This window comes from Drosophila persimilis, unplaced genomic scaffold (genome assembly GCF_003286085.1).
Source record: "Drosophila persimilis strain 14011-0111.01,24,50 unplaced genomic scaffold, DperRS2 tig00000622-arrow-arrow-pilon, whole genome shotgun sequence".
In the NCBI taxonomy this organism is placed as follows: Eukaryota; Metazoa; Arthropoda; class Insecta; order Diptera; family Drosophilidae; genus Drosophila; species Drosophila persimilis.
In genome coordinates this window covers 494,237-636,751 of record NW_020825326.1, presented here as the reverse complement: position 1 = coordinate 636,751, position 142,515 = coordinate 494,237, and the positions used below count along the sequence as shown (strand labels likewise).

Sequence of the window (142,515 nt, the reverse complement as noted above, 5' to 3'; positions counted from 1 at the left end):
TACCCAAATGGCTCAGATGACTGGGACATTGATGATGCCTTCTTCCCCCTTCCCCCTTGCTCCACCGCGTTCTCCCTCCTTCTCCGTCTCCATCTCTGTGTGATCTCCTTTGTGATTCTTTTGGGTAGCATAGCTCTTCTCTGTTCTGTTTTCTGTGTTCTATGTTCATTGCTCGTTGTCCGCCACAAGCATGTCCGTATCGCTGTTTTGGCTTGTTCTAATTGTTGTTGCCCCGTGTTGTATCTCGTTCGTTTGGTGTTTGTGGTTTGCGTGTGTGAAGTCATGGTATGGTATGGTATGGCATGGTATAGTATGGTATGGTATGGTATGGGATAGGATGTGATCAGATGTGCTGCGATGCGAGCTGGCTCCGGTTTTGGGTGTTTAACTGCGATTTGAGTCACGTTTCATTACTCGTGATGCGAGACAGTAATCACTTGATTTCCAAGCTGCTTTCTGGTTGTTCTTGGTGTTGGCTGCTGCTACTTCTGCTCTTACTCCTGCTGCTGATGCTTTCACAGACCTGATCAGACACGAAGCAAACGAACCAAAGCAAGCTGGCCAGAATCGAGATTCTCCAGAGGTGCTAGCAAAAGCGGCGGCAGCAACAGTAAAATAGAACACAAATCTTGTTAGGCAAGTACGATACCCGTACTCGAACAACGTCAGCATCAGCAGCCTCTCGACCGCAAGGAGAGGCCTGGAGTTGGTTGGAGAAGGCCCGGGCAAGGGTCATAAATGGACCCAGAGCTAGCTCTGAGGCCTCCGGCTCGCCTCCGCTCACGAGCGGATGAGGCCAGAGAAGATCCTCAGAAGAAAAGGTTCGGAGTAAAGGGCAGTTGAGTACGGCCTGCCCATGGCCAGCTTCTAATTTGGTTTTTATGCTTTGATCTCGTGACGCTTGTCATTGCGGTTACCAACAACGGACTCGGACACGCAGCTCGTCAAGCGATGGGGACCAGGCAGGATGGGGCATGGTGGGGCCAGGAGGCAAATTGCCAGCAACGCCAGGCGATAATCAATTAACGCAATGAGCAGTCGATGGAGCCGAGCTGTAGCTGTAGCGGCTAACCATCCAAATGGATGCTGATGGAGTTCTTCGCTGACTTTGATTGCGGCTTCCATTTCCATTTTTCTTTTGCGATTAACCGAAGATTAACCGGTGGAAAATTCAAACCACACTTCTTATGGCTTTTCAACTAAATTTTCTTAGTTCTGCTATTCGATTTTCAATTCAATTTTTAGAGAACTGCACTTCGATCAAGCGGTTAAATTAATTTAGGCCTAGGAGGCACTTATTTTGGTGCATTTGCGTGTGACATTTAACGGGAGGACCGCCTCCGGATCTTTCTCCCTCTGCAGCTAGCTCCTATCCCTAGCCCCATCTCCATTCCCATTTGCCTGCTGCCAGTCTTCATCTGATTTTACATGTCACGTACACAAGATTTGATTTAATTCTTTTTCAGTTTGCATTTTCCTTGTTTCTGAATCTTTGTTTGTGTTTGTTTTTGTAGGTGGGGGGCGACTAAAGGAAAGGCAGCGGGTCCCAAAGACGGCAGCTGGTTGCCTCAGAGCCACTTGGTCTCCACTCTTAAGTAGGTTAATTTTTACCGGTTTGTCTTGCCACAAAAGGAGAGTAGGGGCTTGGGGTAGAGGCAGTGGCAGTGGCAGTGGCAATGCCACTGGCAATGCCACTGGCACTGGCACAGGCATGCAGAGAGACAACGGGATTTGGCTATCTTCTCTTGCTGCCGCTGTAACTGATGTTCCTGATTGACTGGCTCTGGCGAAGAGGGGACTGGTTCCTGATTAACCAAAAGGCAAAAGTTTCATTTCGTTTAATGAGGCAGCCACATGTCGCCAGCTTTACCTCTCTCTATTTCTTCTGTATTCTCCCCAGCAATGTTTTCTATACATGTTTTTACTCTACCTCGTATTTAGCGAGATATCACTTGAAACGAGCGGGAGCGTTGTGAGTCGCAGCTACATAGAGCCGCGACGCTACATTTTTACCCGATACTCAGTCAGTACGGCTCCCCCTCGCCAGAGGGCGCACACTGCAAGAGGAAGAGCATGTGAGAGATAGAGAGAGAGAGCATGAGTAAGCGCGTCTGCAAATTAATTTGTTTGGCTGGCTATAAGAATCAGATCCGATGATTCTGCGTTTGTAGTTTTTCCGTATCTTTACGTGCAAAAATTTGTGAAGAATTTGATCAAGAATATATATAGTTTATGAGGAAACGCTTTCGTCTGGGTCTTACACACATCCAAGTCCGCCGAAGATCTAATATAACCCTATACTCTATACCCCTCTATACCCCTCTGTATCCATATACCCTATACAACTATCGGGTATAATTAAGTACTTTTAACTGAAATACTTAAATATATGTACTCAGAATAGGACCGGATAGCCAGATATTCTGCTGAAACTGGAATAGTTCCCGAATGAATGGGGGAATGAATGGGTTCCCACAATGATCCATCTACAGAATATGAATGACAGAAAGCGAGATAAGGTCTCTGTCAATAAAGCTGGGTTCGACTTCAACCAAATTCTTCTATGTTGACTTATGATCCATCACCAGAAAAAATCGAAGAAATGCCAAATATTGTAAAAAAGGTTGAGAGAGATGGCGAGAGAGTCAGTTCGAGTATGCGAGAACTACACTCTTAGGGTTTCTTCTTCAATAAAATTGCATGAAATATGATTGGGAATGTATTCCCCTGGGTTCCAGAATTGCGAGAAGGAGAAAGAGAAAGACTGACAGGGTCTCGTCTCCCACAATACCACAAGAAAAATACCACTGTGGCAATAGAACAGATCGTTTTCTTCTTCTGTTTCCTCTTAATCGCTTTGCCTTATTCGAAATCTGCAGAGATTTCTTCTTTCTATTTCTGTCTCTGCGGTTTCCTTGATGACTCTAATTATGATGTTCAACATAATGAGGAATGGAGCTAATGATGATGGTCAACACAGCGTGGAAATGGAACAGTTTGGAATGGCAGAGCAACAAGTGGTTCTCATTGTTGTAGTCGCTGGATTTGTCGCCATGAACTCATTTCAGAAATTTGTTACAAATTTCTTTGTGGCTTTGAAATTGCTGTTGGCCTTTTTGTCGATGCGACTAACGGAATACCAGACTAACGGAATGCCAGAATGAAACGAAAAGGAATGTGACGTGGTAATGAATGGAATAGAAGGGGATTTCGAATGGATTGACGGAAAATCGAAAAACTACCAATGGATGGAATATATGTATGTATATTTATAGATTCATAATATAGAATGGAGGCATCAGGCATCCAGCATTCAGGATATTTACATAGCCATCAGCCCAGTTAGCACATGGCTTAACCCCCAGATGGAGCGGTGAGAGCAAGTCATGCAAGCAGTTTCCATTCGACTTGGTTGCGGCCGGCAAAACGGGTCAAATGCAGCTCAGCATCTGCCAAAGGGCTGCAAAGAAGCTGAATAGCTTGCAACTTGCCAACGATGCTCAAGAATTGAGTAGGTGTGCAGGCAGGATGGGGGTGGGGGTATGGACATGGGTAGGGGTAGATGTTGACTTGACTTGACTTTGGCTTGGCTTTGACTTTGGACAACATCAGAGTCACAGGCAGAGTCGTTTTTGCCTCGTTGCCTTAACCGGTGGAGAACGAGATGGAACTCGCACTGGCGGTGGCCTCTGACTGTGGACGTGGACTCTAAGTTCAGCTTGAACCCCAGCTCCAATCCAAACGAACTGCAACTTCACCGCTGGTTATCTCACGGCTGGCTCGTCGTCTGCACCTTTAGCATAAAACATAAATAGCAACTGCATTCAAATGAGTCTGACAAACAAACTGAACGAACCCACAAGGGGAGCTGCGAGTGGATGAAAAATGCAAATGTTTAAACCGTCTTGGATTCTTTTCGGTTCGGTATCGGGCCCTGTTCGAGTGCGCGTGGGCAGCTCCATAGATGGAGTGTCGTCGCTTGCTCAAAAGATGATGATGTCCTTTAGCCACATTTGGGGATTTGTTCGCAAAAGGAAAACCAAAGTGAACGTGAGGAGTCAAGCAGATATTCAATAATTGCAATTATTTCTCATATTTAATGAAGATTTGCACCGCCGTCATTTGGACTGATGTCCTCTTTAATGAGATTCCAAAACCATCGACAGACGGCAATTTGGTCGATCGGTAATGGTAATAAAGATCAATAAATTGCTAAATTTGGCTCAATGCCAATGCTGCAGAATACTATTATCTTCTTGTCGAACCTCATTTTTACCTCCATATGAGTTCTGTACATTGACCAGACAGTCGATATTTTGGCATAGATTTGAAAATTAAGTTAGAGACTTTAAAGTGGGTACAGTTGATTGTAATGAAATACATGACTATACATGCAGATATAAGCAATGAGATGAATTTCAGACCGATCCGACCAGAAAGTGGATGTTGTTGGATCACACACATCCCCGAAGGAAGCATTTTCAACCCAATAAAGTAAATATATTCTTGATCAACATCAATAGCTTAGTCGATATGGCCATGTCTGTCTGTCCGTCCGGTTGGCTGTCTCCCCGTCTTGTTTGACGCCTATTTCTTAAAAACTATAAGAGCTAGAGCAACCAAATTTTGTATAGATACTCCTGTAGAGGTTAGGTAGAGGCGGCTGCCAGGCTCGCTTGGAGCCCGTCGCACTTAGGCCGGTTTCGGCCCGTTGTGATGATAGCTGCCTTTAATAACGGCCCTGTAATAACTGTTTGTTTCAACTTCTGCTACGCCCCCCTAAAGAGTTTGTAAGTAGATCAATGAGGGAATTCTCGATACATATAGGATAGAACAAATAGACTGAACTCCGTTGATAAGAGAGTGTTCAGGCGAATACATATGTATAGTAGATCTGCATATGTATGTGTAGATAAGCATTTCTGATAAATGTGATTAGAAAATTTTAAACTTTTCTACAAGAGATGTGAATGCTTGATGAACGCTTTAGTATTATCTGAAATATGCCTTAGACCAGGATACGGAAAGGTAAGGGATCCCTGGTAATCGCTGGACCAACATATAACCTCAAAGTGGGTCACTGACTAACAGAATGTTAGACACATATAGATATAGATATATATTTATATTTACATGTGTTTGGAAAGAGAGAAAGAAAAAACTAAATGCTTTTTAGGGCAATCAATAAATGAAAAAAACGACTATCACCACATTGGACAATAGACGGGAGGGAGAAAAATTTTCGGGATCTGTTAACAGAAAGAAAGGAGAGGCCTGAGTAGTGGAAGAGTGATGACAAACATTCAAGCTGATTGACTTATGGGCCCTAAGTAACTTAAATTGCATAACATTTGCCTCTGTCTCGGCGCTAACCATGCCTATATACATTCCTTAAATCCCAGTTCTATTCTTATTCTTAGTGCCATTGCCATTCCACAGTCCACTGAGGATCCTTTCCTCTACTCAAGGTGCGCACCAGGCGGTTCTTCTTTATTTTTCTTTCTTGCGCTTAATGCTAATCGAATGTCTCCCTGTCGGTCCATCTCTTTCAGTCTCGCTGCCTGTCTGTCAGTCAATGAAGTAGACAGCAGCAGCCGTAGCCACAGCCCAAGCTTCCACGGGAGTAAACGTTCATTTTGTGGCAACGAAGATGGAGTTGGCATTCGAAGATGGAGCACTGAAGTGCTGAATAACAGGCGCTGGCAGCAGGAAGGAGAATACCGAAAACTCTGTCGAGTCCCGTTGCATAAACTGAGTTAACAAATGAAAGCTGCCAGCCACTGTCGCTTCTGTTCCATCTGTCTCTCCTTCACCATTTCTCCAGGGCAGCTCCCAACTCTCAGCTGAATTCCATCTGTATTTTCGATAGAGAGTGGCTGCCTTTAAAGTTTGATTAATATTTGACAATGAAATTTGGAGGAGTTCCTATTCAAAACTCGATTACGATACTCGATTAGGCGTACAAGCAAGAAATCAGCCGTATTTGAAATGCATTCTGTAACCCTATTCTTTAAAATTCTTGCGCTTCACTCAAGTTTATTTATACCTGATACTCAACTAGTTGGGGTATATTAGATTTTCCCCACATATCTAATATAGCCTTATACTCATTTTGAGTATCGGGTATAAAAACGCAGAATCATAGAATCTGCCATATCAGGCAGATTGCCGAATCTGGATCAGATCGGATTATTATAGCCGGAAGGAACAAATTAATTTGCAGTGGCTACGCAACGCCTTCTACGCGCATATTCATTCTCTCTCTTTTTCTCTCTCTTCCGCCCTCTGGCGGAGGGGTGCCGTACTGACTGAGTATCGGGTATAACTTTCCCAAAGCTTGGTCGATATTTATCGATCTATACGAGCGTACTAGAATATAAGAAGTACCAATGAAGTTGTGATCGATATGGTGTTACCTTTTTATTGATTCGAATATCAATGTTTATTCTAATGACGATTATCACAAATAACTGAGTATTATGAACAAATTTGATTTTTATACCAGATTCTCAAAGAGTAGTCAACTTTAATCATATCTGATAGATATGATCATATCTACAATAGCACAAAATATTTATGAACATACATATTTATGTAACCATATTATTATTTATTCTAGCGACTAATATTTCGACTGTTTTTATTACATCCTGTTTACCAAGCAAAACCTTGTTGCGTTTCATATCCCAGGAAACGTAATCTTAACCTTATTCAGGGGCTGGACTTTCTATCACGACTTCTAGCATTCCTTTTTTTCATTCATCGCATTCTTTTTCCACATTTCACTATACTTCTAGTTATATTTACTTCCTCTTCTTCTACTGATTATCTCTGGCTTGCTCCGTCTCCAGGCCATAGCATTGCTCTGGGTGGGTGGTGTGGTAGACAAGTGGAAACATTGTGTGACAATTTTTAGCGCACAATGGTCTGAATTTGTCCCGCTCTCACCCGCTTCCCCGTCTCACCTTTGCCATAGCTTGTTGACTCCGTTACTTTGGTTTCTTGTGGCTGCTTTATAGACCCGTAGGCCCGAACTGGGGATGGGAGCAATCGTATATGTACTCTTCGTGCGTGCCGATGTCCAGTAATTATGCCACAAAATGATGCGACGAAACTGTACCAAATGCAAAGAGCAGTTCATAGTACATAGTACTAAGAGGACTGATATTATTAATGATATTTTTATTAATACATATTACATATGTCGTATTGAATAAAATAATATCACCAGTCGATGAATAATGTTAAACCCCGAAAGGCTGGAATATCATCCTGTTTGAGATGTAAAAGTAGACGATAAAATGGAAATGTCTTCCATTTGAATACTCAACCGATACGTTGAACAAATAGTCATTAAACAATATAAATTTGATTTGCTTGAAAGTCTCCCGTTTCGTGCCCTGAAGACCCAATTCCATCTCTATGCTCAAAACTTCACCTCTCCACTTCTGTTGCTTCTCTTGTTTTGGTTGGTTCTGGTGTATTTTGCTCGCTGGGCTCGCTGAAAATTGCCCATAAAGTACAAAAATATATGTGAATGGGATCTGGCAGCAGCAACAAGAGCAGAAAGCTCATGAAGAACACCAAAGTTCGGAATTTATTTACACAATAATTGGCAAGCCGAATCAAAAAAAAAAGAGGGGGAACGTTGTGAGTTGCTGCGGACACCGCAACTCTACAGTTATACCCGATACTAAGTCAGTATGGCTCTCCTCCGGCAGACGCCGCTAATATTAAACGACACGACAAAGAATGCGTGCGAGAGAGACAGAAAATCAGTCTGAGCGTGACGTCGGGCGCTGCGTAGCCAGTGCAAATTGATTTGTTCCTTTTGGCTATACAAATTATCCGATCTGATCCAGATTCCGCAACCGGATATATATATTTATTCTCTATGATTCTGCGTTTATAGTTTTCTCGTATCCTCAATATTGTGGATGCAACAGATTTTCGTCCTTTGTGTGGGCGGAAGGGGGTGGGGCGAAATTCTGAGATATACGTTTTATAGTGAGATCTAACAGGAGTGCGAATACCAAATTTGGTTACTCTAGCCTTAATAGTCTCTGAGATTTGTGGATGCCCCAGATTTTCGTCCTTTGCGGGGCGGAACGGGGTGTGGCGAAATTTTGACACAAAATGGTCAAGGTCCGATATCACAGGAGTGTGGATACCAAATTTGGTTGCTCTGTCTCTGAGATCCTTGAACTCATATTTTGCAATTGGCAAAACCGACCATGAAACCTGTGTGTTAGAGAGAGACAGAGCGAGAAAGAACGAAATTGTTTTCTTGATTCTGGATATAATAATTATACGATCTTGTTCAGATTTTACACTCTACAACATATAGTCATCCTCTACGATTCTGCGTTTTTGTTTTTCTCGTATCTTTAAAATTGTGGATGCCACCGATTTTCGTCCTTTGTGGGGGCGGAAGTGGGCGGCGCGAAGTTTTGAAATATTTTTGTAGCAGTGACATATCACAGAAGTCTGGATCCAGAACATCGTTGCTCTAGCTCTTATAGACGGACAGACGGACAGACAGACATGGCTCAATCGACTCGGCTATTGATGCTGATCAAGAATATATATACTTTATGGGGTCGGAAACGATTCCTTCTGGACGTTACACACATCCACTTTTACCACAAATCTAATATACCCCAATATTAATTTTGAGTATCGGGTATAAAAACGCTCACGGCTGCCCACAAACAATAAATTGACAATTGCCACTTGAGCGGCGACAAAGACGATGATTGCCTTTGGGGAAAGGTTCGTGGTGCATGGGAGTATTACCGGGAGGGCAGGTAACCGATTAGTGTAATTTAAAACTGGCGAACTGTGGTGTGCGATGTGGAAGATGTGGAAGTGCTCGGGGGAAGGGTGTTCGCGGAAAGCAGCAGTCCAGGTGGACCAGACTTCGGATTTTGATCTGCTTTCGATCCATTGTACGCCCCGGCAGAAGAAGAATAGCAGCAGTCACATCCTCATAGCATCCCCATTGCATAACCTAATTATAGCAAGGACAACAAGCCACGAAAAGTGACAGATACTGAAACTTGCCATCGATAACTATCGTTTACTGCACAAGCACACAGACCATATCAAACCTTTGCAACATTTGGAAGGCTGATCTTCGAATAAAAAATGTTGTTCATGGATTTTCATTCCAGGCAGATAGATAGTACAAATGTCAGTCAGACAGTAAGACTTAAATGTTGATAAGTAATAAACACATTTCAAAATGTACATACATATGTATCTATCTACTTAATTGGAGTAATATCTGCTCGAAATCAAAGCACCCTTAAGCAAGGTTATAAAAAAGCGTCATGGGCAAAACGAAAAGGGAAAATTCATTACAATGACAGTGCCGTTGCCTGTGCTTTTAGAGAGGTGCGGCCGCAGCTGGATCGCATTGGAGAATCCAATGTGGAGAGTCCATAGTCAGAACCACAGCCAGCTCCAGATCCACATCAGCATCAGATAATAAATTAGAAGTTGGACCAGAGAAGCCGCCTTTTGTGCCCCTTCCGTTCTTCCGACTTACCGCTTTGCTTCTAGCCTGAAAGCAGCAATTCATTTTCGTTTTGTCAGCAACAAGCACAGCAGAACGCACGGCAATAAGCCACTGGCGAACTTAATTGCCGAAGAGTCGTCAAAGCACAAACAAATCAAAGCCGCCTAGGCCCCCAATGGGCCAAAAGAGTCTATAGTCCGCCCAAGGACCTCCCCACCCCATCCGTTGACATTACTCAATGTCACCAAGTGAGTGGAGGGAGGGCCCCAGAAGCCGCCAAAGCGTTTTGCGTTGTTCGTCAATTAGTCACACTAAGCCGCAACTGAAAAATGTATGGCGACTAGAGATGGGACGAGAGATCGCATGCAGTCCATCTCAATTAGAGATGGGAGCGAGCAGATATAGGATGTCGGAAGAGATTCCAGTTGCGGAGTAAAATCAGAAAATAACTTTGTTGGATAGTACAGCAGGTCTGCATAGAATCCATCTGAATTAGAGATGGCAAGACCTGACGATATCCATACAAAACTTTTTTAAAGAAGGGATAGGAGGATGGAGAGGCAGAGAGAGAGAGCGAGAGAGTGGCCGTGTCACGCGCTCATCGCCTCAGACTCAGACATACAGTAAATAATTGTACAGTATGAGACAGGAGGCTAACGAGTCGAGTGTACGAGATGGATAGACGGATGGAAGTGGATGGGATGGACAGATGGATGGATGCAGCGATGGAAAAAGTCAAGCCATGGTTTGCCAGATTGAGCTTCGTTGGAGTGACTAATTGCCAGGCGATTGCATGCACTTCGCCTATAAATAGACATAGACGGACATACAGCCGTAAACAGTTGAGGCAGTCAGACCTATGCCACAATGTTCATTAGACTTAGATTAATTTTGGTGAGAAGCCATTCTCCCTCAGCTCCACCTTTGACTACTCGTTCAATGCAAGAACCCAACAGCCCATTCAACACCTGCCTTGATTTATGATCGCAATTCAGCGGAAGATATAAAATACGCAAGTCGTAGTCTTGACTCAACTGAGCTTGAGCTATCCGACACGAACAGAACAGAACCAAGCTGATTGGAGTGGAGTTCACGTCAGTTAGTCGCCGGACTCCCACCCAAACGAGAGCTTCCCTCTGGTACTGGCATAGAATGGGGAAATGACAGAGAGGCAGAGGCAGGCTCGAGGTTAGGTTATAAAGGCTTACCTTCTTCTGCGGGTTCTTCCTCGTCTTCTTCTGCGATTGTTCAGTGGTTCAACTGCAAACAGAAAAAGGAAAAAAAAATATACTTATTTTTCCTTTGCTTGATGAGGGTTGATCAACATTTATTATATAAATTGGTGTGTTTTTCTCATGGTGATATGCGAAATTAAAGCATACCTTTCTTAGCGAGGGAGCCGATCATTTCCGATAATTTTAAGGACTTTTTTAGCTATCACTGTCGCGAAAACTATTCCCATGACTTCTAAAAGCAGCAGTAGCAAGCAGAAGATTGTTTAAATCATTTTCCTCCACATCTGCTAGAATTTCTCTGGCAAGCTCTTCCAAGGAATTACTTCAACGCCAACAAATCGCTTCTTTGAAACTTCATCAAGAAGCTTTTCTGATGAGATATCTTTATATTGATGAGATAGCTAGATAAAAAAACCCTCTAATAATCAACAATTCCGCAAAAAAATATATATGCAAAATTTTGGTGGTAATCATATCAAGCGCAGAATATATATTTTGCTTTCCAAAATACTTTTTCATACACTTCAAACGCATTCAAAATTTCTGAATATTCCAATTCAAGATTATTCCAATTTCAGCTCTGTTTGTCGGGGAGATCCTCTTCAGGTCTTCTATGTTCTCTATCTCTCCTCTCTCTTGTGGATATTTTCGGTGTAACTGTATCTATAGCTGTATCTGCAGCTGTATCTGTAGCTGTATCTGCAGCTGTATCTGTGTCGATGCTGCGTAAAGTGTTTTCTACAATGGATCGCAGTCCATCTGAAGCCTAAGCTGACGGCGAGGCTGGTGCTGATGTTGAATTTGTGGCCGATGCTGAAAACAATGCCACCTAATTATAAGATATCTACGACTCTCCATCTTCTGGCCATCTATTTCTTATATTAATAACAGAAAATGCACTTTCCAGTCAAATGAACCTGAAAACGAGTTTCCAATCGATTTATGCGGCTGCTGATGCTGTTGCTGCTGCTATTATATTGCTTCTTTCATCTTTCATCAGCTTGGACTGCCTCATCTTTTTTTTTCCTAGCTTTCTTTCTCGCTATTGTATTTTTCCCCGCGTCTCGTTTCGTTTAACCTAGGCCTTTGCGGTATAGAGACTGTCGGGGGGTGTGGATTCGGAGGAGGGAATGCCTGGCATGGGCCTAAGGCCGTTGGCAAAAGCTAAAAAATTAAAATTCCATTTGATGAGTAGTTGCTGGCTCATTGCCAGTTTCCGCTTTTAGTTGGATTTTCAGTCCAGCCCTCATTCAGATTCAGATTCAAATTCAAATTCAGACTCAGACTCCGACTCTGATTCTGGTTCTGTGCCGCCCCAAGCATGTTTTGTCCGCGTCCCGTGCTGGTATAGTAGCTGCGTAACGGTAACTACTAGTAGGTAGATTCATACATAGATGCAGCGTCCGTTGGGGAAGTTACAGCTGCCGCTGCTTCTTCTGGCCAGTTAATGGGATATTGATATACAGGTATGACTTCCCCACAACGTGCCACTGCCACTGCCGCACTGGGACTCCCATCCGTCAGCGGGGAGCTTGGAAAGTGCAAGAAGAAAAAATCGTTCATTGTTCAGTTGCTGCTGCCGCTGTGGTCAAGTCAAGAGTTTTCCAGATTTGCATGCAACATGCTGAGTAATTAAAACAACAGCAGAAACATCAGCAGGGTAGCGGGCAAGAGGGGCGTTGTATGCAACATGGCAGCAATTAAAGTAGAGTGGCAGAGTGAATGAATAAATGATTGCTTGACCGAATTGCGAACGGGTCCCAGCCATAAAGAAAAAAGGCTCAAGACACAAGCGCGGTCATAAAAATAATGCCAGGTTGCATTATGTTGGTGGTGGGATCTGGAGGTGCTTTGCAAAGAAAATAAATATTCATTCCCATTCTCCAAAAAAGTTTCCATGCAAATGCAAATGAATAAATGAACGAATGCAACGCCTCGGTGGAGCGCTGCTCTGATTACAAGGGAAAATTCTACAATGACAGAGAAAGAACATTCGCACACTCCCGAAACACACTTTTCACCTTCTCATTCTTTGCTTTCCCATTCTTCGGTGCGCTCTCTCTAGTCTTCTGTCCTGCCATTTGCATACGCATGACGTTCGTAATTAGCCTTTCTGTCTCATTTAAAAAAACCTTCTTAAAGAAGCGTACTCCAGCTCCAGCCCCAGCTCTATAGCCTCTGAAATGAACTCCACTCAACTCACGGTGACTGGAGCCCACTGAAGTACGGTTTGTATACATGTGAATAGAAGCGAATAGAAGTGAATTGAGGTGTATGAAGCTAATGGGCGGCACGCACGCACCAAATGAAAACTCTTGGCCAACTAGTTTTGGCCTTCCCAACCACGTCAAGTGCAATTGGGAGTGGACTGCCCCGGAGAGAAGGAATCATCATCATTATCATCATCATCATCATCATCATCATCATCATCATCATCATCATCATCATCAGCATCATCATCACCATCATCATCATAATGAGAAACATCGCCGGTCAAGTCATGTACAAATTGGGAATGTGTCGAAACGAGAATTTTAAATTGACAATGGCTTTGGGCTTGGGAATCTCAAAGAAGAAGATGAAATGGGAACACTTTCACACACTGGCTCAAAGAAGAACGAACTGTTATTTTTATACCCGATACTCAAAATGAGTATTGGGGTATATTAGATTTGTGGTAAAAGTGGATGTGTGTAACGTCCAGAAGGAATCGTTTCCGACCCCATAAAGTATATATATTCTTGATCAGCATCAATAGCCGAGTCGATTGAGCCATGTCTGTCTGTCCGTCTGTCCGTCCGTCCGTCTGTCCGTCTGTCCGTCTGTCCGTCCCCTTCAGCGCCTAATGCTCAAAGACTATAAGAGCTAGAGCAACGATGTTTTGGATCCAGACTTCTGTGATATGTCACTGCTACAAAAATATTTCAAAACTTTGCCCCGCCCACTTCCGCCCCCACAAAGGCCGAAAATCTGTGGCATCCACAATTTTAAAGATACGAGAAAACAAAAAATGCAGAATCGTAGAGAATGACCATATCTTTTAGACTGCAGAATCTGAATTGGATCGTATTACTATTATAGCCAGCATCAAGAAAACAATTTCATTTTTTCTCGCCCTGTCTCTCTCTAACACACAGGTAGCATAGGCGGCTTTGCTTAGAGTAAAACATTAGCGCCTAGATCTCAGAGACTATAAAAGCTAGAGCAACCAAATTTGGTATCCACACTCCTAATATATCAGACCGAGACGAGTTTGTTTCAAAATTTCGCCACACCCCCTTCCGCCCCCGCAAAGGATGCAAATCTGGGGATATTCACAAATCTCAAAGACTATTAACGCTAGAGTAACCAAATTTGGAATCCGCACTTCTCTTAGATCTCACTATAAAACGTGTATCTCAAAATTTCGCCCCACCCCCTTCCGCCCACACAAAGGACGAAAATCTGTTGCATCCACAATATTGCAGATTCGAGAAAACTAAAAACGGAGAATCATAGATAACGACCATATCTATCAGATTGCTGAATCTGGATCAGATCAGATAATTTTTGTAGCCAAAAGGAACAAATCAATTTGCAGTGGCTACGCAGCGCGTGACATCACGCTCAGACTGATTTTCTGTCTCTCTCGCACGCACTCTTTGTCGTGTCGTTTAATATTAGCGGCGTCTGCCGGAGGAAAGCCATACTGACTTAGTATCGGGTATAACTGTAGAGTTGCGGTGTCCGCAGCAACTCACAACGTTCCCCCTCGTTTTTTTTGGTAACAACCAATCAAAGCTAGAATTTGAATCTTTAACCGATACCACATGAAATAAATAAGTGAGTGGAAGGAAGTGTAACATAGAGGAGTGCAGAAGACATTACATTCGAAAGCGAAGGGAAGAAATTAATGGTTTCTGGAATAAAATTATGTAATGTAGATTCTATGGAAGACATTTAAAACATTTAGGATAAGCTTAATCAGAATAATAAGATCTTGCTGTGCTCCTGTACCTCTGTTCCACTGTAAAAGAACCTTAATACACATTCGTGGAACCTTGATTAGCTGTGCAAATTTTCCATTAGAGAACGGATACATTTGATGCGAATGACACGAACAGGGTATTCCCACGAACGATTGCAGATTCGAATGAAACAGCAACAGACCAGTGGATCGTCCTAGCAAATTCCGATTGTACTCGACTTGGCGACTAACGTAAAGCCAGATATGGTCGAGAGTAGGAGTATATTGCTCTAAAACATATCTCTATAACTACTTAAATTAGTTGGCACTCTTTGGCCCCCTTCTTCCGCTCCAATTCTCCATGTGCCTGGAGGCCGTTTCAATTTGCATTTGTTTGGCCGCATTCAGACTCACATTGGGGCGAAACTGGGGCATGCTTGGCATTCATTCATTCATGCATACATTCCTTTACTGTTTAAGTGTATTAATGTTGGCATTTTACTGCTATTTCTAGTGCACAAACGAATCGAATTTGATCGAATAGCGTAATTTATACTAAAAGTTACCGTCGGGTTCGGATACTGGATCTACGGACCTCTCCGGCTTTACGCTACGTCATTTTGGTTTGGCAAAATACTCCTAGCCAAAATACCGAAAGCAAAGCCAAAGCCCAATACAGAAGTAATTTGGCCCACATTTCCAGTTCTCTCTTTTCCCAAAAAGAGAACAAAAAGAAATCATAATTAAGAAGCGTTTCTTTTTAATATAATACCAAATACGGTAGAAGAGAGAACAGAGCGGCGGAGAGAGGTCGTCTGTAAGCAAAACAACCGTTCGAGTAGCACAGATTCCTCAAGCGAGGGCTCACCAAACGAAAAGAAAACGAAAAGATTTCAGCTGGAACGACGACCGAAGTGCCAGCTCATCGTTATTACGGTCCCGTCCCCAACAAAATATCACCGGAGAAGATTCACCCTATCACAATGACGATGACGACGACGACGACGACAATGACGGTGACGGTGACGACCACGATGACGATGATCTAGCTTATTTTGGTACATATAATTACCATGGGCAAAAGACGAACCACATTCTATGTGGAACAGTTTACGTTCTATTGCTAAAAAAACAAAAGCAAAAAAAGACGAATCAGACAACACAGCACAAACTTTCCTTCCCAACACCCGCTTTGCCGCGGGGCCAGTCTTTTAGCATGTCTGAGTATCCATGAGCCCCACTCCACATACACCTCCAATCCACTCATCACTCCACACATCACTCGTCATTCGGTCTTGCGCCGAGTACGAGTACGGCTTAAATATTCAACAGGCCCTCAAAGCGTTCGAGTGGGAGTGATACAGGTGGCAGGGGAAGCTATTTACAATTACTTCATGAATCTTTACTTGTGTTTCTGTGCTATCATGCGTTTTCTCCCAACAGGTGAACCCGCATTGACCCACATAGCCAGCCCCAAAGAGAAGAGAGAACGTTGGAGAGGATAATCTACGCCAAGCGAAACGGCATAAGCCAAAATATGGTACCAGAAGGGTGTGAGGAGGGGAGGGTGTGCGGTGCCGAAATAGCTAATCAAATCTGAGATGGTAACGGGGGGAGGCTGCGGAAGAAGTTGAACTAAAAGCTCGACTCGACGGAGCAGCCAGTAGGGTCCATTAGGTAAGCAAGAGCTCACTCCACTAAGCATCAATGTCAGAGCGAAATGGTACGAGTGTTTCATTCTGGATAGTTTTCTGTAGGATGGAGCTACAACTAAAACAGAATTAATGATCTAATGAACTCTTTTCATTCTGCATACATATGTACGTATATGTCTCAATAAACACTGACTTTTACAGACTTTTGTGACAGAGTTCTCCAGAATTCTCCAGCTCCATTCCTGTATAAGGATCTGGAAGTGAGCTGCTCATCTTCTAAAAAGCAGGGCGTACAGGAAATGGGTTCTACTGGAGGGCATGCCGCTTTATGATCTTCAACAAATCTTCGATACCAAAAAAAAGCAGTTCCAGAGGGAAAGAATCGCCAGAGGGCGATTGAGCCTCCAAAAACCAAATTCATTCGTTTTATTTGGAATTTGAAATTGGTCTGGTTCTCTCTCTCCTCTTCTCTCTACCCTCTTCTCTTCTCTAATCAATTTCCGCTTTTGGCCAGCACACAATCTAAACTGGGCCAAAATGTACTGATTTCTTGGATGGTTAAGCGTTTAGCATTAAATCTTTTTTTTTCCTTTCGTTTACATGGCTTTTGCTCTTTTTGGGTCAAATTTGAACACGCATTGAAAAGAGAAATGTGCAACGGAGGGAGCATTGCCTGGGGGAGAGAGTAAGTTGAGAGTTTAAAGTGGAAATCCGTCTTTAATGAGGAGAAAATGTTTTGTGGTGTTTTTTTTTGTTACTTTTTCTGCCTTGATTGATGGATTGCGGGGCCTCGGCTTGTTTAATGATTGCTAAAGTCGTTTTTGAAGTCGATGTGGATGTTGATTTGCATCAAGGTTAGACTGACGGCGACCATAACATTAATTTATGTTGGCTGTTACTGCCTGCCCCAATGCCGATCCCAAATTGATTCTTTGTCTGCCGCTTTACCTCAATCTCTTTCTTGCCAATGTACAGGTATTTTGCGGCCTTCCGCCTTCTGCCTTCTGGCTGCTGCCTGCAGGTTGCCTCAGTGACTGTTCCAGGTTCCATTTTCTACAGCATTTCCACCAAATCATTTTAATGGGCCATGGCTTTGGCGCGGGGCTCCCGCTTTATTATCCCACTGTTTTTCCTTAATATTTTTTTCGTAATTTTTTTACGATTCGATTAAAAAAAAATAGCAAGTAGAAGCAGCCCAGCACCAGCAGCTGAGGTCGTTTTATTCAAGATTATTACATTATTTCCTGGACGCTGAAAAACAATAAAGTTCTCATTCGAAGCGTTTCCGCCTGTGCTTCTCGGAACACATTAAAGCAGACGCCGGCTACAATTGCTGTTGGTTGGATTGGAATGAAGTGCAGAGTAGAGTGGCGTGGCATGTGGCTCCGGATGGGCTGTACTGGTTTGTTTCGGTTGTATACGGAGGAGACAGGTTGCCCCCAGTTTCTGTTTCTCCACATTTTTAGTTAACTTTTTTTCTAACTTTTTCTTTTAATGCGTTTCTCATGCTCTTGGACCGTTTCTTTTGCTGTCCGTCCCCGTCCCTGTCTTTGTATCTGCCTCTTTGTTCGGCTCACTCCTCCACTAAATGCCTTCTTAATGAATTGGGTGACCATACCCGACCAACGGTGGGTAATAACGGTTAATTGTGTTAATGACTTTAACAGAAAATACCAAGAGAGCAGAAACAACAGCAAAAGATCGGAAGGGGGACCACCATAGTTCTTGACTCTGTGTCAGGCTTCCTTGCCTTTTCCAATGAAATGGAAAATGTTGCAAGTTCTGCCAGCACTTCGGCAACGCATCTCTCCACCATCCTTCGACATGCGCATGCATAATGCGCACGGATTTTCATGGAATTTACAGCTCAAGTTCGTTGCCTAAGTCTTTTCTTTTCAGGTGCCGCAAAGGAAAGAGGAAAAGAGGTGACAATTGTCCACGCAAACAGACCAGGCCCAAACAGGGAGACAGACCTTCTGGTGACAGGCACCTTCGAATTTGAAGGTGTTCAATTTGACGGGGAAATAGACTGGGGCGGGTGTCTGGTGACGCCTTTTTCAATGTGATTTTCCTTCAAATCAATTATTGCTTTATATATACGTATTTATCTACATACATGTATATAGTATTTCCTAACAGGATCATTATAATTCACTATTATCATGCCTATTTCTTTAAACACAAAATGCAAAAATTTTGTGAAGAAATTTTCACTCTATAACTCTACAATTGGGTGGCATGGTTCACTTAAAAAAACTATTTAAATTCCCAGAAAAAGTAAAAAGTGTCCAATCGCACTTTTACTTTTGGGGTTATTCCGCGTCTTACCTTAGCGAGAGTCTTTTCCCGAGAATATTTCACAATTTTCCAAACTTTTGCTTTAATCCTTTTGCAAGTGTTTTTTCTTTAGCGTTCTAGTTTCTGTACAGTTGAGGTGTGTGTGTGTGCATGTGTGTGTGTGCGTGTTCAAGGGACACTTTCACAGTTTGGGCTAAGTTTATTAGGGGTTTTTCACAATGGTGGTTTTTTGTCACTGAGTCGATCCGCGCTCGGTCCGCATCCGCATCAGCAAGGAGTGGATTTTTGTTGTTACACACACACTGTCAGTTCATAGAGACACACACTTGGAGAGAGGGAGAGTGAGCGGGCGGATGAACCAAAAAAAAAAGAAGAAATATTTGTTCACGGTGCTGGTGCTTCCGTTGCTGCTGAATCTGCTTCTACTGATACTGCTACTGCTACTGCACTTCTGATGATATTGCTGGTGATGGCTGACTCGACGACGATATGTTAGCACTTCAATTGCATCACGCGCAATGGCTGATGTCCCTGGTCGTGCGCCACTTTTATGCCTTTCTTAGAGGTCTCCACAAAGCGGCGGTAGAAGCGAAAGAAGAAGAATCCAGAGAGCGAGAAAGAACAGCAGCAGCAGAACCAGAGAAAGCGACCATGGTCGTGCCCGAAGCCTGCTGCAGAGAGCAGGCAGCGCCGCCAGCAGAGGCAAATTGAAGCAAAGAAAAGCGCGAGGCTCATTTCTACTACTACTACACACACACATGCATAAATATGTTTATTTATATGAACAAACGAACGAACGCACGCTCTAGCGATCGTGCACGACCAACGATAGCGAACGACAGTCAGAGAGAGTCCCACAGACAGAGAGAGCATGCTCTCCAAAAGTAAAGCGCTCTCTTCCTCTTAGTACGTAGAGTTTATGTGTGGGAAGGAGGGATGGGGCCAGTGCCCGACCTCAAGCCTAACAGCAGAACCAGCGGCAGCCAGCCACATTCACCGCAGTCGTAGCATTGAACTTGAACAACAGCAGAGCAGGAGAGCAAAGCGACCTTCTTCTTCAACGACACCTGTTCCGAGAGATAGAGACAGCCCGATTTGGGTATGTTACCTTTATGGCGAGGGTTCGCTGTGTAAAGAGCATGGGAGTGTGTCTAGATCCCAGGATAACAAATAAGAACATAACTGTTCCTCCCCCTATAAAGCAAGTTGTTCCAACCGCCCATATAAAGTGTGTCTGGAACTCACTCAAGTAACGTTAGTCCTATTAAAGTCAGTCCAAAATTGTATCACCCCCAAAAGACCGGAACGGAACCAAGCGTCTTTTACGGATATAAAATAAATCGAAAAAAAAGAATAAGGGACAGAAGAAACGACCCCGAAAAAGCTAAGGAAGAGGTGGAAGAAGCGGAGGCTAGAGAACTGACGTTGTGAAATACATACATATGCAGTCGTTAATGCTTAATGTTTCCAGGCTGATGTGGTGGCAAGAAATAAAGAAAACTAAGCATTAAACTAAATCTTTCTTTGAGAGGCACAGTGGGCGAAACGGCCAATCTCATGGCATTAAATTAATAGCAAGCGTAATTTAAGAGATATCTTAATTAAATTTGTAGTTTAGCATGATTGTTAATAGCCGAATGACTGCTCCAAATTTCAGTAGAATCGGTCAACTATATCAAATAGATACGATATATTTTCAAAATTCAAAATATTTCAAGATTTTAAAATACCATTCCATAGATAGTTTACCAGTGTAACTTATCTAATTTTAAATGTAGTCAAATGCAAATATCTGAACTACCGGAACATAAAATGTCTTTTTCAAAGTTGACATCCAACAGCAAATCTTTAACTTCTTTATCCAACTCTATATTTTCTTTGGAAAGCCTCGATGACAGTTTTGATAACTTTGAAATTAAAGGATCAGATGTAAATAGAAGAGCATGCAGATCGAAACCAGATCGCACCCATCTCACAAGATGCACTCCACCAAACAATGCAATATGTTTTTTAAGCAAAACTTTTCCAAAGGTTCACTTCCACAGCTATTTTAAACTAGTACATGTTATTAAACTCATACACACCTCTGACCAAATAGCTACAAGTCTAAAAACTGATAGTTCAGAATAAATTTTAACTACGCTTTGATTTTTTACTTTTTTCACAAATTTTTGCCAGCTTAAAAAAAAAGGCGCCAAAAGATGTTCATAACAGCTCTTGCAACATATGTTCGGTTTGACGCTTCACAGCTTCACGAAATATGAGAGAAAAACAAATTGGCAATTAGTTCATCGAGGTATTGAGAATCGATACCACACAAAAGTTTAAACAGACTGTGACATGAAGTTTTGAATTTAATGGAGCTGATTGGACATTTCGCCCACTGTGCGAGGGTCGGATCGGGAAGCGGTATTAGTGAGAGCGTACCTCAAGAGAGTAGTTAGATTTCTTAGTCGGGGTAAACTCTACGCACTCTCTCAGGTCATTGCCATGCTGTTGCCTAACATTCGGTTAAGACTAATAGCTACCATGAGAAGTTGCTCTTCTCTGCTGCTTCGGAGTGCAAGAAATTGTAGAGTTCTCAGAGAAAGAGAGAGAGCTTTGGTGCGGTGCTCTGCAGCTGTAATCATAATTCATTAGAGCAGCGTCAATCGGAGTCGGGATCGGGTCTGTGCGAAGCTTAGCATAATAACAAAAAGAATTGCTTGAGCCAAGGTGTGGAGTGGGGCGAGGATAGAGATGTTACAGTAGAAGTAACAGTTGCGAGCGACAATAATTAAGATTGGGACGTATTGCACAGCGGACCAGAGCAGAAGAACACCTAGCTGTGCCAGCGACAGCAGTCGTCGCGAATGCGTAAAGAAATCACTTTAAGCGAGACAAGAAATTCCAAGCCTAGACACAGGTCGTCGCGACTTGTGCATACTCTTCAATTGAAGAGTTCTGCTTTTATTATCTAATAATAAACATAATTTACATTTGATTTATTTAAACTAAGGTATATTAAATATATTTTTGATATTAAGTGTCCCATTTATTAAAACACTTTTTTTTTAATTTTCTGTCATCAATTTTAATTTGCTTCAATCTCGTTTTCCCGTGCCTAAAATACGCAGGCTTATCTATTTTCAAAGATTATTTTATTTGCGTGTTCTTTACAATGTTTAGTATGTTTGTGTTTCAGCTGTTGGACTTCAGCATTCTCTTCTCTCTTTTCAGCGTTGTGCCATCAGCTCATTTCAACAGAGAGTAAAAGAGAGATAGATAGAGGGAAAGAGACCCACACATGGATAACATTTCACCGTGGATAAAAAATCTTTTGTTAATTTTAGTACGTTGCTTGATTTTACTTCCTTTCTTGCTAATTACCTTTTATCATTTGCTCAGTTAATGTATCAGTCCGGCCAGCCGTCCATCCGTCCGTCCAAGCTACTCACGGATACCTTGAAAGAGACACCGATATGGCCATTTACCGTTAGCTTTTTTCCAATGGAAAATTGTTTGTCCCAATCTGATTTTTGCTCCGACTTTGCCCCACCATCAGAACAAGCAAAATTCGTCAATGAATCTATTCTCAGGATCATTATAACCCGAAGCATCTGATCGGTAGAGATGGAGTTGGGAGAGACGAGAACTTGTTACGATTGATTTTCTAGAAAAGCATTGGGCACGTCCTTTCTCCCAACTTGTAAAAATAATACACATATGTAGGTACATATGATCGATTCGGCATAAGATAAAATAATATTGGGTTTTCTGTATTTGAAGATACACTTGATTTTTATTTCACCATATAAAAAATTTGATTTGTTGCCTCATTTTCATAGTCAGCTGATAGATTTTTTTCTGATAGATTTGGGGCTTTAAAATTTGTATATGAGTTTGGTAAGGTTTTTTTCAATGACAAGGTTTTGTAAAATCTGGTATTGCTTTAATGTTTTCATTTTTCAAATAACTTAAGTATTTTACATATTTTTTTAATTAACAAGCTAATAAATACCGTTTTTATCCTCCCAATTGTTATTTTACCGTTTGATAGCGGTACAAATATAGAATATTGGTAGTTTTGGTAAAAAAAATATTTCTATTTCGAGGAAAGTAAACACGACACTGTGGCACCGAGCGGTACAAAACGGTAAAACGTGATTTTAGCAAGTTTGGTTAGATAGTGGATCTCCATAACCGGTTATTTATAGATTTTTAAAAACAATATCTTAAATGACGCTTAATCAATGTAGTACCTATAAAAATACAATTTAAATACTATATATTATATATATATATATACTAATAAACGCAGAAAAAAGATCGCAATTTGTAATTGCTAATAGAGGCGGCCACTTAATTGATATTGTTTTAAGCTATTCGATGTTACCATACCGTACTAAAAGATGGCGCACCCTGTATATATAGTATTGACTATTGGAGCTGATCAAGAATATATGTATGTATATATATGTGCTTTATGGGACAACGGAAACGTTCTCTTTTGGGTCTTACACACATCTTCACAAAACTTAAATACCTATTCGAGTACTGGATATACAAATTTGGAAAATAAATATATTTTGGGATTCTTTCGAATCTTTCATTTTGACCACTATGCGTTCACATTATCGATTATGACTTATTTTGGGAACAATAAGTGAACGAAAAGACCATGAAGTTAAATAGATACAGAAATGGATATGCAGCTTCTTATATTTATAACCGATACTAAAAATGAGTATAGGTAAATATTCGTGGAGAAAGTGGATGTGTGCAATGGCCAGAAGAAAGCGTTTCCGGCCCCATAATGTATATATATTTTTTATCAGCATCAATAGCCGAGCCGATATAGCCATGTCTGTCTGTCGTAGTTATCAGAGACTAAAAGAGTAGGAGCACCCAAATTTTGTATCCAGAATCCTGTGATATCGCACTGTTAAAATTATTATTAAAATTTCGCACGATTTCTTTCTGCTTTTCCAGCATGCACATTTTTGCATTTTATTTTGGTGTCGCTGTCTCTGTTCCTGTCCCTGCGTCCTATCTGCTTAAACTGAGACTGCAACTGTGGCTTTAAATTTATATTTGATTTAAAGTTAAAACTTAATTCTAATGGTCAATGGTGGCGTTTACCAGGAGGGACAGTGTCTGCCTTGGTGGAGCATCATCAACATCATCCCGTCATCATCTTGATCCCACCAGTAATTGTATGACCAGAGGGGCCCGCACTCCAATCCCGCAATATGCTCGCCTCCATGTCTCCCTCTCTCTAGTGCTCATTCCACCATTCTGTGGGCCACCATTACTCTGTTGGACCCCGCCTCCATAGATTCCACAGCATTTCACTTTTCCCCACATCTTCTACGCTGTCTTTGCCTTTATCGTGCCGCAAATGATGATCGATGTGCGCTTCGCATGTCTCTGGTATCTTTTTGGCCAATATTCATTGAAATTGGCCAAATGCAAAATGACCATCAGTGTCTCTCCCGCACTCTGCTCCCCTCCCTGCCATATCGCTATACATTGTTCTTGTCACAAAGTAATGCCAAAAATTATTCAAATAAATGTCATCAGATCCTGATATTGTAATCCCCTGTGTGTTCCGATCTAGTTATAGGATTGCAAGAATTTAAATAGGATCCTAAAAGAGCAACGCCTGCCACTCAAGCTGCTTCCTGATGACCAACTCCGAATGAAACGTGAGTTGGAACTGGGATTCGGACTCGGATTCGGACAAGGACTGGGAGCTATCCTAATCCATGCTAATCACCAAACCAAACCACTTGGATGCGGCGTCTCAGCGTCTAATAAATGACCAGGCTCAGTCCCGGCTCATCATCGCTGTCTCTATCTCTGTCTCAGTCAAAACTGACGTCTCCATCTCTCAATTCCTCCGTCTTAATCTCTCTGCACCTCTTGTAAGCAGTCAAAGCCGACGCCAACGCCGATGTTCTGCCTTTCCAAGACGCTAATTAGCCACGTTGGCTGATGGTGTATTGGTAATGGGTTTTTGGTTTTTTTTGCCTTTTCGTTTTCGGACAAACGAATTGGCTGCCACGCTGTTCAGAGGTGTGAATAGGAGGCGCGAGGAGCCCGAGCGGCTCCAACGGTGGCTAGGGCGGAATGGGCCGCGGCATGTGGCAAACAAATGATGGGCACTGGAAAAAACCTGGAATGGAAAAGGAACATTCACTTCCTCATCGTTGATAATTATATTTGTTTCGGTCGGGAGTACCTGCAAAGCGCATTGCGTCGATAACTCCTCCTTGGTTGCCATTTGTTTATATATTTACTTTATATATTATTAATTCCAGCTGCGGCCCGAAATTTTTTCAAGCGTTTATTAATGGCATTCTGATCAACTATACAAAATTTCAGCTTCAAATTCCCATTAAATTTTCCTGGAATAAAAGGGCTGGAATGTGTGTTATAGCTAGAGCGGCTATAACACTCTCTAGCTATAACACACATTTGATCAGTAAATATTTTTAGCTTTTTATATTTACCTTTTGACTGACCTTGCTTATACCTATGCTACCCTGTTATGTACAGGCAAAGAAAAATAAAAAACTCTTTAAAAAAATCTCCTTCGTAAGGCGGCAAGACAATAACTTGACAGCAAATCAAAAGAAGATCCACAGGAGAATGGCGCAGTGGCAGCAGATGATGATGAGGATGAGAAGGTGCTAATGAAGATTGTAGGAGTAGTGTGGTGGGACGGACGGGTGGGCATGTGATGAAGACAGTCGTCACATTCACATGTGAAAGCTGCACGAAAACAAGAAAATGTATTTAGAAAATCACAAAATGAGAAAAAGAAGCCAGAAAAACAAAACCAAAGCAGAAGCAGACACAGAAAAAAATAAAAAAAACGAGGGGGAACGTTGTGAGTTGCTGCGGACACCGCAACTCTACAGTTATACCCGATACTAAGTCAGTATGGCTTGAGATATACGTTTTATAGTGAGATCTAACAGGAGTGCGGATACCAAATTTGGTTACTCTAGCCTTAATAGTCTCTGAGATTTGTGAATATCCCCAGATTTGCATCCTTTGCGGGGGCGGAAGGGGGTGTGGCGAAATTTTGAAACAAACTCGTCTCGGTCCTATATATTAGGAGTGTGGATACCAAATTTGGTTGCTCTAGCTTTTATAGTCTCTGAGATCTAGGCGCTAATGTTTTACTCTAAGCAAAGCCGCCTATGCTACGTGTGTGTTAGAGAGAGACAGGGCGAGAAAAACTGAAATGGTTTTCTTGATGCTGGCTATAATAATAATACGATCCAATTCAGATTCTGCAGTCTAAAAGATATGGTCATTCTCTACGATTCTGCGTTTTTGGTTTTATCGTATCTTTCAAAATGTGGATGCCACAGATTTTCGTCCTTTGTGGGGGCGGAAGTGGTCGGGGCGAAGTTTTGAAATATTTTTGTAGCAGTGACATATCACAGAAGTCTGGACCTAAAACATCGTTGCTCTAGCTTTTATAGTCTTTGAGCACAAGGCGCTAATAGGGACGGACAGACGGACAGACGGACGGACGGACGGACAGACAGACATGGCTCAATCGACTCGGCTATTGATACTGATCAAGAATATATATACTTTATGGGGTCGGAAACGATTCCTTCTGGACGTTACACACATCCACTTTTACCACAAATCTAATATACCCCAATACTCATTTTGAGTATCGGGTATAAAAAACTAAAAAAAAAGTTCATTAGAAAGGGGGGTGGTATTATTGCAAGTTAAGTTCAAGTCTCGACAGACGTTGCATGCTCGTCGGAACGGGCTCAGATCATGACATGTGTCGGTTAAGATGATCATTCTGATGGTCCTCTATCACCCATTAGTGTTCCACAAAGGCACTATGACATGACCCATTTGTGGTTGATGGCTCGGGAAATTATGGAAAAATTCAGATGGCAGTAGATGGCATAAATAGTAGTATCAGCCGCACGCTCCGAATAAATATGCAAGGTAGTCAAGGTTATATACCCGATATATACCCGATACTCAAAGAGTAGTGATATATTAGTTTTATTTAGATGTGTGGAACACCCAGAAGGAAGCGTTTCCCACCATTAAGTATATACATTTTTGATCAGAATGAATAGCCGATTCGATATAGCTATAGTGTAACCAAGTTTTTCAAACAGATTCTTGTGAAGTGTGAACTGAAACAATGGTATTTCGAAAATTTTCTATGCTCTATTCCGCCCTCATTTAGAGCGACAATCTGTGACATCCACAATTTTGAAGATACAAACAAACCGAAGAAGCGGAGTTCAGATAGCAGGCAATGACCATATCTACCGGATTGCCGAAGCGGGATCAGCTCAAATCTTTATTGTAGCTAGAATACAAAAAATCCATTTGCAATCCAGAACAACACACTATTCATCGTGCAGTGTGCTCTCTTTGGCGGAAGGGAGCCATACTGATTGAGAATCGTAGAATGTAGAGTCGCTGCGACTCATAACGTTTCCCGCTTGTTTTTTTAGCATATTGTTTTTTCCATCACTAATCTTGGATCAGTCATTTTGGAGATTCTGACAGTAAAATTTAAATTGATTATAAATATTCTATTCCTCTAATGTGAGTATAATTTACCGATGCGAACTTTTAGATTTAATTTGTTGTCTCTGGGACATTACAGTATAACGAAATCGCCAATCAACTATATAATAATTGAGGGACGATTAGCGATTTCTTTGCCATTATCTAATATATTTCTTAGACTTCAGATTATTTTTTTAAGTCTTATCTTCTACTACCAACACCGGAATACAGCATTTTCTAATGATTTTCGACGGTTTATTATCATCATTATTAGTTCTTGATGACATTGAGGTTGACGAATTTTCATTTTAATTCCAGAAAATCAAATCCTTTCCTCCTAATCTAATCTTTTCTATGTTTTATTCAAGAACCTGAATCAATGATATCTGTAGGGATTATATGATATAAGCGATAGAAGCCATAATCTTCTCTAAATTCTACGGGCTTTCTGCGTGAGATTAATCTGAGGAACATTTTTCTTGTTATTTTTATTCGACTTTCTTAACGGATAAGTACAACAATGATTTGATCATTTTGATCAATGAACATATAATATGCTGGAGCTGATTTCAATTAAAATCCATTAGAATATTTACAAGAATTTCAATCTTCCTTCTTAAGTCTGATGGAGAAACGGTCGAGACATGCCACTTATGCTGGTACGCACCCTTGAGATTTGAATTTAGCCATTGTCCAGTTTTAACTTGAATATGAACAGAATACTTGAAAAGAATTCTCTAATTACTCAGCTACACTCAGAGTAAAAAAAACTAAGACAAAGCCGGAGTGCAAGCTTGGGACATCGTTTCTGGTCCGTTGGCCGGCCAAATTTATATAGGTTTTACTCACTAGTAATTGAGTTATAGTAACCCCGTAGTTTGTCCCTTTTGTTTACGCTTTTGGCGAGTGGAATGGAAGAAATCCAAATTAAACAAAACAAAACGAAAAAAAAATAAAGAAAAGGCAAATAACTCAGACAAAAACTAAGACTAAGGCAGAAAAAGATACAGATCCAAAAAGTTTATGGCTGACCCAGTAAAAGAAAAAGTTTATTTTTATATTTGTCGTTTTTTCATTCATTTGCTTGTTGTTCGTTTTTTTCACAGAGCCCAGCATAGCAGTTTGGCCAAATGTTATTAATTCTTCACTGATTTTACTTTCACGTTAGAGCAATATGGACAGGGCGATAATTATATCCAAATATACTGGCCTCGCACAGTGGGTTACACGGCCAAACTAGCTTATATAAACTTATATCAAACATTGTATATTGTGTAAATCATTGAAAGTTTTTGTCATTTAATTTGTATATTATATTTCGTCATGATGATATTTTTTTACCTTTTAAATTACACAAAAATATCAATGCACAAAATGGTTTTGTAAGACTAGAACAAAAAAAATATTAAATATTATTCAGAATCATATATCCCACAGAAACTCTCAGGAAATCAATCTGTAGATCTATAAATTTCAGCAAAATGTTTCTGCTTCTGTGAGTACTCACATTTGTGAGTACAAATCATTATATTTTTAGATTTCTAAGCTCTCGAATATGTGCGAGAAAGATGGCGTGGATTTCGTGGCTTCAAAAAACGTTACTGCATATAACAATTAAAGTGTATGTATTTATTTTTAATTAATATACAATTATAATATACAATTAGGATCCGAAAACTAATTAAACATTTCTGAGGTCTGGAAAAAAGTGAACTTTTTTTTTGTCGAAAACAATGTACTTAACATCCCGAAAAGCCCTCTTATTTTACAGTACGTACCTTTACGTTTATAAAAAGCATTTTTTTTCGAGGATATCAGTTTAATTATAAAAACTGTAATTTTTTTTACGGAGTGCAAATTGGCCCAAAAAAATGTCTTATTTAGGAATTCGAATTTTAAATACTATACGCTATTCGGCCGTTTCACACACAGTGCCTCAAACCTCTCAGCTCGAGTTCATTGCAAAAGTCTTCTGTTTTCTTTGCGATTCCGTTGCCCGAATCACAGCTCGACCCAGAGCTCTTTGGTGAGCTCTAACCCCACTTCTGCTTGTCTCTATATTTATTGCTTCCCTGCTCCCGGCCATATACCAGTAAATATTTGACGATTTATGACGATCATTAATATGAAAGTGATACACGACCCACACAACCCAACCTTAGCCACAAAACCACACTGATTTACCTCCCCCTGCAGAACTAAAACCCAAAGAACCCATTTCCAACTCAAATCCAAATTCAGACATGAAACGAGGGGGAACGTTGTGAGTTGCTGCGGACACCGAAACTCTACATTTATACCCGATACTTAGTCAGTATGGCTCTCCTCCGGCAGACGCCGCTAATATTAAAAGACACGACAAAGAATGCGTGCGAGAGAGACAGAAAATCAGTCTGAGCGTGACGTCGGGCGCTGCGTAGCCACTGCAAATTGATTTGTTGCTTTTGGCTATACAAATTATCCGATCTGATCCAGATTCAGCAGCTGGATAGATATGGTCATGTTATGATTGTGCGTTTTTAGTTTTCTCGAATCTGCAATATTGCGGATGCAACAGATTTTCGTCCTTTCTGGGGGCGGAAGGGGGTGTGGCGAAATTTTGACACAAAACGGTCAAGGTCAAATTTGGTTGCTCTGGCTCTTATTGGTTCTGAGATCCTTGAGCTCATATTTTGCAATTGGCAAAACCGAGAGAGAAAGAATGAAATTGTTTTCTTGATTCTGGCTATAATAATTATACGATCTGGTTCAGATTTTACACTCTAGAACATATAGTCATTCTCTACGAGTGGATATATAGTGGATGCCACAGATTTTCGCCTTTTGTAGGGGCGGAAGTAGGCGGGGCAAAGTTTTGAAACATACCTGTAACAGTGACATATCACAGAGGTCCGGATATAAAACGTCGTTGCTCTAACATGTACAGTCTTTGAGCACTAGGCTCTGATAGGGACGGACGGACGGAAAGCCGGACGGACGGACAGACGAACAGACAGACAGGGCTCAATCGACTCGGCTATTGATGCTGATCAAGAATATATACATATACTTTATGGGGTCGGAAACGATTCCTTCTGCACGTTACACACATTCACTTTTACCACAAATCTAATATACCCCAATACTCATTTTGAGTATCGGGTATAATAACAGAATTTTAATTGGTCATTTGAACGGTTTAACAGTGAGCCTGCATAAATAAAACGAGGGGGAACGTTGTGAGTTGCTGCGGACACCGCAACTCTACATTTATACCCGATACTTAGTCAGTATGTCTCTCCTCCGGCAGGGGCCGCTAATATCAAACGACACGACAAAGAATGCGTGCGAGAGAGACAGAAAATCAGTCTGAGCGTGACGTCGGGCGCTGCGTAGCCACTGCAAATAGATTTGTTGCTTTTGGCTGTACAAACTATCCGAACTGATCCAGATTCATAGATATGGTCATTCTCTATGATTCTGCTGATTTTTAGTTTTTTCGAATCTGCAATATTGTGGACGCAACAGATTTTCGTCCTTTGTGGGGCGGAAAGGGGTGGGGCGAAATTTTGAGATATACGTTTTATAGTGAGATCTAACAGGAGTGCGGATACCAAATTTGGTTACTGTAGCGTAAATAGTCTCAGAGATTTGTGGATGCCCCAGATTTTCGTCCTTTGCGGGGGCGGAATGGGGTGTGGCGAAATTTTGACACAAAACGGTCAAAAATTTGGTTGCTCTGGCTCTTATAGGTTCTGAGATCCTTGAACTCATATTTTGCAATTGGCAAAACCGACCATGAAACCTGTGTGTTAGAGAGAGACAGAGCGAGAAAGAATGAAATTGCTTTCTTGATTTTGGCTATAATAATTATACGATCTGGCTTAGATTTTGCACTCTAGAAGATATTGTCATCCTCTACTATTCTGCGTTTAGTTTTCTCGTATCTTTGAAATTGTGGATGCCACAGATTTTCGCCCTTTGGCGGGGCGGAAGTGGGCGAAGCAACGTTTTGAAAAATTCTGGTAACAGTGACATATCACAGAAGTCCGGATTTGAAATGTCGTTCCTCTAGCTCTTATAGTCTTTGAGCACTAGGCGCTGAAGGGGACGGACAGACAGACAGACGGACGGACGGACGGACAGACGGACGGACGGACAGGGACAGTCGATTGACTCGGCTATTGATGCTGATCAAGAATATATATACTTTATGGGGTCGGAAACGATTCCTTCTGGACGTTACACACATCCACTTTTACCACAAATCTAATATACCCCAATACTCATTTTGAGTATCGGGTATAAAAAGGCAGTCACAGAGGGAACTGAAGGTTAAAGAAACGTCATTCAAATCCTAATGTATTTTATCTTAGAACAAGCTCTTGCATTTGAAAAACCTCAAACGAGAGATAATAATGGTATACAGTAGTATAACTAAAGATTAGTTCCATATTATGGCAAGGAAAAACAAGGTAAGGGTTTAATTTTACAGCTTTGATGAATTGCTTCTTTGGATTGACAGTTATTGTCCTCTGAAAAGTTGTATTCTTGTTAGAAATAGGTAAGTGCAATGCTACCTGATATAGCCTCTGCCGACCCCAGAACTCCTCCCCCAGTGTCTTGTCAAAAGACCAATTTGTATCCTGCGGCATTCTGCTGTGTTTTTGACGTGTTTTTTGAAATTTTACACATGATATTTCTCTATGAGTAATCTAGCATGACTTAGTGCTTTTTCAGGCCAACGTCATAATTTCCATATTCTACTATATCCTATTCATATGTGCTCCAATGTGGTTTTCATTCTTATGGCACATTCTGTTCCTATTCTGTTTCTACCACTAGCTTCGCTGTTATTTCATCACCTGCTTCATTTCTAGATACATACATATGTATGTCCTAATTCCACGGGAGATCAGCACGGAGTTCGCAGTTCTTGAATTAACTGCGAAGTAATATTGGCGTCAGCCGGAGCTCAAATTGTTGCTGACTGTAAGATTGGTTATAAAGTTTAGGTTCATGGAAATTTGTCTGTGATTTATAGATGTCGGACAAGCTGGTTACCCTCAATAGTTCAGTCAAAGATATCCAAATATTAGGCGAAACATTCGAAGCAGAGACCCAAAGCTATGTACATAACATATGTATGTATGCTGGATCGCAGCACCCAATCAGTTCAGAGTCAATGATAAAAGCTGACTGCAATGCGATATTTGGAGCTGGTTGACGCGTTCGGTGACATATTAGTCGGGTATGGGTGAGCGGTAGGGAGGGACAGAGTAAAGAGATGGCAAGTGGCACTATACCCCAGTTCAAGCCCCCGTCGTTTCGTCTGCTGCACCAATAACCGTACTTCTCAATGCCATCTTCCTCCTGGCAGCTTCTGCATGAAATACGCCGTCTGCTGGATTGTGCTTTTGGTGGCCGCGGTGGGTGTCATCCTAGGCTTGGTGTTCGGCCTACGCGGACGCACCGAGGAGCCTCGCCGCATGGGCGCAGTCGCCTCCAACGGCGTGGGTTGTGCCGAGGTCGGCGGCAACATCCTGGACATCGGCGGCTCGGCAGCAGACGCGGCTATTGCCACGATGCTGTGCGAGGGCGTAATGCTGCCTCACAGCCTGGGCGTGGGCGGCGGCTTCGTTGCCACCATCTACTCCAAGGAGACGGGCTTCATTGAGACACTGATTGCGCGCGAGACGGCCCCGGCGGCGGCTACACAGGATATGTTCGTGGAAAAGGAGATCACCGGCGCGCTCTCCTGTGCCGTGCCCAGCGAGATCTACGGCTACTGGAAGCTGCATGATAAGTATGGAAAGCTACCCTGGGACCAGCTCTTCCAGCCCACCATTGATATCTGCCGGAGCGGCATCAAGGTGTCGCGCTACTTGGCCGGCGTGCTAGAGCGGGAGGAGGAGCGTATCCGCAGCGAGCCTTCAATGGCAGAAATCTTCATCAACCCGAAGACAGACACTATCTACAAGCAGGGCGAGATCATGTACCGTCATATGCTGGCTGAGTCACTCGAAATAATCGCCCATGAGGGTCCCGGAGTCATCTACCGGGGCGGCCGCGTCGGAGCCAAGCTGGTCAAAGACATCCAGTCGATGGGCGGCATCGTCACCGAGCAGGATCTGCAGAACTACGAGTGAGTGCACGTCTCTTTAGATCCCTGATTTGAATAAATGTTTTATTTTTCTCGCAGTTTGGAAGATCTATTATGGATCTATAGGATTGATATATTGGTCATGGATACTATCAATCTCATAGATCTATAATAGATTTTCTAGACTACGACCATTCGCTTAGATAATCGATCGATACTACTGATATATATGATCCTCTATCATATATCGGATGCATCACCCACATCGTTGGTCATCTCTCTGATCTATTCCCAAAATTCTTGATAGATCTGATCGATCACCTAGGTCCATAATCATTACTCCAGATCGCCCTATTCCAATCCATCTCCCAGGTCCCTGTTAAATCTCCTACTCCCTGACGCATTTCGCAGATCCACTATCCATCTCCCAGATTCTTTCCAGATCTCAGATTTCTGATATTTTTAATATACCGCCTATTCTTACTGATTCTCTCCAGGGTCCGCTGGGAAATGCCGCTGCATGCCCGATTCACGGGTGGATTTGAGCTCTATACTTCACCCCTGCCGACCAGTGGAGCCGTGCTCACCTTCATCCTGAACGTGATGGAGCCACTGTATACAAGCAACACGGAGAAATACTGGCAACGGCTGGTTGAGACCTTTAAACACGCCTATGGACACCGCACCAATCTGGGCGACATCCATTACGAGCCGGAGGTTCAGAAAATCTACGAGAACCTCATCGATCCCTCCTTTGCGGCACAGATACGCGAGCTGATCCTAGACGATCGCACATTCACGAATATGTCCTACTACGGAGCCAACTTCACCAACGTCCCGGACCACGGCACGGCCCACATCTCGGTGCTCGCCCCTAATGGGGATGCCATCTCCGTGACCAGCACCATCAATAGCCATCTGGGCGCCAAGGTACGGTCCCGCCAGACGGGGTTCATCCTCAACGACCAGATGGACGACTTCTCTACGCCCGGCCGCATCAATATTTACGGGATTCCTGCCAGTCCGGCGAAATACATAAAGCCCGGCAAGCGGCCCATCTCCTCCACCTGCCCCAGCATCGTACTGGATTCCCAGGGCAATGTGAAGCTGCTGGTGGGCGGCGCCGGCGGCTCCAAGATCACTACCTCGGTGGCCCAAACCATCCTCCGCTACTTCGTCCTCCATGAGCCAATCGAGCGTGCAGTCAACGCCGGCCGCCTTCACCACCAGCTGGATCCCATGTACATCGAGGTGGAGCCGGACGTGCCCCGGCACACGGTCGCATACCTCCAGCACATCGGTCACGAAGTTAGGTACTTGGACGGTGACAAAGCCTACTCCGCTCAGACGGCCATCGGCCTCATGGACTCCGAGCCCCACCCCGTCTGCGATCGCCGTCGAGTGGGCAGCGCCGTCGTTGTGGAGCCCTCGCTGCCCTAAGCCGGTGCTTCTGTGGCAGCCATGTCTATCCATCACAATTGTGTGTATCGTTGCAGCTAAGTCATTCTTGCGAGAAGGACAGACATCTTCTATGCAGCGATCAATTAAAATCTGTTGTCGCCCTTTGACGTTTAAATTTACAAAGCCAGTCTTTTTTCGAGATAGGGGGAGAAGGATATTCGTTACCGGGGCACTCCGACGAAGAGAGGGACATACAACAATTCGCCTGTAACTTCGCTTTTAGGAACCGAGAGAGAGAGCGAGAGGGGTATGCAACACCTAGAATATTTGTCATTCGATAGAAATAAGACAAACTGACTTAATAAGTTAAATTTAGTTGTGTATGTACATTAGGGTTGCGCCTGTTTATAAAATTTATAAATTTATAATTTTCAAGGGTCTCAGGGTCTAAAATGTATCATTTGGTATAAAACAATAAAGTGTAAAGTTCTAGCCCGATTTGACATATAAGCGCAACCCTAATGTACATACATACATACATATGTATGGTGGGTGCCTAACAACAGGAAAAGTTGTTCTCATACTGTGCGTGTATACCCTTTATGTGGTGGAGTTTTAAGGGTTTAAGCGTGGTTAAAAAACAGATTTATATAGACACACATGTTACTGTGCAATACGGATACATTTATACAAGGTTGGTCTAAAAATTTTTGTGCGTCGATAAGAAAACGAGGGGGAACGTTGTGAGTTGCTGCGGACACCGCAACTCTACAGTTATACCCGATACTAAGTCAGTATGGCTCTCCTCCGGCAGACGCCGCTAATATTAAACGACACGACAAAGAATGCGTGCGAGAGAGACAGAAAATCAGTCTGAGCGTGACGTCGGGCGCTGCGTAGCCACTGCAAATTGATTTGTTCCTTTTGGCTACAAAAATTATCTGATCTGATCCAGATTCAGCAATCTGATAGATATGGTCGTTATCTATGATTCTGCGTTTTTAGTTTTCTCGAATCTGCAATATTGTGGATGCAACAGATTTTCGTCCTTTGTGTGGGCGGAAGGGGGTGGGGCGAAATTTTGAGATACACGTTTTATAGTGAGATCTAAGAGAAGTGCGGATTCCAAATTTGGTTACTCTAGCGTTAATAGTCTTTGAGATTTGTGAATATCCCCAGATTTGCATCCTTTGCGGGGGCGGAAGGGGGTGTGGCGAAATTTTGAAACAAACTCGTCTCGGTCTGATATATTAGGAGTGTGGATACCAAATTTGGTTGCTCTAGCTTTTATAGTCTCTGAGATCTAGGCGCTAATGTTTTACTCTAAGCAAAGCCGCCTATGCTACCTGTGTGTTAGAGAGAGACAGGGCGAGAAAAAATGAAATTGTTTTCTTGATGCTGGCTATAATAGTAATACGATCCAATTCAGATTCTGCAGTCTAAAAGATATGGTCATTCTCTACGATTCTGCGTTTTTTGTTTTCTCGTATCTTTAAAATTGTGGATGCCACAGATTTACGCTCTTTGTGGGGGCGGAAGTGGGCGGGGCAAAGTTTTGAAATATTTTTGTAGCAGTGACATATCACAGAAGTCTGGATCCAAAACATCGTTGCTCTAGCTCTTATAGTCTTTGAGCATAAGGCGCTGAAGGGGACGGACAGACGGACAGACGGACAGACGGACGGACGGACAGACGGACAGACAGACATGGCTCAATCGACTCGGCTATTGATGCTGATCAAGAATATATATACTTTATGGGGTCGGAAACGATTCCTTCTGGACGTTACACACATCCACTTTTACCACAAATCTAATATACCCCAATACTCATTTTGAGTATCGGGTATAAAAAGAAAAGTGTTACAAACCTATTAAGAAAGTCCATCAGCCTGAAAAGCTACAGTTCTATGCAAAATGACTGGCCAAACAATGCTAATCAATTTGCATACAGAAGAGGAGTCAAATAAAATCTGGTTGGTGACGCGATGGCGATGGTGATAGTAAATCATGTTGGATAAATAATGATTGTTCCCAATCTAGAAAGAGGAAGAAATAGAGCAATACAGAGACAGAAGCGCGCTGGTTGCACTTTGTTCGGCAATCATGTTCCGCTTCTATTGCTGTTCCAGTTCCACACTGTTCTATTAAGTTCTGTTCTCTTGGATGGTCGGTATCGGATCGTATAGTTTTGTATGATATCAATCATAATCAATAAGAACGTTCAACGCGCCACGTTCAGCCAGCTTTTCACATTGAAATAGTTTGCCTTAACCAACATGGGACTGCTCGAGACGGTTCAGTTCGGTCGCGATCATTATCACTCGTGCCTGGTAATTTTATTCATTAAGAATATGGTGACTATTATTAGTCAGGCAAAATCAGCGACCACAGTAGAACATCGTGCAAAACTGTAAAAATGAGTTCCGACCAGATCAGAGAATCGAGAGAGGAGTACCACTACTCTACAACGATCAAGGGAAACTAAACACAGATTAGAGGAACCTGAAGAGAATCTACTCTCCAATATGTGAATTAATGCATGACATTTCATTGACCTAAATGTACTGTTAGGTATTTTTAATTTGTTGTTTAATTTTTAGAAATTAGACTTATAGAAAGATCAAAGTTTATTCCTGGTTATGGATCTGTAAAATCAATTGGCCAACTCAAAGAATGCGCTACTGATACAGAACGTTCATTAAGGTTAATCAATCAGAGATCGGAATTAAGATGAACAAGCTAATGTTGGGAAATTGTTTTAAACTTTTGATAGATTCAACACTCAACATGTATATATTACTATCCTTATCTACATATGTGTGCAGATTTTTATATATACAAATATTCGCTCATATGTATATATGTACTCCTTTAGCCTCGATCACAATATATCCATGTATCATTATATTGGCTTTTGCATATCCTTAGTTAGTAGGCCAGACCACCGTACCATAAGGTCTCACCTCAGGAAAAGTTGAGAACAACAGAGAGAGCTCTGTTGTCAAGTCTCATTACCATTTGGCCTGGCTTAGCCATTACATCCACGGCACTGGTTAGCAGTCTTGCCATTCCATTTGGAATTCCAATCAGGCCAAAAGCATAATATGTCACACAACTTCTTTGCTGATAGTTGACCAGGCAATAATTGACCGATTTCCGTCCTCATCCTCTCTTTCTCGGTCTCGGTCTTGAACTCGAGCTCCCAACACACACTTGGGTCTGGTCTGGACCAGGGTTTTGCCAGTTCCAACCTTCAACTGATAACTGAATGAGAAGTTTGGCCAATACCAACATGAACAGCAATATGAGTAGCAGCATCAACTTGGCTGGTTGGTTCTAGTAGTCACTGACCTAGAATGCAGCTTCGGCCTCAGCTCTTACTTCAGCCACAGACTCAGACTCAGCTTCAACTTTGGCTTTTACTGTTTTCTTGTCGCTGACGTTCCGTTGCTGCTCTGCCAGCTGTCGCAGTTGTTGCTGCTATTTTTCATATTACCATACCGTTGCAGACATAGTACCGTCTGCAAGGGTATGATAACATACATTTTAGACTCCAAAAATTTTCAATATCAATTTAAGAGCCCTTTTTCTCAATTTCACGCCAGCAAAAATGTTTCTACAATTAAATGATCTACTCTTTCAGAATGATTTATATAATTTGATTAAATTAATAGGATGAACTGTCTTTGCCTTTACCTATAAAATCTTGTTCCTTAATTCCACTTCGAACAAATTGTAAGGAACCGCCTGCCTGTTTGCGTGCTTTCATCCTAAGTTGCATATTTTCAGTGTGCTAACAATCTTAACTTATAATCCACCTAGTTATTCTCAGTAAATTTCTAAGAGTGTTCGAAACGTCGGTATCCTCATCCAGCCTTTCCTTTTTGTTGTTTCTGTCGTTCTATTCTTTCTGTTCTATTCTCTGTTTGTGTGTCGCTGTCGTCGCTGTCGTCGCTGTCGTCGCTGGCAGCGGCTGCGTCTTCAGCCAAGACTTCGGTTGCTACGACAAACTCGAGGCATCGACGGCAGCCCCATCTTATTAGCATAATCTCAGGCCAGAGTCTCTGCCGAATCTCTTTAGAACCGAAGACAGAGTTAGAGGTAGAGCTAAAGCTATAGCTGAGACTAAAGCTCCACTGAATCTGACTCTGACTGGCACTTCGTCATCAGCGGCATCGATTCGCCTTTCCCTGCCTCGTCGGTTGGCGTGTGAATGCGGACTATAGGACACTGAGAGAAGCACCCAGAAGGGGAGAGACTTTGACTGGTACCACGTCTCGACTCTGGCCGGGGTATTTCTGCCAGTGTAGCGAGGCATGTTGCATGCACCAAACTCTTCTGCTAGCGGTATAACCATCTTAGTCGCACCAGGCCTACAAAATTAAATGCGGCTTGAGGTGATATTCTTGGTCTCTCTGTCACTACCACAGCCTCTAAGTCTCTCATTGTATTTGGCATAATTTCTGGTTTTTATGACTTTTTGTCTACGGAGACGACGGCATCCCCGTCTCCGTGTCCCCAACTCTGTGTTTTTGCTGTGTAACGGCACTTATAACCTTTTCATTTGATTTTGATTTGAAACCCAAATTTGTCTGCGATTTTTCTTCGATAACTCTTTGTTTGCCCCGCTGGTTCTTTCTTTTTTGGCCATGTTTAGTCAGCTAATATCGAATGAGGGCGGCCGCGGTTGATGTCTCTCTTTCTCAGTTTTCTATTTGCCAATTCTCGACTAATTTCGAGTGCAAACCAATCTGGATTGGGATCACCGACGATGGCGATCCGCAATCGTCTATGACGATGACTCTCCAACTCCATTGAGTTCAAGTGAGCCAAGTGGAACCCATGTGAGAAGCCGCCCAAGTGCGAAACTAAGAGGAGATTTGTTTTCTAGGCGATCTAGTTTGAAAAATGCTGGAATGGGAGCACTGGGCTGGATTTTCTTTACAGAAAACTAGATCGTTGAGGATCATTTCGTTAAACGATATTGGAGAGGAAATCTCTTAAGGGAAGAACAGCTTCCTTGGTAGGTGGTTTTGGAGGTGATTTTCAACGAAGTCTGTAAGGCGTATGCAAATATTTTCTCTAAATTCATTGTACGAAAACAGTACTTAGATCAGATAAGATTCTAGGGAAATTAACCTCTTTGAAATATCTCAGAGAAAGATTCTTATTGAACAGTATAACTGATCTTTGCAATTTTATCATTGCAAGTTCAAAATAGATAATTCCGAATGCTGCACGAGCAAGAGTGTGAGAGAAATTTATTTGTTCATTCTGGCTTTAATAATGATCAGATCTAAATCAGATTCGGCATTCTCTATGAGTCGGCTAATGCGGTTTTCTTGTATCTTTGAAATTATGGATACCGGGGATTTTCGATCTTTGTGGGGGCGGTGGGAGACTTGGCAAAATGTTGAAAGCTTGATTTAGTGTGATATCGAAAAAGTCTGCACACCAAACTTCGTTGCTCGGAAACGCTTCCTTCTGGGTGTTACACACATCGAAAAACCAATATATCCCTAAACTCTTCGAGAACCGGGTGTAAAAAAAGAATTAAATGGTAGATATATGCACATATGTATATACATATGTATTATAGGCTTGATATGACCTAGTCTGTTCAATCTAGACAGATAAACCCTTTCTACTTCCATGATCTTGTGAGCAAGGAGGATTATCAGGACGCCCTCCATAGCGAAGCCCTCTCCTCTAATTTACCAACATGGGTTTTTGGCGTTCTCCTTCATGACTTCCTGCAGAATCTTTCTGCGGTTCATGCTCCGCTAGTAATTCGATGCAACTACATCACTAAATTCCTGAGAAGTTTCCGATTCGGGCTTAGTATCCTAGGTAGAAGGTTATGTCGATGTGTTCGATATTCCAGCATAATCACTAGATCGATTGATGCAAAACCCGATAGAAGCCGCAATCAATATTCCATGCAAAAGCTTCTTCAAATTTTGGTAGATGACAGAGGGTCTGTCACTTTTACCCATCTACCATTCAAGCTACCGTACAAAAACCACAAAAAAGATTTCTCTGGCCAATGAAAACGAAATTAATTTCACCATTGCGGTATTTAAACGCAAAATAAATTGTGCCCTAAGGTACAGTAAGCTCTCCTTCCATGTGGCAGGCATACCTCTTTGCCCCCAAAAAAGACCAAAAGAAGCGGAGAAGCGTGGAAATAGAAGTAATGATCTACGCACTTTTCATTGCGACTGTCTGCTGTCCATCCCCTGTCCATTCTCCGCTGTCCACTGTAGTAAGTGTGTGTCCCCGCCGTTGGACCTTCTTTTTGTTTGGCTTCAGTTTTCAGCTTTCAGTCTTTATTTTTTACCCTCACGCCTATTCGGTGATCCACGGAATTCTTGGCACAACTTGTTAAGGGACTCGGTAGGTCTTCCACATGTCAGGAGTTTGATAGTTAATGCTCCCCAAAGAGTCAAATTTGTAACGAGTGAACCGTCAAGAACCACACCTTTGAATGCTTACTACTACATTACTTATTACTTATTACTGCAAGTAGACAAGCGATCAACATGGAACCATTAAATCCATTAAATTATTGAATCATATGGTAACTTAAATTACAATAATTATTTTATTATAATCAACTAAGAATCTAGGGCATATCTAGGGCTTCCTCAATTTAATTTTAGATTTGGTGTGTACCATGGATAAGCCCATATCGAATTTTAGATAACCAAAGCGGACCATTGAAGTAGAGCACAAGGCTGAGTAGGTATAACTTTTAGCTGATCTGCTATCAAAATTCCCGATTCTATCAGTTAAATACATATATGTATGTACAAAGAAACAGTGAAATATCAAAGAATTCGTAGCATGTTACCACCCGCTAGGCCCTCTTAGAGGGCATACGGACTTCGTTATTGTCAGATAAGCGAAACGCACTCTTTCTGGTTGATGCAAGCAAAATTGCTTGCTTTTGATGTGTCTCAGCCCATTGTAGATTTAGTGGTATTTGAAGAAATTTCACTTTGAAGAAAAGGCACACGCCGTACCGCTTCCGACTTGGTCGTGGACTCCAACTTGAAATCGGAAGTGGAATCGGGGTTCAACTCCAAGACCGAGTTGCATTTGAATTTGTTGCTGTCGCTTCTCTGATTTTTTCTATTCTGTCTTTCTTTTTGGACTTCTCCGCCTTTTAACAATTATTTCTTTCTTAATTTTTCTTTGTGTTAACTTGATTTTATTTTAATGTCTGCTTCACACACAGAAACTGGCCGTTCGCTCCATCTACCCATCTTTTTGTCTCCGTCTTGGCCCGGACTCTGATTTCTTGTTATGGTCATCGTCGCCTCTATTCAACGGAATCACTTTTCATTGCGACCGAGTGCCGAAAACAACTTCTTGCTCCCAGCTGATTTCTCCTGAGTTCGATAGGAAAAATCTCTCATGAGAGACCCAGAGATAACAATCAACCCCAACAAATAATCAGCTTTAAAACAGGGAATCGATTTATGAATTTGGAAAATCAGTTGTATACCCCCCACATAGCGCACCTATTTAATGGGTGAAAGTGATAATTATCAAGACAAAAATTCTGAATATACACGCATTTTACTGGCCAAGAAATATTTATTATGCAAATTAGGGGAATCGAAAGACGTTCTCTTTTATGAGAACAGAGTGAAAGAAATATCCGTTTAGTTCAGATTGGTTTATCCAATTTCTGGGTGCCCCGCCAACCGATCTAGAACATTTTTGCCATGTAATGGCTTCTAAGTAATGCTCAGCTCCGAATGGAGCTCCAGTTCTGGTTCTAGCTCTGGCTCTGATTCCTCTGACCGGAAACGCGAGAATAACAAAAAGACAGACAGACAGACAGCGGAATAGAAAAACAAACAACAAATCCAAAGAGCGCGAAGAAAGTGAGAACAGTTAAGTAGTGTAACTGATGCCGTTAGATGGAGACTCTGATTTAGATCGAGAACCGAAATCCCCACAGAATCGCCGCACAGAAAGAACAAAAGAACGACAAACCGAAAGACAAAGAAAATACCAAGGCAACCGTATAAATCTCTTGGAGAGCTGGTTTGGGGCTGGCGAAAACTTTCTTTCCCAAAAAGAAATGCAAGAAAACGATTCGAGTAACGGTTCGCCAGCTCTTTTCAAATGCATTTGCCGCCATCGGGCTCAGGATCGGACCTGAGAGAGCATCTCGGGGTTGGTCTAGCTTTGGTAACCGCTTTCGACTCTAGCTGTGAAAAATAGTTTTCGATTTTCGTTATGGTTTCCGTTTCTCTGTGCCCAAGGGCCCAAGGCCTCAGTGGATGCGAGGAACCATTATACTGTGGAAGATTTTGTTACCAGACTTTCTGCTGAGCTCTATCTAGCGATGCACTCCACATCCCAGGGAATATCATTTTCAATAGATAGGTATTCACTTGACATGGTGACTCACTATTAAGCATGAGCGGTTGAGCCAATGAGTCAATCGTCTCTTCTAAGTTTCAGATTAATAGTATATTAATATCTCAATGATAACAATAATGCTCTTTTAACGGTACTTCTCTCTTAGCTGGGTATCGTCTTAGACTGTACCAGCGCTAAAAATCATCCAAAACATGTTATTCTTCTGTTTCCCAGCTTCTTCGTCGGCTTCTTCTTCAATGCTCGGTTGATGGCTGACGGGCTCACGTCATCGGCTCACGTTTTTTGCATGATTTGACTAGATTCCGTTAAATGCATTTTCCCAACATCCCACTTCACCCACTGTTACCCGGCCACAGAATGAGTAATGGGCACACAGACTGAAAACCTGGTCTAAGGAATCTGGGGAGCAATGGAGCAACAGAGTTGATCAGCATCTGTCGAAAGAAAGTGATTTTTGGTAATTGGCTCGAGCCTGACTTGGGATGGACCCATGAAACTGGGGTTTCCATGGGACAATCGCTGGAGTGGTTCAGTGAAAGCCACCGCAGGGCTGCACGACTCACCGGGGGCCCAGTGCCTGGCAATGTTCTAGAGTCCGAGTCCGACTGTGCTTTGGATCTGCTCCTTTGGGAAAGTGTACCCAAGTCAGCTTCACATGCATGAGCAGCAACACAATAATTTGTCGAGCTTCTAAGCATTTAATTATTGGAAATGTCTGGAAAATTATGGAAAACAATTGAATAGAATGGAGTGAAGCTAAGCCAAAGAAGAGGAGCTGCAGCCCCAGCCAAGCGTGTTGTAAGCCAAGGGTTATACTCCATCTGGGACTGCCTCTGCAAGGTGCAGCTCCAAGTGGGTTTTGCTTAGTGACATTGACAATGACAGTTACATATGTGCATTCCAATGGGAGTGCGGGACGAGCCAAGATTCTTTGCGGTTTCGGCTTTCGAGTGCATGCCACACAGACATTATTTATCATTCTGCGGCAAAGCTGAAGAGATGAATCCACCGGATCACGGACATTACGTAAACATCGAAATTGTGGAGAACTGTTGCCTTTCCCACCCCCACTTGCCGCTGACAATTTTCCTTGCTTTGAAACTCAATGTGATCTGCCATTAATGTCAATGGAGCACTCTTGGGTACTATCTGGCCACAAAGCATGAAGATTCCGGCGGAGATAGGGTTGGAGCTCCAACTCTCCACATGGTGCTGGAGACATGCATTCAATTATACTTCTCCCTCAAGTGTTTATTAACTGTTAGAGTTAACTAACTAAATCGGAGCAATAACACTTAAAGATGATAATGATGGAAATGGCTATGGGTATAGTTGTAGAGAATATATCCCAAGTTCTTCCAGCTTCATCTCGATCTTCATTATAAGCTGAACTTCAATTAATTTGCCGAGTCAACGAAGGTTGACAGCCATCTATGGGTGCTCTAGTTTTAGTTCTGTTTCTATTTCTAATTTTTTTTTTTTAGTTCTCTGTCGGTGAGTCATCAATCATGTCATAATGTTTATATTAGGCTCTCCATCCCGGTCCAAAAACAGCTCAGCTTATTGAAATTTTTCCATATTTTCTGCACCTAAAGGCGTTGACAGTCCGAACAGTTCCCAGACTCTTCCACTCCCATTCCCATTTCCTCTCCAGTACACCATCCCATCTAATACTCATCCCATTCCCATTCCGATTCTCGTTACACGTCTGGTAACTAAATATGGCACAAACACCAAATGGTGTCGTCAGCTTTGCCATTCTTCACCTTTTGTATCGGCTGGAATTGACACCGTGTTGGGAGATAGGAGGTGCAGGAAGGTCTATTGAAGGTGTATTTTTCATTGTGAGTGCATATTCTCCAACTGACACAGATGTACAGAATAGATGGGGTCGGACCTTGAAGAAGAATGAAAGGAAACGAGGGGGAACGTTGTGAGTTGCTGCGGACACCGCAACTCTACATTTATACCCGATACTTAGTCAGTATGGCTCTCCTCCGGCAGACGCCGCTAATATTAAAAGAAACGACAAAGAGTGCGTGCGAGAGAGACAGAAAATCAGTCTGAGCGTGACGTCGGGCGCTGCGTAGCCACTGCAAATTGATTTGTTGCTTTTGGCTATAAAAATTATCCGATATCCAGATTCAGCAACCGGATAGATATGGTCATTATCTATGATTCTGATTTAGTTTTCTCGTATCCTCAATATTGTGTATGCAACAGATTTTCGTCCTTTGTGGGGGCGGAAGGGGGTGGGGCGAAATATTGAGACATAAGTTTTATAGTGAGATCTAACAGGAGGGCGGATACCAAATTTGGTTACTCTAGCGTTAATAGTCTCTGAAATTTGTGAATATCCCCAGATTTTCGTCCTTTGCGGGGGCAGAAGGGGGTGTTGCGAAATTTTGAAACAAACTCGTCTCGGTCCAATATCTTAGAAGTGTGGATACCAAATTTGGTTGCTCTAGCTTTTATAGTCTCTGAGATCTAGGCGCTAATGTTTTACTCTAAGCAAAGCCGGCTATGCTACGTGTGTTAGAGAGAGACAGAGCGAGCAAAAATGAAATTGTTTTCTTGATGCTGGCTATAATAATAATACGATCCAATTCAGAGTCTGCAGTCTAAAAGATATGGTCATTCTCTACGATTCTGCGTTTTTGGTTTTATCGTATCTTTAAAAATGTGGATGCCACAGATTTTCGTCCTTTGTGGGGGCGGAAGTGGGCGGGGCAAAGTTTTTAAATATTTTTGTGGCCAATTAATTGATATTGTCATAGCCATAGCCAACCATAGTCTCAAAATATTGTAAAGAACCAAACCATTGGTTTGTTTTTTATACCCGATACTCAAAATGAGTATTGGGGTATATTAGATTTGTGGTAAAAGTGTATGTGTGTAACGTCCAGAAGGAATCGTTTCCGACCCCATAAAGTATATATATTCTTGATCAGCATCAATAGCCGAGTCGATTGAGCCATGTCTGTCTGTCCGTCCGTCCGTCTGTCCGTCTGTCCGTCCGTCCGTCTGTCCGTCCCCTTCAGCGCCTAATGCTCAAAGACTATAAGAGCTAGAGCAACGATATTTTGGATCCAGACTTCTGTGATATGTCACTGCTCCAAAAATATTTCAAAACTTTGCCCCGTCCACTTCCGCCCCCACAAATGGCGAAAATCTGTGGCATCCACAATTTCGACGATACGAGAAAACTAAGAACGCAGAATCGTAGAAGATGACTATATCTTCTAGAGTGCAAAATCTGAACCAGATCGTCTAATTATTATAGCCAGAATCAAGAAAACAATTTCATTCTTTCTCGCTCTGTCTCTCTCTAACACACAGGTTTCATAGTCGGTTTTGCCAATTGCAAAATATGAGTTCAAGGATCTCAGAACCCATAAGAGCTAGAGCAACCAAATTTGGTATCCACACTCCTGTGATATCGGACCTTGACCGTTTTGTGTCAAAATTTCGCCACACCCCCTTCCGCCCCCGCAAAGGATGAAAATCTGAGGCAACCACAAATCTCAGAGACTATTAAGGCTAGAGTAACCAAATTTGGTACACACACTCCTTTAAGATGTCACTATAAAACGTATATCTCAGAATTTCACCCCACCCCCATCCGCCCCCACAAAACACGAAAATCTGTTGCATCCACAATATTGCAGATTCGAGAAAACTAAAAACGCAGAATCATAGAGAATGACTATATCTATCCGGTTGCTGAATTTGGATCAGATCAGATAATTTTTGTAGCCAAAAGGAACAAATCAATTTGCATTGGCTACGCAGCGCCCGACGTCACGCTCAGACTGATTTTCTGTCTCTCTCGCACGCATTCTTTGTCGTGTCGTTTAATATTAGCGGCGTCTGCCGGAGGAGAGCCATACTGACTTAGTATCGGGTATAACTGTAGAGTTGCGGTGTCCGCAGCAACTCACAACGTTCCCCCTCGTTTTTTTTTTAAACGTATTCGATGTTTCCATACCGCACTAAAAGATGGCGACCCTGTAGACCCTGTATATGTTCTATGCATAAGCTCTATCATCTATCATCTTCTTTAACAAAATTTAGTTGCATAGTATTCAATATATTTTATGTTTTCTTTACGATTGTATTATTTTGATTTATTACCACAAAATGAGCTCTACATACAATGACAAACTTAAATACCAGCACAGCAATACAATTTCAGCTCACTGGCACGAGTATGTTAAAAAACAAAATCTAATTTTATCCGATAGATGAACAACTTTTGCATAAGATTGACTTGCCGTGTAAAAGTCACTATACATATAAACATGTGTGAATACATATTAATGAAGGGCTCATCCATGGAAAATCTCTCCTCGGAGCTGCCTGTAATAGCCGCCGATGATTGGGCAACAACAAGTTGGCTGGTTTGGGTGGCATGTTTCAACTAGGTGCATGTGGCAGATGCTAATGCACTCCACTTTGACTGCCATTCGGCTAACTGTAGCAGGCAAAATAGCCTCAGAACTGGGTCATCATCGTCAGCGTCATCATTGTTAGTGTGGGGACTGAAGTGCGGATGGATGGGAAGGGGTAACCCATCTCATTTCATTGCCCTCCTCCCGTTGGGATGTCACATTTGCATTGCCTCGCTGGCGGAATTGGAGCAAATATGCGCATCAGGGCCCGAACGCCAGCGTTTGCCATTTTTCAGAATGGCCCCCAAGCACCTCTATACATCCCTCTCTCTATCGTCTATAGTTAAAGCGAAGCCATCGCTCGATCTTATTATGCGCGCTCGCATTATAACGGTCCGCAATTACCATTCACCGCTAGCAACGCGAGCAGCTAAAGCAGTGCCTGCCGCTAATGTGGTTCGTTCGTGGCTCCCTAGATGTACAGATCTGGTGCCCGCACCCCACTCCCGATCTAGCTGCTGCCAGCACGTAATTAGTCATTTTCCTGTAGCGCCTCCCGCACCATTGTTGTCAGCCTCTGACTCCGGCTGCGGATTGGCTTAGTGTCGTTGTTCTCGTTTTAATATTATGTGTATTATTATTAGCTCGTTGCTTAGCTTTTTTTTGATACCCTTGCAGAAGTTACAATCGTTTTGATCAGACGTTTGTAGCCCACATAGAAGACCGCTTTGAAAATGTATCGAATAAATTGGGTATTTAGTATTATTTCCTATGTGTTATCGAGGTACGGCTACCAATCGAGCTATTAATACCAATATTTTGGAGTAGCAATTTTACAGGTGGGATTTAAGACAATTTTCATTAAAAATGTATTACAAATTATAATGGGCATTAGCATGCATATAATATACAAATATTATTGATGTACCCTTAAAGTAGCATCATTCCTATTAAAGTATAAATATTGTACCATACGAGTATTCGCAAAGGAAATGAAACCATCTATCTTACACTGATCTTTTTATGAGAAAAACTTCTTTGTTTAAAAAGTAAACCTAGCGAAACTTGGCACTCAAGAACATTATACGATTTTCTAGAATTCTACAAAGCTCAAACCAAATTAATACATGCACCGATGAGTGAACCCGCAAGTTTCAGCGTGAGAAGTGTTTTTTAAGGGTATAGATGCTTCGGATTCTCGGAGTTGTCATTTATGCTTCTTGTTACCACTTCACTTCTCGCCTCACTCGCCAGCTGCTATTTATACTTCCACCCTCTACACCATCTTCCTCTGGCAGGGAAGCAGCATCTTATTCTTCGGAAACCGCAACTAAAACAGTTGTTGTTCTTCCATGGTCTACGCTCTTCTCTATGCTCCTCCTGTCACACGAATCGGCTCAATTGCTGTCTTCGAGCGTGACAGAAATGGAGCAAAACTACACGGGAAAAGATGGGACCTTGGTGAAAAGGGGGGTGGAGTTGGATTCGGGCTTAAAGTCAGTTTATCTGCAGCTGGAAGTGGAAATGGAAATGCCTCCATCCAGGCGTGCCGAGATGATGCAAGGCTGTCCGTTTCTGATTCTAGCTCTGAAATTTTCCTTTGAAATTATTTAAGTTATTTAGCCTTATAAAACACTACGCAACCAAACTCAACTTTATTTCCGCAGTGATCCAAACTGACTTTTTTTGATAGATTTGGGGCTTTGAAAATGTTTAATGATTTTTCTTTTTATCAAGGTTTGGTTTTTTCTAAAAAAAACTTTTCAAATCTGTAATTTTTTTCATTTTTTTTGAGTTGTTGTGCTTCTTTTTTTCACATAAGTTAAGCACCTTACACCGTGTCGTATTAAAACTTTACAATTCTGAAAAGCTGATAATTGTAGCTATAAATTAGACCCAAACACTTTGTGCTTAAGCTAACCGTCTGGAAATTATTTAGCGCTCAAATGAAAGATTGATAATTTTTGACGTTACCTTTTTTCAAATTTTTACAAATTCGGGAAAAGTTGAAGTTATTCTAATTTTTGTATATAATTTGTATACGTACTACATGAATTGGGTGTCATTTGAGGTATTGTTTGTTAAAATCTAAGAAATTTTAAAGCCCTAAATCTATGTGGTGTTGAACAGTGTAATCAGGCCGTAAATAATGACGAAGATGCCTATGTGGTATAACCCATCTCTATGTCAACAATTCGAACTGAAACATTGAATCAATAGTGAATACACATAAGATTGGAAATTAATGAATGAAAATAATTAAATAATAATTTAATAATTTAATCATAAATAATATTAATAATATTGATTGTCATATCAGACCTATCGTTATCAGATTAAGATTAGCTGGAAATACAAGGAGTTCATATTAAAATTGAAGATATCAAATTTGATTATTCATCGAGGGGAACGTCGTGAGTTCCTGTGGAGACCGCAACTCTACGTTTATACCATTTATTTTTAGTCAGTTTAGCTCTCCGCCGGCAAACGCCGCTAATATTAAACGATACGACAAAGAGTGCGTGCGAGAGAGACAGAAAATCAGTCTGAGCGTGTCGTCGGGCGCTACGTAGCCACTGCTAATTGATTTGTTCCTTTTGGCTATAAAAATGATTCGATCTGATGCAGATTTAGCAATCTGATAGATATACTTAGTCATTTTCTATGATTGCGAATTTTTAGTTTTCTCGAATCTTCAATATTGGGGATGCCACAGATTTTCGTTCTTTGTAGGGGCGGAAGGGGGTGTGGCGAAATTTTGACAAAAAAACGGTCAAGGTCCGATATCACAGGAAGGTGGATACCAAATTTGGTTGCTTTAGCTCTTATAGTCTCTGAGATCCTTGAACTCACATTTTGCAATGGGTAAAACCGACCATGAAACCTGTGTGTTAGAGAGAGACAGAGCGAGAGAGAATGAAATTGTTTTCTTGATTCTGGCTACAATAATTATACGATCTGGTTCATCCCCTACGATTCTTCGTTTTCTGTGGGGGCTGAAGTGGGCGGGGCGCGGTTTTGATAAATTCTCGTAACAGTGACATATCACAGAAGTCCGGATATAAAATGTTGTTGCTCTAGCTTTTATAGTCTTTGCGCACTAGGCGCTGATAGGGACGGACAGACAGACAGGACATAATAGACTCGGCTATTGATGCTGATCAAGAATATATATACTTTATGGGGGGTTCCAAACGCTTCCTTCTGGACGTTACACACATCCACTTTTACCACAAATCAAATATACCCCTATACTAATTTTGAGCATCGGGTATACTCGTAATTACAATAAACTATTAAATGGTTGCCGAAAAGGCAGTTTTTACACCAGTTACTCAGAGTATAGAGAGTATCTCTCTATTATATTATATCGTTGCCTTCATCGTTCGGGAAGAAAGCTTGTCCCATAGTAGATAAATGTATGTAAATAAGATTCGAGTAGATGTATGTAAAAACCATACATATAAATGTAACATATACATACATAAGTATTTATATGCTACATAGCAAAAAATTGTGCTGACGCCTCTTATATCAAACTTAACCAAGTTTATTTTCGACGCCCCATACAGTAATCACAAAGAGCGTAAATCTGTGACATCCAAAATGTCTCAGATATGAGAAAGCCAAAAGCGCAGAATGATAGAGAATGCATGTATTTATTAGATATTTGTATCGGATCATTATTATAGCCAAAGTAAAGCAAGCAGTTTCACGTGCACATTCTCTCCTGCTGCACTAATCGGCATCGCTACCAGCTCCGGCATTTACGTATAATTGTCTTAAATATAGTGTATAAGTTACATAGATCATTAGATTGCATATGAATGTACATATGGATAACTAGGATAAGCAGAGCGGCATATTGGTGGCAAAAAATTAATATACACTATGGGCATTATTGTGCCAGAACAATGCGTCAAACCGGTCAAGCCGGTTACATTAGGCATTCTATTTTTGAATAGAATAAACAACGATAATCTCTGCAGCTGCGCCGACATCAGATCTTTCGCGCTTCCTGCAAGCTTTTCTCGTAAGGCTATCACTGTCTTTCAGAAGACAGTTGATCTATCCGTCTTGCTCCGAACTTGCTCTACGATCAGCTTGAAAATTCGATCACCCAGCTATTTCCCATTTTTGAGTTAATTAGTTAATTATTGGAAACAGAAAGATCATTAATCGAGTAACATTCGCACATTGTAACCAAAGCAAAATAAATTTACGATAATAAAATTATGGTAAATTGAGTCGATAAATTAAAGAATGACTAGTTTTCTTTGGAGCAGCCATAGCCACGGACTGATTGTCTCGTATAACAATTTGAGACATCATCCTCAAAGTCGCCTCGGACCGATAACGAAACCGGAACCGGAGTTGAAGTCGTGCTAAGACCAGAGGCAGAAATAGTAAAATTTAGCCCAGAAGTTGGCTGTGGGTCTGATCAACCTGACTTGGTTTCCCTTCTCGATCAAGTCAAAGGTTTAATGAACTCTTCGATAACTTACGTTGGCATCGGACTCTGCAATGAAATAAATTTAAATTCCAGCGTCGAAGCTGCGGCTGTAGCCAGTGAGTCAGTCAGGAATATCTTTTTGCACACTCGAGTGCGACCGTGAATTGGAGTTGTCGATTGCGGTTCCATCTGCAATAGATCGGAGCGGTTCCTGGAGGGGGGCTGGATGGCAGTTCTCATCTAACAAAATTCAGAATCTGATTTAGATTCCGATTCCGATTACTCGTGTCTGCTCATTTGTCGCTTGGCTGATTATCCCCAACTGCGTTCTACATAGGCTTCGCTTCGCAATCTGGGCTTAGCCTGGATCTGGGTATCAATCAGTTCCGCGGAGCTCTGCTGAGGTCTTTTAGTACTTAATGTCTGCATTTTGTATGCAGTCATCGGCGGGAGCGAGCGGGGGCGGGGCCGAGTCTTGTCCTAAGGCCCACTCTTTGCACTCAAATGGGCTGCCTTTTACCCGATGCGGGTGCGGGCCGACTCCAGCTGGCTCAACCTGTATGTCTACCCCTTCTCAATACCAAAACTGTAGAAAGCTCTTTTGTTGGCGACGGTCTTCTGCGGGCTGGGAAATCTTTAAAACAGAATCTCATCATTCTGATACCCATTCTGGCAGGCCCGTCGGGCGTATCTTTTGTGCCACCACCACGGAACGTGGAGCTTTCTTTTCTTTTGGGTATCTGCCAGTCCATCCATCCCAGAGCTCATCGCACATCTGCCTCTCCTGCTGGCTACGATGCTGCCCGACAGATTTCCATCAGCAAGTTCATCAATTTCTAAAATTGAAAAGCCCCAAGGAGGAGGGAAGGTTAGAGATGGAGGAGGTTGATGAAGATAGCCAGAAATGGCGAGAGAATTTCCAAACTAGGGAGATCCGGCCAAGAGTAATGATTTCTAACTTAATGAAGCATAAAATGGCTGCCAGAGAAGCAGTCACAGCCAGAGTCAGAGTCAGCGTCTAGGCAAATTCTTTTGATTGCGAAAGTCGGAAAACCGCAGAGACCCGGAGATGGGCCAGAACCTTGGCCAAGTCGAACATTCACAGTCTCTGAGTTAAATGTATTTTTATGATTTAAACCAATTAGGGTTATATGGAGCATAGACCCGACTTAGCCATGATATATTCCTGGTCCCTTCTGACCAGCCGTGAACTCCAGCTCCACCAGTCTCCCATATGACAGTTTTGTGGAGCAACAAATATCAAGAAGTGCACAAATTATATGTCTGTCGACATTTAATTTGATTGACTCGGATTTTGTTTGCGCCACAAAGAGCCATAACTACAGACTTAGAAGCAGACCCAGAAGCAGAACAAGTCCGGCCAGTTTTCACATTTCCATTAGGAATGGATCTGGTTAGCAGACAGGCAGAAAACTTTGCCACCATTAAAGCAAATCAATTTCAACCACAGGCCGTCCATCAAAATTTGCAACAAGCCCCGCGGGGCGTTTGCTCAACCCTAGATGAAGGTGCAAGAATAAGACCCGACAGGGATCAGGCTGGGATTAAGGTGTTTGTGTCGGTGCTGCTACAAACTGTTGTACAAACAACGCTGAGGTGGAGAGCAATGTTCTGGCTGTGATCTCCATTTGACATGGCCTTATGCTCAAAATGATTAACATGTTGCACTCCTGGTAGCCGCTCAATGGAGAACAAGCATTCAGGAACGCTCTAGTCGATATTCCGACTATGGGGTACCCGGTACGAAAATTCGATCATAACTTTAGATAAAGCTGGAAAACGTTTATTAAACATATCACAAACATATGTATTTATATGAATATTTTGATGATTCCTGGTAAATAAGTAGAAAACAGCTTTAATTATGAATCGAAGTGTATATACATGTAGACATAAAAGAGTCCTGCCTGGATTCACAGTAATCGTTAAATAATAGCTATACTCATGCCTCTTTAATGCGTTCGATAATCACGAATCCTTAATTTATTCTTTAGGCTGACTGAAGTAACCCCGAATCACTAAAAACCGAATGTGAGCCCTGCGTTCGCAATCAATAAAATGATTTACAACATATTACGGAGTTCATGTGTCTTCGACTTTTTTTCACAGAAAACAATTGGTAACGTATATTACCCGCTTTTTTGGCGAAAAACATTATCCTGCACACAAATACATATTTTCTGGCAGAGGGCAAAAAAAAAACAAGGGAGTAAGTGTATTGCTTGCTCAGTCTCTCTACCAAAAAATCAAATAGAGAGTGAGCGATACCAGGAGTTCGTAGGTTTTCTTAATAGTTTGTAGAAAAAGTGGTAGTTTCACAAATGTGTTTGCTATATGTTACATTGATCTGCAAAAATACAACATACCCCCGGAGTCCAAGAGTAGCAAGTATTAAGGTGGAGACCAGAGAATGCTTGTATTGGTGGTTGGTTTTCCGCTGGATTGTGGGATCTGAATGCTGGAAGCTGTTGGCTGGCTACTTGCCGTGACGAAAGCAGTCAATCAGCAAAGGACCAAGTTAGGTGCAGGCCTAGCTATTCTCCCTGAATAAGTTTTGATTGTCAAGTTTGTCCGCATTCACGTTTAATGGTTACATAGCCGTTGAGTCAGGTGAATCAGGCTATACAGGATCCGTAGGGAGCGATATAGATGCGCTTCTTTTCAGAGAAGCATATTTGATGATAAAACCACATTGGATTGGTGTGCATTTTTCCTTGTTACCTAGAAAGAAAGTAAAGGGATACTTTAGTCAAAGTATCAAAATTCATAGCCATAGAATCGGAATTATTCCCTTAACTACGACTTAAATTTCCTGCACAGCGTCGTTTGTGTTCGGGGCCAGTCCAATGGATTTGTCACACTTCATTTATTTAATGGGCCCCGCTCTGATGATTTTGGCGGAAATGAAGCTGCTGCGGATACTCCAAAAGCGGACAGATGTGTCATCAGGGATGAATCCCCAGGCTCATTATGGCTTCGCTCCGGAGGATACTGTCGAAAGAACTTTTTCATGGGCTGGGGTCTCAATTTTTGAGTATCACGAATATTCAATTAAGGCAAATTAGAAAGTTTAGAGCAGAAAATTATTCGGCCTCCAACTGCAATTTGCACACCCATCGACTACGGTGTTTTCTTTGGGCCTGAGGTTGGTCTGGAGATCGGAAAATAGAGGTTTAGTTGTCCAAAGATGGAAATTAGCATGACCCCCGGCTGATGAGCCTGATGGTGTGATGGGTCAGATGAAGCTGATGGCTAATGGAGATGCCCAATACCGCTTTCCATCGACTTCGTCACATTCTTCCAGCTCTGAACTCCTCCCCGAAAACTCAACGTAAAAGGAAAAGCCAGCTATGTTCAATCCAAGTCCAATTAGTAGGCAACGGCATGGCCCTAACAAGATCTTCAGGGCAGATCGGGCGAAGGGATGGATATAATCCCAAAACAATGACAAGAACAACGAGGGGGAACGTTGTGAGTTGCTGCGGAGACCGCAACTCTACATTTATACCCGATACTTAGTCAGTATGGCTCTCCTCCCACAAAAAGTGCGTGCGAGAGAGACAGAAAATCAGTCTGATCGTGACGTCGGGCGCTGCGTAGCCACTGCAAATTGATTTGTTCCTTTTGGCTATAAAAATTATCTGATCTGATCCAGATTCAGCAACCGGATAGATATGGTCATTATCTATGATTCTGCGTTTTTGGTTTTCTCGTATCGTCGAAATTGTGGATGCCACAGATCGTCCTTTGTGGGGCGGAAGTGGGCGGGGCAAAGTTTTGAAATATTTTTGTAGCAGTGACATATCACAGAAGTCTGGATCCAAAACATCGTTGCTCTAGCTCTTATAGTCTTTGACGGACAGATGGACGGACGGACGGACGGACAGACAGGGCTCAATCGACCCGGCTATTGATGCTGATCAAGAATATATATACTTTGTGGGGTAGGAAACGATTCCTTCTGGACGTTACACACATCCACTTTCACCAAAAATATAATATACCCCAATACTCATTTTGAGTATCGGGTATAAAAACAGTGGAAGAGAATGAGATTATTATTAGGTGCTCCACGTTCTACGTTCCGCGTTGAGTTTTTCCAGCTCACAAATGAAAGCTGCCCTGACGAATGACCCATTTAGCCACGATACCAAAAAACACTCACAGTCACACTGTGGACTTGTAAACGCTAAGAACCCACGAATGAAAAAGGTCAAAGATAAATACAGAGGCACGGGTACAAAGACCCAAACAATGTATGTATAGTGCCCAGAGCATTGAGGCTGTCGTTTTATTTCAAATTAAATTATATTTCTCCTCTCTTGTTTGTTCAATTCCCCTCTCTGCTTTCTGGCGCCAATTATATCTTTATGGAAATAGCTAGAGCCAAAAACCAAACCGAACCGATCTTAAAGCCTAGCTAAACCAGACCGAATTGAACTCAGAGCTTTAGGGCTTGTGTCCCGTATAATTGCATCTAGGCAGTGATTGGGCTATCGAACAATCGGGTAATCAGACATTGGTTTTGGCCCATGGTCGCAGTCGGTCCGTCGGTGGCTTTCAATTTTCTTTTCACATCAAAGACTGATTCGATTTTTTGCACATATGCATATGTAATTATATAAATTAAAGGGCATTTAGAAAATAAGGCAGTTCTAATGACCTACAAATTGTAAATGCCGAAGCTCTCCGGCAGACTAGGAATGCGGAATGCGCCCCGAGTTCCATTTATGGCAATTGGTTCGAAATGATGGCAAATCGACAATACAGCAATCACTTCAAATTACTAGCTTCTGTTGAAAATGAAAACTCAGAGAAATCGATTCCGAATGCGAATCAGTTTAGTGGTAATTTCTCTGGGGGAACGTGTGGGAGGAGAAAGTCAGCTGCATTTTTTTCTGTTGAACTAGAATTTTAAAAGCCTAAACGAGTATTGCCTGACAATATTTTGCATGGCTGTATGTTGATCATTTTTACCGTGGTACTGGTAAATGGTAAAAAAAAGTAGTTTACTTGTTTCGTAATGGTAGTCAGTGAATACACTATGCAACACCATATTTACGCTTCGAACTAAACCGACTTTTTCTAATAGATTTTTCAGGCTTAATAATTTTTAATGAAATATGGTTGTTTTTGTATGGTGTTTGTTTTTTAATTTTAATATATTTAATATTTTAATATCTGGCATCTGGTTTGTAACTTCAGCTTAACGTCTAGGAAAAATGAAGCTTTCAAAGGCAAAATTGATCATTTTTCGCGGTATTTTTGTTAAAATTTTGATTTTAAAAACTCAGGAAAAGCCGAAAAAAGATTTTTCTTGTGCTCTCTTTTTATACCCGATACTCAAAATGAGTAATGGGGTATATTAGATTTGTGGTAAAAGTGGATGTGTGTAACGTCCAGAAGGAATCGTTTCTGACCCCATAAAGTAGATTTATTCTTGATCAGCATCAATAGCCGAGTCGATTGAGCCATGTCTGTCTGTCCGTCTGGCCGTCCCTATCAGCGCCTAGTGCTCAAAGACTATAAGAGCTAGAGCAACGACATTTTATATCCGGGCTTCTGTGATATGTCACTGTTACGAGAATGTTTTAAAACTTTGCCCCGCCTACTTCCGCCCCTACAAAGGGCGAAAATGTGGCATCCACAAATTCAAAGATACGAGAAAACTAAAAACGCAGAATCGTAGAGGATGACTTCTACAGTGCAACATCTGAACCAGATTTCATTCTTTCTCGCTCTGTCTCTCTCTAACACACAGGTTTCATGGTCGGTTTTGCCAATTGCAAAATATGAGTTCAAGGATCTCAGAACCTATAAGAGCCAGAGCAACCAAATTTGGTATCCACACTCCTGTGATATTGGGCCTTGACCGTTTCGTATCAAAATTTCGCCACACCCCCTTCCGCCCCCCAAAAAGGACGAAAATCTGGGGCATCCACAAATCTCAGAGACTATTAACGCTACAGTAACCAAATTTCGTATCCGCACTCCTGTTAGATCTCACTATAAAACGTATATCTCAAAATCTTTCGCCCCACCCCCTTCCGCCCACACAAAGGACGAAAATCTGTTGCATCCACAATATTGCAGATTCGAGAAAACTAAAACGTTGTGAGTTGCTGCGGTGACCGCAACTCTACATTTATACCCGATACTTAGTCAGTATGGCTCTCCTCCCACAAAAAGTGCGTGCGAGAGAGACAGAAAATCAGTCTGAGCGTGACGTCGGGCGCTGCGTAGCCACTGCAAATTGATTTGTTCCTTTAAGCTATAAAAATGATCCAATCTGATCCAGATTCAACAATCTGAATCATTATCTATGATTCTGCGTTTTTAGTTTTCTTGAATCTTCAATATTGTGAATGCCACAGATTTTCGTCCTTTTTGTGGTCGGTAGGGGCGGGCGAAATTTTGAAATACACTTGCTTTTTTTTAGTTATATAAGAAAAAAAAGAATATTAAAATAACGCAAATATTGGTGACTTTTTAGTTTAATTATATTTTCCCTTTTAATTTAAAACAATCATTAATATAAAATATACCATTCCGAAAATTTAATACTGCAAGCTTTATTCTACCATTTAGATTATTTTATTTATTTAGGTTTATGAATTTCATTCGTTTTCTTCATTTATTGAAGTTGAGAAAAAAAATACCCGAATATTAAAGTTACCAAATATATGTACATAATTATAATGTCACTCTAATGTCAGTAGACTCGTCCAACAGAAGAATAAAAGCTGAGTTTCCGATGTCAGTTCGAAAGCCATCCATGAAATGCAGTGCGAGTACATTTTTAATATTGTAGGTGCACTTTGCAAGCTGAAGACTGCTCCACACTCAACATTGAGAAATGATCACCTGTCGCAGTCGCCGTGTGTTCGGCAATGTGTAGGCATAGAGCTGCTTCCCGTTCCTCCGTTTTGGTCGAATTTCGAACGAAAGGCAACTTATGTGTTTTTTGCGGCACCGTGGTGGGGGATGTCAAAAAGCTTTCCGCCTATTGACGATTTGCAATACGCACATAAGCCCGCGTTGGATCAGTGCAATCCTTGCGAATCCATTGCTTAAACACCACCAACATTAAAAGAGTTGTCAAATACTATCAAGTTGTTCATATAATCAAACCACTGAATTAAATACAAGTTCCGATATCTTTGTGAACCACTATTAATCGGAATCTGTGCAGTTGATAACAAAAAGGTATACAAAATGCCAAAACCCTGAAGAAAAATATAAAAATTGCCAGTTTTATAATAAAGTTACTAAAATTGCTAAATAAAAATTTAAAATTGCTAGATTTGTGGCTAGCATTTGAAAAAAAAAAGTTTCAAATATTCGGTAGAAACCCACCTCAATACTCTTTTAAAATAAATGAAGGGTTTTAGAAAATTCTGTTCCGTTCCGCAGATTTTTCCATTTTACTGCACATTTTTTGTTCGTCCAAAGCGTACGAACGTGCTGTGAAGGTACTAAAATTTCAATGGTTCTTTCTGGCTATACAAATGATCTGAATCAAATTCGTTAATCTGGTAGATACGGGGATTTTCTACAATAGTGTGTGTGTAATAGTGAGTGTGTCTGTTTTCTTGTCTCTTCAAAATTGTGGATGCCACAGAGGCGGAAAGGAGCATGGCAAAATTTTGAAGTACCCTTGTAGCAGTGTGATATAATAGAAGTCTGTATACAAAATGTTGTTGCTCTAGCTTTTAAAGTCTCTGAGAACTAGGCGTCAATCAAGACGGGCAGACGGAAAGACAGACAGAAATATCGAGTCTGCTATCGATGCTGATCAAGAATATATATACTTTATGTGGCCAGTAAGGCGTTTTTCATCCACTTCCACCAAATTCGAATATGCCCCTAAACTCTGCGAGTACCGAGTTGATCATCCCACAGCTAAACATAGCTAAATCCTCTAATGTACCACGAACCATGTGTTTATGGAGAGTGGAACCGGGCTCTTTGCGGAACCGTTAACTTGACCATACTTGGACTGACGAATTGAGCTAAAAATCCAGCGGAACAGAGAAGCCAAAGTACTTGTTGACTAACTGGATTCTGGGACTCTATGATCATGGGACTGTCTGGGGCCATGCACCTTGGACCATGGGAAAATGCAAATGTCCACCAATTGTTGGAAAAGTCGCAAGGCATATTAGCATACAACACGATCATCAGCACAGCTCCAGTCCAAGTCCGAATACATTCCTCATGTTCCGAGCAACGTCCGCACGTGTTAATGATGTGCCCGAGCCCAATTCCAATTTAGCATTCATATCAAAGTACAGGTCCATACTTAACGGTTCAACCACATCCCCTCGCGTACAAGAAAATCGAAAGGAAAATCCTTGGGCAGTCAACTTTTTACTAGATCATGGATCATATTCCGATAGATTCATTGACCTGGTAACCTCTTCCAAATGGTGCTCAGCTATTGTCTTAATTCCCCGCTTCTGAGTCATCAACTGAGCAACGTCAGATGATGTTAAATTCTTGTACTTCAACATACTTAATGAACTACCAAAATATTTTTTTTTGCTCGGGAGAATACCAGATCTTTTGCCGCACTCAAATAGATGAGCAAAGCTTCATTTGGCGTGATGATGATTACCTCCACTCCGCTCGGTTCCGATTTGCTTTGCTCTGCTCCTCGTTGGTACTGCTAATGGGCTCTGGTGTACCGTTAGCCGAAGAGCGCTAAAATCGTAATAAGCTTGCGAATTTGCCAGGCAGTTTGTCTCCATACCCGTTGAATTTATCATAATTCTCTCCTCAGTTCAAAAACGAGTAGTGGATCTGAATAAAATATCAATCAAATAAACCGGCATTATCGTGAGAATAAGTGTGAAAAGTATGACCTAAAACTAAGTTTCTGCAACAGCTACTATGGGAAAAATTGGTAGGATGCAACGAAAGCAAAAACCTACTTGTAACTTCGTTTTGCATTCTCTTATATTTTCATAAATTTGTATTTAAACTTAAAGTAAAAGCGAGTGGGAACGTTGTGAATTGCTGCTACGGTCGCAACTCTACATTTATACCTGATACATAGTCAGTATGACTTTCCTCCGGCAGAATGACTAGACTAACTAACATTGAACGACAGAGAGTCAGAGAGAGAGCCACTGCAAATTGATTTGTTCCTTTTGGTTATAATAATGATCCGATCTGATCCAGATTCTGCCATCTAGAATATATAGTCATTCTCAACGATTCTGCGTATTTGGTTGTCTCGTACATTTAAAATTTTGGATACCACACATTTTCCTCCTTTGTGGGTCGGAAGGGGGCGTGCGAAATTTTGGGTGGGTGTGGATGAAGGTGGGTGATTTGAATCATGTGTGTGTGTGTGTATTTTTGCTTTGAAGCTCGGATTCCTTTCCCTGGGGGTGTCGGGGTGTGGTGGCAAAAACGTGTCTCCAGTCGGTGCTCCGCTGGATTCCATAGTGCCGGTGTTTCGCTGGCAGTTCTCGCACCAGGTTTTCCGGCCTGGCCAGTACCGGTCTGCTGCTGCGATGTCCGCCGCTCCTGCTGCAGTTGATGCCTCCTGTCACAGATGCCGTGGAGGGATTCTCGACTCCACGATCGCGAAATTTTTCTAATTTTTGTTCAGGGCACGTGCGGCCTCCTCTATTTTGTACCGAAAACTCCTCTTCTTTTCTTGCTCGTCCCGTTTCCTTCTCTCACACAACTCTGCCACATATAACCACTCCACCATTGCCACTCCACATATAACAAGTTTTATAATTTTTTCACTTGAATCGTATGGTTTTTTCAGACGTATGTTAGCCTTCATGTAGCTAAATGCGTAGCAATGGCACAGTGGCGCTGCTTCGATACACTGAACAATTTTAAGCAACATTTGAATGCAGCATGCTTCAGCAACATGATGGAATAAGCAACATTAAATACCCTTGGGAAAAATGATAGTTTACAATTATTGTAGCGTTTGTCATACAGGCACCAACACCTCGATGTTTTAAAGCAACATATTTTGCAGTTTTACAGAGTCTAAGAATAGGTCTGAGAAAAACCACTTTAAAACCAAATTTGAACAAGATTTAAGAAAGATAAGATACGATTTTAGAACCGTTTGACAAGCAACATATTCTCAAAATATCAGGAACATGAAAGTAATATTACGTACCATTTTGAGCACACTTAAATATTTACGTTTCATAAATCATAAAGCCCTTGGAGATATTATAAAATAGGAAAAATGTTTGTATCAAAATTTTACAAATGTTAGATATTCTTGACATAAATATGTAAAAACCAAAAAAAAAAAGTCATTACATATACATATGTATGTATATCTATTAGACTTATTTCTAAAATTTTCTTTTAACTATTGACTTATGACAGAGAAATTAAGATTAAGCTGAGTGTTTCAGCTTTTGAGACTTTCAAATTTAAATTGTCACAAACTAAAATCTTTGGTATCTTTTAGATGAATTTTGAATCTGGCTGCTATGATACGTATGAACCATCATTTAATATATTTTAGTTGCAATTATAACAAAAATCCCTCCTTTAAGCGGCATTGTTGTATTGGCTTTGTTCGAGGGTATTTAAGGCTTCGATTTTTTTTAGCCGCTTTTCTTTATGTTTCTCTATTTTTGTAGCTTTTCTTTAGTTTGTGTGTTTATTGTTTCACCGCCTGACAAGCGTAACATAGAGTTGCAAGCAAATTGCATCACAAGCGCGGCTCCAGTCTTTACCAATCCCCACTCATATTCGCATTCACACTGTCGCTGACACTTAATGACGACGACTATCGACCAGGCTTGTCGGACTCCAACTTTGTCATCGAATATGACTTCGACTAAGTCTCCGACTTGGCGTGCCCAGTCATTGGAACGTTGCTGGTGACTCGTGCTGGTCCAGAGGAGAGGTATCGACTGCAACTTGTCGGTGTATCTCCAAAACAAAACATTGCTCTCTTGCAAATCTGCCCATTGATGTGGCAAGACTGAGGTCATCGTTCATCTATTGGCATTGCAACACACTGATTACCGACTACTGGCTGCAGCACTCTCACGATTCTTCATCTCCTAATGAATCGCTTACTTGCGTCTGACTGCAGGCTGGACCAAAAAGTTTTTCCATTTCCAGTTGATGGGACCTGCGACTCGATCAAGTATTTCATGTTCAAGTCACGTCTCAAATTTCGAGTACAGTTACGCACTGCATTCAGACTCAAATTACACTATGAAAAATCAAATAGTTTATCAACCTCTCGTCTCTGTATACTCCTAATCTGTACATCGAAAGATCCGGAGCGAGCACCCTCTCACTTTGCGCTGTGATGATTTCTTTTATTTTTTTATTTGATTGGAATTTCCGTTATCTTTCGTCAGGATCACACCACCCAATACTCCTATATCAACTAACTATCAGCCTTATAATTAATCGTCGGTCATAATAAAATGTTGTTCGTGCTTTATTCTGGTGAAGGCTCGAATTGATCTTCGATCATACCCGTAGGTATCATTGAACGAACCCACAACATAATAATAACTTTATATTTTCCCAGGTTAAAGGTTGTTCCATTGATTCTAAGGGTTTTTATACCCGATACTCAAAATGAGTATTGGGGTATATTCGATTTGTGGTAAAAGTGGATGTGTGTAACGTCCAGAAGGAATCGTTTCCTACCCCACAAAGTATATATATTCTTGATCAGCATCAATAGCCGAGTCGATTGAGCCATGTCTGTCTGTCCGTCTGTCCGTCTATCCGTCCGTCCGTCTGTCCGTCCCCTTCAGCGCCTAATGCTCAAAGACTATAAGAGCTAGAGCAACGATGTTTTGGATCCAGACTTCTGTGATATGTCACTGCTACAAAAATATTTCAAAACTTTGCCCCGCCCACTTCCGCCCCCACAAAGGGCGAAAATCTGTGGCATCCAAACGCAGAATCGTAGAGGATGACCATATCTTCGAGAGTGTAAAATCTGAACGAGATCGTATTATTATTATAGCCAGCATCAAGAAAACAATTTCATTTTTTCTCGCCCTGTCTCTCTTAGAGTAAAACATTAGCGCCTAGATCTCAGAGACTATAAAAGCAAGTGCAACCAAATTTGGTATCCACAATCCTCATATATCGGACCGAGACGAGTTTGTTTCAAAATTTCGCCACCCCCTTCCGCCCCCGCAAAGGATGAAAATCTGGGGATATTCACAAATCTCAGAGACTATTAAAGCTAGAGTAACCAAATTTGGTATCCGCACTTCTGTTAGATCTCACTATAAAACCTTTATCTCAAAATTTCGCCCCACCCCCTTCCGCCCACACAAAGGACGAAAATCTGTTGCATCCACAATATTGCAGATTTGAGAAAACTAAAAACGCAGAATCATAGATAACGACCATATCTATCAGATTGCTGAATCTGGATCCGATCAGATCATTTTTATAGCCAAAGGAAACAAATCAATTTGCAGTGACTGATTTTCTGTCTCTCTCGCACGCACTCTTTGTCGTGTCGTTTAATATTAGCGGCGTCTGCCGGAGGAGAGCCATACTGACTTAGTATCGGGTATAACTGTAGAGTTGCGGTGTCCGCAGCAACTCACAACGTTCCCCCTCGTTTAAACCTAGTATGGATGGATTTATGGACCATATCGCAGTTGACAGATTTTTTCGTGCCAGGGTATTGGGATAGATGGTGACCGGGATACAAGACTTTCCACTCGATAATACGAATATTATGTGCGAATGTTTGACGGATTGCGACATTTTTTGTGCCAGGTGCTGTTGCAGTTGCCTTTGCTTTTGGTGGAGGTTTGTGGTTATTGTTTGGGCCATGCATTGAAGCAAGTTCTGCTAGTTGGCATACGTTGGACTGGTCAGCTAACTGATCAGGTCACTCCACTCGGCTTCAACTCAGCGTCACTACACGCCTCGGCGCTCGCACTGCCTTGGCTTTAGCGAAAATTGATCATAAAAAGCATTCGTTTGGTTTCATTTAGGCAACGAAGCTGGTCTCCGCCCCTGCCTCTGCCCGCCCCTGCTTCTGATGCAGTTGCATTTTCAGTTTGCAACTGTTGTATTTGCCGTTGTCGGGTTTTTGTGAGTGCATATTATGCCTTCTGCTTGTTGTATTTGCCGTTGTCGGGTTTTTGTGAGTGCATATTATGCCTTCTGCTTGTTTGCTTTATTGCGCTTTTCCACACACACTCATACACCGTACACCCAAAAAAGAAAAACCATGCATATGTACCTCTACCTTCGGCTGTGCAATTCCGAGAGACTGCAACTCCATTTCCAGCTACAGCTGCAAGTCCAACCACAAATACGTTGCCGAGCTCGCGTTTGAGTCGCCAGCTTGTCCATTGGCTTCCAGGCACACAGCTCCCAACGTTGGCGGCGCTTGATCAGTTGCGGTTTTTACTTTCATCGCTTCAGTCGTCGGAGTCTCGTTGCCTTCATCAGCGGTACGGGTCCAGTCTTGGACTTGTCCAAAATTCGTAAAAAAAAAAAATACCCAAGCAGAAACGTGCCTAGTGAATTCAGAAAACAATTTGGTTGGTTTTTCTTTTCATTACACTGGATTGGTTTGGCATGGGCTCTTGCTTGTCCATTCATTTGCCCTCCCATTAGCATGTGTCTTGGTGTGTGTGAATGGATTTCGTATTGGATTTACTTATTAGTACCCAGTACTCATGTACAATGGATCTATCCTGATCCGATCCTCAATATCTCAGTGACGATGGAAACTAGAGAAATAAAAGGCTCTTCGTCATTGTGGTTGTAGTCACATTTCTGTGATAGTCATGTTTACCATGTATAATAAACAATGACTACGCCCCTTTCGACAATTGCAAAATAATCAAATGTGAATCGCCCTATTAGTTTTTAGTAACAAATGGGAAACTATTATCTATCAATCTCACAGAAATTATCAAATTAAAGCATCAAACTATTTCAGCAAGTATATTGAAGAGTGCTACATTGTGCATATTTTATAACCAACGAATTACCGGGTATCCTATAGTCGGGACTATTTATATTGCAGTCCGCATACTTTTGCTCGATTGCTTGTTTCTGGGTGTGTAAGATGGCTCGAATAGTATCAATCGAATTGCTGCACTACACGTACCACCCAAACTCGTAAAGCAAACCGAGATGCGTTGGTTAGAAGGGTGCCTTTCACTTTCCGCCTGCTACTCGCTCGAACGTGCACCAGTCCCACACTGAAGCTAATGAGCGTTCCGTTCTTATAGTAGCGCTATAATAAATGCTCCTGCACATCGGTCTATTAAAAGCAATTGCTTTAATATGGCGAAAACTGAGTAGGCCGAGTAGCAGATCATCATCGAATTGATACGTAGGCGCGGAGACGCGGAAGTTATATAAGCAATGATACCAATAACCTCCCAATGAGTCGGCATTTTCCAGCTTAGCCACGAACACGACCACTTCTCTGAAGGCTGGATGGTGTTGGTCACAACACGTTTAACAAGTTTTTTGTCTTTCAGGAAATTTTGCAATTTTCCATCTTGCCAAAGCAGGGGTCTCTGCCGTAAAAACAAATCAAATGAAAATCGATTCATAAGCAAGTGAAAATTGCGTGCCAAAGTCCAAGTCCATGCTTACGCACCAGGTCCCAGCCCAAGCCCCAGCCTCCAGACAGGGTCCTTCCAGTCATCAAACTCTTGTCACGATGAAGTTTTCATTTCAGTTTGCCCAACCCCTGAAGCTGAGGAGACCGCCAGAGTGAATTGGAATCTGAGATAGCGACAATGACAGCTAGGCAGCGCAGAGGAGACGATTGCCCCCACTTTGTCCCAAGGGAGCTTTATCAATATACCTAAGAGGAGGCAAAAAATGTATCGCAGAGATTAACAACAAATTCTAAAAGATATCACACAATCGCTGCAAGATACAAAGCAGAAACAAGGAGCAGTTGTCAGGAAAGGATAAGGGAAAAAGGGAAGATAACGCTAAAAATGCAATCCCCAAGGATTGCTCTGGTTGCTGGTCTAGTGATCATTACCTGTCTGCTCCCAAGCACTAGCGAAGGTTTCACAGAGTCCAATGAGACTCTGAAAGCAGCGGCATCGGCAGGACATCAGTATTCCGGTAGGACAAACATAACCGTCTTGCATGAGGTGAACAGTGATGGGGAAATCCCAATCGATCCGCCTTTCACCCTGAACACCCACGAGGTGTTGCCCCTGAAACCGCTGAAGAAAAAGCCCTACCTATCCCTTGAGAAGATTCTGCCCACCCTCGAATACGTAAAGTCGCATCCACTCAAGGAATACGAGCTGCACCCGGTCACGTTCGATTTTAATCTGGGCGATCTCGAGGATCTGGAGCACGAGGTCATTAAGAAGGGTGATCTCACCATAAAGGAACAGCATGTTCTGGGCACGGAAACGGCCACTGGCACTGAACTCAGTTATAGTCCCGATCCTAGTCCAGACGAAATTGACACCGTCGATGTAGAAATTGCCGAGCTCCAGTCCACTGAGCCCACAACAGCCACATTGGCAGCAACCATGACGCCAGCTTCAACCTCAGACTCCTCGCCCACTCCCAGCACTCACATACTCAAGATCCTCAGAAATAAGTCTCCACCCACCGCAAAGATTGGACGGGATCTGCTCAAGCAAAGTGATGATGAAACGCAGCTGAAGACTCTGGGGAGCACCATCAACAGCATTACCCGGTATCTTGGGAGCAACGCTTCAGCCGTAGGAGTCAACAACAGCATGGCCGAAAGCATTTATAGGTCGCCCAATTACTTCCAGATCGTAGCCAATTTGTACGATCACTTCTACTGGCAGATCGCAGAGATCCGCACCAACGTGCGTACAAGCTGTGGTCTGGAGATGCAGGCCTACCTCACAGCCCTCCACTCCAGCTACGAGTGGGCCCAGAAAGGTGAGCATCTACGATATCCGCTTACAGCTTTATATATGGAAGAGTTTTCGAACCCTAAAAGGTGCCTATACTCGATCTAGAGCTGCCTGACATAAATGTGTGGCCTTAACAAATCCACAATTTTAACGAGCGGGAATTTTGTGAACCTATTGTTGTACCCGGTAATCAGTATTTCAAAATTTCGCACCGCCCCCTTTCGGCCCCACAAAAGACGAAAATCTGTGGCATCCAAAATTTTGAAGATACTAGAAAATAAATTCCTAAACTCTTTGAGTACTGGGTATAAAAAATGTCTCCCATTCGCTAGAACTCGAAAGAATATTCTTAAGATCGGAGAAAAATTACACAAATTTTATATTCGTTTCTACCTATTTTAGCCTACGACTCCTCGGGTCGCTATCGGGGTCAGCTGCTCTTTGGGAACGATAAGTGGCTGGGCCAGCTCTCCTTCTGTTATGAGCTGAATCGCCAGAGCACCAGTGGAGAACGCAAGCACATCGACCTGGAATTTTATGTGGCGGATGTGGCCCTGCATCTGCCCAGACTGAATCGATCGGTGAGTAAATGGAGCTCCCAGAGGGCCCAGAGATTTCAGAGTGTGATAGACTGAATTTTCATCCATTAGATGCTACTGAGTCTGGGCGAGTGCCTGCCCAAGTCGTGCTCGGCCCACGATGTGCAGTCCATACTATCGTTGGATCCCTATGCCCGCATGCTAATCGTACTGGGGTCCCACAACTCCTCGCTGCAGCAGCCTCCACTCCAAGTGCTGCACGTTCGCACTGTGCCAGGGGTGTACAGCCACTGGCGACAACTCAAGTTTCAGGTCTTCATGTATGTAATTTGTGAATCCCTTTCTTCATCCACATATAATAGAGCTAATTAGATTCGGTTCGGGGTCTCTTGCAGTAGCTTTATGTTCACCCTCCTGCTCGTCGTAATTGTGGCTTCATACTACCAAATGCGGATCGACGAGCGTCGCTTAGTGGCTGCGCCCATAGCCGCCATCAGTGGCAAGTGCGACGGATCCCCAGGCAAGAGTGGAAACGACTATGCAGTCGCCTTCTATGGCAAGCCCTTCGAACTCTTCCAGATGCGTCCGCTGGGTGGCAATGCCACTGCTAATGTCAATGGAAATGCCATTGACAACCTCGATATGGATGTCAATGGGAATAGGCAGCGCTCGGGAAATTCCAGTGATGTCGCAGATGACTTGACTGCAGGCGCTGATGAGACTGGAAGCAACCATATGCAGGCCACCTCAACCTCTGCCTCCGTGTCAAGGAAGTCGGAGATGACAGACTACCAAGTGGAGACAGGAAGTTGTGCTGGGGCGGCTGGCACATACGAGGCGGAGCAGCCCATTGGTGAGTTTGTCCCCTGTCCCAGAGTCCCCTCTCTGAACAGCGTTCCATCCTCCACAGCTTTCCACCAGCAGGTCCTTCTATGCTTTGCACTACAGACAAATGCCAAAGCCATACTGAACATTGACAAAACAAAAGAGGTGAGTTAGAGATTTCGATTACGCTCTCTGCTAATCTTCTACTCTCCCAATGGATCTCCTTACAGACTCACACCTCCTGCCTGCACGGACTGCGCGTCTTCTCCGTGCTGTGGACCATGATGGTGCACACCTATCTGCAGATGTTTGCCATAGGCGAGAATAAGGTAAAAACTCATGTCCGGAAGAAGAGATCATTGTGACCTGTTTGATTCCAGTTTGAACGCGTGATCACGGAACGCTCGGTGTGGTATCAGGTGATTGGGAACGCCACATTCTCGGTGGACTCGTTCTTCTTCATCAGTGGTCTACTGGTCACACTTCTCTACCTCAAGCAGGAGCGCAAGCATCCCTCGGAGCCGTGCCACTTTGTGCGACGCAGCTGCATGGAAAGCCTGATGATGCTACTCTACCGCTATCTACGCCTCACGCCCGTATATCTCTTCGTGGTAATTTTTAATGACTTTGCGGTCAGGTGAGGATGGGCTTATTAAAATTGTTTACCAACGAGTTTTAAGAGCTCCTCCGCTATTGCAGACAAGGCCTGGACTCGTCCGTGTTCCAGCCGGCCAAGATCGAACATAACACCTGCCGCATCTACTGGTGGCGCAACATCCTATACATCAACAACTTCTTTCCACAGCGCGAAATGTGCATGATGTGGAGCTGGTACATGGCCAACGAGATGCAGTTCTATGTGATGGCTGCCCTTCTTCTGGCTTTTTCCAGAAAGTGAGTTCGCCATCATTCTCTACTCTAGGATTAGCTAAATATCGTTTATGCTCCGCAGATACTTCAAGGCAGTGGCTTTGACGTTGATCGTTTTCCTGTTTAGCTCCTGGAGCATCTCGGGCATTGTGTCCTTGCAGCATCAGTACACTCACAAAGTAGCGCTTCCTTTCGAGTCCTTTGACTTTCTATACGATAAGCCCTGGCAACGTGTGGGATCCTATATTGTGGGTAAGTAACTACACCATGGTATCTCCTCGATGTGTTCCTTCTCTGTATGGCAGTCTTTCAGGCATGTTCACGGGCTACGCATTGTATAAGGTGAAGACGCCACCACAGGTATCCAGGCGCCTCAACGGAGCCCTTTGGGCGGCCAGCGTGGCCACGCTTCTAATTGTCATATTCGGCGTCTGGAAGGGACAGCTGAGTACCTGGAGCACCGCCTTCTATGTGGGTGTCGGTCACACGGCCTTCAGCTGCGGACTGGTCTGGATCGTACTCTCCAGCTGCTGGGGCCTGGCGCCCACCGTGAATGCGATCCTCTCCTACCGTGTGCTGTGGCCCCTATCGCGCCTCACATACTGCGCCTACCTAATCCATCCGATCATAATGTTCATCTGCTCTTCACACATGAGCGGCACTGTTCACCTGAGCAACTTGCTTATCCTCACTCTCTTCCTGGGTAATGCAGTCGTCTCCTTTGGCTCTGCCTTTGTCATTTCGGCCTTGTTCGAGGCGCCCGTCATTCGCATCCTCAAGATATGCTTCAAGAAGTGATCGGTTATTGCTGATAAATGATCAATGCGATCTGTAATCCGAGATTGTTGATGATGAATTTCTAACCCAGGGAAGCTCGTTTCGTTAATTGTTAATGGAGCTTACCCCGATTCCAGTCTAGTTGGTTGTTCTATCCTTTTTGTTTTTTTTTTTTTGTGTATTCTCAAACGTGTGCACACCGATGTCAGCTAATTTGTATACTATATCAAATAATATGTACGTATATACGTATATATTCATATATAAATATGAAAATTGTTGAATCTATTCAGTTGAGCGGCACTGTATATATATATATATATATATATATATATATGTAAATATGATACGTACGTAAGATAGTTTTAAGATGGTTTTGTGAGCGCCAGTTAATTGCTAAAAAATATACTAAAATCTATAGTTTTTTTATGAATCGTACTTTGGAACATAATTTTGATCATCTTGCGCATGACAAAATATCGGTAGTTTTATGTTATTCAGACACGCGCCCATCAACAAGTCCATTACTCAGACTAGATACATTTTTCCCCGCCAAAGCAAGGATTTTTGTATATGGATCGCGAAGAAATCATCCCAGTTTCACCCCAGCAAATCCCCTAGCAATCTGGTAGATATAGAAATTTGTTCGATTCTGCGTTTTTTGGTTTTCCCATATCTTCAAAATTGTGGATACCACAATTTTAGTCCTTTGTGAGGGCGAAAGCGGGTGGGGCGAAATTTGGAAATAAACTTGTAATAGTGAGATCTAACAGGAGTTTGGCCATATCGAGCAGATTTCCGAATCTAGATAACATCGGATTATTATTATAGCCAAAAGTAACAAATAAATTTTCGGTCACTACGTAGCGCACGACAACACGTTCAGACTGATTTTAAGTATCTCTCGCACACTCTTTTTGCCGCTCAATGTTATGCGCCGTTTGGTGGAAGAGAGCCATCGGAGAGCCATGCCTATGCATCGGGTATAAATGTAGAGTTGTAAACGTGTCGGAACGGGTCGTCGGCGCAGCGTAGCCACTGCAAATTCATTTGTTCCTTTTGCCTATAAAAATGTTCCGATCTGATCCAGATTCAATAAACTGGGAGATATGGTCATTCTTTATGATTGTGCGTTTTTGGTTTTCTCGTATCTTTGAAATTGTTGATGCCACAGCTTTTCGTCTTTTGTGGGGGAGGAAAGGGGCGGGACGAAGTTTTTAAATACACTTGTAACAGTGACATATCACAGAAGTCTGGATACAAAATGTCGTTGCTCTAGCTTTTATATTCTCTCAGCACTAGACGTTCATCGAGACGGACAGACGGACAGACAGACATGGCTCAATCGACTCGGCTATTGATGCTGACCAAGAATATTTATGTATACTTTATTGGGTCGGAAACGCTTCCTGCTGGACGTTACACACATCCATTTTCACCACAAATCTAATATACCCCTATACTCATTTTTAGTATCGGGTATACACATTTTTGTCTAACACCTACCAACACCAACAGATTACTGAGCTTGTGCTTTCCAGCTGCACTTTTTAATAAACAATCCAAAAACTGATTTTTTTTTAGATACATTTTTAATCTTCCCCGAACTGCAACCGTAAATTTGTATGTATAGTTAACTTTCCTGAATAATTTATGCACATCTTTCAATCACATTCGAATCAAATTTTCATCCGTAGTGTTAATGCTATGCCAATGCTATTCCGAAGGCAGGCCGTACGATAACGCAGGATGTATATACATATACCACTCAGCGTCTCTCATGGGTTCTCTGATAAACCGGAATGTCCAACCCGTTCCGGATAGAGTAAATGGATTAGGAAATCTGGAGTGACTTCAAAGTTGTCTAGGTCGTAGCCGGCGTCAGCAATCAGTTTCTCCTCCTCATCCGGCACAAAATACAAATCGCCGATATGAACAGATCGTATATCGTGGGCGGGATAAAGGAACTTCATTTCATCCCTGCGAAATAGTTGAACTGCATCCATAGCCATTTTCCTGCTGACCAACAAGATGTAGGGTCTGCGCTGTGTCCAAGTGAAGCACTAGACGGCCAAAGATAAAGTTGCTGAAACGCTGGCGCTGCCACTCGTTGTACATATGGATTCGCCAAGCATACGGATTGAGCAGGGTGAAAGCGATGTATGCTATGAGCATGCATTCCTCGTCGCACAATTCAAATTGCGGCCTGTTCCAGACCAGCAGCGTCTCCCCATTGGAAGTTGACTTTGGGAATCGGGAGTTCGGGACCTAAAAGCTTGGAACTTTAGGTTTTGGATTCGTTCGGGGACTGTTTTGGCTATATAAAACTAAAAAAATTTTCGTTGCGTAAAAGCACTAACCATACAGTATATAGATGTGCCAGTTCATACAACGAAAGCGTCACACACTGGCTAGCGCGTTCAATACCCCAGAGTGACGTCATCATGAGAGAGAGAGCGCAGAGAGAACATCTGTGCATGTGTTAGTACACACGCAATATGTTTCGACAAAAATATGTGATTGTATGCTTTTTTCAGATTTTTTTTAACCCTCTCAGGTGTGGACTGTTTTGCCTCCAGCATGTTTTAGTGTATGGGTGCACATGCATTTTCGCGTACTTTGCGTGTGTGTGTTTAGTATTGCTGGCCGCTAGAACTGAAATTTGAGTTTGGTTCTTGTTTTGGGTCTTTTGATGAACTGACCTACCGCCACAAAATAAATGAAGAATGGGCAGGGGGTGCGGGTATGGTACACTAGGGCGCGGGAAATTAAAATTAAAGCTGTTATTTGTTGGATTTATACTACAAAATATAAAATATTACAATTGTTCGGAGCAGAACCCAGCCGATTAGTTGCTTGCCAAATAGCACCTAATTCTTGGCCCTCAGCTGCTTATTTTGTTTGTTACTTATGTCTATGTCACTCATTTATTTGTTAAAGCTTTGCGCGTTGTTGCCCTGCTAAACGCTCTCTGCCAGCTCGCTCTTCGCTAGCTCCGCCTTGCGTCTGCCTACCGACGTCAGCCGAGCGAAGCTGCGCTTAGCGATCGGAGCGGCAATGTAAAGAGCAGGCAAGCCACACTTGCAATTTGGATGTCACGCATTAAAGAACTTATCGTAATTTTATTTCTGCGCCGAGTTTTATTTAATTCGAAATAATTAGTCGGCCGATTGGGGATAAAAAACATTATCTCCACAACAATAATATAATTACACATTTATATCCTTATCTTAAGCAGGTTGATTATAAATTATAAAAATTATGTAAACGCCGTCGGTTCTAGACTTTTTTGTTTATTAAAATTTTTAATTTAAAACTAAAGTAATGATGCATTTAAATATTCGATATAAGAAAATACTACTACTAAACGAGGGGGAACGTTGTCAGTTGCTGCGGACACCGCAACTCTACAGTTATACCCGATACTGAGTCGGTATGGCTCTCCTCCGGCAGACGCCGCTAATATTAAACGACACGACAAAGAGTGCGTGCGAGAGAGACAGAAAATCTGTCTAAGCGTGACGTCGGGCGATGCGTAGCCACTGAAAATTGTTTTTTTTCTTTTCGGCTATAAAAATTATCCGATCTGATCCAAATTCAGCAACTGGATAGATATGGTCATTCTCTATGATTCTGCGTTTTTAGTTTTTCTCGTTTTCTCGAATCTGCAATATTGTGGATGCAACAGATTTTCGTCCTTTGTGGGGGCGGAAGTGGGCGGGGCAATGTTTTGAACATTTTTTGTAGCAGTGACATATCACTGAAGTCTGGATCTAATACATCGTTGCTCTAGCTCTTATAGTCTTTGAGCATTAGGCGCTGAAGGGGACGGACAGACAGACATGGCTCAATCGACTCGGCTATTGATGCTGATCAAGAATATATATACTTTATGGGGCCGGAAACGATTCCTTCTGGACGTTACACACATCCACTTTACCACAAATCTAATATACCCCAATACTCATTTTGAGTATCGGGTATAAAAATATATGCATACATACATACATATGTATGTATGTAGCTATGAAATTAGTTTACATATATTTCAAATCACTTGTCAATCGCGCTTTCCGACGGGAATGTGCAAATCAAAAATGTAGATGGGTGTCGCACCTTGAATACTCTCATGGAGAATACCTATACATTTTCTAAGTCAATTATTAAATATCTTACGTACAAACGCGTGTACCGTTGATTACATTCGTATATAGCCTGAGGGTATTCAAAAATACAGTTGTCTTGATGTTAGGTGACAAGCTTTGGTACGGTGCCTTGTTTGCCGAAATAATACTAGAGCCGTAACGAAATTATTTCGGGACCCAAATCCGAAGGGCTATCATGCAAAATGTTTATAGCGATATTTTCCTTTTATGCAGTTCATTTCGACTTGCGTTTATTATTTGTTTATTTAATGGCTGCAAATCAGCATATAAAATCAATCAAATACATACATATGTATGTACATATGTTTACATATTACCACCAATTTCTGGTCTCTTCATTTTGTATTGTGTCTGTTGTATTTTTGTATTTTTTTAGTCTTTACCGATTTAAAATTCGAATTACGATTTGAAATATGTCTAGGCGCGAACTATTTTTTTTATTGCCATTCATTGGTTACATTTGAAAGCCATCGGCTAACTATCGCATAGAAACGTGCGGTTTAGGAACATCCAAAATGGATGGTGGACTAACTGGGAAATTTTCGGAACGGCAAAACCTTACGGACCATCCCCGAAATGGATGGTGGATGGTGGATGGTCGTCAGTGTGAATAGCCTATTACAGACCGAAATGGATGGTGGATGGTCGTCAGTGGGAATAAATAAGAAAGTCTCGGAACATCAAAACCTCCCAGATATGTAAGAACATCGATGTTTAATCAAAAAAACATCGATGCCCATAAGCCAACAGTAAAAACATCGATGACCACACTCAATACACGTGCAAAGTGCGATTCGTAAACAAAATATTTGTATTAATTATTTTCGCAATTCACATAAGAACGCCACAAAATGTCACGAATAATAGTCAAACAATTGCCCAAGCATGTAAATAAGCCTAGTGGAATACTCCTTCATACTCTCACTGATCCCACACCCATCCACAGATAACTGAAGACAAACTGCGCCACATCTTTGGTACAAAGGGAAACATCACCGACCTGCAGCTAAAGTACACGCCAGACGGCAAGTTTCGGCAGTTCTGTTTCGTTGGCTACAGCACAGAAGAGGAGGCACAGGATGCCATTCAGCACTTTAATAACACCTGCATCCAAACGAGTCGCGTTCGCGTTGAGTCCTGCGCCGCCCTGGGCAGCGAAGCCAAGCCCAAGTCTTGGAGCAAATATTCCAAGGATTGCAAAAATCTGGATAAAATAAAGGTTGCCGAAGAAGAAGAAGAGAAGAAAGAAAGTGCCGAGTCAAAGAAGACGGCCAAACCGAAGAAGGATACGAAAGTGGTCGAGATTCTGGGAAAGCACAAAGATGATCCAGAGTTTCAAGAGTTCTTGCAGGCTCACGAAAAAACACGCACTCTATGGGGCAACGATTTAGGCAAGACCGAACAGAACGCGGAGAAGAAGGATGATGCCGAGTGTACAGCTGGACGCAATGACAGCGGCGTCGATGCTGATGACGTCGAGTACGAACAAGAGGCCTATGAGGAAGAATCGCAATTAGACGACGAGGGTGTAAAGTTGGCCGAGAAACCCATTACTGACCTGGAATACATGAAATTTCTGATGATGGGAAAGGCTGCCGCACCCACTGCCTCTTCACCGACCAAGAAGACAAAGGCGGAAAAAAGTGGCCTGGATCTGTTCACCATCAAAATCCACAATGTTCCATACAAAACGAAGCGTCAGGAGGTGCTCAAGTTTTTCAAACCTCTCAAGCCATATTCTGTTCGCCTACCCGGCAAGGTCCACGGATTCTGCTACGTGGGCTTTAAGACCGAAAAGGACATGGCGAAGGCGATGGTAAAGAACAAGAGCTTTATCAATGGCAAGCAGATCTTCTTCTCTGACTTTACCGAGAAAAACAAGGTGACAAAGGCTAGCAAGAGTGGATTGCCATCGCCCAACGCCCCGGCAGAGAGCCAAGCGATTGCCAAGTGGAAGCAACAGCAGGACGGCCTGCGCAAAGAAGAGGACATCTCTGAATCGGGTCGTATATTTTTTCGTAATCTGGCTTACACCACCACCGAGGAAGAAATGCAGAAACTCTTCGAACAGTACGGCCCTGTCGTTGAGGTCAATCTCCCGGTGGATAAGCTTACACGAAAAATCAAAGGCTTTGGTACGGTCACGTACATGATGCCGGAGCACGCACTTAAGGCATTCAATGCCCTCGACGGCACCGACTTTAATGGGCGCTTGCTACATTTGCTTCCCGGCAAGGAGCTCGACAAAAATGACCAGAGTCAGGCAGACAAGGCAGACGATTTCGGGCTCTCTTTCAAGGAAAAGAAGGCTCTCAAGCTGAAAAAGAACGCTCAGAAACCAATTGGCTGGAACACGCTTTTCCTCGGTGCCAATGCAGTGGCTGATCTGCTAGCCAAGCAGTTCAAGACATCTAAGGAGCGCATCTTGGACACTAGCGAAGGCGGAAGCAGTGCCGCCGTCCGTCTAGCCCTCGGCGAGACTCAGATCGTGATCGAAATGAAGAGATTTCTCGAAGAGGAGGGCGTGCGTCTAAGTGCCTTTGACGAACCCTCCCAGAAACGCTCCAGAACTGTAATACTAGCCAAGAACCTGCCAGCAACGACCGTAGTATCGGAACTGAGTCCCATTTTCAGTCGCTTCGGACCCATTGGACGGATTGTGCTACCTCCCAGTGGAGTCACGGCTCTCATCGAGTTCTGTGAGCCTTCGGAGGCACGTCAGGCATTCAAGAAACTGGCCTACAGTAAGTTCAAAAACGCTCCTCTTTATCTGGAGTGGGCACCAGAGCAGACCTTTGTCACAACACTCAGCAACGAGCCGATCATACGGAAGACAAAGCAGGAAGAGCCCAGAAGGAAGGAGCCGGAGAAAACGACGCCAGCAATAAAAGAGGAGACAAGGGATGAGCGTCTAGCCGAGGATGCCGGGGATGAGCCCGAGCCGGACACAACCCTCTTCCTGCGCAACCTGAACTTCAAAACCGTGAAGGAGACCGTGCTAGAGCATTTCCGCCACCTGGGATCCATACACACAGTGGAGATAGCCAAGCGCAAGGATCCCCAAAACCCCCATCAATTCAGCTCACTGGGCTATGGCTTCATACAGTTCAAGAATGCCTCAGTGGCAGATCACGCGCTCAAAAATCTGCAGCTCACCCACATCGACGGCAATCCCGTGGAACTCAAGCGTAGCGATCGCGTCCTCAGGTATTTATCATAAGGCTCAGGACAATGCTCAACATTTCACTGATTTCCATGTAATCTCTCCAGAAACCAGAACGAAGACGTATCCCGACGTGGCCAGGCGGCGCAGAAGAAGCAAACGGGCACCAAAATCCTGGTTCGCAATATACCTTTCCAGGCTCAATACCGAGAAGTGCTGGAGGTGTTCAAGTGAGTGACAGGCACGTTTAGCTGTTTCCCGTGATTTCTACTGATTCTTCTTTGCAGGGCCTTTGGCGAGTTGCGTTCCCTGCGCATACCTAAGAAGGTTACAGCGGGTGAGGACGCACATCGGGGCTTCGGCTTTGTTGATTTCATCACCAAGGCGGATGCCAAGCGAGCCTTTGATGCGCTCAGCGCCAGCACCCATTTGTACGGGCGCCGCCTTGTCCTCGAGTGGGCCTCACACGACGACCAAAACGATTTGGAAGAGCTGCGCAAGAGGACGGCAGCCAGGTTTGATGACACCCAAACGGGAACGGCACCCAAGCAGAGTAGACGTGCCTTTTTCGATGTCGAGGGCAGCATCCAGCAGGCCCCAGAAGAGGACGACGAGATGGAGAAGTCTAGTCGTGGTGAAGCCCGGGATCGTTAGACGCTTACAAGTAAAAGCTTGTACTGAGTCCTCCATCGTTATAGTCCTCCCTGTATAAAGCGTAAACTACAATTCTTAAAATCAAATCCTTTTTTTATGTTGTCTAGAGAAGGATATCGAAATATCCTGTTTTCAAAATAAGAACGGACTATGGGTTTGTTAAGAAATATAGAAAAATATAAATGAAACCATCAAATATGGTCGCAGGTGCCCTATTATATTAATGCGCGCCAGCTGCAGCTGTAGCCGAAAGCTCAGATCAGATCCAAGAGATGACGTAGACGAGCAGAACGGAAGTTTTAACGGGATAGAATGATTATTACACACTATTGATGAATTAGATTACCTGTATGTATCTTGAAACTATGCAATTATATGACTCTCTGCTTCAAACACATGGATTACTGAAAGTATCTTGAATTTACTAGTTGATTACTGAATCAAATTATAGCAAATATTTTCTTTTTCCATAAAACAAATTACACAATTTTATTATTGAAATAATCCAAATTTGTAAACCGTCCCAGGGGGTAGAACTGGTATGTATATCCAAAATAGGTTAATCGATATTTACAGACACGTAAATTCCATGTTTCCACGAAATCGTCTAGGCTAAAAGAAGTCTCGAAACTACATATCTTCTCTATCGACGTTCCCATTATCAGATATTGTATCCTGCACAGTTGCACCCGAAGCAAAAGTTTTAATTCAACTAAAATTGAAAGCCACAATTTCTAAATAGAATATATTTTATTTTACCCTTTTTTTATATAAACCTAAACAATTAAAGTAAAATAAGACGAAGAAAAAAAAACAAAACTTTATGTAAGCATACACATACTCAAAAACCGCGCACCATCGTCAATCAATCTTCATCCTGCATTTCGGTAACTATAGTCATACGTATTGGAATTAATATTTATATATATATGGAAGTATATACTTTTAATATTGAAAAAGTATTTTTGTGGATGTTGCAATTGTTGTAGTACGCTAGAGGGAGGCGGATGGCAGAAACACGTGCCACGAGTTACAGGGAATGGGGCACGGGGATCCGATCGTGTGCATAACGCTCTCCCATGTTTGGTGTATACATATGTATAAAGCTGAAGCATATCATCTATATGCGTATATATATATATATATAGATATCTTTATAGATATCATATGTACGACGAGTATACAAGCAAGAAGCTACATAAGTAAGCCTTGGTAGTGGGTCAAAGGCAAGGACAGTGACTGTGTTGCTGGTGGAAGAGGAGGTGGATCAACTTAAGTGCTGGACACTTGAATATGTGCAGTGTATGAGTGTGTGCCTCTCCAGTCACCGTCATTGAGCAGTTGTGTAAATTTGTTCATTCATTAGTAAGTTTCTCTTTTTGAAATCCGTAAATACTTTGACAGCTTCCGCTACCGATTCCTTTTCTCCGGGTATATACAATTAGCAGCGCATTTTCATGTAATTGCGTGTGCTTTAGTGTTTTTGGGATGGATTGGGGTGTGGGGACAGGGTTTGGCGTGTGATTTCGATAAGATTTCATGCACGCGTGCTACTTCTATATAAAAAAGCGTGCTAAAAAGCTATATATATATATATCATCCACTCCAATCCTTTGTATGTCGGGTCCCTGCCTAGTTCTAATTCTTAATGCGCGCCTGCAGAAAGCAATAGAGTATCCCGGCCTGAGCCATCACATCCACAGTGCTGGCCGCCAAGGGATCCTTCTGTTTCACCTGCGTTTGTCCCGGCCTTATAAGGGTGGGCCCAAAGACCATGGCCAGATTGTGCAGGGACATTTTGTTATCGGCCTCCTTTTCGTGGACTCTGCAGGAGGAACAAGATTAGTTGATCCAGATAATAGGGGAGCCCCTAGCGCATTTTTACCTTATCAGATGATCCAGGATCAGAGAGATCGATGCCTTGTTGGCCTGCGGCAGCTCCTCAAACACCTTTAGCAACTCGTTGATGCGTGTAGACTCGTTGTTGTTGCTCAGGGTGCTGAATGTGTCAAAGAAGCGCGGATAAAGCTGATCCGTGAACAAGGCTTCGGGGAGTTCGCGCAGGAATGTCTTCAGAATGCCTGTCACCGAGTGGATGTCCACCTCGCGCAGCAGCTGCTCCGCCTCATAGGCATCTATTAGAAGAGGAGCAGAGAAGAATGCTCGGTTCAATCAGGGTTCAATCGGGAATATTAGAGCTTTGCTTACCCGACTCAAAGGCCTTCTTCAGCTTGGACAGATCCGAAGCAGAGCCGCTGACGCGATAACAGCCCACCTCCAACATTCCACGTCGCTCCACCTCCCGTATGCAGGCACTGATGATGAACGGAATGTCGCGTTTCTCGCGTCTTACCGGGGAAAAATAAAGATAAAAACATCAAATGGTCTTCCAGGAGGAAGCAGGCAGAAACCCACTTTAATACTTGACTCATTTTGGCTCCAAAGAGGGCGCCTGGCTTCGTGGTGGCACGGCACAGCTCACCGGGCACGAAACGGAAGCTGCAGGTCAGTTCCAGGGTCTCGCTTAACTTGATTGTGCGTATCTGGGTTGTCTCCTTGAGCCAGTTGTGGCTCAACTGCAGAATAGAAAACAGATTAGTTGAGTGGAAAAGAATTCGATGAAGTCAAGCCACCTTCAGTATGTGTTTGGCTCTCAGCAGAGGCCGGTCTTTCGCCTCATACAGCAGGATGCGTACATTCTGGCTGCCCTCCAGCTCCAACATAAAGCTCTCATTCCACAGCGGCGTCTGGCTGCGGCAGATCAACTTGGTTGTGGCCTTGCGGAAGTAGTGCCCATACGAATCCACCTCGACGCAGATATAAAGATCCGCCGGCTGCTCGAGCCCGCCCAGGCCCTGGACGGTCATGTGAAGGTCGCCGACGAGAAGGCTTTCGTCGTTGGTGTTGCGCATCAGATACGAACCCATTTCAGTTTTCATGCCCTTCTGCATTGCAACAATGAAGGCGGTGACCTCCAGCGAGTTGATGGTATTGGCTCCGGGCAGATTGCACTTTTGCTGGGGTGCGGAGGGGAGGAGAGGAGGGGAGCAAAGATTAGTCTGCTGCTCAGCCAAAAGTTGCCGCTCACCAGTCAGCAGCCACTCACCTTGAGCGATGTGATCGAGTCCATCCACTGCGTCCGCTCAAAGTCCGAGCTGAGGAAGAAGGTAACAGTCTTATTGTTGGCCTTGTTCCCCAGGCGCAGAACCAGATTGGGCGTGGCCAGCACCAGCTGCGACTCAAGATCGGCCAGCTTGCGTCGGTACTTGTCGCCGGTGCGCACTCCATTGGCCTCCAGGATGAGCTGGTCGCGCACCGAGCGCAGGTTGCGCTTTACTTGCGAAATGTTCGCAGGACTAGATTCCTTGAGTTCCGCCGCGCTGTACGCCTCCTCGTATACGGTGATATCCTTGAGTGGTATGAACCACTTGAGCTCGTAGTCAATGCGATCCCTACCCAGGGCCTTGTACTTGGCGCACGCGATCACGTCATTGAAGAGGAAAAGATGCCGCAGCTTGCGATGACCGTCCACCAACTCCACGATGAAGGAGTTGCGAACCATGCGCCTCAGGTTGCGGTTTGACTCCGTAGGCAGCCGCTGGCAGACGTTGAACTGGTTGAGGAACATCTGTATGATCTTTTGGGCCTGCCGCAGCGGCTGGTGGTCCGGATGGTTGGCTGCCGTCTCGCGGAGCAGATCGTTGAAGACCATAGCGTTGATCTGCACCCTGGCTACCGGCTTGTGCAGCAGATCCTCCAGCGTAAGCGACTGCTCCGTCTGCAGGTTTACGACGATCGTCGAGACGATCTTCTTGAATTGCGGGTTGCTGGCGCTGCACTTCTTCACAGTTTCAATGGCCTGGCCGTAGTTGTGCAGGAAAGCGCTGTACAGCTCGAACATGTCCGCTAGCCGCTTGAAGGCCTCCCCAATCAGCACATCGCCGCCCTCATGGGACACAATAGTCTTCAAGTCGCCAAGGAAGGCGGTGTGCACCTCGTAAAGCTCATCGATCTTGAAAAAAATCGTGTTCTCCTCCTCCTCTTTAATCACAGGCTGTGATGTACCCAGCGTCGCATGGATCGCCTTCTTATACTGCATACAAATGGAAATATATTATGAATTGCAAATTTTTCCCCCTGAGTTCGGTTCATTCTCTCACCTGCATCATCTTGTTGAGGCACTCCACGTAGATCGTCTCGCTGTGTATGATTGAGCTCAAGATGGATCGAATCTTTGCACCCCGCGCATTCCCACACACCTACGAAAACGAGAACAATATTTTGAAAAAGTTAAAACAGAGCACGATCAAGCGCTGTGGTTTTATAGGAGAATAGGTGGAAATGTTTAGCAGTTCTACCCGTTTCTACCACAAATTATAAATTGACTCTGAAAAAAAATGAGGATATCCTATTCCTGCAAATAAACTGATTATTCGTATGCCCTCTCTGTGATATATTGATCTAAATAAAGAACAACGCACCATGGCTAGACAATTAATAATCCTTAATAATTCATATCGAAATTGTCAAAAATCATTCATCAAAAATTTGAACGAGCTAATCGCCCTTTCCTGTCGGGTGGGATGAACTTCTCTCTGATAAAGTATATAAAAAGCGATTTCTTGATTCTAGGCAACGTTTGTACTGAAAATGATAAACTTTTTAATGAATGTCGAAAATTGAAGCTGGAAGAACTCAAACAAGGCTAAGAATACAACAGTCCATAGTGATATGCTGATACGATTTCCATCGCCTACCATCAAAGAGAGATCTTTTGATTGGTTTCTAGAAGCACAAACGAAGCGGATAATCTTTCTTTAAAATTATAAGAGCTACATATAAGGTCAGGGAGTAGACTTCTTATTTTCCCGGCATTCCTCTATAAGGGCTCGCGCATAGTGTAGCTGAACGTGGAGCTGAAATAGGAGCTAAAAGCCGAGCTGATCTGAGAGCTTTTTTCAGACAGAATCAGCCGGCAGGTGCGTACATTTTTGGCTGATCTGATTGCTGAAAGTCATTGCCTCCCTTTGTATCTCTCCTTAAGTTGCATCAAATGTTAACATTATAATTATTATTATATTATTAATTAATTGTGACGTACAGCAGTACAGCAGACAGACTTTCGCCTTTTCTTCTTTTTTAATTCCGTGTATTTCAACCCCATTTTCGTTGTGTACTGTATTCGTATTACTCCTATTTTATGAATTATTATTATATTTTTCAATTACTAATTTTTTTTATAATAATAAACATTGTGATGTCTCTCATGCCTTTACTGTACTTGGGGACATATGTAGTAGGTTAGGTTAGGTTCAGGCGGTAGCCTGGGAGAGTGATGAAACCCTCCCAAGCTCACTTGGACCTATAGAAGGTCCGTTGTGGTGCCGCATGGGCGTGTGCCCCTTCCCAGTGCCTAGAAACCGTGGAGAAACAGGCTGTTGCAAATTAAGGGCAGTCCCATCCGGAGGCTTGGATGAATCTGGACAAGGTCCCCGGTTTGATTTCGGACAGGTCCGAAATGTCTGTTAGGAAAGCAGCCCCGAGAAAACGAAGACGACGATTTCCAAGGGCTGGGCAGTGGCAGAAGAAGTGGGCGACCGATTCCTCTTCTTCCTCGTCGCGACAACTCCTGCAGAAGTCGTTATGAGGGATTGACAGTCTAGAGGCGTGAGTGCCAATCTGCCAGTGTCCCGTAATGGCTCGAGTAACTGCAGAGCACTGTGCTCTGCTGAGCCTATACAGCTCGGCTGAGCGCTTCTTCGATCGATATGGCCATATCAATCTTGAGATTTTACAGGAAGCTGTTTGCTGCCATCTCCTATTGGCATTTTGCTCAAACAATTCGTGCGTAAGGAGCCTACACGTAGCCAGAGGCATCGCTACCTGCTCCCTCTCCATAAGGAGAGGAATTGTAGTACCCTGCCTTGCTAGCTCGTCGGCGGCGTCGTTCCCCTCGATGTCCCTATGGCCTGGGACCCATATAAGGAAGAGGTCTAACTGCTCTGCGATCTCGTGCAGAGACCTGCGGCAGTCATTTACAGTCGCTGAGTTCGACGATATTGAGCCTAGAGCTTTAATAGCTGCTTGGCTGTCCGAGAAAACGCACACTAAGTGCGTGTCTAGAAATAGTTTGGAGACGATGGAAATGGCCTCCTTGATGGCTACAACCTCCGCTTGGAACACACTGCAGTGGTCCGGGAGCCTGAAGCAATGACTGATGTTCAGCTCGCTGCAGTAGACTCCGCCTCCCACGCGGCCGTCTAACTTTGAGCCATCAGTGTAGAAGTGAACCGCATTTGCGGGGCCTGGTTCGCCCATCTCCCAGTCCTCCCTAAGTGGGATTGATACCTGGAAAGGCGTCGAGAGGTGATCAGTAGGGACACAATAATCTGTCCTCTCTGGTAATTGCGGGTGTCTCGTCAGGATTCCCGAGTGCCCGACCGCGGACGCTTTCCACAGTCTGGCTTCTCTCATTCTGAGTGCGGAGAGTGTTGCCACTTTCTTTCCCATGAGATCTATGGGGAGGAGGTCCAGCACAGTATCCAGGGCTTCCCCTGGAGTAGTGCGTAGCCCGCCAGTTATGCATAGCTCTGCCATGCGTTGAACTCTGCTGAGTTTGTTGAGGCATGTCCTTTTGTCTAAGGCTGGCCACCATACTACCGCTCCATAGAGCATGATCGGTCGTATGATGGTGGTGTAAAGCCACCGAACTATATAGGGGGTCATTCCCCATCTTAGTCCGATGGCTTTCCTGCAAGTATAGAGGGCTACTGTGGCCTTCTTTACTCTATCCTCTATGCTCAATTTCCAATCGAGCTTTCTATCGAGGATTAGACCAAGATACTTGGCGTTGTTGCTGAAGATTAGCGCTTCCCCACATAGTCTTGGGGGAATCAGTGCCGGTACTTTGTACTTCCTAGTGAAGAGCACCAGTTCCGTTTTAGACGGGTTGACGCCTAACCCGCATTTGTCTGCCCATTTTGACATCTTCTTGAGAGTGCTTGTCAGGCACTCACATAGCGTCTGCGGGAATTTACCCGAGAATGCTATAGCAACATCGTCCGCATACGCCACCACGCGGCAGCCACCCCCCTCTATCTCCCGCAGCAGTTCGTTCACTGCCACGTTCCATAGGAGGGGCGAGAGGACTCCGCCCTGCGGGGTGCCTCTACTGACAAATCTGGTGGACGTTGACGTCCCCAGTGATGCCTCAACCGTCCTGCATTGTAGCATCTGATCGATCAGGCTCACCGTCCGGGAGTCAACCCCCAGTTCCGTCAGTGCACCCGTGATGGCGGTCGGTAGGATGTTATTAAAGGCGCCTTCTATGTCCAGGAAGGCTACCAGGGTGTATTCCTTACAGTTGATGGACGCTTCTATGATTGATGTGATCGTGTGTAGGGCCGTTTCGGTGGATCTTCCTTTCCGATAGGCATGCTGGGAGTCTGAGAATAGACTAGGCGGAATATTTACCGTGAGATGCATCCCCAAAAGCCGTTCCATCGTCTTCAGAAGGAAGGACGATAGACTTATGGGTCTGAAATCTTTGGGGGCAGTGTGCGAGGGCTTGCCTGCCTTGGGGATGAAGACGACTTTGGTATGAAGCCAGGTTTCCGGGATATATCCATGGGAGAAGATTCCCTCATATATCCTTTTGAGCCAACTAGTGCCTTTTTGTCCAGCGTGAATCAGTTGGGCAGGGATGATGCCATCTGGTCCCGCGGATTTGTATGGTTTGAAGCTTTTTATTGCCCACGAAATGTTCTCCTGGCTTAGCAGGTTCATGATACCACTTGAGGCAACGGAGGGAGGCGCGATGTAGTGTGGTCTGTTTTCATCGCAGCCGGGAAAGTGGGTGCTAAGGAGAAGATTTAGCGACTCATTACTGGACGTTGTCCATGATTGGTCGGCGTTCTTCAGGTAGCCCAGAGTGGGTGTAGTCTTCGAGAGAACTTTGCGCAAGCGCGAGGCTTCCGAGTTATTCTCAATGTCGCTACAGAACTTGCGCCATGAGGCGCGTTTGGCTTTCCTCAGTTCTTTATTGTAAACTGACAGACTGGCCTTGTAATCGGCCCAGTTCTGCTCAGCGTTTTCGGCCTTAGCTTTATTGAAGTACATATGTACATATGACATATGTAGTAAGTATATTATATTAATTATTGACATATGAAAAAGGTAAATAATAACATTTTTTTTCCCGCTTCTTCTTTTTCGATTAACAATATTTCGCAGCGCATTTTCTTTCACTAATGAATCAATATACTTAAACAAAATCAGCAATCAGATTGCTGAAAAAACAAATATGCTTGATGGATCAAACTAAGCTGAACTGATTTCATACATATGTACATATATACACTCTCCGACACTTGAATACGACACACTAAAATGTACACTTTGGGCACCAATATTTCCGGCACAAGCCAAAGAAAACGGTGAATTTGAATTTTCCTCAAATCTCTATTCAATTTAGCATAAATTAAAAAAAAAAATAGTAGCAATATTCATGAAAGTAGATTGAGGAAAAAATTTAATTGACATAACTCAAATTTCCGTTCTTAAAAAATGCAACACTTGAACACGACATTCATATTGAAAAATTTTTTATTTTGGATGTGGTCGCGACCGGACATCAAAAAAATTCTCAAAAATCAATTAGAGTGTCCTTATTATGAGAAAGAAATATGGGTTCTGGCAAGTCCTTTTCAAAGGACGAAAATTCGACAATAAAAGCCTCGAAGGAAGTAGGTCCATCAATAATAAAAATAAGTGATACGAGGGGGAACGTTGTGAGTTGCTGCGGAGACCGCAACTCTACATTTATACCCGATACTTAGTCAGTATGGCTCTCCTCCGGCAGACGCCGCTAATATTAAACGACACGACAAAGAATGCGTGCGAGAGAGACAGAAAATCAGTCTGAACGTGACGTCGGGCGCTGCGTAACCACTGCAAATTGATTTGTTGCTTTTGGCTACGAAAATGATCCGATCTGATTCAGATTCAGCAATCTGATAGATATGGTTATTTTCTATAATTGTGCGTTTTTAGTTTTCTCGAATGTGCAATATTGTGGATGCAACAGACTTTCGTCCTTTGTGGGGGCGGAAGGGGGTGGGGCGAAATTTCGAGATATACGTTTTATAGTGAGATCTAACAGGAGTGCGGATACTAAATTTGGTTACTCTAGCCTTAATAGTCTCTGAGATTTGTGGATACCCCAGATTTTCGTCCTTTGCGGGGGCGGAAGGGGGTGTGCCGAAATTTGGACACGAAACGGTCAAGGTCCGATATCACAGGAGTGTGGATACCAAATTTGATTGCTCTGGCTCTTATAGGTTCTGAGATCCTTGAACTCATATTTTGCAATTGGCAAAACCGACCATGAAACCTGTGTGTTAGAGGGAGACAGAGCGAGAAAGAGTGAAATTGTTTCCGTGATTCTGGCTATAATAATTATACGATCTGGTTCAGATTTTGCACTCTAGAAGATATAGTAATTTTTCTACGATTCTGCGTTTTTAGTTTTCTCGTATCGTCGAAATTGTGGATGCCACAGATTTTCGCCCTTTGTGGGGGCGGAAGTGGGCGGGGCAAAGTTTTGAAATATTTTTGTAGCAGTGACATATCACAGAAGTCTGGATCCAAAACATCGTTGCTCTAGCTCTTATAGTCTTTGAGCAATAGGCGCTGAAGGGGACGGACGGACGGACGGACAGACGGACAGACAGACATGGCTCAATCGACTCGGCTATTGATGCTGATCAAGAATATATATACTTTATGGGGTCGGAAACGATTCCTTCTGGACGTTACAAACACCTCAACTTTGTTGCATACTTGATAAACTTGACTTAATGAAAAATCAACTGGTCCACGCCGTTTTAGGATCTTGCTCACCAGAGAATAATAGCGCTCACACTGCTGTGTAAACGATCCAATTTTAATTCTTCTTTACTCCTCACTGTACTTCCTTGTGTCCCTTGAGAAACCCTTATGACACTTAAAATTAAAATTTTTGTTACTTTGAAAATGCTACATAGCGACAGTCTCTACCCCACGCCATATGAATATGCAAAAGTTGGCTGACGTTTTTTTTATTAATTACAGTCCCTTATGGTGTGGAGTCTTCGAAAAAACATGTTTTATTATTTTAGCACTAGCTTAAAGTACCGTTTTAGATTTTTAAATCGAGTTTTAGTCGTGTTTTTTAGATGCGGCACGCAGATGAGATCTCATAGAGGTCTCGGAAGTAGCAATTTTGGTTCTGTTTTTTATGCTTTTGCCATAATGTGACCCGTTCTTTATGAAATCACTCAGAACACACCTAGTTTTACCAATTGTATCACTTATTTTCATTACTGATTGACATACTTCCTTCGAGGCTTTTATTGTCGAATTTTCGTCATTTGAAAAGGACTTGCCACAACCCACATTTCTTTCTCATAATAAGGACACTCTAATTGATTTTTGAGAATTTTTTTGATGTCCGGTCGCGACCACATCCAAAATAAAAAATTTTTCAATATGAATGTCGTATTCAAGTGTTGCATTTTTTAAGAACGGAAATTTGAGTTATGTCAATTAAATTTTTTCCTCAATCTACTTTCATGAATATTGCTACTATTTTTTTTTTTAATTTATGCTAAATTGAATAGAGATTTGAGGAAAATTCAAATTCACCGTTTTCTTTGGCTTGTGCCGGAAATATTGGTGCCTAAAGTGTACATTTTAGTGTGTTGTATTCAAGTGTCGGGGAGTGTACACATGTTCACATCACATGGACAATACGAATCTTCGTCTCATTGCAGGTGTTTTAACATACATACATACATACTAAACATGAAACAAGCAAACGGACAAACCAAACCATAGGGGAATCAACTAAATAATAGTGAGGAGTAAAAAAGCTGCGAAATGGACAGAGATGACAGTGGGACAGATGGGACAGTGATTACAACGAGACTAGCACGATAATGGGGTTAAAAGAGGGTGCATATAGTTTGTACAATAATGATGAACATACAATTTTGACGACTATAACGATTCGTTCTAGTGTGATTAACAAGAATATAAACTGAAACAGAAATGAGGACAGGGTTCGACCGAAATAACACACGGTAATGAAAAACAGTGCTAGGCTGGGGATTGGGGGTGGTTGAGCAAACTCATTGAGAAGCTAAAGCTGTATATGTACATCATATACAGATACATATATATACACATAAGAATACAAATATTACATGTACGGGAAAAGATGATGCAGTAGATAGATGTTCGATAATGCAAACTGTCGAATCACTCCACTGATCATACAGAAAAGGGTTCAAGTTAAGATTAAAACTGGATCCAGTACTCACGAGTATCGCTGAAACTAAGTTCTGTTGGGAGAAGAGAACAAAAGAGAGTGAAGATAAAAAAACAAAAACTGTTGGTTAGTACACTATTAGTTCACAAATTTTATAGTTAAATATACAAATACAGGTTATACATGTAATGGGCAGAATTTATGTATGACGTGTATTTAAAATTAGATATACTTAAAATGTCATTGTCCTTATACTTTTTGACGATTGTTTGAACCCACTTTTATGTCGTACAACCAAAGGGATAAGAGAAATACAATACAATATGTAGTAAGACACATCATCACATCATCGCCACACAAATTTGCTGTACTGCCTGACTCCACAGCTGACTCCAGGCTCTCTGGAAATTTTGTTTAAAAGCCAGAAAGAACGAGGGGGAACGTTGAGAGTAGCACATTTTGAGAGTAGTAAATTTATACCCGATACTAAGTAAGTATGGCTCTCCTCCAGCAGACGCCGCTAATATTAAACGACACGACAAAGAGTGCGTGCGAGAGACACAAAATCAGTCTGAACGCGTCGTCGAGCGTTGCGTAGCGACCGAAAATTGATTTTTTCCTTTTGGCTACAAAAATGATCCGAACTGATCCAGATTCAGCAACCGGATAGATATTTTAGTTTTCTCGAATCTGCAATATTGTGGATGCAACAGACTTTCGTCCTTTGTGGGGGCGGAAGGGGGTGGGGCGAAATTTTGAGATATACGTTTTATAGTGAGATCTAAAAGGAGTGTGGACACCAAATTTGGTTACCCTAGCCTTAATAGTCTCTGAGATTTGTGGATGCCCCAGATTTTCGTCCTTTGCTGGGGTGGCGCTGATAGGGACGGCCAGACGGACAGACAGACAGGGCTCAATCGACTCGGCTATTGATACTGATCAAGAATATATATACTCTATGGGGTCGGAAACGATTCCTTCTGGACGTTACACACATCTACTTTTACCACAAATCTAATATACCCCAATACACATTTTGAGTATCGGGTATAAAAAAGCCAGCCGCTCTCTCGTTCTATACGAGAGGCTAAGATTTTTACTGTATGTGTGCACATGACTAACATTCATTTTAGGTCTGACTGCGCTGTCGCATTTATTACTTTAGAATTCATTAGAGATTATGACACTATGAGTGCACAGCAAACGATTTGCCAACAATTCTTGAGATCTTAACTATTAAATTAAATATGAATTTCGAGACTAAAATTTGATTTTATTTAACCAGTGAATCGCAAAAGGATTTTCGAAATGTTAAGAAATGTTTTCGACCCGAAAATCGGCTGCAAGCTCATTCTATTTTTAAATCCGTACGTTCTCTCTACTTCGTGCGAGCGAGACGTCGCGGATTTCACAATCCCAAAAACCTAACTGCATATGACTATGTAAAAGAATGAGCGTTACTCATCTTACTATTTAAGTATATTGTCTTTAGATGAACAGTCTGTGTTAAATAAAAATGTACCAGCGGACTTTATGATCATTACCGAAGAATTAGTATTTATTATTTCAGTATTGGACCATTTTCAACTATGATTGTTTTGTACTTAAATTATTCCTGTTGACCCAACGGATTTGAACAAAAGGAGAATATACATTTTGTCGTTAAGGAAATTTGAATTAAAGCGAACTAATTGTAAAGAAATACCATTGGCTATTTCAGCTAAGGAAAATGACATGTACATGTGTACTCCCAGCAACAAAAGAAATATCCGCACTCTGAAATTTCATGCATTTCTGAATTCTCCAGCATGAGAAGACCCAAATGTTATCCGATTTGTTGAATTTTTATTTTGTCGCTTACTCGACCTCAAACAAATGTTTATACCAATTTGAATTTGTATCATAGGCAAATACAGTGGCGTTGAAAAAAATAGCAGCAGTAGGGACGACCGTCTTTATTCCTTCAAAACAAAACCACTGTCCAAAATTTGCTGGACTTTACTGTAATATAATGTAGCTTTATATGTCTTCTCTCTGAGAGAAGTGTGTGTACTCTCTCAGTTCTAACGGTTCTTATAACTTTAGGCAATTTTGCGAAAGGGGAGCGAATTCAAAATCGGTGGCTTGAGGTGATTGTGACAAGAAAGTTACAAAATTTAAGTAGTTATGGGTCTTGGAAAGCACTGAGGTGAAGAAAAAAGCCAAAGGATCAAAACTTTCATTTCAGAAAACAGGACCTATCCTAAGGTGGGGCAAATTGTCGGTTGTTCAAAAGAAATGATTAGCAATGCTTTGAAATATGTTTCCAACAAAAAACACGTGGAAGAAAGGCCGCGATATCCCCATTTCTGGTAAAACTACTGGTTCGTGAGAGCAAGGAGGACCCATTTAAGTCGGCCACAGAGCTAAAGCAAGGATGTTTACAAGAACGTAAAATGGGTACTCGTAGTCTGAGGAAATTTACACTTTTCACGGGAAGGCATAGGGCAAAAAAGTTTGGTATGCAAAATAGCACTAAAGTTGGACCAAAGAAAAATGTAGAAACATCCTGTGGTCCGACTAAAGCCAAAATTTATTTTTTGGTGTAAAAGGGTCTTGTTCTTGTGTGAAACGACTACCGAATGCAGAATACAACCCCCTGACTCACATCTAAATTCATTAGACATAGAAAGCCATGCAAAATCGTATGGGCATGATTTTCGTACTAGGCAGGTGATCCAATACATGGTACAAACCCATGATGGATCAACTGGTCTATGTCAATATCAAAGAAACAGTAATTCTGCTTTATGCAGAATACGAAATAGAGTTGTTTTGTGTCTTCCAGCAGAAAAATGACCCAAAACGAACCAGAAAGAAATCTCGAAAGTGATTCGAGCACAATTCACTTAGTGCAATGGATTGGCCTGTTCAGTCTCCAGACATGAACCCCATTGATAATATTTTGGTTTAAGTTAAAAAATATGTTCCTAATGCGGAACCAAAGAATAATAAATATCTTTGGGGTATCCTGCATGGTTCGTGGATCAATATCGCAATGGAAAGATGCGAATATTAGGTGAGCTTTAATGCCAATATGTTGAGCTGCTGTTCTTGCTGCCAAAGGTTTTAAAACAACATTCCAACCTTTGAATACAACTAAAGTAACATATTTTACCAAATAGTGCGGAAAGTTTCTATGTATTTTATAGTTTTTTGATTTCTTTGTAAATTGGTGCTATTTTTGTAGGTGCCCAAATTTTTGATATAACCCTTCTCTTTTCAAATATTTTCATTGGGAGTTTGCAAATCGTACCAGTGCTCTGGGATACGATAAATTATACCTTAAAGTTTACATATTAGTCTTAACAAGGTTCATTAGAACCATTGCTTGAGCGAAATCCGTCAATATAGACATTAGTCCCCTGGTGCTATTTTTTCGGCGCAGCTGTACATACATACTTAGGAAAAAATTATTTTTTAAATCACACTTTTATAACGCTCTTTCGGTAATTTTGACTCAACGGAACCCAAAAATAAAATTAAAATAGAAAAACAATTTTTCACAACCAAAACTAAATTTTTCCCAATAAGTTAATTTGTTTCTTGTAAACTAATAACCTGGGGGTCGGTTTAAAAATTAGAGAATTTCCGAATATTTCTGCATTGTCAGCGTAAAGCATTCGCTAAAATTAAAATTGACTAGGTAATTATGATTAAGAGTATGGTGAATGCAAAAAAGTATGAAAAAATTATTCTCTGTGGAGTTGTGTCCAGTATTAAACGAGGGGGAACGTTGTGAGTTGCTGCTGCGATACATAGTTATGGCTCTCCTCCGGTAGACGACGCGTACATTGAGCGACAACAAGTGTGTGCTGTAGAGACAGAAAATCAGTCTGAAAGTGTAATCGGGCGATGCGTATCCACTGCACATTTATTTGTTCCGTTTGGATATAATAATGTGTGTTAGAGAGAGACAGAGCGAGATGGAATAAAATTGTTATCTTCATTTTGGCTATACAAATGATACGATCTGGTTCAGATTCTGTAGTCTAGAAGATATTGCCATTCTCTACGATTGTGTTTTTGGTTTTTTCGTATCTTTGAAATTGTGAAATTTGAAATTGCCAGAGATTTGCGCTTTTTTGGGGGCGGAAGGGGGCGCGGCGATGTTTTGAAATACACTTGTAACAGTGACATATCACAGAAGTCTGGATACAAAATTGTATTGCTCTAGCTCTTATAGTCTTTGAGCACTAGGCTCTCATAGGGACGGACAGACGATGGTGATCAAGAATTAAATACTTAATGGGGTCGGAAACGATTCCTTCTGGACGTTATACAAATCCATTTTCACCAAAAATCTAACTCATTTTGAGGACGATTCTGCACTTTGTCATCGAGTGTGATCTTTAAGTGATTCTTTGACTATTTTTTAACCACACATCAACTTTTTGAAGCCGGAATTTGACATTAAATCCCTAGATTGGCAATCTAACAGCCCCGACCTCAATCCGATAGAGAATGTCTAGGCCCTTATGACTGCGGAAGCCAAAAACTATGGATGTGTAATCGTAAAAAAATTCACACAGAAAATTCGATTCGTTAGACTCGATAGAGTAAACACAAATATGGAAAAATATGGGACTAACTAAGAGAACATCCCAGCGACATGAATTTTTAACTTTATTAACGATAAAGAAGTATAGAAAGTTTTTAGTCATCAGGTTACATCAATCATCGTTTCTCTTGGGGCTTCTCCGCTTGGAGCGCAACGTGTTGCATTGGTTCGGATTGGAATGGGGCTGTGGGTTGGGCTAATGGTGCAGCCAGGGATTGGGGATGGGAAAAAGAGTGAATTCATCCGTGAACAACAAACCTTGCGCAGTGCACCTGGCGTGATTTGTGATGTGGTCTGCTCGTCGTATGAAATGGTGCGTAGTATGGGCGGCCCCTCGTACTCGCCATCGCTGTCCAGTGAACTGGAGCGGGTTTCATTGCTCTGTCTGCACAAAGAAGGAGAATATGAGTCAATATCTTCGGGCCTCAAACCGCAGAAGGAAACTTTAAGGCAGGCACTCACTGAAGAAAGTAATCGATGTTCACATAGTTGGAGGTACGACCAGGAGATTCGGGATCCACCACACTCGTCTGACTGCTCAAGACCTGGGCCATGGGCAAGGTGCTGCTGCCAGGCGTAGACAGGTCGTCACGACTCGACGAGGACCCGGTGCGACCGGGCTTGATGAAAACGTACTCGCCGTCGCCATTATCCAGTGGAACGCTGTCATAGTATGGTTCGTGGTCCGCGGGCGACTGATGGGGCCCCGACGCCGGCGCCTTGGCACTCTCCGAACTCAGCGAGGACACGCTCTCATAGCTCTTGATCTGTTGAGAGATTTCACATCGTGTAGATAAAGATTTGATATGGTCAGTCTGGTCAATCCGACAGACACTTACAACTTCCGATATGCCTTGTGATGCTAGTGATTCCTTAGAGCCAACACTGCATTGATTCGCTCCTCCTCCGTCGCTGGCCTGCAGGGAGCTGCGCGACTTCTTCTCGAGGCTGCTCGTGGAGCTGCTGTCGGCCACCGCCAGTTTCGCCGTTTTGTTTAGGCTGCGTGTCGGCGACGCGCCTACTGTTCCCGCTCCAGTGCGTCCCGGATTTAGAGTTCTTCCTGGCGTGGACGAGGTACGCCCAAGGCTGCTACATCCACCGCTGACGGAGCCAAAAGATGCCTCACTACGCTTGGCATGCTCCAGGCTGTCCATCTTGCCGACCATTTTACGGCCCAGCTCCTCCATCAGCTCCGGGTTGGTGACGAACTTCCCCAGCTCCGGCGTGGTCTTCCTGTTGGTCACGTACTTGGCGTCCAGGTTCTCCGACGACTTTTGCCTGAGGATGTCCGAGGGTTTAATGTTGCGCTCCAGTGAGTTGCCCGGACTGTTCGAGGAGAGGCTGCCGCCAGAGCTACTGGGCTGGGTGCTACCCACATATACCGGCGTCTCCTGCTTCGGCGACGACGACAGCTGGTGATACTGCTGGCTGGGAATGGTGGGCGGCTCTACGCGTCGAATATTCTTTGGAGGAGGTCTGCCGGGAAAGGATCAAAGACGATATTGGTCAGTAGTCAATTGAAGGCACCTCGCACACTCACCTGGGTGGCATTTTCTTCTTGGCTTCCACATGACCCGCATACGAAGTCAATGATGGCGACAGGGGCGGAGCCGAGGGCTCTGCGCCCAGTCCAGCTCCTTCTCCCGCATAGCGGGAAAATGTAGATGGTGGTGTCGGCTGCTGTTGCTTCTGCTGGTCGTTGGCTGAAGACATGGTTGCCTCATCGCCCTCTTTGTCTTTGGCCTCCTTGACCTGAATGACAGTTATGTACTGCGATGTGGACTTGTGTAACGGCAACCTCGCGGATAACTCCCGCTCCGCCTCAACGCCCTCCAGTGGTTGGGGTTTGATTGACGCCGCCAGCTCCGTGATGCATTGCTGCAGGGCTCCATTGGCATCCTTCTCGTTACCGCTGTCTTTGTCTCTATCCTCCCGCTCGAAGCGGTGCTCCACACCGAGTTTTCCGCCCGCGGACGGGGCCGAGTTCAACCCACTGCTTCCTGACCCCTTTCCACTCCCATTTCCTATTATTCCCCCACCTGCATTTCCACCTGCCCTACAGCTGCTGCCAGCGGCATTCGATGTGTGAGTGTATTTGTTATCTGTGTTGAGCGAGAGCCGATCCTTGTCTTTGCTCCCAGCCACCGCCAACGACGATGACTCGCGCAGATTTAAGCTAGATTTCTGTAAAAGAAGAGGGAAAAAGTGTGAGTGTACATAAGATTAAGGGGATCTATTATATATGTATGTATGTGCGTTAGGGTGAAGTAAATATTTATGGTTTTTTTTTTGTACGTTAATCGATCATTAATAATCCAAAAAGTATTTGTGCAAAATTTAAACTTTGTATAAAAAAAAGGTTCCGAATTAGCTTTTAATATTTTTACTCAAAATGAGTGTGGGGGTATATTAGATTTGTGGTGAAATGTGTGTAACGTCCAGATGAAGCGTTTCCGACCCCATAAAGTATATATATTCTTGATCAGCAGTCTGTCTGTGCGTCTGTCCGTCCCTATCAGTGCCTAGTGCTCAAAGACTACAAGAGCTAGAGCAACGAAATTTTATACTCAGAATTCTGTGATATGTCACTGTTACAAGTGTATTTCAAAATATCGCCGCGCCCCCAAAAATAACGAAAATCTGTGGCATCCACAATTTCAAAGATACGAAAAAACCAAAAACACAGAATCGTAGAGAATAGCAATATCTTCTAGACTGCAGAATCAGAACCAGATCGTATCATTTGTATAGCCAAAATGAAGATAACAATTTTATTCCATCTCGCTCTGTCTCTCTCTAACACACACGTTTCATGGTCAGCTTCGCCTATCGCTAAAAGCGAGCGCCTAGATCTCAGAGACTATAAGTGCTAGAGCAACCAAATTTGGCATCCACACTGCTGTAATATCGAACATGCACAAGTGTATTTCGAAATTTCGCCCCACATTCTTCCAACCCACAAAGAACGAAAAATCTGTGGCATCCACAATTTTGTCCGATCTTAGAATACGGCTCCTGTGTATGGTGCCCTCAGTACAAAGTACACCAGGACCGTATGGAATCAGTACAGAAAAACTTTTTACTCTTTGCTCTGCGGGGCCAGGACCGTATGGAATCAGTACAGAAAAACTTTTTACTCTTTGCTCTGCGGGGCCTCTCTAACACACAGGTTTCATGGTCGGTTTTGCCAATTGCAAAATATGAGTTCAAGGATCTCAGAACATATAAAAGCCAGAGCAACCAAATTTGGTATCCACACTCCTGTGATATCGGACCTTGACCGTTTCCTGTCCAAATTTCGCCACACCCCCTTCCGCCCCCGCAAAGGACGAAAATCTGAGGCAACCACAAATCTCAGAGACTATTAAGGCTAGAGTAACCAAATTTGGTGCACACACTCCTTTAAGATGTCACTATAAAACGTATATCTCAGAATTTCGCCCCACCCCCTTCCGCCCCCACAAATCCCGTCCCCGAAAATCTGTTGCATCCACAATATTGCAGATTCGAGAAAACGAGAAAAACTAAAAACGCAGAATCATAGAGAATGACCATATCTATCCAGTTGCTGAATTTGGATCAGATCGGATAATTTTTATAGCCGAAAAGAAAAAAAAACAATTTTCAGTGGCTACGCAGCGCCCGACGTCACGCTCAAACTGATTTTCTGTCTCTCTCGCACACACTCTTTGTCGTGTCGTTCAATATTAGCGGCGTCTGCCGGAGGAGAGCCATACTGACTTAGTATCGGGTATAACTGTAGAGTTGCGGTGTCCGCAGCAACTCACAACGTTCCCCCTCGTTTTATTTATTTAAATGTCCTAAAAATGGGCTCATTAAAGCCATAATTGGTCCGGTGGAGATCAAATGCAACGGGTGCATGGGTCCTTAGGGTCCAGGCAGGCGCTCTAAAGCTAATACTACTAAGCAGGTCAGGATCGACCACTAGAGTGTCATAAATAAACATCTGAGCCGCAATGGTACTTCGATCCTCGAGAGAGGAGAGATGCACGAGGACGAGACTTAGCCTCGTATATAGGTCCCTGAACTGGGATGAATTACGCTTAAAATAGCCAAACATAGCATAGGCTTTTGGCAATATAAGATTCAGATAATTAGCAAAATGAAATCTTGAGTCGAATAAGACCCCTAGGTCATGTATCTCCGTCTGGTTTAAGAGAGGATTGCCATATATAGAGTATGAGACCAGAACATTGAAGATACTCTTGCTAAAGGAAACAAAGAAGCATTTGCTAACGTTGAGAGGGAGCGAATTAAGTCTGCACCAATGAGCAACTCTAGCCAGGTCGCGCTGAAGAAGGATACTGTCTCCTAAGGTTTTGATCGATCGGAAGATTTTAAGATCATCAGCATAAAGCAGATGCTCAGAAGCTTGAATGCTGAGAGATATGTCGTTGATAAAAATTGAGAGAGTTTTCTCGAAAGTACATGCATATGTACATATGTATGTATCTATGTACCTAGCTTAATTAAAAATTAATTGAAAACAACATTTTGATTTCCAAAAGAGGCACAAGGGGAAAGTGGTATACTTGACCCAAACTCCGAATTCCAATTCCCCTATTTCAGGAAGGTCTAATCTAAAAGGAAACACCAGCCAAACCATTTACAGCAATACACTTTAGCGCACACTTCCCTCTAGCTCCCGCAGAAAATATATTTTTGTAGATTACCGGCACGTAACGCATTTCACTTAATTTTATTAAACTTCGTATCTTTGCTCTTCTTTTTCGGTTTCATTTAAAATCGCGGAAACAGACAAACCTGACTTTTGGGACCAACGTGCGTGTGTTGGATCGCTTTTTATATATAATTTCAAAATTTGCTGGCTTTGAAAAAAGTGAAAACTACAAAAACTAGCACAAAGAAAAAGAGAGAAAAGTAAAGTAAACGGACACACAAGCCACTGTAAATAGAAATGAATAAAGAGAGCAGACACAAGAAGACCAGCAGATAGACAGACAAACGCGTTTATTAGCAACGTGGAAAATTGCCAAGGCAAGGCAGAAGGGAGTGGTTGTGGGAGTGGTCATGGCGTGGTATATCAGAGTGATAGATGAATGGATGGGTTGAATATGACTACAAAGCGAAGCGATGAAGAAAGCGTGCACAAATCTTCAAAGTCCCTCAAGGAAGGTCGAAGGCTACTCTTCCAGTAGCTCTCCAGTTGAATGCTCTCTCTCTCTCTCTCTCTCTCTCTCTCTCTCTCTCTCTCTCTCTCTCTCTCTTACACTCCCATTCTCCAATTAACAGTTATGTGGCATGGGGTCACAGGCAGCCAGCCGCCGCCTGCCAGAGCTGATGCGCTTCCGTGTGTGACTAGTACCAGCTTCTACAGAAGTGGTTTGGTTCGATAATGCACGAAGTTAGCCCAATATTAAATTGACATTAGCGTGACTTTGATTTAGTTCAATGCATACATACATTACTTCCATAACAAACAAAACGGGACTTTCATGGAGTAGTTGAGCTCTAGCCTCCCCACTGTCTCTTGCAGCTGATTGCAATCAGCTGACTCGATCTTTCTCTCTTTCTCTCTGAGGAACAGGTGTTGTTATTCGCTTGAGCTGTTGAGTCAACTGCTCTTGGCTCTCTCACCCCCGCGTATTGATAGTTTTAACTTATCGAGAGAAGAAGCGACCGATTTTTTATGCTTGAGCTAAGAACGACGCACACCATCGGATTCACGCCTTTTCGAACTGCTTTTCGCTCCCGCTTTCTATATGTACATATACACATGTACATGTGCGGATGTGTGGATGTTTTTCAAGTGCCGTTTGCCTAAACGCTTTTTTAGCCGCTTTCTGATATTGCTTAATTTCTTGGGAATAAGTACACGTACACGCACACGCAGACTCATGGACGGGCAGCGTTGTGTGGTGTGTGTGGTGAGGTTGTTTTATGGTATTCTTGCGATAAGTTTATTGATTTCAACTTGTGATAATACAAAGAAAAACCGTTTTTTATTTGTAGTTCTTTCAGTGATTACGCACCCCTCTGGACCATAATTTGAATTTCTCCTTAAAGGAAGCCATGTTCCTTCAGCGCCACTGTGTGGACGCACTGTGGTTTTTTTTTTTTGTTACTTTCTCCTTCTCTCTCTCTTTTATTGTTTCAGAAGTGCAAGATGAACAATAAGCCGAATGTTGGAGCGAGAACTAGGCGAAGCACTACACTGCACTGCACCGATTGATAGCCTCGAGACACACTCCGCCCTGCAGAACCGTCAAAAAGCAACGCACGCAAGAACAACAACTAAGGAGAGCGACGACTATGACTAAGGCGGATGACTATGACTACGACCACGACGACGTTGACCACGAAATTTGAGTCAACCGAACACGTTACTGGAACGGTACCAGAAACCGAAGGCGGGAGCTCAACGGCTGCCGAGGCTGACGCAAAAAATTAATTATTAATTTACGTAATTGTTGGGCCGTTGGTGTTTTTCGCGGATAGCACAGGTGTTTTTCCGCTTTTGTTCCCCCTTTTAGACGCAGCTTTGGAAATTGGCCTCTGTTCTTCTCAGAAAGATTCACTTCGGATGCGCCATGTAATGACACGTTAAGAACGGACCCGAATTCCGTTTGGCTCGTGCCCGCTGCCGTTATTCACCAAAACTGCTTTCGACGACGACAATGACAGCACCATCGCCACCAGCAGCTGCGACAGCGATGGAACAGAGTCCGTAGTCGGCAAGCGACACGCAAAAAAAAAACACACATACACGCGTGCACGGACAGATATGCCCAGAGAGAGGGAATTGGTATGCGTAGATAACGGACAGAAGTGGCAGATATCGAAGTGGTAGTACCCATGGGGATTTGTATGCACATACAGAGATAGACGTATTGAAAGCGGACGCCACAGACAGAGAGAGAGCCCTCGAACTACATAACGTAAAGGCAGAAGAAGTTCTAGAAGTTCACATAAGATCTGAACTAGTTCTAAAAATGGGAATTTGGCAGTGGAATATATGAATTCCACTCTAGAACGGACTGCTTAAGGAAAATAGAAATAGGTTACTCAAACTAATCGTAGTTTTCGATTCAAATATGTGAACCCCACTAGATCAAAATCGAATTATTATTCCACATGTAGTCATTACAGTAACGATCGATCTGAATTGTTCAATCCTTTCAATTTTTCAAACAAATGTTCTTCCACTCGTTAATTTTTACTAATTCCGCTCAATTTCGATAGCTGCCGGGTACTATAGATGTTTCATTCTGTCTTGACTCTCTCCATCGACACCATGACAAGGGGCCCTACATATGCATATAGATGTATGTATATATATACAAGATAAATTGATTGCGCTGCTTCTTTCTCTTCCTCTTCCTATCGATAGTGATAAGCAGGCAATGACATTTGCAAAAGAAATGGACAACGCAGCTGGCGGCAACCTACGCGTTATTTCTGAGGGCCTGCTATCAGTCTCGCCTTACTCTTCGACCAGTTAAAAAGGAGTTCCTATATATGTATGTACATATATGCACGTTTGAATATAGTTGGTACATAAATACATATACATATACTTACGAACTCTTTTTCCACGGCAGCTGCAGATGTGGTTGCGCCATTACTACTACTCTCACTCCCGCTGGCCGCCTCGAATAGCGCCGTTGGATCTCCGCCGGAGGCGCGATACTTTTCTACATCGGAGAGCAACCGTTCCAGATACTCCACATAAAGCGTCTCCTGTTCGAGCTCCTTGCTCAGTTCTGCGATCTTTAGACGATGCCGCTCAAGGGAGGCGCGTACATCCTGCTCCCAGGCATCGGAGAGTGTGCTCTGTGGGAATCGTTGCATCCACAAACGTTGGAAATCATCGAAGACGCTCATGACGCTGACGTTTCCACTCCCCCTGCCCCTCAGTTGGGCTGCTTTTGTTATAGATGCTTCACTTCGTGTTTTTGGCGGCTGATGCTTGCGATGCTGATGCTGCTACTGCTGCTTCTGGCACTTACTCAAAGATGATGATGTCGATGACCACGTTGATTATTATGTTAATTATGACGAAGTGGGCGAGGCTGGTTTTTATGTAACAAGCACCAGTTGTGCGTTGTCACCTTGGCTGCCTGCAAAATTACATTTCTACATGCATGTATGTATGCATGTTGATATATGAAAGAGTTAACGAGAGTATAGTTTGAGTGTGTGGGCGTTGGAACGTCACAAATCTGAGTCCATTGAGTGTATCCTTGCGTGTGTGCAGCCACAATATTTTACCCCATTCTTTCCCCTCCTCCTCACTAGGATGCAAATTATGCCAGTTTTTTGGTACTGACACCACAAAAATATTGATGTTTTTTTAAGAAGTGTCTTAGAACCGGTTTGGTGCCCTGCTCTATCCTACACTTGTATTAGTGTGTGGTCCCGTTTGTTGTTGCCCTTTTGAGTTCATTCGAATTTGATGTTGCTGTTCCTTTTTTCTGCTCATCTTCATTGTTTTTGTTTCTTTCTTACTTGTAGCCAAGGCCAAAAGTGATTTTGCTCCAGGGTTCGATAATGGAGGCGCAGACGCAATGATTTCTATTGAACTTTTCACATTTAAACTATCAAGACAGCAGAAACATTAAGACAGAGAGAGTAGCTACCACACATGCACTTCTTACTCTTCCTGCTAAAGAAACAGTCAGTGGGCGTTGCAGCTGAGGTGCAGCTTAATGGCGCCAGCGTCGCTGCTGCTGCTGCCCTACCACACACAATCACACAAATGCATGCACGCACACTATTCACAAAGGTTTCCTTTTTGATAAGTAGAGAGGGGCAACTGTGTTAAGGATTTGTCACAAAACTTAAAAAAAAAAAAACTATTTTTCACACTTTTGCACACACACACATTCAGACAACAACGACGCCGCTTCGGTGGAAAAGCAGAAATACAGACAACACATTTGCATACATATGTGCAGCGTGTTCTGTGCGACTGCTCTAGTGTGTGTAAAACTCGGCTTTGGATTTTTTTAACTCACGTTTCATTTTTTGTTGAACTATTTGCACTTAATCTTTGTACAACGGTTTTGTGTTTTTTTTTCTCGGCACACGCAATAATTCACTTTCACATTTAATATTTTATATATATGTACATTCACATACATATTTATATATATATATATATATATATATATATATATTTATATTATGTGCATATATTTTTGCAGATTTGACAAATAGTGCTGGCTCGCTCATTAATGAACTAACAAAAAAAAAACTATTCACTGCAGTGAACGAACTGAGTTCACCTTAACCCACCATGAAAAAACATCTATATAAACAGGTGAACAACTTGAGTAAAGCCACAATAAACATACCTGTTTGTAAATTCTCATTTTATATCCTTCCTAGTAACTTAAAAAAAATGACTGCGCCTGAACTTTCTTTCACCTGAACTGCGCAAAAATTCTTCAAGTTAAATCAGTTTTGTGAGTAAATTTAAAATTTCCACTGATTCAAAATGGGTTAACTGTTTCTTTTTGTTCATGATGGGAATATTTCTCGATTTAGATATTCTGTCTAGAATTACTAGCTTGCTGGGAGCCTCGACACTAAACATATAAATTTATCCGATAAATTGATCAATTTTCATCAAATTGGTTGATTTCATCTACTCTTTTTAATTGGATTGTTTATGAAATAAGGCTTTAAAAAAAGAGTTAAACTAAATTCCCCTACATATTGCTACATTGCAACTACCTATGTATATGTAGATGTAATTATCAACAGAGACACCTGGCGAGGAAAAGGCGCATCCCCAAGTTACGTGTGCAAGGTGTGTGACCTAGAGAGGGTTCTGTGACCTGCAACAGCACTGTTCCCTGCTCAACGGGAAAATCAACTGGACGCATATACATATATCTCCAGCTTTCACTGCTGGCTTTTTCCACTCTCTCTGTTTATGCAGCTATTCAGTTAGCAAATTCCAATATGGTACAATACATATAATAGCCTTATGACATTGGAGTGCTTTGGAGAATCAAGTGTGTTGGACAACGTCCAGCCGTGAAGGTCCTTAATTTCGAGTCTAGATCATAACTTATGGTCTCATTCCACTAATCTCAATCGTTAGCATACGAAAGTTAATGCACAAAACAATAATGGATTTCCTTTCACAAGCCTAAAGTAAAGGTATGCTAAAGTAAAGGGTATGTGAGCCAAGAAAGTTATAATGGAATATACATACACTTAGAATTTAAGAATTCCTATACCTTAAATACGCTAGAAGAAAAGAAAACAGAAACTAAACAAAACAAAGCGCTAAAAATGAGCGGCCCAAACGCTAGAGCCATAGACCTAGGAGCGTACGCAGCAAATCTATTAGGAATTCTACTTTGTATGAACTAATACATCTACATTAGTGTTGGGTAAACATTGCTCATTTTGGTGAAAATGTTCACTTGTTCTTTTGTAGTAAGTGAGTCAACTCACTCAGATTGCTCACTTAGATTGCTTAGATGCTCACTTAGATTACTCAGTTGCTCACTGTTCACGCACAGATCACTAAGCACTACAGATTATGACACAAATAAAATACGTTACATTTCAATTTTAATCAAACATTTATAACTATATAATTATTATTATTTATATTCCAAATTTCACTATACTTTCGAAGTATCGAATATAGTTCGAATTAGCGACATACTGCCGGTAATAAAAAAAGTGTGAAGTAAAAGCAAATATGAGCAACAACTGCCAGAACGCAAAATGCCCTTTGAGGAGCAAAATTGCGCTAACAGTGAGTAGAGAACAAGTGAGCAAAAATGAACAAGTGAAAAACAAAGAACGAGTGAGCAAAAATGAACTAGTGAACAACAAAGTACAAGTGAGCAAAAAAGAACAAGTAAGTAACAAAGAACAAGTGAGCAAAAAAGAACAAGTGAGCAAAAAAGAACAGTTTGGAAGGACCATGTTCAGTTGCTCACTTAAGTGAACAACTCTTTTTTGTTCACTCACTCATGAGCATTACAACACTAATCTACGTATGTATGTATGTATATACTGTATGCCTAGCTTTAGCCTTGCGACATTAGAACTTGCCAACTTTGCTGCGAAGAGAAAGATAGCATGACAGGAAAAACGCGGAAGTATTGTTCGTAGCCGTCTTTAAACAGGTCTCCGGCTACCAGTCGAATAACTGGGGCACTATTTGTGACAAAATTTTGTTTTCCAGCACACCCAGCAAGCAAAATTGGTTCTGAAAAGGCTTTTTCTGTTTTTGCAGTTAGTCAGTTAGAAAATTAGAATATCATATGGCCATCAGCAAATTGAACATACGTTAGCGATTGAACTTTTAGGACTGTGATATAGTGACGGCTGCCTGTTGATAGAAGCAATATCGATAGGCTAGTACTTTTCTGATTAGAGAGCGCTGCCAGATGATCGTGTGCTCATTTGGCCATTTCGAATCATGGATATTTTAACTATTAAACCAAATCGGTTTTCGGTCAAAGTCCGGTAGAGCTCATATCATTACGAATTTTCCTGTTAAAGAATAATGAAATAATTAATTTTTCTATTCGGCCAGCGAATATTTATAGCCAACTACCCAAATCAATTTCTATATCGAACTATGCAGATCTCCTCTAGAACATTCCAATTCTGTCTCTACATGAGCCCCACATGTCTGCAGATCGACTTTAGAACGGTTTTCAAGTTCCCCTTATCAGCCTCACCTGCCCGATAACATATACATACATATATTCATATAATTAAGGCTCTTTCGCATTGGACTACACAACTTCTTGTCGGCTTACCCCTTTGGTCTCCAACGGCACTTAGTCAGCTCTCTAAGAATATTATATTCTTTCCTCCGCGCATGACGAATCCCAACGAGGGGGAACGTTGTGAGTTGCTGCGGACACCGCAACTCTACAGTTATACCCGATACTAAGTCAGTATGGCTCTCCTCCGGCAGACGCCGCTAATATTGAACGACACGACAAAGAGTGCGTGCGAGAGAGACACAAAATCAGTCTGTGCGTGACGTCGGGCGCTGCGTAGCCATTGCAAATTGATTTGTTCCTGTTGGCTATAAAAATTATCTGATCTGATCCAGACTCAGCAATCTGATAGATATGGTCATTCTCTATGAATCTGCGTTTCTAGTTTTCTCGAATCTGCAATATTGTGGATGCAACAGATTCTCGTCCCTTGTGGGGGCGGAAGGGGGTGGGGCGAAATTCTGAGATATACGTTTTATAGTGAGATCTAACAGAAGTGCGGATACCAAATTTGGTTACTCTAGCCTTAATAGTCTCTGAGATTTGGGGTTGCCCCAGATTTTCGTCCTTTGCGGGGGCGGAAGGGGGTGCGGCGAAATTTTGACACAAAACGGTCAAGGTCCGATATCACAGGAGTGTGGATACCAAATTTGGATGCTCTAGCTCTTATGCGTTCTGAGATCCTTGAACTCATATTTTGCAATTGGCAAAACCGACCGTGAAACCTGTGTGTTAGAGTGAGACAGAGCGAGAAAGAGTGAAATTGTTTTCGTGATTCTGGCTATAATAATTATACGATCTGGTTCAGATTTTGCACTCTGTAAGATAAAGTCATCTTCTACGATTCTGCGTTTTTAGTTTTCTCGTATCGTCGAAATTGTGGATGCCACACATTTTCGTCCTTTGTGAGGGCGGAAGTGGGCGGGGCGAAGTTTTGAAATATTTTTGTAGCAGTGACATATCACAGAAGTCTGGATCCAAAACATCGTTGCTCTACCTCTTATAGTCTTTGAGCACTAGGCGCTGAAGGGGACGGACAGACGGACGGACGGACAGACGGACAGACAGACATGGCTCAATCGACTCGGCTATTGATGCTGATCAAGAATATATATACTTTATGGGGTCGGAAACGATTCCTTCTGGACGTTACACACATCCACTTTTACCACAAATCTAATATACCCCAATACTCATTTTGAGTATCGGGTATAAAAACCATGGCCTCTGTCATGCTATGGATATGAATATGGCTAGGAATGGATATGGATTTGGCTTCTTGTCTTATCGGTGGACAATACGAGATAATCCATTGAACGGCGGGATATAAAAAGCACACAACTCAACCCGATAGCCATTCACGTAGCTCACTAAATCCGTGGTCGGTTAGCCCCCGTAAGGCCACAAATTCGATTTTTTTTAAATCTTAGGTCTTCTTCCTAAGGATACACAAAACAGAATGAGGTAAGTACTGGATTATAAAATGGCTAAAAGCAGTTCTTTACGAATGGGTAAAGGTGTTTGGATTACAGTGATGGAAGTTCCCGACAATATGAGGCTCCTAATAAAAACGAGGGGGAACGTTGTGAGTTGCTGCGGACACCGCAACTCTACAGTTATACCCGATACTAAGTCAGTATGGCTCTCCTCCGGCAGACGCCGCTAATATTAAACGACACGACAAAGAATGCGTGCGAGAGAGACAGAAAATCAGTCTGAGCGTGACGTCGGGCGCTGCGTAACCACTGCAAATAGATTTGTTGCTTTTGGCTGTACAAACTATCCGAACTGATCCAGATTCATAGATATGGTCATTCTCTATGATTCTGCTGATTTTTAGTTTTTTCGAATCTGCAATATTGTGGACGCAACAGATTTTCGTCCTTTGTGGGGCGGAAAGGGGTGGGGCGAAATTTTGAGATATACGTTTTATAGTGAGATCTAACAGGAGTGCGGATACCAAATTTGGTTACTGTAGCGTTAATAGTCTCAGAGATTGATTTTCGTCCTTTGCGGGGGCGGAATGGGGTGTGGCGAAATTTTGACACAAAACGGTCAAAAATTTGGTTGCTCTGGCTCTTATAGGTTCTGAGATCCTTGAACTCATATTTTGCAATTGGCAAAACCGACCATGAAACCTGTGTGTTAGAGAGAGACAGAGCGAGAAAGAATGAAATTGCTTTCTTGATTTTGGCTATAATAATTATACGATCTGGCTTAGATTTTGCACTCTAGAAGATATTGTCATCCTCTACTATTCTGCGTTTAGTTTTCTCGTATCTTTGAAATTGTGGATGCCACAGATTTTCGCCCTTTGGCGGGGCGGAAGTGGGCGAAGCAACGTTTTGAAAAATTCTGGTAACAGTGACATATCACAGAAGTCCGGATTTGAAATGTCGTTCCTCTAGCTCTTATAGTCTTTGAGCACTAGGCGCTGAAGGGGACGGACAGACAGACAGACGGACGGACGGACGGACAGACGGACGGACGGACAGGGACAGTCGATTGACTCGGCTATTGATGCTGATCAAGAATATATATACTTTATGGGGTCGGAAACGATTCCTTCTGGACGTTACACACATCCACTTTTACCACAAATCTAATATACCCCAATACTCATTTTGAGTATCGGGTATAAAAAGGCAGTCACAGAGGGAACTGAAGGTTAAAGAAACGTCATTCAAATCCTAATGTATTTTATCTTAGAACAAGCTCTTGCATTTGAAAAACCTCAAACGAGAGATAATAATGGTATACAGTAGTATAACTAAAGATTAGTTCCATATTATGGCAAGGAAAAACAAGGTAAGGGTTTAATTTTACAGCTTTGATGAATTGCTTCTTTGGATTGACAGTTATTGTCCTCTGAAAAGTTGTATTCTTGTTAGAAATAGGTAACTGCAATGCTACCTGATATAGCCTCTGCCGACCCCAGAACTCCTCCCCCAGTGTCTTGTCAAAAGACCAATTTGTATCCTGCGGCATTCTGCTGTGTTTTTGACGTGTTTTTTGAAATTTTACACATGATATTTCTCTATGAGTAATCTAGCATGACTTAGTGCTTTTTCAGGCCAACGTCATAATTTCCATATTCTACTATATCCTATTCATATGTGCTCCAATGTGGTTTTCATTCTTATGGCACATTCTGTTCCTATTCTGTTTCTACCACTAGCTTCGCTGTTATTTCATCACCTGCTTCATTTCTAGATACATACATATGTATGTCCTAATTCCACGGGAGATCAGCACGGAGTTCGCAGTTCTTGAATTAACTGCGAAGTAATATTGGCGTCAGCCGGAGCTCAAATTGTTGCTGACTGTAAGATTGGTTATAAAGTTTAGGTTCATGGAAATTTGTCTGTGATTTATAGATGTCGGACAAGCTGGTTACCCTCAATAGTTCAGTCAAAGATATCCAAATATTAGGCGAAACATTCGAAGCAGAGACCCAAAGCTATGTACATAACATATGTATGTATGCTGGATCGCAGCACCCAATCAGTTCAGAGTCAATGATAAAAGCTGACTGCAATGCGATATTTGGAGCTGGTTGACGCGTTCGGTGACATATTAGTCGGGTATGGGTGAGCGGTAGGGAGGGACAGAGTAAAGAGATGGCAAGTGGCACTATACCCCAGTTCAAGCCCCCGTCGTTTCGTCTGCTGCACCAATAACCGTACTTCTCAATGCCATCTTCCTCCTGGCAGCTTCTGCATGAAATACGCCGTCTGCTGGATTGTGCTTTTGGTGGCCGCGGTGGGTGTCATTCTAGGCTTGGTGTTCGGCCTACGCGGACGCACCGAGGAGCCTCGCCGCATGGGCGCAGTCGCCTCCAACGGCGTGGGTTGTGCCGAGGTCGGCGGCAACATCCTGGACATCGGCGGCTCGGCAGCAGACGCGGCTATTGCCACGATGCTGTGCGAGGGCGTAATGCTGCCTCACAGCCTGGGCGTGGGCGGCGGCTTCGTTGCCACCATCTACTCCAAGGAGACGGGCTTCATTGAGACACTGATTGCGCGCGAGACGGCCCCGGCGGCGGCTACACAGGATATGTTCGTGGAAAAGGAGATCACCGGCGCGCTCTCCTGTGCCGTGCCCAGCGAGATCTACGGCTACTGGAAGCTGCATGATAAGTATGGAAAGCTACCCTGGGACCAGCTCTTCCAGCCCACCATTGATATCTGCCGGAGCGGCATCAAGGTGTCGCGCTACTTGGCCGGCGTGCTAGAGCGGGAGGAGGAGCGTATCCGCAGCGAGCCTTCAATGGCAGAAATCTTCATCAACCCGAAGACAGACACTATCTACAAGCAGGGCGAGATCATGTACCGTCATATGCTGGCTGAGTCACTCGAAATAATCGCCCATGAGGGTCCCGGAGTCATCTACCGGGGCGGCCGCGTCGGAGCCAAGCTGGTCAAAGACATCCAGTCGATGGGCGGCATCGTCACCGAGCAGGATCTGCAGAACTACGAGTGAGTGCACGTCTCTTTAGATCCCTGATTTGAATAAATGTTTTATTTATCTCGCAGTTTGGAAGATCTATTATGGATCTATAGGATTGATATATTGGTCATGGATACTATCAATCTCATAGATCTATAATACATTTTCTAGACTACGACCATTCGCTTAGATAATCGATCGATACTACTGATATATATGATCCTCTATCATATATCGGAAGCATCACCCACATCGTTGGTCATCTCTCTGATCTATTCCCAAAATTCTTGATAGATCTGATCGATCACCTAGGTCCATAATCATTACTCCAGATCGCCCTATTCCAATCCATCTCCCAGGTCCCTGTTAAATCTCCTACTCCCTGACGCATTTCGCAGATCCACTATCCATCTCCCAGATTCTTTCCAGATCTCAGATTTCTGATATTTTTAATATACCGCCTATTCTTACTGATTCTCTCCAGGGTCCGCTGGGAAATGCCGCTGCATGCCCGATTCACGGGTGGATTTGAGCTCTATACTTCACCCCTGCCGACCAGTGGAGCCGTGCTCACCTTCATCCTGAACGTGATGGAGCCACTGTATACAAGCAACACGGAGAAATACTGGCAACGGCTGGTTGAGACCTTTAAACACGCCTATGGACACCGCACCAATCTGGGCGACATCCATTACGAGCCGGAGGTTCAGGAAATCTACGAGAACCTCATCGATCCCTCCTTTGCGGCACAGATACGCGAGCTGATCCTAGACGATCGCACATTCACGAATATGTCCTACTACGGAGCCAACTTCACCAACGTCCCGGACCACGGCACGGCCCACATCTCGGTGCTCGCCCCTAATGGGGATGCCATCTCCGTGACCAGCACCATCAATAGCCATCTGGGCGCCAAGGTACGGTCCCGCCAGACGGGGTTCATCCTCAACGACCAGATGGACGACTTCTCTACGCCCGGCCGCATCAATATTTACGGGATTCCTGCCAGTCCGGCGAATTACATAAAGCCCGGCAAGCGGCCCATCTCCTCCACCTGCCCCAGCATCGTACTGGATTCCCAGGGCAATGTGAAGCTGCTGGTGGGCGGCGCCGGCGGCTCCAAGATCACTACCTCGGTGGCCCAAACCATCCTCCGCTACTTCGTCCTCCATGAGCCAATCGAGCGTGCAGTCAACGCCGGCCGCCTTCACCACCAGCTGGATCCCATGTACATCGAGGTGGAGCCGGACGTGCCCCGGCACACGGTCGCATACCTCCAGCACATCGGTCACGAAGTTAGGTACTTGGACGGTGACAAAGCCTACTCCGCTCAGACGGCCATCGGCCTCATGGACTCCGAGCCCCACCCCGTCTGCGATCGCCGTCGAGTGGGCAGCGCCGTCGTTGTGGAGCCCTCGCTGCCCTAAGCCGGTGCTTCTGTGGCAGCCATGTCTATCCATCACAATTGTGTGTATCGTTGCAGCTAAGTCATTCTTGCGAGAAGGACAGACATCTTCTATGCAGCGATCAATTAAAATCTGTTGTCGCCCTTTGACGTTTAAATTTACAAAGCCAGTCTTTTTTCGAGATAGGGGGAGAAGGATATTCGTTACCGGGGCACTCCGACGAAGAGAGGGACATACAACAATTCGCCTGTAACTTCGCTTTTAGGAACCGAGAGAGAGAGCGAGAGGGGTATGCAACACCTAGAATATTTGTCATTCGATAGAAATAAGACAAACTGACTTAGTAAGTTAAATTTAGATGTGTATGTACATTAGGGTTGCGCCTGTTTATAAAATTTATAAATTTATAATTTTCAAGGGTCTCAGGGTCTAAAATGTATCATTTGGTATAAAACAATAAAGTGTAAAGTTCTAGCCCGATTTGACATATAAGCGCAACCCTAATGTACATACATACATACATATGTATGGTGGGTGCCTAACAACAGGAAAAGTTGTTCTCATACTGTGCGTGTATACCCTTTATGTGGTGGAGTTTTAAGGGTTTAAGCGTGGTTAAAAAACAGATTTATATAGACACACATGTTACTGTGCAATACGGATACATTTATACAAGGTTGGTCTAAAAATTTTTGTGCGTCGATAAGAAAACGAGGGGGAACGTTGTGAGTTGCTGCGGACACCGCAACTCTACAGTTATACCCGATACTAAGTCAGTATGGCTCTCCTCCGGCAGACGCCGCTAATATTAAACGACACGACAAAGAGTGCGTGCGAGAGAGACAGAAAATCAGTCTGAGCGTGACGTCACGCGCTGCGTAGCCACTGCAAATTGATTTGTTTCCTTTGGCTATAAAAATGATCTGATCTGATTCAGATTCAGCAATCTGATAGATATGGTCGTTATCTATGATTCTGCGTTTTTAGTTTTCTCAAATCTGCAATATTGTGGATGCAACAGATTTTCGTCCTTTGTGTGGGCGAAAGGGGGTGGGGCGAAATTTTGAGATAAACGTTTTATAGTGAGATCTAACAGAAGTGCGGATACCAAATTTGGTTACTCTAGCTTTAATAGTCTCTGAGACTTGTGAATATCCCCAGATTTGCATTCTTTGCGGGGGCGGAAGGGGGTGTGGCGAAATTTTGAAACAAACTCGTCTCGGTCCGATATATTAGGAGTGTGGATACCAAATTTGGTTGCTCTAGCTTTTATAGTCTCTGAGATCTAGGCGCTAATGTTTTACTCTAAGCAAAGCCGCCTATGCTACCTGTGTGTTAGAGAGAGACAGGGCGAGAAAAAATGAAATTGTTTTCTTGATGCTGGCTATAATAGTAATACGATCCAATTCAGATTCTGCAGTCTAAAAGATATGGTCATTCTCTACGATTCTGCGTTTTTTGTTTTCTCGTATCTTTAAAATTGTGGATGATACAGATTTTCGCCCTTTGTGGGGGCGGAAGTGGGCGGGGCAAAGTTTTGAAATATTTTTGTAGCAGTGACATATCACAGAAGTCTGGATCCAAAACATCGTTGCTCTAGCTCTTATAGTCTTTGAGCATTAGGCGCTGAAGGGGACGGACAGACGGACGGACGGATAGACGGACAGACGGACAGACAGACATGGCTCAATCGACTCGGCTATTGATGCTGATCAAGAATATATATACTTTATGGGGTCGGAAACGATTCCTTCTGGACGTTACACACATCCACTTTTACCACAAATCTAATATACCCCAATACTCATTTTGAGTATCGGGTATAATTAGGTTAGTCGTTATTGAACACCCTTGTATGTCCGTATGCACATACATAGGTCCGTATGCAAAAAATGTACGTGTATATATTTTATACGTATGTATGTATATGCATCGACGCTAATGTATATGTACACATATGTAAATATATACGTACAGAAATATCTGAAATGCAATGCAAATGGATTTGTAAACGTATACGTATAGACATACATAAATTTAAATGCTGACGTGCTGAACTAGTGCACACAGTTTTTTTTTTAAATTTCCCTAAAATAACACTCAATTTTACGCATAACGCAACAATAGGTTCAGCATTGATCGGTCGTAGGTGGCATCGTTTCGCAAGAATTAAGAATTTGGTAAACTTCAGTGTAGAAAAACCGGCGGACCTGTGGTGAAGTGGGGGGATCAAGTAGATTCAGGCTGAACATTAACCAAGCAAATATAGCATCGTCCTTTGCGTTCGATAAGCAGCACTATATTGATGTGCGGAAGTGTGGTAATGTATGGATAAAAAAAATCAATCCCATCCCATACATCCATGGCGCATAATATTGAGATTTGAGCTAACATTGGGCGCTGGTTTAGTCATCGATGCGGGTGGCCTTTCGTCTGGCAATTTTTCGCTTCTTGTGAATCGCCTCCATGCGCATGTCCTCCAAGTCCTCTTGCAATCCTATCATTAAAACAAAGGATTAGCCATTAAGGGGCGGACCGGTAAAATATCCAAACTCACCCATTTTTCCACTGAGGAACTCCTCACGCTGCATCTGAGCAAAGCTCGACTCCATCTCGCTATCATCATCGTCGAGGTCGCGATATCGCCGCTTGTCATATCCAAATATGTCGCGGATATGCGAGGAAATGTCCTCTTCGCATTCGCCATCATCGATGAAGTCATCCAACTCGGAATCGTAATCGTCATCCTCATCGTCTATGCGTCCTAAGTGGAGAGGGGTGAAGATGATTATTTCGCCACATTTGACGGATCGAGTCAGCTCGGAACATACTTTTGGTGGGTGACTTCTGTTGGGGTTTGCCACGACCAGACGGCATAGCCCTGCTGCCTGATCTCTGAACATCCGCTGGTGGAAATTGGCGCGTCCTTGCCGGAGTACCACCGGCTGGACGATCTCCGGGCGAGAATTCCCGCGTTGGTCCATTCCTGCCGGCTGCTCCATAGGGAATCCTTATTGGAACGATTCTTGCACTGGCGACGGGACCACGCACGGCGCTGGGTCCGCGGACGGAACTGGGTCCAGAGCTGGTACTGAGAATTGGTTTGCCTAACAACGGCTTTGTCGCGGTGGCGGGAAGACGACTTCTGTCAGGTTTTGTGAAAGAGTTATGAGCTGATGCAGGGAGCCGGCTGGAGCTGGCGGCTGAAGCTGGAGGCGGAGCTGGTCGCGGCGCCGGCCGCTTGAAGACATTATCACTAGTTGGCTTTGCTTTGGATTCGCTTAAAGGAGGCGTAGAAGAGGGTTTGTTTGATGCGAAGCTGCTGAGCTTGGGTATGCGTCCGGTGGTTTCCATGCGACTGCCCCCATTTTTGTTCTGATCCTTGGCCTTTAGTTCGCTTTCGCGCACCCGATCTCTTTCGGCACGCTGCTCCCTCTGTCGTTGACGCTCTTCCATCTCGCGCTTCTCGCGAGCAGACAAAAGACGCTCTGGCTCCTTCTTTTCGGGCTGGACGTAAACCACCGGTTCGTGCTGCGCTTTCGCCGCCAGACGTAGGACCGCCTGAAAATCCATAGGAGGAGGTCGCTTGGCTTTGGCCCTGCTTCTCTCCGCCTCGCGCTTCTTCCGCTCCTCCTCAAGACGTTCCGTTTCTGGATTGTAGACGGCCATGTCTCTGCAAGTGCTGTAGGCTCGCGCCACGTGAGCCTCCCGGATCTTGCTTTTGGAGCCGGAAGCCGTAGCAGAAGCGCCAGATGATCTTGCATCAGATGACGATCGCGGCCGAGTATGGGACATGGCCTCCTCCCGCTCACGGGTGATGGCTGCCTTGACACGCTCCTTCGTACCGGAGAGATCTTGTACCGACTGAGGACGGCTTGGGGCAAATCCCTTGTCCTCATGGACATCGCGCACTTTCTCAATGTACTTCTGATAGAAGGCATTCGACTCAGTCGACACATAGCCGTAGTCATCGCCTTCGCCCTCGCCCTGGTCACCACCGTTCTGGCCACCATTATCACCCTCGTTGGCATCCTCGAGCACCGACTTGTTGGCCGACTTAGTAACTTTTAGCATCTTTCGTATCTTGTTCTTGGATTTCTCGTCGCGCTTGGCTAGCAGCTCGGTGAGTTTCTGGCGTTCCTTCCGTTTGCGCTCCTGTTCCTCGGCCTCGCGCCTCTTTAGAAACTTCTGGATGTTGCTCGACAACTCCTTGCTCGCCTTGCTCTCCTTCTTGGGCGGTGCATACTTGGTACTGTAGTACTTGCCCTGCAATGCACAAGATTAAGATTGCGAAAGCATGACAATTGGGGTCACTGATTGCCAGTCGGACTGGACCTGGAGCGGACCTTTGTTTTTGATATTCTGATTTGATTCGAGAATCACACGCAAATGCATGTGTATACATGCACATAGGTGGGTGGTAATGGCGAATATTGGTCAGGTGGAAAGGGGTGGGGGATGGTCAGGAAAATATTGCAAATGCATCGAGTAAATCAACAGTGACACGAGATGACCCCAAAAAACAGAAACCAAAGCCTGAACCCACCTTATCTTTTGTGACTGCGTCGGTTTTTTTTTTGGCCAAATGCAACAGCTCACCAAAATCCATGCTTAGAACTCTGCTGGGTGTCGCTCCTGGGCTGCCTACGATTCTTATTTAAAAATCGCGTTATCCTAATCCAAAATGAGCGAAACGTAACTTGTTGGTCGAAAATAGTGTGACAGCGGATTTATCGATATGGTATACAGTCTGACTCTAAAAAAATATACCGAAAATACAGCTCCAAAATATACCAAAAATACACGAAAGAACTATTTGTGTTCATATTCCATCAAGCATGAGGGTTTTCAAAATGACAGTTGTCTTGAGGTTAGATCCTTAGCTACACACATATGTAGCTAGTGCGACATCGGCGCAGAACTAGTTGCCTCCCTCTAGTACCAGGCAACTAGTTCCGCACTGGTGCCGCACTAGCTACCATTCTCACCTCCCTGGTTCCAGATCGATTACCCGCAATGTATTTCAGCGGAGAATTTAACACATGCATGTCCTAGGGCTGAACCACCCCTGGTTCCCGCTCGATTACCCTTCGATTACCCGTAGCTAGTTGCTCAGGAGATAGTTCCGAACTAGTTACCAGTAGAAAGCCAGCAACTAGTTCCCCACTCGACTACCCTTCGATTACCTGTAGCTAGCTCTGACCTAGTTACCAGTAACTAGTTCCGAACTGACTACTGGTAGTAGTCAATCTGGCAGTCTGGAATAATACAAAAATAAAAACACAATGTCTTTCATTATAACGAATAATTTTTCATTATATGATGCTTAGCCTACTCCTGGTTTTTGGCAAGACACTTCTTCTTAAACACCCTTTTCTTCATCCTTTGCATTGCCTTCCGCACAGTGTTTTCGGGAGGCTCATCGCCAGGCGGAATACATTCTGTAATTAATATTGGTTTTAATTTATATGAAAAATTTTTAAATCTCTAGAAGTGTAAATGGTATTTTACCTAGCAAAGCTGCAAAAAATTCTTTGTGGGTCCTAAGGGCCTTCTTCCCTTGGACCCCATCGACGTTATAGGCTAGAACAATTTCCTCACTCAAAATAAAGTTTAAGCCGGTCAACACGCCAACTGGCTGGAGAATTGATTTCATTGCTGTTATCTGTAAGTGAAACATTAAAATATAAAGATAAGACAGAGAAAAAAGTCATAAAATTTAGAGTTTAGATATACTTACATAATTGTCCCTATTTAATTTTATTTTTTCTTCCAGTTCTATAAGTTCTTCCTCACGTTTTATAGGGAACTGTCCCCGAATGGGATTCAATTCCCCCTTCTCCTTTACCAGCTGCTTTATTAAAACAGTTTGATCCGCTAAAATTTTGACCACTGCATTCAATTGATCTAAAAACAATGTTGTTAATTAATTTGATTATACAAATATTTCTCTGTTAATCTTTATTAGTCTTACCACGAATAACTGCATTCTCCTGTTTTAGAGTTTCTAAAAGTATTTGCACGTACCTGTTTATATTAATTTGATTTATTTATTAATTCTTTTCCACTTTTTTAATAAATGTTCACACAAAAGACTCTTCCAGCGATTAGATCTTGTACAGAAGTGAACAAAATCAACGCATAAAGCAAACGAGGAAAACAAATGCATTTTGTTTGTGTAAATTCTTGTCTCTTTCATTCCACGATCGCAACTACAGTAAAATATCACGATTAACTTACCATTTCGGTGCTTATTGCATGTCGTGGCTCGGTAAAAACTAGCTGAGTGGGCACTGTAACTCCACGGAATTGCGGTTATTTGCCGCCTTCAAAAACAAACCGAAGGCGGCTTCGTTTTTCGGTTCTTTTTCGACTGGTCCGCGTTCGCTTCCCGCGTAACTAGTTGCAGAACTAGTACATTGTAGTCGACGAAGACCTGGTCCGCGTTCGCTTCCCGCGTAACTAGTTGCGTAGCTAGTTGCGCGGTAAACAGCGCAGAACTAGTTCGAGAGGGGTCAATTGACCCCTTTGGTTCTACAGGCGCTGGTACTAGAGGTCATTGTGTGTGTACGAACACATGCAGAGATGTTCTTTCTACGGTAGCCGAACACCAGACGCGAACCCCATGGGACGGGATATTCTGTGTTATATGTGCGACATGTTCGTTCTATGAACTGGCACATCTATATACTGTATGGCTAGTAATATTAACTAAATTTGTATGTAATTATTAAAAGCGACACCTGGAGAAAAAATGTGTACGTTTGTTGACAAGTTTGGCCGTATTTTTCATTTAGGCCTATGCAAGTGCCTACGTGATGTCTTTTTTAATATTTTTCAAAAAAAGGATAGATTTTGATGGCAAACGATCAGGAATCACGAATAAGTATTCGATTTGCATTGGTCAAGAGGGTGAGTCCATAACGCGCCTTAAAAATATTTGAAAATACTGTTTGGTTTCTGTGTGTTTCTGTCCATTTTAGCTCTGTACCACTAACCATACAGTCTGGATTAGATCCTAGGATCTTCTACTCTGGCGTTCGTCCACCGCCGCGTCATCATGAGCTAGCCAGCCCATGAAGTTATACAAGGTGGGCTATTCTCGCAACGCGCTCTCTTTCTGATTTTATTTTGCTTAGTACAATCCCAAGCTTCGCAAACAACAAACAGCGCTCTCAGTAGTGCTGAGCGTAAGTCCCGAGAGTTAGCGGCCTACCAGCGGTTAGAAGCGCGGTTATCGGTTGTAAAAAGAAAAATATATGACTTATTGATGGATTAACATAAATTTGACACCATTACCAGGGCAATTTGGCTTGCGCTTTTATAAATAATTTCTTCTAACCCAACCAAAATTAGGATCGGATTTAGACATTATTTTTGCGCGAGACTGGTCTCTTAACATGCGGTAAAAAAAAGCTGTTTCCCGCCCAATTTTATTCGAAATGTAAGTGCAACCAATTAATTTAATTACCATTAGCAATTTAAAAAGCATACAATCACATATTTTTGTGAAAACATATTGTGTGTGTTACTACTAACAAATGCAAAGCGTTGCTGGGCTGGCTGCCTCATGATGAAGCGTCGGTGGCCGAACGCTAGAGCAGAAGACCCTGGGATCTAATACAGAAAGTTCGGTTGCGACATGTTCGGTGTATGAACTGGCACGATACCAACAAATACAATCGCCTGCTTTTCTAGTTCCATATTCGGTCGATGGAAAATTTTGCTGACCTGTGTAAGGTGAAAAGGCAGTCGCGCAGTATTTGGTCGACCATACTTTTGCATGCGTAAATCATTCCTGGTTTGGCGGACCAAATACTTCGTCGATCTTATTTCGATGATTTTAAGAATATATTTCTGCTGATTTTTTTTTTATCATTTTTGGTATTAGCGAGAATTGCACAAGACGGCAGCACTGTACACGCAAGACTCTGCGACGTTAGCCAACACTGCGGAGATTTTGTTGATAGCACAGCGAGAGGCTGAGTTTTTCGATCGCTGATTGACCAGCAAAAGTATCCATGTCCGTAGATCACGACCCGATCCCAGAGCAGTGCAGCAAGTGCGGAAAAACGAGCGGCAAGGAACAGCCGTGCCGGCCTTCGGAAACCGCCGGCAAAGTTGGCTGCGGCGTTGCTGAAGCACTGTGCGGGGCCTGTACGTCTGCAAAAGACGGGAAAAATAAAGGAAATTCGCTGAAATCAGAAACTGAAAAAAGTGTTTCAATGAACGTAGACGTAGATGCACCCACGGCCAATGCAGTGCCAGGAACAGAAAAGCCAGACAACCCACCACCTCCAGGACCAAGCCAGCCAGAAGAAAGCCCGAAGCTACCCTCGACGTTTGCCAAAGCTGCGGAACCATACACCAATCTAAAAAGGAAGCCAGTCAGCTGTCATGAATATCCTACCGAAAATTTTTTAAAGTCACCCGAAGCCCCCCCAACAAAAGGAACGACAGCCGAAGCCGGAGGAAAGGAGAAGAGCAAGGAAGAGGTAATGCAAGCTTCGCCTGAGGCCGCACTCTCTCGGACCACGAAACGCTGCGGAAAGATCACGAGGAGTAGCATCAATGGAACGCCAGCGGCCACCATTCCCGGAAATCAGACGCCCACAATAATGAAGCGCCTGCGTAAGAGCACGCGGGCTACTCGCTTTAAGGCGAAGCTGACGGGACGCTCGGGCGTCGGAGGTAATGGCGGACAGGCCAATGGCTACAATGGCACCCCCAACGGACCAGGGTCCACAACTCATCCGTATGGAACCGGATCGCATCCGGCTAACAGCAAGGCGCACTGCAAGTCTGGCGTGGGTAGTGCCGGTGGCTCACAGGGAGCCAGAAATCGACGCGCCATCTTCAAGCGTCCGGCACAGAAGACGCCCAAGGTGCAGGCTTGCACCAAGTTCGTAAAGAGCTTGTTCTATAAGGGGATCTACATGCAAATCGGTGATATCGTGAGCATTGTTGACGGCCAGCAGAAGCTGTACTACGCCCAGATCCGCGGTCTGCTCGTCGACGCCTACTGCGAGAAGTCGGCATTCCTCACATGGCTGATACCCACTCAGGACAGTCCCGATCCACAGGACTGTTTCGATCCGGCCACCTACTTAATCGGTGAGCACATCTGTAGCTCCTCCTGCAGTCTTTCTTACGTTATTATCTCTTCCAGGACCCGACGAGGAACTCTCCCGCAAGCTCTGTTTCCTAGAGTTCGTGATGCATGCACCCAGTAACTACTACTACGACCGCAGCACGCCATTCCCCTTGCCGGACATCGACGAGTACACAGGACAACGGTCTGGTGGCTATATATGGACTCGTCTGCCGGTCGTCAAGAGGGATCGGAACGATACCCGCGCGCGCGAGCCAGTAAACAAGGGTGCTGCCTCCTAGCAGAACCGCCAAAAGCAAGAACGGCAAACGACAAAGACGAACAAAAAAGTGGCCGCCTAACGAAAAGGCCGTTCAAAATGCGGAAAATTTTAATGATCTAATTTATTGAGAAAAATATATCCAAAAATCTGAGCACTAATATATGTATTTGATTTTTCAGCTTCACAAAAGGAATAAAATAGTTGACTTATTGATGCATTAACATAAACTTGACACGTATATCAGGGCAAATTAACTTTTGCTTTCTTTATAAATAATTTTTACTAAACGCTACCTTAAATTTAGCTTGGAAATTATTGGTCAGGGCAACCAATTTTTCGTTTTGGTGCAAACAGCTGACGCAGTCCGATTTGATTATTGGAACGTTGGCAAGAAGTACATTTTTGCGCATAACAATGTTTAGTAACAGCACAGACTGTGCTTGTAACACGCACGTTACAGAACATCTACGTAGGGACAGCTATTTCCCGCCACATTTAATTCAAAAGAGAGGTGCAACAAATTAATTTTTTGATTTAATTTTTACTCACAGTTTGTCAGACATTGCAACTAAAATGTCTTGATCTTCTTAACTTGCGAGCTTCATGCCGTCTTTTTGCATTTTTATCACGCTGTACATTTTCAAATTAACCAGGTCAACTGTTTTTGTTAGCGAGAATCGATGAAAGAACAAAACATATCGATACCAAAAATTTGTGAAACCGGGAACTGCTTAGAACGAAAACTAAACGTATTGACTGAAAACATAATCCGCAAAAGTAAGTAAAAAACGGAGCCTGACTGATGATGTATAGTTTCATCATGGGATGGATGTACAATAAGAATTTACAAACGGTTGTTCACCAAGTCAAGTTCGTTTTTTTTAATCGGTATATTGACGGTATATTTTGAAAAGACGGTATATTTCTGAGGGTCAGATGGTATATTTTATCGATAAATCCGCGTCACACTGAACTAGTGATTCTCACATTTCTTACGTTTGCAAATTAATGGACAGAAACATGGAGGTTGACGAGGAAGAATTTGAGGTGCCTTCCAGCAGTAGTAAGGGCGAAAAGAAGCGCTTCGAGGTTAAGAAAGTAAGTTTCACAAATGTAGCAACAAAATATAGCATGCACAAATTTTCTGGCGGTAACGTGCGCACACCGCTGCATATGTGAATCAGTACATGTGTGTATGTTTGCTTGTGACGCGTTCTACGATGAATTTATTATCTGTTGGGCATAACTAATTTTTTATATTTTCATTTTACGTTCTCGCTGCCCCTACCTTGTGCTCCATTCTAAAATCAGTGGAACGCCGTAGCTCTATGGGCCTGGGGTGAGTAAAACATTCGTAATAGAGAGAATTTCTCTTTGTCTGCCGGCAATAGCAGGCCATCGTTTAATCAGTGAAATTAAAATCTAAAATACTTTTAAATTACTTCCTGCATGAAATAATTAACAATTTCGTTTATTGCCAGATATCGTTGTTGACAATTGCGCCATTTGCCGCAACCACATAATGGACTTGTGCATCGAGTGCCAGGCTAACCAGGCCTCTGCCACCAGCGAGGAGTGTACCGTGGCCTGGGGCGTTTGCAATCACGCCTTCCACTTTCACTGCATTTCACGTTGGCTGAAGACTCGTCAGGTGTGCCCCTTGGACAACCGCGAGTGGGACTTCCAGAAGTACGGTCACTAGGCTTTACTATAGTATCTCCTTCCCAACACAACACCACACCGTTCTGCTTCTCCTAAAAACCACATGTAACAAAACCCCATTTTCTTTGTGGACTCCCATCATAGCCACAAAGCACCTAGATCTCGGGGCACACACCAAACAACCCCAGGATATTGGGCTTCACACCACACAAACTCCCGTATCATCGGAAACACAGCACGGCTCCAGGGGTTCAGTAAACTCTTAGATGTAAGCCTGGGGAAAAGCCCGAAGCTCTCCTCGTTTCACGACAAAAACTTTGTACTGAAATAAAGAAGAAATCCTTGATTTGCGTGAAATCCTTTATTTGGTTGAATCTTGAATAGAAGGGTAAAATATGGGAAAGGAAATATATCCAGTGGGGAGTGCAAGACACTAGCTTTAAGACTAGAAAAAAGCTCGCAGATTAGTCGCATAAAAACGACGAAAATAAAGCCATAGCCAGATATTTTTTCCTAAGTCCCACAGGGGACTAGGATCTACGAGGGAAATATTCTGAAAAGGGTATGATAAAAATATCTATTTATAAAATGATTTGTGGGAATTTCGTTGTTTTGGATGGTGTGTTGAAAAATATATGATGATGTGGAATTATGTATTATCGATAGGTCTGGGTGGGGAACACCGATAAAGTAAAAGAACAGTAGCATGCATTGGTATAAACTAAATTTTATCTTTTAGTTTATTATGAATGTTGGCTGTGGAGCCACTCTTTATGAATTGTTTGTGGCTTACAAAATAATACACAGTAGTTACAAATATGAATAAAGTATATAATATAGATATATGCATATCAAATATGATTAATGTATAATTATATGTAATATGCTACAGTTCAACTTATCCGTAAAGAGAAAAAAATCAGATTATCGTTACAAAATAATAATCATACCTATTTATGTATGTGGATGTATGTACGTATTCGTATCGTATAAAATGAATAGAAACAAAATATATTTGGACAACCCAAATACATTTTGTGGTGCTGTGTGTGGGGATTGCGCGTGGTATTATATGTTGTGTAGGTTTTGTGGGTTGTCTGTGAGTGGGAGTTCTTATTCTGAAGATGATCGTTCGGATATGCGGATTAGTGTGTACCCCATCCATATACCCATGTGCAAATGTATATATGGTTTAAAAAAACATGACAACTAAGTGCATGTACGGATTGTTAAAATAAGATATTATTGGGAGGAAGAGGGTCCTAAACCAAACAAAGTTTCAGTTGCCAGTGGAACTATTGCGGATTTTTATTTTGGATTTTCCAAAAATTTTTTTTTAATTTTTCATTATTATTTTTGAAAGTTTATTCTCGGTTTGGTTTTGTCTCTTTTTATATTTTAAATCTGTTATTTATATACAATTAATTTGTCGTTTTATGTATATTTAATTATTGCGCCTAGTATATATATAAATTATTCAGTTTTTAATATTGCTGTTGCTGTTTCAGTGGCTGATGCTGCGCTATTGTTGCTGTTATTGTTGGGTTGGCTTTTGTGGGACTTTCTAAAAACTATACATGTAGATACACATATTATGTATATTTGCAATGCTTGTATATATAATTTTCATAAAGTTAACGTTAGTTGTAAGGCGTATATACCGCTGCTAATTGCGTTTGTCTGTGTGCATTGCATTTAGAATATTGTTTTTTTTTTGTTGGTTTCTTTGTTTGCTGGTTTGTATGTTTTGCGGTTTCCTGTGTCATCTTCCTCGTTGTGGTAGGCCTAGGGAATAGGGCTTCCCCTTTATAATTGCAAAACGTTACCCGTAGTGCGAACAGTAAGAATCCCCGTTCTCACTCCTCTGCTTTATGCTGTTTTGTTGTAGCTGCTTGCTGTTTCACTGCTTGGTTGAGTAGATCTCCTGCCACCGCTGCCCCACGGCGTCCTCTGGCTCAACTGTACACGATTTGTATGCGATTTAGTTCGATTCTCAGTTTTTTAACGATTAAATTGTTGCTGTTGTTCCTGTTGCTGCTAGGGCTGCTACTGTTGAGGTTGCAGTTGCTGTTGCTGTCTTTATTTGTGGCGTTATTCTGATGCATTTTTTCTTCATCTTTTCTCCTACTTTTACGCTTTAAATTTGCATCTGTAATGGCAAAGGGAAAAAGAAAAGCACACACACACAACACATACACATGCACGAGAATGCAAAGGTAGCCAAACAGAACAACACGGGGGATCCACAGGTTGGAGGGAGAAACAGACAAAGAGAGTGGGAGATATAAAGAGAGAACGAGAAATAGAAGAAAGCAAAAAAAAGTAAGTTATAATCAAATAGTTCACTTGATTTTCGTTTGTTCTTCTTTTCTTTTGTCTCTGTGTCTCTAAAATCTGATTTTGATACAATTTCTTGTGTTCTTTTGTTTCACATGATTCTCGTTTGTTTTGGCTACCCACGGATCCAAGACCGGGACCAGGATTCGGGAGCGGAACCCGGAATGCAGGAATCCGGTACGCGGGAACAAGGTCCTGGCACTATGACCAGGACTAATGCAGAGGCTAAAACGGGACTTGGGTCCTATACAAAATATGAGGTTAGAACTGAATCTGATGCTGATAAGGCGCAGGGTGAAGATGCATGGACACCGGGGTTGGGTGGGGGTTGGACCAATGGGTAATGGATCTTGGCTAAAGCTAATGGATAAAACTGACGTGCGACTGTAGGGGATCAGATCGATTTTTGATCGGCTTATGTTAAGGCAGAAAAGCAGCAGAGGCAACGACGACGCAAGCAGCATGCAAATTCTCCTTATTCTCATCCTTCTCCATCTCATTCGTTCTCCTCTTTATCTTCATTTTCCTCTTTTTCTGCCCGTGCTTTCTTCTCTCAGCGTCAGCGGATCTTAGTCAAGTTACTTGGAGATCAGTCGTTCGTTATTGCTGTATATGGTGGTTATGATGTGGATTCTGGTGCTGTTGGCTATGATGATGGTGGTTATGCACAGGCGGCGAGCAGGAGGCGGACGTTGATGTGGCCACGCTAGTCTTCGCCTGTTGATGATGCTGCACCGAAGGCGGTGGCGGCTGCTGGAGACTGGCAAAGCTGGTGGGGGCCAGCAGGGCGCAAGTTCCGAAGGTGTGCTTGGGAATGGTCAGCGATTGTGGCAGAAATCCGTGTCCTGCCCCTACACCACTACCGCTGCTGCTGCTCACAATAGCCTGCCCCTGGCCCGGGCTTGAAGTTATCGGCTTCATGGCTCTGTATTTTCCAAGTACCTTTGAGCCACTACTCTGATAGTAATTGATGTAGGTTGCTTCCTCGCCTGGCCCGGTTCCTGCTCCTCCACGCCGTTCTCCTTTGGGGAAGTAGGGCGTGTTGGTAGTGGAGGTACAGGCAGAATAAAACGAGCCGCTGGTCGAAGATGTCGGCGACTGCGGTGTTTGGGCGGGTGCCACCAGCTTGGCCGTGGAGTCTATGCCCTCTGTTTGCACGTTGCCCGTGCCAGAGGACATGGGGATAACTGGCCCGACACCGCTACTGTTGTTGCTGGTTGTCATCTGGGAGGAGGCGTTGACCGTCATGCTGGTGCCGCTACTGGCGTACGATGCATTAAACGAGTCGTCGCTTGCACTCACTCCGCCGCTGCTACTGTTCAGATCATCCACTCCGGTGGCTTCTGCTCCACCTTCCGCTGCTCCGCATGCTCCTTCGCCCGTTGGTGGAATGTCAATGGTGTGGGACTCGTTGCCGAAGATTAAGCGGAGTCGCTTTTTCTGGGGTGTCACGTACATGCTGCTGGTACTCGAGCTGGGATCCGGGGACCGCCGCTGGCTACTGCAGCCTCGCTGTTTCTTCTTCTGTTTCTTTGAAAGCGGCTCGTAGTGGATGGTACTGGGTGGGGCCGCTTCGAGCGGCACCTGTGGCTGCTCTGCATCCTGTTCGGGCAGATCTTCTGCATTATCGTCCTCGTCGTCGTCGTCGTCGTCGTCTTCATCTTCATCTTCTTCTTCTTCGTCGTCGTCGTCATCGTCATCGTCGTCGTCGTCGTCGTCATCGTCGTCGTCGTCGTTGTCGTCCTTGTCGTCGTCCTCGTCGTCGTCGTCGTCGTCGTCGTCGTCGTCGTCGTCGTCGTCGTCGTCGTCGACGTCATCATCGTTGCCATGCTCCGAGATGCCTTCCATGCGTAGGATCTCATACTCAATGTCAATCCCCTCTGCTCCTGTCACATCGGCACTGCCCACCGCTCCACCCGATCCAAAACTAGCTCCAGTCACGCCTGCACTACGTCCTCCGATAGCTCCATTGTGCCGGGCCAGATGCCGCTCGTCGCTGAAGCTGGTGCCGAGCTCAATGACTTCATCCAGAATCGGAGAACGCTTCATCCGCAGAGTGAGCTTCAGCCGACGCTCGGGAGTCTTCAGAAGGGGCTCAATGCTGCTGCTGCTGTTGGACAGTCTGATGGATGCTTTTTCGCTGGCTACCCCTGTTGCTGCTCCTGCACTAGCTGGTTGCTGTCTTTTGCGCAAGCTGCCTGTTGCTGTTGGTCCTGCTCTTGTTCCTACTCCCAGTCCAAATCCTAATCCAACCTGTCCACCGAAAGCCTCGCAATGGATGTGCTGGGCTGCAGCCAATGCAGCGGCTCGACGACTACGTTTCTGCTTGGGGGGATCTTCTTCCGCCAATAGATGAGAAGGAGGATAAGCCTGTTGAGCCTGGTTAAAGGTGTCCAAAAGATTCTTCTTATGGGCGGGACTGTTGCTGCGACGCGTTGCCTTCTGCTGCTGAGACTGGTGTAAGGACTGCGCATCAACTGAGGACGTGGATGTGGGTATAGATGAGGCCTCACTTGGTGGTGGCTTCTTTGATTTAACACTATGTCTACCGCTAAGATTAGAATTATGATTAATTCTACTGCTATCAACACTATTATGATTATTACAATTTGTAATCGTGGTTGCTTTGTTGCTGCTGATGCTACTTGTGGATGTGGTTGTGGCTGTTGCTGCTGTTATATTACTACTATTATGGGCAGTGGCTAATCTCCCTAGGCCTAGAAGTCCTAGTCCTCCTGATGCCGGTGCCGATGCTGCTGCTGCTGCTGCTGCGGCAGCTCTTCCCGCACTATTCCGCGTCACGCGCCTCTCCTGCTGCTGCTCACCATCCATAAGGAAAACTTTTGTGGGCTGCTGATCCTCGCCTCCGCGCACTTTCATCCCTTGACGCTCACTCCGCTGATGGTCGGTGTCGCTGCTCTCGCTGTCCGTGATATATTTTCCAAATGACTTTTCCTTCTGTCCACCTCGATTTGTTTGCCGCTCGCTGCGCCGCAGTTGTCTCTGCTGTCTCTGGTGCAGCGCCGCAATGGCCATGGCCGGCTTGCATCGCGTCACCAGCACCACAGCGGACTTGGCAGACATTGGGATTGTCAATGGCAATGGTAGGGGCATTGAAGGGGCGTTGGCTGCCACCACCTCGTCCGTGGAGGCTGTGGATATGCTGCTGCTGGTGCTGTTTACTCGGATGGACTTTCGCAGGGAGTTTGAGCGACCGTTCAATTCCGTGCTGGAGGAGGTAATAGTTCCACCAGCGGCACATGCACCTTGCCCTACTCCTACTACTGCTCCAGTGCATGTAACCGGTAACACCCCTGGCTTCTGCATCGCCAGCTGCTGCACGGCGGCTGTGGCTTCGGCCCCGGTGCTGGCATGCTGTCCGTGGTTGTGATGGTGGTGAAGAAAGTGCTGATGATGATGGTGGTGGTGGTGGTGCTGCTGTTGCTGGTAGGCCGCATTGGCCATGATCATCTCAGCATCATACTTGGTCATACCCTTCTGACGCAGCTCCTTCATGGTCAGGGGCGAAACGACCAAATTTGGCAGCTTCTTCTCCATCAAGGATACGGCTGCGGCTGCTGCTGCAGATCCCGGAGGCACAGAGCCCGCCTCTTTGCCCGATCCACGACCTCCCACAGCCTGTCCGGCTGGCTGGGATATGGGGACTGCCATTGTGGCTACTCCATTGCTGGCGATGCTGCTATCGTTGGTGCTGGTGGAGTCGTTAGTGTTGCTGTTGCTATTCGAAGTGCTGTTGGTCGAGTTCGCGCGACTCTTGATGCGATTGATGCGGTTGTCGGTTTCGCGGAGACGGTAGCCGCCACCGTTGCCAGCACCGCCGTTGGTCAGCCCCAGGCCCGAGGTCAGACCTAGCACCAGGCCAGTGGCATCATCAAAATGTCTGTTGTGCTTGCCGGCAAAGGCTCCCATTCCACGTCTCTCGCACGTCTCGCACTCGCAATAGCGGTTGCTGTCCCCGAAGAAGTCCTCACCATAGAAGCAAGTGATCTCCTCGCCCACCTCGATGTCACGCAACACCTTGACGCAGGCCGTGTCGCGTCCGGTGGCAAGGAACTTGCAGTTAGCCCGACAATCGTGATTGATATACGCCGCCGGTCCCAGCCAGAGTTGGGCGCAGTTCTTTCTGCAGCTATACATTACAGAGAAGTCATTTTTGCCCGAGTGCAAGAGGGCCGCCTCCTCGGTCTCGCTTAGCTCGGCAATGCAGCCAACCAGGCACTCGATCTTTTCGTTTTTGGACCAGCGTTTGGTGGAGCTGATCTTGGCCCCGCGCTGCTCCTCCAGGGAGTACCGGTAGCATGCCTCAATGGCGAACCCACTGTCCTTGTCAAATACGCGCAAGTAGCGTACAATCTGCAATAGGAAGTGTGAAATCAGTTAGCGGGTTGGACGTCGGGATGATTGAGGGCATGGAAGGTCAACTTACGTGGTCGTGCAACCGCTTTGTGGCGATCTTGTTCTTGTTCTTCAGGTGGCGCGGTATCCAGGGGCCATCGTAGATTCGCTGTATGGCCACGTCATAGTTCTGGCCGTGGATGAAGTCATCTACGATCGCCTTCAAATGCTGCGTGTCAACCTTAAGAGGGCGGAAGCGTATATTCATCTTGTGGGTTTGAAAGCCAAGATGCGGATCCAGTATGAGCGATGTTGCCAGATCGTCGTTCTCCGAGAGTTCCCGCGGTGACATCCCAGTGGACTGTGATAGCCGACTAACGGCGCTGCCATTACAGCCATTGAGAGAACCTCCTCCACCTCCACTTCCGCCTCCACCCACTCCTGCTCCACCGCCCACTCCGTTTCCATTTGAGGATTGATGCTGCTGATGGTGGTGGTGGTTGTGTGACTGCTGCTGTTGGTAATGGGGATGGGGTTGATGGTGGTTCGTCGTCGTCGCTATCGTCGGTTGCTGCAGCTGATGGTGGCTGCTTGCTGTGGGTGGTGCTTGGGCGGCCGTTTGGCTTTTTTGGGACATTGACGACAAAAGAGCCGCCGCCTCGCTGCTAGCTAATGAAGACGTTGAGCTGGTGGTAGAGGTGGAGCCACTGCTTGTGCTGCTGGCGGCGCTGTTCCCGTTGCTGTTGGAGCTGCTGTTCGTAAATCTGCTGCCAGTTTCACCGCGCCGCGTGTGATTCGAGCCGACAACCATTCTGTGGGAGTCTGAGAAAAGAAACATACACACTCATTACATATTGCAGCCGGTACTAGTACACATCATCAGACGAAATAATCAATCGTTTCAAATTTGTAATTTCACACCCCAACAGCTGTTTTCAGATTCAAATTACCAACTGTTTTCTCTTTTTCTTTCGTATGGGCACCTTTGTGTAGCTCTACTCTACTCTTCATACTCATTTCCACAGAACGAAGCGAGATGGCAATAGTATTCGGAGATGTTTTACGTTACTATATTCTTCAAAAACACTATCGGAAACAGATACAGATGCCAGTGATGCAGGCTGATTTTGACTTCTGACTGATGTTTTTCAAATCAAATATTAAGTAAAATTATGTTTATTTAAAAAATTTGTATTTATAATTTTTGAATTCGCCTTGTAGAAATTGAAAATTAACAATGAAAAAATAGAAATAGAAATAGAAAAATTGTACTTTCGATGAACGATTCTAGTCTAGCAAGTCAAACGATAGAATATACATATGTACGATGGTGGTCTGATAAGTTCTTAGCCTACAAAACAAAAACGTCTGCAAAGTACCTCCGTGGCGGCGATGACCTCCCCATTCGACTCAAATTTCTGTCCGGCGAGTGACTTTTTCAAGTTTGGAAACAAAAAAGGTCACACAGGGCCAAATCTGGAGAATACGGTGGATGTGGCAGCAGTTCGTAGTGCAATTTGACCAATTTGGCCGTTGCGACGGTGGAGGTGTGAGCCAGTGCGTTGTTATGGTGGACATGAGGCCGATTTTTTTTGCAACTCGGCGTCGAATCGGCCCAATATTTCGGTATTGTAGAGTATTGTGTCGACTGCTCCTTGGTCTCGGGTGTGTAACAGTGGATTCATGTTTTGTCGACGGTCACGAAACGATGCTAACTCCTTCGGATTCTGAAGTGGTCTCATGGTTGCGTTTCATGTAGGATATGACCCACGCGTTCTTTTGAGATGGCTACTGCGATCTGCCTATACGAGATCGTAGATTTTTGTTACGTTGTCCTCCGTGGTAGCCATTTTCGGGGCACCTGGGCGAGGCTCATCATCGCTAAACCAATTTTTGACGGTTGACTACGAGCCCGATTCGGCTGAAATTTCGACTGTAGCCGTCTAAAAGAATGAACTGAACGATAGCAAACCTCGTTTGCGATACAGGCTCCATCGGGCGGTGAGGCAAGTACTTATCAGACCACCCTCGTATGTATACCTTTCGCTCGTACTGCATGCTTTTTACAAAAAGTTTTTATTGATAGTCTCTCCCAGCTACCAGTAAATTCAAGACAAGTCAAGCCATCACAAACAAATGTCAACACAATTCTCTGCACAAAGAAAAAAAAAACGTTGAGTTGCTGCGGACACCGCAGCTCTACAGTTATACCCGATACTAAGTCAGTATGGCTCTCCTCCGGCAGACGCCGCTAATATTAAACGAAACGATAAAGAGTGCGTGCGAGAGAGACAGAAAATCAGTCTGAGCGTGACGTCGGGCGCTGCGTAGCCACTGCAAATTGATTTGTTCCTTTTGGCTATAAAAACGATCTGATCTGATCCAGATTCAGCAATCTGATAGATATGGTCATTATCTATGATTCTGCGTTTTTAGTTTTCTCGAATCTGCAATATTGTGGATGCAACATATTTTCGTCCTTTGTGGGGGCGGAAGGGGGTGTGGCGAAATTTTGAGATACACGTTTTATAGTGAGATCTAACAGGAGTGCGGATACCAAATTTGGTTACTCTAGCCTTAATAGTCTCTGAGATTTTTGAATATCCCCAGATTTTCGTCCTTTGCGGGGGCGGAAGTGGGCGGGGCGAAGTTTTGAAATATTTTTGTAGCAGTGACATACCACAGAAGTCTGGATCCAAAACATCGTTGCTCTAGCTCTTATAGTCTTTGAGCATTAGGCGCTGAAGGGGACGGACAGACGGACAGACAGACATGGCTCAATCGACTCGGCTATTGATGCTGATCAAGAATATATATACTTTATGGGGTCGGAAACGATTCCTTCTGGACGTTACACACATCCACTTTCATCACAAATCTAATATACCCCAATACTCATTTTGAGTATTGGGTATAAAAACAGAGGTAGGTTCCGAAATGGAAGAACATCGTTTGCCAAATTTAAAAAGCATTGATGTATCGATAGTGCCATCGATACTAAAAATCTAAAAAGAAAAAAAATGGAAATGAAAATGAAAAACCGATATAGCCTAAAAGAGCCTACAGAAAACAGAGTTTGATTCAATTGAATTCGACTTATAAACGAAGGAAGCAGGACAAAGGGAGATAGAGCGGAGGAGTGAGGTGCATATTAGATGTTACATGGGGTCGACGACAGACAACGCTCTCTCGAGCCAAACCCGCACTCACACACGTGCGGAAAAAATCAATTAACTCGGGAAGCAAAGGGTTAAAAAAAAGCCGTAGCGACCAACCAAATGGGACACAAAAATATTCTGATATTCAACACATCCTTTTTCCGAATATATAATTACAGAGCCGACGCATTGAAACTAATTTGATTATCAATTTACATGTCCGACTATTTGGTTTTTGGATTTCAAATTATTTTTGCTAGAAGCTGCACGTCGTGGCGGTGTTCCATTAATATAGCGCTGACTGGCGATATCCGTTGATATGCAAATTATCACTATCAGTCGCTGGACGGCGAGAGCAAGTAGTCCTTTATGCCGATTTTCCTACATACATAAATACACATAATCAAAGCTCGTTTACTTTTGGAACTGGAAAAAATTGCAAATTGCGGACGGCTAGGCTAACGTTCTCAGCTGTTTTATACAAACATATATGTATGTATATTATGCGTTCCTGTTGTGTTCGCGATTTCCGAGTAATCCAGAGGGAGAAGAGAGCAGCATATGCGCAGTGAGAATAAGTGAGGCCTAACTGCATGAGAAATTAGTAAAGTTTGTGACAACTTTATTTATCCTAGATCTTCACTTTTTACGTTCGTATTCCACTACACGTCAAGTTATGGCAGTAAAACAAGAGCTCATGGTAAAATCATACAGTTTGAGCGAGAAATAAATTCTTTATTTTAGATTTGTAGTCTATCTGCTGACAGCGGAGTGGCAGTGAAAAGGTAGATTCATATTTTTAAACAAAAAGTTGGGGCTGGTATTAATCAGCTGAGCGTGCTGGAAAACATTATTTTTGGTAAAAAATAGTGTCATAGCTTTTCGACTGATAGCACTGTGCAGACGTATTATATTTTCTATGTAAGTCTTTCAGTATGTAGTGAAGTGTAGTGGAATACGGCCATTGGTATACTGATAATTTTGACGGTAGCTCTGCCAAAAACGTCTTTTTCTCAGGGGAATTGGAAGCTCGAAAAAAAGGCGGAATGTCAACATAGAACTATAGGTGCTATCGAAATAAAAAAAATTTAGGTATATCCATCATTTAGCTGTTTAATAGCTATGAAAAATGTTACAAAAGTTTGAAGGGAAACATTTTTAAAAGCCTTGCAAACCCTAGGCGAACATTTGCTTTTCAGAGCTTGCTTTGTTACATGGGAACGAAAAATGGCGGCGCCTATTACACAGGAACGGAATACACACGTACAAACGCACACATTAACAAACAAGCAAACATATACATACAAAATGTTTATAATTCTTTTCTTTTTAATTTTCAGTTTTTGTAAACATTACCTTAAATGAATTATTCAGAAAGGCGCTACTGGCTGATGCTTTGCTTCTCTCCACTCTTTTGTCTTCGGGGCCGTTCCTGATGCTTTGTCTGTCGTTCTGCTACCTTCCAATGTGTTTTTCTTTTTGTTGCGTCGTCGGCAGAGACATGCACACACACTTGGACAGTTCACCTACAGGGCTCGTTTTCGGTTGTTGCTGGATGTTCGTCTGGGTTTGCATCAAAAAAATATATCACAGTGGGCCGGAATAGAAGCCGTTGGTAGGTTCTCTTGGTCTTACGGATACGGCGGAGCCCTCGGATTCGCTGCTGGTGGAGGCTCTGCTATGACAAATCATTTTCACGTCTTTGTTCCCAAAAAACATTTAATCGCCGCCGTCCATGCCTCGCTCACTTGCTCCCATCCACTTCCACTTCCAGCCGCTTGATCAATCTTTCCTTCCGTTTCGCCTGACAGTTCTGCTCCCCCTCCACGAATGCGAATGGAGACGCACTCCGACACTCTACTAGAAGCTGCAGCAACCACACTTATGTGTACACGACGCATACACACGAACATGCAGATACATATATTCCTTCGCAACGACGACGTCGACGAGCGTGCGTATGTATGTATGCCTTTTTTCTAGCACTCTGCTTTTGCCTCATTAACTTTTATTTCTTGTATCGCGCTTACCGATATCGACGTATCATTTTCCTAGCGCGCATGTGAGCATGTATCGTTCTAAAAGATGGTTTAAGTAATGGCTTAAAATCAATTTACAAAAGGAGTTCGGTCTCGGACGGAGATTTCTTTTCCGCGTTATATATTTCCGCAATATTCCGAATCAGTTTTTTTTTCGCCACCCAAGTTAGGGATAGGGATGACAGAAGCAACGATACCTAATCTAGGTATATCGACCAAGGGGTTCTGTGTCCCTTTAACGATAGTTTTAGCTCATCAGAGCCATCACTAAGTATAGCCGTTTCTCCGAAGTACTAAAAGAGTGTGACCACAAAACATCACATACTCTATTCTGTTCGGATCAGTATGGCCGTTCACAGTACTTTTTGGTATATTTTGATCGATTTTTTTTTGCAATAATTCCAGTCAGGGTGACCGTTTACGGTATTTTTTAGGTCTAAATTGAACCGACGGTATATTTACGGTATATCGGTATATATTGGAATATTTAGTTAATTTCATCAATCTATTAGATTTAATTTTTAAAGGTATATAGAAATACAATAAAAGCAACTTTTAAGAATAAGCCAGTCAAGTATTCAATTGATTCCCTGATCGGATACAATTATGTGGGAATGGCTAAATGTTCTATATAGCTAGTAATATTCCACGGAATATTAAAAACGACGAACATGTAAAACAGAACTTGAATTTGTCTATAAATTTACAGTATATTGTTTAAATGAGACGGTATATTTTGGTATATTTAACGATAAATCCGCGGTAACACTGATTCCAGTCATTTATCTGCGACGCTTCTAAAAACTGAAAATTTTGCCTGCAAAAATTCTATAACACCTCTTGCAGCATTTAACTAAAGAAAATACGTAAAGGTGAGCTTTCAACCAATAAAAAGGATAAAAAACCGAAATATCAGCACTTTAAAACGCTTGTGTAGAGCGAAAAAATATGCACATATAGGAGCACTCGTAAATGTACATATATGTGTCTTTCTACTTATATGCATTTCATCGACGCGTACCTGCATATGTGTGGATTCTTGCGTGTTTTTCTAGAAAATGTGTTTTGTGTTTTCTATATTCATATATTTCCCACGATTTTCCTATTTCTAGGGAGAAAATATCCAAAATGCCCAATATTAAACTGCAGTCCTCGGACGAGGAAATCTTCGATACCGACATCCAGATCGCGAAGTGCTCTGGAACTATCAAGACAATGCTTGAGGATTGTGGAATGGAGGATGATGAGAATGCTATTGTCCCTCTGCCGAATGTGAATTCTACCATTTTGCGTAAAGTTCTGACCTGGGCCCACTACCATAAGGATGATCCTCAGCCCACTGAAGATGACGAGAGCAAGGAAAAGCGCACCGACGACATCATCTCGTGGGACGCCGATTTCCTCAAAGTAGACCAGGGCACACTCTTCGAGCTAATCCTGGCCGCCAATTACCTAGATATCAAGGGTTTGCTCGAGCTGACTTGCAAGACCGTGGCAAACATGATTAAGGGAAAGACTCCAGAGGAGATACGTAAGACTTTTAACATTAAGAAGGACTTCACTCCCGCCGAAGAGGAGCAGGTGCGCAAGGAGAATGAGTGGTGCGAGGAGAAGTGAGAAGGCGTAAATGGGAAGCGGTTGACCATCAAGCCGCCTTCAGCTGCTGGCTGATTACACAATAATTTAATAATTTTCATTTATTTGATTTATTAACCCTATTCTGCGGTTACTTTGTCATACACTAATTAAAATATGCGAAATTATGTACCCTATGCGTAAGAAAAATAGCTTCACATGAATAAATTTAACCAATCTAAAAAAATTTGTGTTTTATCGTAGTCCAGTGCTAGTGTCCCTCGAAAACTTAGTGCGTCGTGGGCACTGCCATCGCAGTATGGGACTTGGCTGCACTTGTCTTACCAGAAGACCTGATGAATGTCGTTTGCAGACACTATGCTCAAAGATTATAGGGGTATATTAGTTTGTGGTGGAAGTGGATTTGTGTAACACCCAAAAGGGAGCGTTTCCGACCCCATAAAGTATATATATTTTGTATCAGCATCAATATCAATATAACTATATCTGGTCATGTCCTAATCCATGGCTTATGCCACGCGCCCTTCCTCTATTTAAATTTACTGCATCATGTTTCGATATATCCAAGCTTTAACATCTAATAATCAACAATCTCATCTTTCGCTAAATCTATACTTTAACTTTACTGCGTTTAGATAAATACATATGTAGTAAATACAAGAAAAATTACCACTAACCAAAAACACCAAAACGTTTTGCAAAATCTAGATAAATCAATAAATTATAACTCTTCGTGTAAATATGTATATGATTGTGTTGAGACGATGACGGGGATACTCTTACTCATGCGGGAATGATGTTATATGCATGTGTGGAGGTAAATATATATATGTATATATATGAACAAGGCTTTAAGTTAACTACCGAGACAAACCTATCAAGGGCTAGACTGTTCAATATTGAATGAGGCATGCTCCAAAAACAGGTAAGTTTACATTTCCACAAATACACCATACAACTCGAAGAGCTCGTGTGCTCCCCGTGTCACCCCCTAAGGGTTAAGCCTATGCGACCGATCAGCTGTTGGCAGTTAGTTCTGTAGGGAAATCACCAACATTTAAGTTACTTAAATCACTAATGAATGCAACAAAACAATAAAGGACGACACGAGAAACAACATAACATTAAATGTGGAAGGTGATTTGCAAGTAAATTGTTTTTTTTGTATGTTTAAATTTACGCGACGCGGGCGGATCGCTGGCCGTGGCTGGTCAGCCCTAAATCTATACACATATATATGTACATATGTATGTATGTTGGTGCGTGGCGGTTTTAACCGGGTGTATACGTGTGTATGCATGTGTAGCGTTCCGGGCTCTGACGGGGTTCATGAGACCATAAGGTGCTGCAACGACAACGCGATCCGGCAAGAATCGCCCTGGCACCAGCGCCGTCCTCTTGCCCACCGTTTCACGTCCCGCGCTTTTTGGCTCACACCCACGCAATTGGAACGAACTCACACGGAGAGGTTCACGTTGGACAGTCTTCAATGTAGTCGACACTCTCACGAACTTCAGTGTTCCTCGCCAGGAAACCTTCTGGCCAGAATCTGTGGGCTGTATTGCGGGCCGGCTATGAGCAAAATTTACTGCATTAAATCCTATTTGGCTGGCCCGCCTTCCTTTTTATACCCGATACTCAAAATGAGTATTGGGGTATATTAGATTTGTGGTAAAAGTGGATGTGTGTAACGTCCAGAAGGAATCGTTTCCGACCCCATAAAGTATATATATTCTTGATCAGCATCAATAGCCGAGTCGATTGAGCCATGTCTGTCTGTCCGTCCGTCCGTCTGTCCGTCTGTCCGTCCGTCCGTCTGTCCATCTGTCCGTCCCCTTCAGCGCCTAATGCTCAAAGACTATAAGAGCTAGAGCAACGATGTTTTGGATCCAGACTTCTGTGATATGTCACTGCTACAAAAATATTTCAAAACTTTGCCCCGCCCACTTCCGCCCCCACAAAGGGCGAAAATCTGTGGCATCCACAATTTTAAAGATAAGATAAAACCAAAAACGCAGAATCGTAGAGAATGACCATATCTTATAGACTGCAGAATCTGAATTGGATCGTATTATTATTATAGCCAGCATCAAGAAAACAATTTCATTTTTTCTCGCCCTGTCTCTCTCTAACACACACGTAGCATAGGCGGCTTTGCTTAGAGTAAAACATTAGCGCCTAGATCTCAGAGACTATAAAAGCTAGAGCAACCAAATTTGGTATCCACACTCCTAATATATCGGACCGAGACGAGTTTGTTTCAAAATTTCGCCACACCCCCTTCCGCCCCCGCAAAGAATGCAAATCTGGGGATATTCACAAATCTCAGAGACTATTAAAGCTGGAGTAACCAAATTTGGTATCCGCACTTCTGTTAGATCTCACTATAAAACGTATATCTCAAAATTTCGCCCCACCCCCTTCCGCCCACACAAAGGACGAAAATCTGTTGCATCCACAATATTGCAGATTTGAGAAAACTAAAAACGCAGAATCATAGATAACGACCATATCTATCAGATTGCTGAATCTGGATTAGATCAGATTATTTTTATAGCGAAAGGAAACAAATCAATTTGCACTGGCTACGCAGCGCCCGACGTCACGCTCAGACTGATTTTCTGTCTCTCTCGCACGCACTCTTTGTCGTGTCGATTAATATAAGCGGCGTCTGCCGGAGGAGAGCCATACTGACTTAGTATCGGGTATAACTGTAGAGTTGCGGTGTCCGCAGCAACTCACAACGTTCCCCCTCGTTCTTTCTTGTACTTACTTCCAAATTTCGGCTTTAACTATCAAAATCCACGTGGACTCAGCGACGTTACCCTTACGTCCACGCTCTACGATTTCTATAATTCACTCTACGTTTTCTAATAATTTTCACGTCTATTTATCTTTTTACCCTTACTAATACATATCTAATAGCTAATCTTATCCTATTCCTTATATCCCCAGTAACGGATCCCAGCTCCCCCCGATATCACCATACACCATCAAGCCCCCCTGGAATTCCGATAGATGGCGCGTCGCTCTCAGACGTGGGCCAACTATCGCTGAGGTGGGACTGGAACACCACCACGAGTATGTCGTCAGTCCTAGGAGGGACAACATACGCGTGGGCATGACCACCGTGTTAAGGACAGGATTAAGGCCCTACATTCTTCTGCCGCGCCCAACGTAGGCCACACCCACACCTCACTACAGTCTCCGGTCTTTGGTGTGGTACACTCCTATGGGACGGCCGTTAAGGACCTCCAAAGCATACGCGCTCTCTTCTACTGGCTGATCTCGGATATTTGCCCAAAAAATCAAGATACAGTTTTTGGAACGGGCGCTCGGTGACCACCTCTTGCCCCATCCCGACCTGCATCCGATTATTCTGTGCTTTCGACTCCTTGCACACGGTACACCGTCGGATATAATCCCGCACCTCTAATGCCATGTTCGGCCAGTAAAACTGCCTGCGCAATAAATGCAAGGGTTTCGCGATTCCACCGTGCGCTGTCTTTTCATCCAAATGTGCTTTGTCTATCAACTCGGAACCCACAATTTCAGACGGATCCCTCCAGCTGATCGTCGAATCGCTCAAAGCGTATGCGCTTGAATATCATGCCACCAACAATCTGGAGGTCTGGTAAGCGTTCTCGGTACTCTGTAATTTCTTTCCTTAACTCCTGATATTCCTCAGATTCAAACTCCATCGTTTCGAAACCCAGGATACTACTTGGATCCACTTCCATCCTTCAATACTCCGCGACAATGTATTGTTCACTCCTTTCCGGTGTTCTATGCCGAAATCGAAGGCCTGCAGCTGAAGGGACTAACGAGCTAAGAGACTATCCAGATTTTTCATGGTCATGAGCCATTTAAGACTGGCGTGGTCAATAATAACTGTAAACGGCATCAGCTCTACGTAAGGACGGAACTTTAGGATCGGCATGAGAGCTGCCAGACACTCCTTCTCTTTCACCGAGTATTTTTTTTGCTGGCAATTTAGTTTAGCAGAGAAAAATGCGATAGGCCGCTTGCTCTGCTTGTCATCCCGTTGGAAGAGTACGGCTACCCCATAATGTGAGGCGTCACACTGTGAGTTGAGTGGCTCGTTTTGCCTCTTCCGTCAATCTAAATTTCCCTTTTCCCGACTTTTTCAGGGCGTCTGTAAGCGGAAGGGCTATCTCAGCATAGTTCTTCATAAAGCGCCGATACCAGCCCGCAGTTCCCAGGAAGTTATGCAATTCTCGGACAGATCGCGGCTCGGGAATGCGATCAGGATCCATCTTCACAGGAGATTAACAAAAGTGAGATTTACTCAGCCCTATCGTTAGGTTCGCTTATCGTAGGCGCTCGGCAACCTGTCGCAGAATCTTCACGTGCGTTTCGAAGTCCTCGGCTATAATCAACAAGTCGTCTAGATACGCATAGACGTTTGAACGCAACTCTACCGGAATGACCTTGTCGACCAGTCCACATAGGCGTTGTGCAGCGTTGCAGAGGCCAAAGGGCATCATACGGAACTGGTAAAGAGGCCGTCCCGGCACCGTGAACGCCGTATATGCTCGACTCTGCTCGTCTAGCTCGATTTGCCAAAAAGCGAGTTTTTAATCGACGCTGGAGATGTATATCGTCTGATCGAGACAAAATCCCCTCGATTCTAGGCACCCACTGCCTTGATGCGTCCTTGATGGTTACGTTGTTGAGCTTTCGGGCATCGAGACAGAAAACATTTTTGCCGGCCTTCGCACCACTGTACTTGATGACTTGTTGATGACCAACATTTTGTACACCTCCCCACACACCACTTCTTGCAGGTTCAGCCGTCTCCACTAACTGAATTTTATGAGTCTCTCTCGACGTCCTCTCCAGGCCTACAGCTTTGAAAGTCAGAACTCTACCTTCACGTGATCCAAGGCTGCCTTCTGCTCTTCCGACAACTCCAATTCTTTCTGCACTATCTCCTTCTCTGGGCCTTCCACATAGTGAGCGACTTGATCAGCCAGCACTTCTTTCACTAATCTGTGGGATGCCCCTACTGGACCTTCTCCCATCACCTCAGGAGCCAATGAGAATACCCTCCAAAAGTCTACCCCCAAGTAAATTTCCTGTTCCAAGAAAGGGCATACCAAAAACGTTAATCTTTTTCCCTCTCCCTTGTATTCCACCGGTAATTCAACTTGGCCACTTGGATTGCGCGATCTTCCCCATTCGTTACCTTTACTATAGAAGAATAGCGCCGAGTCTCTACGCCCAGCTTCTCCAGGAATTCCTGACCATTTGGCCCTAGAATGCTGTGTGTAGCGCCTGAATCCAAAATGCCTCGCACGGACTCGCCCATCATAGAGATTTCTGCGAAAACTCTCGGGTCTTTCTTGCAACAGCGTTTTACTGAAGCAATCACCTACCTCCTCATAGTTCGCCTTTGCTTAGACCGGGATCTCGCCTTTTTCATCCGCACCGACAGTGCTCGCATACTATCCACTCGTAGTTCAGAAAATATTATATTTCGGGTTTCTAAATAATTTCTTAACCGCTCTTCATATGATAAGTTATTTAATCTAGCATGCAAATAACGTCTATCTAATTCATTTTTCTTCTCTTCTACTTTCTCTGCGCAGGCCCCCTCTGTGAGCGTTATTCGCCTGCTTGGATCGCACTC

The 142,515-nt window shown here is 43.3% G+C and overlaps 10 protein-coding genes and 1 long non-coding RNA gene across 15 annotated transcripts; 8 read left to right on the top strand and 3 right to left on the bottom strand.

The window, feature by feature from the left end:
- Positions 1–32,363: 32,363 nt before the first annotated feature.
- On the top strand, positions 32,364–34,869 carry LOC113566212 (glutathione hydrolase 1 proenzyme-like). The gene is made up of 3 exons (XM_026990884.1): positions 32,364–32,437; positions 32,567–33,331; positions 33,787–34,869. Exons 1-3 carry the CDS (start codon positions 32,391–32,393, stop codon positions 34,727–34,729), a joined length of 1,755 nt encoding a protein of 584 aa, XP_026846685.1. The 5' UTR covers positions 32,364–32,390; the 3' UTR covers positions 34,730–34,869.
- A 30,534-nt stretch (positions 34,870–65,403) lies between these two features.
- Positions 65,404–71,061, top strand: LOC6603580. Its single transcript, XM_026990878.1, has 11 exons — positions 65,404–65,496; positions 66,654–67,861; positions 68,239–68,417; positions 68,487–68,695; positions 68,771–69,228; positions 69,286–69,365; positions 69,431–69,529; positions 69,581–69,837; positions 69,900–70,094; positions 70,153–70,322; positions 70,384–71,061. Exons 2-11 carry the CDS (start codon positions 66,922–66,924, stop codon positions 70,866–70,868), a joined length of 3,072 nt encoding a protein of 1,023 aa, XP_026846679.1. The 5' UTR covers positions 65,404–65,496; positions 66,654–66,921; the 3' UTR covers positions 70,869–71,061.
- A 4,555-nt stretch (positions 71,062–75,616) lies between these two features.
- Positions 75,617–79,227, top strand: LOC6603582 (probable RNA-binding protein 19). The gene is made up of 4 exons (XM_002028524.2): positions 75,617–75,900; positions 75,960–78,220; positions 78,284–78,406; positions 78,464–79,227. Exons 1-4 carry the CDS (start codon positions 75,865–75,867, stop codon positions 78,828–78,830), a joined length of 2,787 nt encoding a protein of 928 aa, XP_002028560.1. The 5' UTR covers positions 75,617–75,864; the 3' UTR covers positions 78,831–79,227.
- A 334-nt stretch (positions 79,228–79,561) lies between these two features.
- On the bottom strand, positions 79,562–103,473 carry LOC6603583 (breakpoint cluster region protein). 5 transcript variants are annotated; one of them, XM_026990888.1, is made up of 13 exons: positions 102,302–103,473; positions 96,279–96,922; positions 95,578–96,214; positions 95,201–95,505; positions 94,997–95,123; positions 90,191–90,211; positions 82,991–83,089; positions 81,937–82,923; positions 81,464–81,847; positions 81,246–81,406; positions 81,039–81,178; positions 80,716–80,965; positions 79,562–80,655 (listed from the first exon to the last, which is right to left on the bottom strand). In XM_026990888.1, the coding sequence occupies exons 1-13, from the start codon at positions 102,602–102,604 to the stop codon at positions 80,469–80,471; spliced, it is 4,245 nt and encodes a 1,414-aa protein (XP_026846689.1). In that variant the 5' UTR covers positions 102,605–103,473; the 3' UTR covers positions 79,562–80,468. The 5 variants fall into 5 exon arrangements, with proteins under 5 accessions (XP_026846689.1, XP_026846690.1, XP_026846692.1 ...); XM_026990889.1 differs by lacking the exon at positions 90,191–90,211; XM_026990891.1 differs by lacking the exons at positions 90,191–90,211; positions 102,302–103,473 and adding an exon at positions 101,184–101,245.
- A 6,522-nt stretch (positions 103,474–109,995) lies between these two features.
- Positions 109,996–112,501, top strand: LOC6600095 (glutathione hydrolase 1 proenzyme). The gene is made up of 3 exons (XM_002025172.2): positions 109,996–110,069; positions 110,199–110,963; positions 111,419–112,501. Exons 1-3 carry the CDS (start codon positions 110,023–110,025, stop codon positions 112,359–112,361), a joined length of 1,755 nt encoding a protein of 584 aa, XP_002025208.2. The 5' UTR covers positions 109,996–110,022; the 3' UTR covers positions 112,362–112,501.
- Positions 112,502–114,376: 1,875 nt separating this feature from the next.
- Positions 114,377–117,035, bottom strand: LOC6600094 (protein SPT2 homolog). The gene is made up of 4 exons (XM_002025171.2): positions 116,887–117,035; positions 115,172–116,606; positions 114,898–115,104; positions 114,377–114,837 (listed from the first exon to the last, which is right to left on the bottom strand). Exons 1-4 carry the CDS (start codon positions 116,947–116,949, stop codon positions 114,746–114,748), a joined length of 1,797 nt encoding a protein of 598 aa, XP_002025207.1. The 5' UTR covers positions 116,950–117,035; the 3' UTR covers positions 114,377–114,745.
- A 2,162-nt stretch (positions 117,036–119,197) lies between these two features.
- LOC113566207 lies at positions 119,198–119,668 on the top strand. The gene is made up of 3 exons (XR_003408986.1): positions 119,198–119,252; positions 119,324–119,431; positions 119,480–119,668. It is a non-coding gene; the product is annotated as an uncharacterized LOC113566207 (long non-coding RNA).
- A 596-nt stretch (positions 119,669–120,264) lies between these two features.
- On the top strand, positions 120,265–121,872 carry LOC6600098. The gene is made up of 2 exons (XM_002025170.2): positions 120,265–121,454; positions 121,510–121,872. Exons 1-2 carry the CDS (start codon positions 120,362–120,364, stop codon positions 121,731–121,733), a joined length of 1,317 nt encoding a protein of 438 aa, XP_002025206.2. The 5' UTR covers positions 120,265–120,361; the 3' UTR covers positions 121,734–121,872.
- Positions 121,873–122,699: 827 nt separating this feature from the next.
- On the top strand, positions 122,700–123,740 carry LOC6600097 (RING-box protein 1A). The gene is made up of 3 exons (XM_002025169.2): positions 122,700–122,812; positions 123,026–123,053; positions 123,196–123,740. The coding sequence occupies exons 1-3, from the start codon at positions 122,723–122,725 to the stop codon at positions 123,414–123,416; spliced, it is 339 nt and encodes a 112-aa protein (XP_002025205.2). The 5' UTR covers positions 122,700–122,722; the 3' UTR covers positions 123,417–123,740.
- A 1,716-nt stretch (positions 123,741–125,456) lies between these two features.
- On the bottom strand, positions 125,457–135,431 carry LOC6600100 (histone-lysine N-methyltransferase Suv4-20). The gene is made up of 4 exons (XM_026990907.1): positions 134,584–135,431; positions 130,161–130,891; positions 127,475–130,087; positions 125,457–127,393 (listed from the first exon to the last, which is right to left on the bottom strand). Exons 2-4 carry the CDS (start codon positions 130,878–130,880, stop codon positions 126,314–126,316), a joined length of 4,413 nt encoding a protein of 1,470 aa, XP_026846708.1. The 5' UTR covers positions 130,881–130,891; positions 134,584–135,431; the 3' UTR covers positions 125,457–126,313.
- Positions 135,432–136,094: 663 nt separating this feature from the next.
- Positions 136,095–137,088, top strand: LOC6600099 (S-phase kinase-associated protein 1). Its single transcript, XM_002025167.2, has 2 exons — positions 136,095–136,138; positions 136,379–137,088. The coding sequence occupies exon 2, from the start codon at positions 136,395–136,397 to the stop codon at positions 136,881–136,883; it is 489 nt and encodes a 162-aa protein (XP_002025203.1). The 5' UTR covers positions 136,095–136,138; positions 136,379–136,394; the 3' UTR covers positions 136,884–137,088.
- The last annotated feature ends 5,427 nt before the right edge of the window (positions 137,089–142,515 follow it).

What these genes read in the sequence shown, in the direction of transcription:
- LOC6603583 (XM_026990888.1), bottom strand. Translation starts at nt 102,604, where the DNA reads ATGAGCGTCTTCGATGATTTCCAACGTTTGTGGATGCAACGATTCCCA. An exon ending in AAGAAGAAAATGCCACCCAG is followed by an intron (nt 96,215 to 96,278) that starts GTGAGTGTGCGA and finishes CTTTCCCGGCAG; the next exon opens with ACCTCCTCCAAAGAATATTC. An exon ending in GCCTCAACAAGATGATGCAG is followed by an intron (nt 82,924 to 82,990) that starts GTGAGAGAATGA and finishes ATTTGTATGCAG; the next exon opens with TATAAGAAGGCGATCCATGC.
- LOC6600100 (XM_026990907.1), bottom strand. Translation starts at nt 130,880, where the DNA reads ATGGTTGTCGGCTCGAATCACACGCGGCGCGGTGAAACTGGCAGCAGA. An exon ending in CAAAGCGGTTGCACGACCAC is followed by an intron (nt 130,088 to 130,160) that starts GTAAGTTGACCT and finishes TTCCTATTGCAG; the next exon opens with ATTGTACGCTACTTGCGCGT. An exon ending in ACGACGACGACGACGACGAC is followed by an intron (nt 127,394 to 127,474) that starts GACGAGGACGAC and finishes GACGACGACGAC; the next exon opens with GAAGAAGAAGAAGATGAAGA.
- LOC6600098 (XM_002025170.2), top strand. Translation starts at nt 120,362, where the DNA reads ATGTCCGTAGATCACGACCCGATCCCAGAGCAGTGCAGCAAGTGCGGA. An exon ending in TCCGGCCACCTACTTAATCG is followed by an intron (nt 121,455 to 121,509) that starts GTGAGCACATCT and finishes TATCTCTTCCAG; the next exon opens with GACCCGACGAGGAACTCTCC.
- LOC113566212 (XM_026990884.1), top strand. Translation starts at nt 32,391, where the DNA reads ATGCGATATTTGGAGCTGGTTGACGCGTTCGGTGACATATTAGTCGG. An exon ending in TTCGGTGACATATTAGTCGG is followed by an intron (nt 32,438 to 32,566) that starts GTATGGGTGAGC and finishes TCCTCCTGGCAG; the next exon opens with CTTCTGCATGAAATACGCCG. An exon ending in CAGGATCTGCAGAACTACGA is followed by an intron (nt 33,332 to 33,786) that starts GTGAGTGCACGT and finishes GATTCTCTCCAG; the next exon opens with GGTCCGCTGGGAAATGCCGC.
- LOC6600097 (XM_002025169.2), top strand. Translation starts at nt 122,723, where the DNA reads ATGGACAGAAACATGGAGGTTGACGAGGAAGAATTTGAGGTGCCTTCC. An exon ending in AGCGCTTCGAGGTTAAGAAA is followed by an intron (nt 122,813 to 123,025) that starts GTAAGTTTCACA and finishes TTCTAAAATCAG; the next exon opens with TGGAACGCCGTAGCTCTATG. An exon ending in CGTAGCTCTATGGGCCTGGG is followed by an intron (nt 123,054 to 123,195) that starts GTGAGTAAAACA and finishes GTTTATTGCCAG; the next exon opens with ATATCGTTGTTGACAATTGC.
- LOC6600094 (XM_002025171.2), bottom strand. Translation starts at nt 116,949, where the DNA reads ATGGATTTTGGTGAGCTGTTGCATTTGGCCAAAAAAAAAACCGACGCA. An exon ending in ACAGAAGTCACCCACCAAAA is followed by an intron (nt 115,105 to 115,171) that starts GTATGTTCCGAG and finishes CTCTCCACTTAG; the next exon opens with GACGCATAGACGATGAGGAT. An exon ending in GTTCCTCAGTGGAAAAATGG is followed by an intron (nt 114,838 to 114,897) that starts GTGAGTTTGGAT and finishes TTTTAATGATAG; the next exon opens with GATTGCAAGAGGACTTGGAG.
- LOC6600099 (XM_002025167.2), top strand. Translation starts at nt 136,395, where the DNA reads ATGCCCAATATTAAACTGCAGTCCTCGGACGAGGAAATCTTCGATACC.
- LOC6603580 (XM_026990878.1), top strand. Translation starts at nt 66,922, where the DNA reads ATGCAATCCCCAAGGATTGCTCTGGTTGCTGGTCTAGTGATCATTACC. An exon ending in TGCCCAGACTGAATCGATCG is followed by an intron (nt 68,418 to 68,486) that starts GTGAGTAAATGG and finishes TTCATCCATTAG; the next exon opens with ATGCTACTGAGTCTGGGCGA. An exon ending in TTTAATGACTTTGCGGTCAG is followed by an intron (nt 69,838 to 69,899) that starts GTGAGGATGGGC and finishes CCGCTATTGCAG; the next exon opens with ACAAGGCCTGGACTCGTCCG.
- LOC6600095 (XM_002025172.2), top strand. Translation starts at nt 110,023, where the DNA reads ATGCGATATTTGGAGCTGGTTGACGCGTTCGGTGACATATTAGTCGG. An exon ending in TTCGGTGACATATTAGTCGG is followed by an intron (nt 110,070 to 110,198) that starts GTATGGGTGAGC and finishes TCCTCCTGGCAG; the next exon opens with CTTCTGCATGAAATACGCCG. An exon ending in CAGGATCTGCAGAACTACGA is followed by an intron (nt 110,964 to 111,418) that starts GTGAGTGCACGT and finishes GATTCTCTCCAG; the next exon opens with GGTCCGCTGGGAAATGCCGC.
- LOC6603582 (XM_002028524.2), top strand. Translation starts at nt 75,865, where the DNA reads ATGTCACGAATAATAGTCAAACAATTGCCCAAGCAT. An exon ending in TCAAACAATTGCCCAAGCAT is followed by an intron (nt 75,901 to 75,959) that starts GTAAATAAGCCT and finishes ACCCATCCACAG; the next exon opens with ATAACTGAAGACAAACTGCG. An exon ending in CGTAGCGATCGCGTCCTCAG is followed by an intron (nt 78,221 to 78,283) that starts GTATTTATCATA and finishes TAATCTCTCCAG; the next exon opens with AAACCAGAACGAAGACGTAT.